The 113,408-nt window shown below is 38.2% G+C and overlaps 5 protein-coding genes across 8 annotated transcripts; 3 read left to right on the top strand and 2 right to left on the bottom strand.

Annotated features, from left to right (window-relative positions):
• Nucleotides 1–885: 885 nt before the first annotated feature.
• Nucleotides 886–12,415, bottom strand: LOC117288381 (atrial natriuretic peptide receptor 1-like). The gene is made up of 22 exons (XM_033769224.1): nt 12,333–12,415; nt 11,368–11,513; nt 10,658–10,813; nt 9,599–9,734; nt 9,028–9,122; nt 8,746–8,887; nt 7,887–7,971; nt 6,933–7,047; nt 6,231–6,293; nt 5,724–5,801; nt 5,300–5,413; nt 5,024–5,095; nt 4,603–4,765; nt 4,311–4,463; nt 4,004–4,172; nt 3,407–3,553; nt 3,153–3,276; nt 2,974–3,042; nt 2,707–2,881; nt 2,217–2,315; nt 1,903–1,994; nt 886–1,481 (listed from the first exon to the last, which is right to left on the bottom strand). Exons 2-22 carry the CDS (start codon nt 11,506–11,508, stop codon nt 1,434–1,436), a joined length of 2,436 nt encoding a protein of 811 aa, XP_033625115.1. The 5' UTR covers nt 11,509–11,513; nt 12,333–12,415; the 3' UTR covers nt 886–1,433.
• A 21,981-nt stretch (nt 12,416–34,396) lies between these two features.
• LOC117288616 (sia-alpha-2,3-Gal-beta-1,4-GlcNAc-R:alpha 2,8-sialyltransferase-like) lies at nt 34,397–56,842 on the top strand. 3 transcript variants are annotated; one of them, XM_033769535.1, is made up of 5 exons: nt 34,397–34,676; nt 35,173–35,410; nt 53,260–53,391; nt 54,978–55,538; nt 55,844–56,842. In XM_033769535.1, exons 1-5 carry the CDS (start codon nt 34,598–34,600, stop codon nt 56,133–56,135), a joined length of 1,302 nt encoding a protein of 433 aa, XP_033625426.1. In that variant the 5' UTR covers nt 34,397–34,597; the 3' UTR covers nt 56,136–56,842. The 3 variants fall into 3 exon arrangements, with proteins under 3 accessions (XP_033625426.1, XP_033625429.1, XP_033625427.1); XM_033769538.1 differs by having other exon boundaries at nt 34,398–34,595; nt 35,176–35,410; XM_033769536.1 differs by having other exon boundaries at nt 34,398–34,676; nt 35,176–35,410.
• Nucleotides 56,843–59,754: 2,912 nt separating this feature from the next.
• Nucleotides 59,755–75,639, bottom strand: LOC117288127 (macrophage mannose receptor 1-like). The gene is made up of 15 exons (XM_033768828.1): nt 75,567–75,639; nt 72,257–72,527; nt 71,643–71,884; nt 70,615–70,674; nt 69,368–69,575; nt 67,893–68,113; nt 67,431–67,487; nt 65,581–65,770; nt 64,579–64,799; nt 64,416–64,466; nt 63,521–63,713; nt 63,091–63,317; nt 61,318–61,683; nt 61,049–61,126; nt 59,755–60,157 (listed from the first exon to the last, which is right to left on the bottom strand). Exons 1-15 carry the CDS (start codon nt 75,637–75,639, stop codon nt 59,895–59,897), a joined length of 2,721 nt encoding a protein of 906 aa, XP_033624719.1. The 3' UTR covers nt 59,755–59,894.
• Nucleotides 75,640–80,442: 4,803 nt separating this feature from the next.
• On the top strand, nt 80,443–89,405 carry LOC117288306 (E3 ubiquitin-protein ligase RNF113A-like). The gene is made up of 9 exons (XM_033769114.1): nt 80,443–80,578; nt 81,278–81,357; nt 82,009–82,116; nt 83,512–83,619; nt 84,654–84,763; nt 85,441–85,640; nt 87,119–87,215; nt 88,347–88,453; nt 88,993–89,405. Exons 1-9 carry the CDS (start codon nt 80,470–80,472, stop codon nt 89,079–89,081), a joined length of 1,008 nt encoding a protein of 335 aa, XP_033625005.1. The 5' UTR covers nt 80,443–80,469; the 3' UTR covers nt 89,082–89,405.
• A 2,646-nt stretch (nt 89,406–92,051) lies between these two features.
• Nucleotides 92,052–109,289, top strand: LOC117288174 (transmembrane protein 245-like). Of its 2 annotated transcripts, none has more exons than XM_033768907.1 (17): nt 92,052–92,302; nt 93,257–93,521; nt 94,120–94,330; nt 94,785–95,041; nt 95,714–95,878; nt 96,954–97,064; nt 98,029–98,133; nt 98,975–99,057; nt 99,629–99,719; nt 100,463–100,561; nt 102,196–102,357; nt 102,907–103,029; nt 103,739–103,875; nt 104,757–104,857; nt 105,528–105,699; nt 106,210–106,398; nt 108,425–109,289. In XM_033768907.1, exons 1-17 carry the CDS (start codon nt 92,052–92,054, stop codon nt 108,441–108,443), a joined length of 2,541 nt encoding a protein of 846 aa, XP_033624798.1. In that variant the 3' UTR covers nt 108,444–109,289. The 2 variants fall into 2 exon arrangements, with proteins under 2 accessions (XP_033624798.1, XP_033624797.1); XM_033768906.1 differs by having other exon boundaries at nt 106,210–106,413.
• Nucleotides 109,290–113,408: the final 4,119 nt, after the last annotated feature.

Here is a 113,408-nt window from a genome sequence, read left to right as displayed (position 1 = left end):
CATAATCCACTTTTACATCATCAGCAGAGTGTGGTTTCGAATCCCCAGCCGTGACACTATAAGCATGGCACTTAACCATTGCTTCGTCCTTCGGATGGGACGTAAAGCAGTTGGTCCCATGTGTTGTGTAATAAAAGAAACCAGTGCACTTATTGAAAAGAGAAGGGGTTCGCCCCGGTGTTCGTGGCTGTGGCTGCTTTATGCGTTGTAACACCTTGTAAACCCTTATAAGGTGCTAAATTTGGGTCTCATAATTCATCATTGCAATCACCATTCATCATTGCAATCATCTTTCTGAAAGTTTGTATATACTCAGCGCCTTGAGTACCTTGTTTGGTAGATACGAGCGCTATATAAGACTTTAATATTATTATATCTTTGACACTTTCAAGCAGTTAGAGGGCCTATAGCGGTCAGTAATTACCAAACAAAAAACCTTTGGAGGTAGCCGTGAAAAAAATGAGCCACAACGCAGGTGTAGCGGGATATGGTTTGGGTCACATGTAATAGTAAAACGAGATGAATCACAAAAGCCCCCCCCCCCCTCCTAAGATGCAATTTAAGACACAAGACACTATTGGTAATTGTCAAAGACCAGTCTTCTCACTTGGTGTATCTCAACATATGCGTAAGATAACAAACCTGTGAAAATTTGAGCTAAATCGGTCGTCGAAGTTGCGAGATAATAATAAAAGAAAAAACATCCTTGTCATACGACAAGATGCTTGATTTAGAGACCTCAAAATCAAATTCTGAGGTATCGAAATCAAATTCGTGGAAAATTACTTCTTTCTCGAAAACTACGTTAATTCAGAGGGAGCCGTTTCTCACAATGATTTATATTATCAACAGCTCCCCATGACACGTTACCAATTAAGGTTTTATGCTAATAAATCTTTAAAATAAATACCAATAGTGTCAACTGCCTTTAACGCCCTAAAACTTTCAAAAAATACCCTTTCCTTAACATTAAATTTTTACAATATGAATTAGGTATATATATTTTTTTTTCTTTAATAGGTTCAAACCCGTTATATTATCTTCAAATAAGTGCGCCACAGTTCAACTTATGAATATTTAATAGTTATTATTGAAACATGGATACTTGATGAACGTACATATATCAAATACTCGTGAAAAATTACAAACTATGAACAAAATGGATAGAAATGTGATTACGCAATAAATACATAGAGATGTATACAGTATAAGGTAAATACGGTCTTCAGTAAGTCCTGCTGCGCTCGTAAAGTTACAGTGTTTCAAACAGTAAACATCAACGTGAATTTTTATTATGTAACATGATTAGTATTTAGTTCATCAGATAGGTTGTCGATTAATCATTACGCAGTAATCACACTCTAATTTTCCACAGTGAAGACCAAAGTCATGTTGAGACAACATTTTCTCTCCATCTTCCAGCATCAGACATTTTAGACCTTCTTCCCTAGCAACCAGTATGTCGTCTGCTTTCCTTTTCCCTGTAAATGATTGAAGAAGTATGTAATGATAAGATATAACTGAAGTATTGTTGATCACTGTTTGAAGTGAACATTCATCATTAAATGCAATGTGAGAAACGGCTCCCTCTGAAGTATTAAACGTAGTTTTCAAGAAACAAGTCCCCGAATTTGATTTCGAGATCTCAGAGTTAGATGTTGAGGTCCCGAAGTAAAGCATCTGAAAGCACACAACTTCGTGTGACAAGGGTGTTTTTTCTTTCATTTTTATCTCGCAACTTCGACGACCAATTGAGTTCACATTTTCACAGGTTTATACATTTGTGCATATGTTGAGATACCCCAAGTAAGGACACTGGTCTTTGATAATTACCAGAGCTATATCCAGTATCTTTAATATACCTGCTGCAAGAGTGAGCTTCAACACAACATCCAAACCTACCTTCATTTCAATTTCTCCTCGACATTGGATTTCAAACTCGTTGAATTCATTCAGTATCTCATCGGTTGAACTGCTGATGTGAATCTTGAGAGCTACACAAACAATTAATAAAAATAATGAAAACTGTTAGTTCTTGTGAACTCAAATTTCTCTATTTAAAAAAAAAATCGGTTGGTAGAGCGCCGACACGTTAATCGAGGTCTTTGGTTCAAGTCCCGCTCCAGTCACTTTGTCTTTGTTTGAACCCAAAACTATTTGTAAAAATATCTTTGCCATTTTTGAGTTAAACATCAACAGACACCTTTAATGCTTACCTTCTCCATTAGACTCCATTCTAGACGCTGTGTTAACGGTATCACCAAACAGACAATATCGAGGCATCTTCAGACCAACCACTCCAGCCACACAAGGTCCTGAAAATAGTTCGCCAACCAGAGAAGACTTAACCCATCACACATTCATTTCATTGTATTGGTTGCGAGTTTAGATGCAACGACCTTAAAACTCTGCAGTTACCCGTGTAATGGTATCCTACGACTGTTGGATGTTATCTTTATATAGAACTACAGTTGTAGTTCCAAAACCTGATTATTATTACGACAGTTGGAGTAGTTCCAAAACCTGAAATCCTACGACAGTTGCATGTTAGTTCCAAAAACCTGATACCCTACGACTGTTGGATGTTATCTAGTACTTGAAAACCTGGTATCTTACTATCCTACGACAGTTGCATGTTATCTTAGTTCCAAAACCTGATATATCCTACGACAGTTGGGTGTTATCTTTATTTCCAAATAAACCTACCTGAATGCACACCAGCCCGCAGGAGTAAGTTGTGATCAGGTCTATGCCTGACCTTGAATGACGCCACAGCTTCCAGTAAAGCTAGGGACATCTTGGCTATTTCTTTAGCATGTTTGTTTCCATTGCGGATGGGTAGTCCTGACACCACCATGTATGCATCACCAATAGTTTCAACCTAGGATGACAAAATACCCAGTGTTATACCCTCTTTATTTCTGTATTCCCGAATCATACTTTTATAATCGTATGGATGTCAGTTATCCTTACCTTGTAAACGTCAAAGTGTCCAATGATTCCATCAAAACAGGTGTACAAGTCATTCAACAGAGCCACCACCTTTTTGAAAATGATGTGTACAATGTAAGTAACATCTGATAGCAAATACATAACAACCTTTCCCAAATGTGCAGACTTCACAAATATTGCAGTAATGGTTAGTTTTGTACCTGCATAGGCGTGCTGCTAGAAGACAGTGCAGTGAAACCGACAATGTCACTGAAAAATATGGTCACGTTGTCGTATGTCTCTGGATGAACTGCGGATCCTACTTTCAGTTGGTCGGCAACAGACCTGGGAAGTAAGTTCAAACACAGATGGATGATGGAAAGAAAATGGCATGGCATATCTGTTAAGACAAAACCCTGAAAATTGCCGTTGTTTTTTTTATTGAAAAGACACTTTTGAATGCAAGAAGACCTACTTTGGCAAGACTTCGTAAAGGAGCGTCTCAGCTCTCTTCTTTTCTTCCAAGAAGGCTGAGGTTCTCTCCTCCACAAGACCTTCCAAGTTACTGGCGTAGAACTCCATACGAGACAAAAGGTTGTCCATAATACCTCCAGATACATTCCTATCATGTAAAATATCAAGTTGAACGTGGTCACATGAAAAATGACAACCATAACTATTGCTACTAATATGTACAAATTCTACTGTCGGAGAGAGGTGTATATAGTAGTTTTGAGAATTTCAAGTTGCAACAAACGTATGTCAATCGCCTCTACATCTGACGTCACATTTTGAGGATCGTGAATAACGCTAGATACCTACCTGACCGGATGCTGCCAGGTTTACTCTTGACCTATGGATATTATGCACACGCTGTATGCAAACGATTGAAAGTGCAAGCTGACAAACTACGTCACTTTGGATGGACCAATCATAACGCAGATATGGAAAGCTTAATTACGTCATTGCACGTTTCACAAATGAGATCATTGTGTCAATTTAAATCACTGGGCCTAAAGACAAGCGCCGTCTTTCTCCTTACCAGACTACAACAAACGTCGACAAAACTTACTTGCAGATTTTCTTCAAGCTGGACAGTAGCTCGTTAACAGAGGGCCGTTCCTCTGGTAGTTCGTGCCAACACTGCCCCATAATGATATGCATCTCTGGACTACAGTCATCAGTTGGGACGTGAGGACGGAAAGGCTGAGGTAACTTTGCAGCAAGCTTTTCCAAAATAACTGCACGGGGGAGGAACATAAAGTACACCGTGAATTAACAAGCGTTGGGCCTTTTTTCAAGATGGTGGCCAACTTGTACATAACTTAACATATCCGACCACAAAATCAAGGCTGAATAATATTATGCATGGCGCTAACCTTTGACATCTACGTCATTCTTGCTTTCAGTCTCAAAGGGCGACCCCCTCATCACAACCTCCTGCATGATGATGCCAACAGCATAAATGTCGCCCTCTTTGGTCAGTGGTTTGTTCGGGTTCCTCAGTTGTTCTGGCGCTTTACACAGCATCTCTGTAGAATGAGTAAAACGTACAACTCATGTGTCAGAATTAACCAAGTCCCAGCTCCGGGAGGCGGGGGTGTTGAGGGTTCTGATCCATTTCTGTGGGATTTCGTTATCAAAAGTTTCTTATAAAAATAGATTCCTTACTTTTCATCTTGGTCTGATTGTCGCTGTCTTCAGATGAAGAGTCTCTGAGAGTATGAAGTCCAAAGTCGGTCAGTTTGACAACAAAACGGGTATCCACTACACAGTTAGATGAGCGCATTCTACCATGAACACCAAGCTCACTGTGATGAAGAAAACTCAATCCCTGCATGAATCGAAACAACCAGAGTGTCGAGTTAGGCATTGACTAATTATCAATTGAGCTACGGTAAACTCGGCCTTATATTACACACACCATGACTACCAACTCGACCAACTCAACTTTACATTAAACACACAACAGACAATTACTACCAACTCGACCAACGCCACTTTACATTACACAAACCCTACTCTGTTACTACCAACTCGACCAACTCGACTAGAGATTACAACACAGGGCAATTCAAACCTCCGTTATTACCTTGATGACGTCAAGCAGGAGGGAGCTTTTGAAATCCCAATCCAACTTCAAGGCGTCATTTTCTAGAATATCCTGAATATTTTAAAAGTCATAGTAAGAATAAGAGACACAGTTTGTACCTATACTGCCTAAGATTGTAAAAAAAAAAAAAAAAAGGGGGAGCAATCCCAAGTTAAAAAAAAAAAATAAATCCTCATTTAAAAAAATTATCCTTTCATCCAACAATCATTTTTGTTTATGTTAAACGCATTGACAAATGATTCTTATTTCTCTAACCTGTAGGCTTCCTTTGGGGCAATACTCTGTGATGATCACTTGTTTGTTTTCATCAATTCCATCAATACATGCACCGACGAATCGGACGAGATTGCTATGCTCCAGACGACGTAACTGTCGATCAAATTCAAGCAGAAATAATGGATCTTAAAATGGCAATCTCAACAAGAATGAGCACAAGATGTCTGAGAGGAAATCTTGAAAGAAAGTTGTCCGATTCTCCTTTCCATTGAATCGATTGATGTTTATCAACATATTTAAAAGATAATACCCAAAGAATAATTTAATGTTTGTAGTAACTGCATACCTAGCCTTTTGTCAAGCTATTTGTGGCTTGGAGAGCTGCGATCAACGACTGGAAAAGGGAGACCATGAACGCCTTGACAAAGGGCTGCTGCATATCGAGCAATACAACATTACTTACATTACGGAACTCCAGAAGTACTTTTCTATTCAGATCTATCTTGGTTGAATTCATCTGTTTAAGAGCAACCATGCGACCCTAATAGGAGTATAAAAAAGGTGTGATATATACAAAGTGAAAACTCCATGAAGGAGAAAAAAAACACTGACAAACCATGAAACCAAAGAGACCAAGTGCGACCAAACTCCGACAAAAATCCTATGTCAGGAAGGGACAAGAACCTCAACAACAAACCATAAAACACAGAACCACGACACCAACAGATGCAACAAACACAACAAAACAATCACCACGACACCAACACACTATACTTCGTAAAGGCACTGGACACATTTGGTAATTGTCAAAGACCAGTATTCTCCCTCGGTGTATCCCAACATAGGTCTATATGCATTATAACAAACCTGTTAACATTCGAACTCAATTGGTCGTCGAAGTTACGAGATAATAATGAAAAAAAAAAACACCCTTGTCGCAAAAGTGTCGAGCAGGTCTAGTTTCGCTTACCTCATACTGGGCGACTTTGGCAAACATCTGTCGTTGGTTGTTAACATCTAAAACTGAGCCGGTCTGGAAACAAAATTAATACAAAATACACCTTTTTAATCCAAGCAAACACATTTTAATGTAAATATTTATATAATTCATTTTCTTTGTTTTGTGTTCTGGTATATTTATTATTTTCGACACATGACATTGAAACAGATAAACCAAAGGCCAAGATCGCTTCAAAGTTAAAATAACAAAAATGCAACAACCATACAAAATAAGTGGGCTTTAGCAATTTACAGCAAAATGAAAATAAATTCAACTTTAGACTAGAAAAACACAACCGAGGAGCAAGCAAGATGGTTTCTGTTTTAAGCCACAACCAGGCCCCACTTTGGCCTTCATGAGTTTCATTAGAGAATGTATTGTGAAATGTTTGTATCGGTCTGTATTGCAATAGGGAACGATTAATGAAGCTTTTGCACTGGACCTGATGAATCTTGTACTGTTCCTAATAATTGAGGGGGGGGGGCAGATAACGAAATTTGTTGGAGTTGAGTATTTTCTTTCCAAAACTGTGCAATAGATTTTGTCTTCTCGGAGAGAAGTTATGAAAACACTTTGTTGTAGAACGTCTCTCATCAAACCATATAGAACTATACTCATCTCAGTCTGATTATTTGTATCTATCGATCACTCCATGATAACCAAAATACATACCATTGACAGTGATCGAATCGACGATGATACCGATTTGGAAATATGATGGAAAATCAAATCTTCATAACGGATTTTCCAAGACATGTTCATCAACTCCGAATTCAATTTCATTTTCCTGCAGAGAAAGCAAAATGCTTGTTTAGTGTCCATCTGGCAAGTCTTTTTGTTCCATGGTAATTGACAGCGGCCATGATATAACTTACATTAAATTTGCCACAGTCCGGAATGTCAATCAAGAAGCACAAGCAACATGACAGCAAAGATAGGTTGATATTGGATATTGGACATGCACATAGGTTTATACAGCGAATAATAATGTTGCTTTTTCGACATTATCCATGAACAATATCAAACTAACTCATTACGTCATCGAGTAACACATTTATAAAATACAAGGTAGCATCATTATGGGTGCGTTCGATTAGCTTCCCTGGGTCTACCCCGCGCGCGGTGACCACTCGGGTGAGCCCCTGACAAGAGCTAAACGAACCGCTCTCGTAGTGACGTCATGCACCTGGGGCCAGCCCCCAAGTGACCCACTCCACAAGCGGGGCACTGGGGGCTGACCCGGGTGAGCCCCTGGAATGACGTCAAAGCTGTTCGAACGCACCGGAGGCAGACCGGGGAGGACCTATAGGGAAGCTAAACGAACGCACCCATTATTGCCGAATAGGTTTGTGCGTAAGTTTAACATTACTTCAATTTGATTATACACCCAGAACATCGAAGAAGGAAAGTTAAAACCTCCTAACAGTTTGAGTATTGACAACAGTTTGTCCATACCTCCCGACTTATTTTGTTGCACTAATCCAAGGCGAGGTAACAAGCTATGCAATTTGGTTCCATAGACTTCTAGGTGATATTGGCCGCTAGTCTATTATTAGAATAGGGATGAGTGAGACTCACGCGTCATGTACACTAATTCTACATGATTCTTTATGCAGTAAGATTTACCTGTAGACAAAAAGCATAGCACATGCCGAGGCGATCACTACACATGCAGCTAGGATAGACGATACCATCACCATTGTGTTATCAGCTGTTTGAAGTTCAACAGAAAAAAAGAGTGTTTGATTTTATAGATGCACAATCATTGCAAGCATCATACATGTCCGCCATTTTAAAAGGTAATTTATTTGATGATGCACATTCAAGTAGTAGTATTCCACAAGTAGGTATGGTGGACATCGTACTACATGTGTTATGTGTCAATTTGTCCATAGAAGCACAAACCTGACTGTGCAGTCATGTGATGTACGCCATTTCCCAAAAAGTTGTAATGGAGGTAGACCTCTGTAAGTATAATACGTTCCAGTAACACCATGTGTGTATCTACTTGCCAGGTATAGAGTTTGTTCTTAGAGAACTGTCTTGCTATATTCTACTGTCGCAGAGTAGATAATCGGAGGTTCGGGAGACTTCTCAGTTCTGAAAAGAACTGTCCTGTCACTTTTTTGGGCGGATGGTATAGAAAATAGACTGGACTACTCATTAGCTTATAGGATCGTAATTAACTGTACTGCCGCGGAGTCAGTTCTGAATTGGTCTCAACGTTTCGACTAGCTTGCTCTAGTCATCGTCATTGTCACCATGCAATGCCTCAAATCCTATATATAATGCGTTCATTAATGTAATTCACGTTCTACTGTACATGCAGTTGTTACAGCGTCAGAACGATGACGCCATGCAGTTGTCGACGTAAATAGTCTGGTCATGTACACTGTAAACATGGAACAGTCGTCGAAAAAAGGGGAGGGCTTTGTGTTAGTGAATAAATATCTAAATATTTGAAAACCAATTAACTTAAATGTACCTTTGTCGTGGCATTTTGGATTCTCGTTGTAGAATCCGCAGGGTGGAGTGTCAGGCGGTGAACTGCCGTCTGGTCTCCCATGCCATACAATATCTTTATGCCATTGGATTGTATTGGAAACTCCATAATAGTCAGCAACCACCTTCATAAAGGCAAAGTCATTCAAACTTTATGAAATTGAAACCAATAAATACATTTTGACATGATTGTAATTTTAGAGTAAACTAGAATCCTTTTCAGTGTAGTTACTGACTCCTCATAAATTGAGCATTATTAACCAACCTCGAACACACCGTTCTCAGTGTCTGTCATATCCCATAGAGAATACACTGCAACTCGGTCGCCCTTTTCTGTAATAGAAACTTCACCGGCAATACCTACAAATGTAATCGCAAAGGTTGAAATAACGTTTTAGTTTAATGTACTATCTAAATCCGTCTAAAATCCATGTTCTGTCATGATGTACGAGTCAACGCTTCTCTCACTTGGTGTATCTCAACATATGCATAAAGTAACAAACCTGTGAAAGTATGAGCTCAATTGGTGGTGGTCGAAGTTGCGAGATAACTATGAAAGAAAAAATAGCATTGTCACACGAAGTTGTATGGTTTTAGATGCTTGATTTAAAGACCTAAAATTCTAAATCTGAGGTCTCGAAATCAAACTCGTGGAAAATTACTTCCCTCTCGAAAAAATACTTCACTTCAGAGGGAGCCGTTTCTCACAATGTTTCTTACTATCAACCTCTCCCCATTACTCGTTACCAAGTAAGGTTTTATGCTAATAACTATTTTGAATAGTACACTCAGATAAAACCGAATCATAATACATCCATACGTAGTCTGTGGTTTACCTTGAAATGTACGATTCCACATCTTGTTGTTTAAAGCTAGACCATCCCGGATGTCTCCTCCTTCATGAAGTGTCTCATTAATGGCCAGAGAATATAAGATCAAAGCATCATGGAAAGATGTAGCAAAGAAATTGGCCTAGATATAAAAATAGAAATAACAATCAGTTACTCAAATTGTCATCCATATAAAATGTAAATATTGAATAATAATAATAACAAGTAGGTTCAGTTATTACACAATGTTTGTTCATTATTTAAGGGTGTCAAAAAATTACAAAATTTACTAGAGTGGGGTTTGAACCAACGACCTTGGGATTAACGTGCGCCGGCACGTCTACCGACTGAGCTATCAAGCCCTAATGGTCGCGGGCTCTCCCTAGTCGTAAATATCTTTCTCCGGGGTGCCAGTCAAAAGCCATACAACCGTTTAACTGCCGTGTAGCCAGGGATCACACCCAAGTTTATGATACAACCTGGGAAGCGGCAGCCAGGGGATCAACTTAAAGACACTGGGCACTATTGGTAATTGTCAAAGACCAGTCTTCTCACTTGGTGTATCTCAACATATGCGTAAATAACAAACCTGTGAAAATTTGAGCTCAATTGGTCGTCGAAGTTGCGAGATAATAATGAAAGAAAAAAACACCTTGTCACACGACGTTGTGTGCTTTCAGATGCTTGATTTCAAGACCTCAAATTCTAAATATGAAGTCTCGAAATCAAATTCGTGGAAAACTCGAAAACTACGTCACTTCAGAGGGAGCCGTTTCTCACTATGTTTTATACTATCAATCTCTCCCCATTACTCGTTACCAAGTGAGGTTTTATTTTGAGTAATTACCAATAGTGTCCACTGCCTTTAAGGGGAAGCGAATTTCGTCAATTACTAGGTTTGTTAAAAATATTAGGTTTTCATAACTTGTCTGTGCAAATACATTAATGAAAACGTTGTTGAAACTTGTAGATTTAGCTGACAAATTAATTAGTACTTTCAAAACAACTTTTGAATCAAATTTCAAGATAACCAAAACTGACTGAGTATCAATAATTTGTTCTAACCTCATCCCCAGCTGCAGGAGTAAAGTTATACGACTCCAGCATTCGACGGTTCATCTCCTTTTGGAAATTGATGTATTCATCAGTTGTTGGCTCAAAGAGTCGGATCGTCATCAGCGCTTTGTAAGCGATTTTAAGCTTGGCGTCATTCTCGTCACCCTGTAATTATGAAAAAACAAAAATCAGCAACTTTTTAGAGTTAATAATTTAAAGAGGTACTTGAGCGAATTGGGTTTATAGCGTGTTTGTTTATGTTTAAATGTAATTTTGATATTTGAACACTTCTGATTTTTTTGTAATAATCGATTAAAAGTTCAGGCCCCAACCTCAAGGTTTTGGAAAACTAGAAACAGGTTTCGGAAAACTAGAAACACTTCTGCCGTTGACGGCGTGCATCAAAATGACAACACTTTGACGTCATGTGTGGGAGTTTGCTTTGTTACACCTTCACGCACACGTGTTTTACTTCACTCCTCTGTGATGTCATCTTACCTGGTTCCATGAGTTATCTACAATGGTTTTGTGTTCCTTTATATAAGAGCGAAAAACAAAAGTATTTCTTCCCTTTAATGACTAGGTTGTATTTGAATGCACTCAACATCGCCACTTTACTTTTTTCTTTGGGAATTGGGAAACTTTTGTGCAAAAACCTAGAGCTTTTAGGACAACACAGTAAAAGGGTTTTACTTGATTCCTCGGTGACGTCATCTTACCTGGTTCCACGAGTCATCTCCGAATGTCTTTGTGTTGTTGAAGGGATGGTAGCTGATAAAGACGTAGTCGCCATCTGTCATACCAAGTTCGTAAGCACTTAACATGATCTGACGGACATCATTACCATCGGCACACATCATTATAACTGAACAAAAATAAACACAGCCAGGAACATAAACATATTGCTGTGCACTATGGTGTACCTGGGGCCAATTTCACAAAAAGCTAATTTTCAGTCGTAGTTGCTCAGTAAAGTGCCATGTCACAATACAAATCACTATGGTAATACTGACAATTCGTTTTGCAATGAATGTTAATGCTTTGTGAAATCGTCCCCTGGATCGATTTCACAAAGATAGTCTTAACTTAGTCCTAACTAGTCCTAGAGGTTCCATGACCTTTGCGTGCAACGCGCCGTATCGCCTGCTAGCTTTGCGTAAGTCTATTCTTGGTTCGATTTCCAGTTACGTCAACCAGACAGTCCTCAACCGAAATGAAACCAAGAAGAAAAGCGCGCCATCTGTCAAGTTATCACGTTACGTTTGTAACGTTACGTTTTTACGTTCGTTACGATACGTTGCACACGTTACGTTACGTTACTTTACGTTACGTTCGTTCGTTATGCTTTAGTCGTTATGTTGCGTATGTTATGTTATGTTACGCTACGTTATGAGTATAGGATACTGATGTATTGGCAAGACTAGGGTGGGGTTCGAACCGGGCCATAGAGGTGAAAGGCAGTGAAAGAAACCACTGAGCCAACCTGATCCCCAGAACTGTTTGGGACATCAACAGCTGTAGGTGAAAACGGCAATTGTTGTTTAAAAGGCCGTGTCAGAAACGGCGACTTCAGCTACAGCTACGGCTAGATCGCGCGCGTCTGCCTATTATTCAACACTGGTACGCGCTGATCTAGACGTAGCTGTAGCCGAAGTCGTCGTTTAGGACACGGCCTAATACTTACTTCTGCTATTTAGAGAAGCTCTTTTCAAATGACTCTCGTAGTCTCTGTCATTCCTTTCTATATACAGAATGTAGACTCGAAAACCAGCTGATGCGTCCAACTCAGATTGTATCGAGTATGCAGTGTGAAGAGTGGCATAACCTTGCCCAATCAAACTAAAGGAATCCCAGTCGTAGATAAAGCACACTTCCCTCAAGAAATGTGCCAGTGGGGTTGCTTTGTAAACTGTTTGAGTTACGGTTGAATACCTGCCTTTATTGTCTAGTTCACGTACACTATCAGCACTGCCCGAAAATATTGGTACATTCAGCGAAGCAGCAAAATCCGCTACACTCAGTATATAATTTTTACAGGACGGTCCGAAATAAGCCAATGCTTTTCCTTCAAAGTACAGTTTAGCAGCTACTTTTAACGCGTCATTTACTCCTCTCCACTCACAGTTATCATGAGTGACAACCCACCGCAGAGTAAAGTTGGCATACTCGCCTGTCTGGACACGGTGTGAGATGGTTTCACGGGCAATCTCAAGGGCTGGTAGTAAACGAGTGTCACTGGAAAGCTGGATATCGTTCGGGTATCTCGACAGAAATACAGCAACATCAACTTCGACTACATCACTGTGTGCGCGTGATGCAAGAGTCAACCAAAGAAACAATGCAGTGAAAGTGAAGTGTAAAACCATTGCCATCGTGTACCGAATCAGCACAATTTGAAGAAAGAAATTATGTATTCATAGACTTCCATTCAAGAGTTTTTCATCTGGTTGCATCAACTGTCTTACGGAAGTCCTCTCTTTTGATACCTCTCGAGGAAACCAAACTCATAAATCTAAGCTCAGTTTACAGAAGCGCACTGAAGAACACTGAAGTCACTGCCTTTATAACAATCGGTGTAGATTTCCCATGGGAAAATCCAATCCACTTCATCTTGTACAGTTTCATAATCGATCGTGCGCAAACGGCGACAGCTAACCTTGATATTTCAAGCGAAGTGGGTCGACAATTATTTTGCTCAGTTTGTTGTTGGGCACTTAAAGGCAGTGGACACTATTGGTAATTATTCAAAATAATTATTAACATAATACCTTTCTTGGTGACGAGTAATGGGGAGAGGTTGATGGTATAAAACATTGTGAGAAACGGCTCCCTCTGAAGTGACGTAGTTTTCGAGAAAGAAGTAATTTTCCACGAATTTGATTTCGAGACCTCATGTTTAGAATTTGAAGTCTCGAAATCAAGCATCTGAAAGCACACAACTTCTTGTGACAAGGCTGTTTTTTTCTTTCATAGTTATCTCCGCAACTCCGACGACCAATCGAGCTCAAATGTTCACAGGTTTGTTATTTTATGCATATGTTGAGATACACCAAGTGAATAACACTGATCTTTGACATTTACCAATAATGTCCACTGTCTTGTAATGGATCACTGTGCATGAGGACTGCATTCGGTTAACAACTCGACACTGAAATCTTTGTCGCGCAAAAACGTGACATCGTTGGAGATTGGTTTTTTATTATATTAAACTCATTCTTGACGAGTATCAATTGAAACTACACAACGACTCGACGCTTAAATTCATGTTGCATAAAACGTTAAATAGAGTTGGGATTGGTTTTTTATTATATTAAACTCATTCTTGACGAGTATCAATTGAAACTACACAACGACTCGACGCTTAAATTTATGTTGCATAAAACGTTAAATAGAGTTGGGATTGGTTTTTTATTATATTAAACTCATTCTTGACGAGTACAGACCTATATCAAAAATCTTGTGCACTATTTATTATTTCACCATTATTACATTGTGTTCAAACCTTCACCTTTTATTTGTGCCCTGAAATTCCCATTTAAATTCATACCTATTTCCTGCTTTGTCATTTTGGTCCAGCCATTTCCTTAACATTAGTTGTCTGTATTGCATTTTTCCTTCTATCCTTCTATTTGGTATTAACTTAGGTTTTTTCCTTTCGTTTCTCTTATTTTGTTTCTCATACTTTCCCAGCAAAATGTGAATGACTAATTTTGTTTTAAAAGACATGCGTTTTTTTTAATAAGAAACGGAAACAAACAAACTAGGCAGTGAAAGAAACCACTGAGCCAACCTGATCCCCAGAACTGTTTGGGACATCAACAGCTGTAGGCGAAAACGACAAAATGTTGTTTAAAAGGCCGTGTCCGAAACGGCGACTTCAACTACAGCTGCGCCCAACTGAGATTGTATCGAGTATGCAGTGTGAAGAGTGGTATGACCTTGCCCAATCAAACTAAAGGAATCCCAGTCGTAGATAAAGCACACTTCCCTCAAGAAATGCGCCAGTGGGCTTTCTTTGATAACTGTTTGGGTTACGGTTGCATACCTGCCTTTAAGGTCTAGTTCCTGTATCTTATCAGCACTGCCCGAAAAGATTGGTACATTCATCGAAGCAGCAAAATCCGCTACACTCAGCATATAATTTTGACAGGACGGTCCGAAATAAGCCAATGCTTTTCCTTCAAAGTACAGTGTAGCGGCTCCTTTTAACGCGTCATTTACTCCTCTCCAATCACAGTTATCATGAGTGACAACCCACCGTAGAGTAAAGTTGGCATACTCGCCTGTCTGGACACGGTGTGAGATGGTTTCACGGGCAATCTCAAGGGCTGGTAGTAAACGAGTGTCACTGGAAAGCTGGATATCGTTCGGGAATCTCGACAGAAATACAGCTACATCAACTTCGACTACATCACTGTGTGCGCGTGATGCAAGAGTCAACCAAAGAAACAATGCAGTGAAAGTGAAGTGTAAAACCATTGCCATCGTGTACCGATTTGGCACGTTTGAAGACAGAAATTATGTATTCATAGACTTCCATTCAAGAGTTTTTCATCTGGTTGCATCAACTGTCTTACGGAAGTCCTCTCTTTTGATACCTCTCGAGGAAACCAAACTCATAAACCTAAGCTCAGTTTACAGAAGAGCACTGAAGAACACTGAAGTCACTGCCTTTATAACAATCGGTGTATACTTCCCTTGGGAAGATCCAGTCCTCTTCATCTTGTACAGTTTCATAATCGATCGTGCGCAAACGGCGACAGCTAACCTGCACTAATGGTTGCCAGCAATGGCTTTGGTAGATATTTCAAGCGAAGTGGGTCGACAAATATTTTGCTCAGTTTGTTGTTGGGCACTTAAAGGCAGTGGACACTATTGGTAATTATTCAAAATAATTATTAACATAATACCTTTCTTGGTGACGAGTAATGGGGAGAGGTTGATGGTACAAAACATTGTGAGAAACGGCTCCCTCTGAAGTGACGTAGTTTTCGAGAAAGAAGTAATTTGCCACGAATTTGATTGCGAGACCTCAAGTTTAGAATTTGAAGTCTCGAAATCAAGCATCTGAAAGCACACAACGTCGTGTGACAAGGCTGTTTTTTTTCTTTCATAGTTATCTCCGCAACTCCGACGACCAAGTGAATAACACTGGTCTTTGACATTTACCAATAATGTCCACTGTCTTGTAATGGATCACTGTGCATGAGGACTGCATTCGGTTAACAACTTGACACTGAAATCTTTGTCGCGCAAAAACGTGACATCGTTGGAGATTGTTTTTTTATTTTATTAAACTCATTCTTGACGAGTATCAATTGAAACTACACAACGACTCGACGCTTAAATTCATGTTGCATAAAACGATACCTAGAGTTGGGATTGGTTTTTTATTATATTAAACTCATTCTTGACGAGTACAGACCTATATTAAAAATCTTGTGCACTATTTATTATTTCACCATTATTACATTGTGTTCAAACCTTCACCTTTTATTTGTGCCCTGAACTTCCCATTTAAATTCATACCTATTTCCTGCTTTGTCGTTTTGGTCCAGCCATTTCCTTAACATTAGTTGGCTGTATTGCATTTTTCCTTCTATCCTTCTATTTGGTATTCACTTAGGTTTTTTCCTTTCGTTTCTCTAATTTTGTTTCTCATACTTTCCCAGCAAAATGTGAAGACTAATTTTGTTTTAAAAGACATGCGTTTTTTTTTAATAAGAAACGGAAACAAATAGGTTTCCCTAAAATTTACTTTCAGAAAAACAGTCAAGAAAAAGAAAAGTTTTGTTTTATGATTAGCATAATCAACTTTTTCATCTTGCGAAGATAAATAGTCGGAACACCGAGGGTCGAATAACGCGCAATGCTTAGTTCAGCGAAGGGTACCGCTCGACTAGATGTCGGATGTGGCCTGGAAACTGCGTACAGTACTACTTCTCTGTTTCTGGGATTATTGTTAAGTGTTGAGGTGAAAACTTCAGGATTTAGAGCTACAAAAAAAACCTACAATCACTGTTCCAGTGGAGTTTATTCGTTATGCCACGAACATCATCTCTGTAGATTATAGAGAGTCTATACTGTGACACCCATATCCAGGATAGCGTAATCTTCTTTAATGGGGTACCATAACAGAAATGCTGTGCATTACCAACTTATTCAGCGGGGTTTACAAAAACTAAATGATTTAACTCGAGGACACTTTATTTTTATTTTATTTTTTAATCCGTCCAACAGCACAATTAGCGCATAATAACAGGGTGCTCAGTTTTAGACCTGGAAAAAAAAAACAGAAAGGGGAAAAACCCACGCAGTCGGGTAGGGCCTGAAAACCCAATCCACATGCAAGGCTCCGCTGGCTTAGTCTAAATTCTCGCTACCATGGGCAGCGCGCCGCTGCATCACCCGCTAGCTTGGCGTAAGTCTGTTCAAAAAACGGAGCGCACAATCTATCGGGTTAACACATTACGATGCGTTACGTTCTGTCACGTTACGTTTTACATTTCGTTTTTTGTAACGTTACGTTACATGTTGTTATGTAACTTTGCGTTTTTTAACGTTTTATGTTATATTTTGTTACCTTCTGTTACATTACGTTATGTTACGTTACGTTACGCTACGTTACGTTACGTTACGTTAAGTAACGTTAAGCTACGTTATACGTTACGTTATACGTTATACGTTACGTTATACGTTACGTTATACGTTACGTTATACGTTACTTTATGTTACGTTACGTTACGTTATGTTACGTTACGTTACGTTACGTTACGTGCATGAGACAGTGACGTCTTGGCAAGACTAGGTGGGGTTAGAACCGGGCCACAGAGGTGAAAGGCAGTGAAAGAAACAACTGAGCCAACATGAATCCCCAGAACTGTTTGGGACATCAACAGTTGTAGGCGAAAACGACAAATGTTGTTTATAGTACTTACTTCTGCTATTTAGAGCAGCTCTTTTCAAATGACTCTCGTAGTCTCTGTCATCGATGTCTATGTAAATAGTGTAGACTTGAAAACCAGCTGATACTTTAAAGTGAGCTTTCATTGAGTCTGCAGTTTGTTGATTGCCATAACCTTGCCCAATCAAAATAAATGAGTCCCAATTGTAAACAAAGCACACTTCCCTCAAGAAATACGCCATGGGGGTTGTTTTGTAAACTGTTTGAGTTACGGTTGAATACCTGCCTTTATTGTCTAGTTCACGTACACTATAAGCACTGCCCGAAAAGATTGGTACTTTCACCGAAGCAGCAAAATCCGCTACACTCAAAATGTAAATTCTACAGGACGGTCCGAAATAAGCCAATGCTTTTCTTTCAAAGTACAGTTCAGCAGCTACTTTTAACGCGTCATTTACTCCTCTCCACACACAGTTATCATGAGTGACAACCCACCGTAGAGTAAAGTTAGCATACTCGCCTCTCTGGACACGGTGTGAGATGGTTTCACGGGCAATCTCAAGGGCTGGTAGTAAACGAGTGTCACTGGAAATACTGATATCGTTCGGGTGTCTCGACAGAAATACAGCAACATCAACTTCGACTACATCACTGTGTGCGCGTGATGCAAGAGTCAACCAAAGAAACAATGCAGTGAAAGTGAAGTGTAAAACCATTGCCATTGATTACCGAATCAAACACACTATGGAGACAGAAATCATGTGTTCGTTGACTCTCGTTGAAGAGTTTGTATCTGGCTGCTTCAGCTGTTTTACGGAAAACTATCAACTGTACTGATACCATTCATGGAACCAAACTTATAAAACTAGGCTTAGTTTACATTATAACCAGAGTCAACAGACAAGTTTCTTTGATGGTCCGTCGCTGAAGAGATATGACTTCACTGTGGCGATCTTGTGTCTTTTAAACAACTGCAGTCGTCTGTTTGTTTCTATACTATTTCTTAGATATCAAAGAGTCTGAAATAATACTCTTGAAATTTTGTCTTGATGTGCCGTTTACGGAAAGAAAAAACATGCATCCAGATTTGTTTCAAGTCCCTTGGCAATTCATTTGTGATTCCCAATGTTGAGCCAGCTCTTATTGTGTGTGTCCATTGTGAAGAGAAGGTCGTTTACATAAAATAAAACATAAATTCAGTTTTGTATTATAACGTCAAGGGGTTTAGACAATTACACTGAGGTTGAGTATTAATGCATCTATCTTGAACTAACTTTATCATGGGAGAATAGTCTAAAGGTGTCGGTGTAACTGAAGTGTCGCATTGTCCCATGTTGATGGCTGCTTTCAGTTAAAAACTCTTTCCTGACCTAAAAAAAGGTGTCTTGAGTGGACGACATCCCCTCTGAAACGAAAAACTTTCATGGCCAACTAATAATAGTTTGAGAGTAAGGTCGAATCTTTCGTAATGTCGGTACAAGGATACCGCTATATCGTCCAAACTACACCGCAAGCTTGAAGTCAACAAGCAAGCCCAATGTCAAAATTGGGCATTGTTTTTACATTAAAACCCTTTTGGGGGCGCCCTTAAAGGCACTGGACACTATTGGTAATTGTCAAAGACTAGCCTTCACAGTTGGTGTATCTCAATATTTTTGCTGAAAATTTGAGCTCAATCGGTCATCAAAGTTGCGAGATAATAATGAAAGAAAAAAACACCCTTGTCACACGAAGTTGTGTGCATTTATAGAGGGAGCCTTGCTGTGGTGTCTGAGCTTTCAAAGTCATTTTAAAAAATGACACCACGCCCACTTGCGATGGACAGAATAATGCTTAGATTTGATACCAAGCAAAGCAAAAGGGGTCGCTGTTCAAATAGACAAAAAAATACTTAACTCGGTCGATATTTATTTAATCCAATTTGGGAACCTGTTAGGTAAATGTAATTTAATGTCTACTTGTTGAGACAGATAACACAGCACTGATTTTATTCCCAATGGTGTTTATGTAGTTTCGAAAAAGAACTCTTGTCTCTATTATTCAAAGTGATCTTTTATGTAGTCTGCGTAATTGTAAAAAAAAAGAATAAAAACAAATAAAGAAATTGACATTATTAAACATTAATTCGCTTCGATTACAAAAAGACTCGTTGTAGGTAGATTTCGGAATGAAATAATATATTTAGATGCTAATAATTTCATTTCAATCTGAATAGATACTGAAAATCATTTTAATGGCTTTACATTCTTATTAAATACAAATATGTTAACACCTTCTGGATTTTCCACAGCTATACCTTTATTGCCAATCATGTGGGAAATTAGTCCTTAAGGGGAAGGTACAGGTTTGGTAATTGTCAAAGACCAGTCTTCTCACTTGGTGTATCCCATCATAACCATAACATAACAACCCTGTGAAAATTTGGGCTCAATTGGTCATCGAAGTTGCAAGAAAATGATGAAAGAAAAAACACCCTTGTTGGACGAATTTGTGTGCTTTCAGAAAAATAAAAGACTTCTAGCGAGAAGTCTTTTCTTATTTTAGTGAGAAATTACCTCTTTCTCAAAAACTACGTTACTTCAGAGGGAGTAATTTCCCACAATGTGTTATACTATCAACAGCTCTCCAATGCTCATTACCAAGTCAGTTTTTAAGGTAATATTTGTTTTGAGTAGTTACTAACCTTCCCTTTAACCGCAAGTGGTAGTTTTCTTTCATTCCACTTTCATGCGGAGGAGAAAGTAGAGGAAGGAGGGGGTTTTCATCACAGGTGCGGCACCAGACTCCGTATACGGCACCAGACTCTGTCAACATCAGCAGTGTCATCGACGCTACGCTAGTCTCCACCTCGAGACCTTTACCTAAAATACCTGCCAACACTCGCGCTACAGGAATTTCCCCTTCCTCAGTCGATGACTTTGAACTTTTCAAGAATTGGAAACACATTTTTGGAAAGATGAGGGGTGGGGTATGGTAATGTAGAACCAGGTTGGCCTTCCTCCTTGTCCAGGTTTGTTGGTGAGGATGCTTGTTTTCAATGAGTCATTTAAAGGCACTTCCCATCTGTGAATGTAGGCTGAACGATGAGCCTGAAGAGGGAAAGAATGGCTGCCGAGTTGTTTTCTTGAACACCTTGCTAGAGCACTTTCCATTGTTGGTAAACAAACCGAGCTAGTTATGCTAGCGAAACATTCAATCGTGATATTTATTTGGCAATTCGCATAAAATACAAAATAATTACTGACAATTATTACAAAAAGGATAAAACTCTTAAAAACATTTAATATATAAATATATACATCTGGAATGGAAACACAGTAAAATGGGGGGATACATCAAGATATAAAAAAGCAGGGCAGGCAGTAAAAGAGAAAACAAAGTAATACACGACTGAGGACAACAGAAAGACATCAACAATCCAGGTTTAAAAAAGGAGGGCAGGCAGTAAAAGAGAAAACAAAGTAACACACGACTGAGGACAACAGAAAGACATCAACAATCCAGGTTTGCCAGGACTGACAAAAGTGCCTGCACTGTCACCAAGAGGTGTGTACAACAGAGTTAACAGATTATCTGACAAAAACAACAAATTTGCAAATTTGCAGCTAAATAAATAATTCCCATGATCGGTTGCTTTGTTTCCAACAAATTCAACATTTGTTTTAATAGTTGTATTAGAATGTTTCAGACCCTGGCCTCCTTGTTTTTGTTTTGCATTTATGGCTTTCCGTTGTTTTCCAACCCCGGTTGGCAATAATCTCGGGCTGTAACGTTGCGGATAGAAAGGTCTATAATCAAACAAACCCCCCCCCCCCCCATCCAATCTAAGCCATGTCTTATTTGAATGGAAATGTGTTTGTGATCATCCCGTAACTATAAACATAGATTGAAGTGCGAACGAAGCTCAGTCCGTAAATTGATGTCCCCAAACTATCACCCTACAGATGGACCACTAATGAATCAGACTTATATACAGAAAGGCGTGGGCTGAATGAGCCATTAACACTAAGTTTGACATTAACAATTGACAAGGATCAATTCCTAGATGATTGAATCATCTGTTAGACTCACTTAGACAAGATGTAATTAAGTTCAACCTTTATAAAGTCGACAATTTCATGTAGAGAATGAAATCGGTTACACACATGTGCCGATACACCTATGTTTCGAGTGTGCTGTCCTAATCTTCACCCTCACCCTAATCCTATATCTAACCCTACCCTTATCCTAACCCTAATCCCAAACCCTTACCATAGTAATCCTAACCCTAAACCCTAATCATATATCTATAACCCTACCCTTAACCCTAACCCTAATCCTAATTCCGTACCCTAGAAATCCTACCTAACCCTAACCCGTAACATTAACCCTACTCTCTAAATGTAAAAGAGTGAAAAACACCACTGTATACATTTCGAGCTGTCCCTCATATGGCTCTTCAAAAAGACTGGTGGTTATTTGACTCTTTTAGAGGGGTTTCACTCCAGGACAGAGTGAAAAATCACTCAAAAAGATGCAATCTTCAATCTAAAAGAGTGGAAGACCACTCGAAAAAGAGTTGTCCTTCATATGGCTCTTGAAAGAGTGCCCTTTCACTATTTTACATTAAGAGAGTATAATCCTAACCCTAACCACACCCTCACCCGTGTAAATCATGAGGGGTTTTTTCGGAACATAGGTGTGTCAGAATAATAGGATGTCAGAATATAGAGCAGTCACCATGTAATCACTTCAGTTGCAAATCACGCACCATCAGCAGATGCTGATAAAGTCTAGTTTCACCGAAATAAAGGCCACTTATTTTAAGGTCTAGGTATTGATCTACATATACACCTTAAAGACACTGGACATTATTGGTAAATTGTCAAAGACCAGTCTTCTCATTTGGTGTATTTCAACATTATGCAGAAAATAACAAACCTGGTGAAAATTTGAGCTCAATCGGTCGTCGAAGTTGCGAGATAGTAATGAAAGAAAAATAATACCCTGATCACACAAAGTTGTGTGCTTTCAGATGCTTGATTTCAAGACCTCAATCCTAAATCTGAGGTCTCGATATCAAAATCGTGGAAAATTACTTCTTTCTCGAAAACTACGTCGTTTCAGAGGGAGCCGTTTCTCACAATGTTTTATTACCATCAACCTATCCCCAATTACTCGTCACCAAGTAAGGTTTTATGCTATAAATATTTTGAGTAATTACCAATAGTGTCCACTGCCTTTAAGGTCTAGGCATCGATCTACATCTACACCTCAATGTACCTCCCTCTCCAACCCCCAACCCCTTCTCTCTCACTCTCTCGCTTTCATGTTATTTCATCTTGTGATGTTTCAAGTTAAGAAAGGATGTTTTATTTCCTGTAGGGTTTTCGTGTGGGTGTGAGGGGAAAGCGTGTAGGTGTGCCAACTGGGTTGGAAAGGGAAGCCAGAAATCAGCAACAGAACAACCTACTATTAAAACTAAGTCTAGAAAAACACCCTTACACATAACAACGCTGGATCATATTGGCAATAATTACCTCGATCTGGGGGTTGTGTCTGAGGGTCCTTTGGGACATTTTAAAATAATGTACGTAAATAGAAAGATCAGTGTATGGTTCTTAGAACATTGTTAACTGTAGGATTTGAAACTTTGCATCATGTGTAAATCTCTTTTGAGGTAGTGTTAGATCGGAAAAGAACCTGTGGTTGACAGCTCAACATTTCGATCAGTATGCTCCGATCGTCTTTTAGACCAGTTTTCATGGAGCTGTTTTAACACAAAAAAATAGCTAAGCACAACAATATGGTATCCCATTTACAATTTGCTACTGGTATCCTTCTCATTTCTGCTAAGCAAACCATTATTAAGCAATATTGTCTGCTTAAAGACACTGTACACTAATGGTAATTTGTCAAAGACTAGCCTTCACATTCATAAAATAACAAACCTGTAAAAATCTGAGCTCAATTTATTTGTCGAAGTTGCAAGATAATAAAAAATAAAAAATAAAAAAATTGTCACACTCATGCTTGATTTCGAGACCTCAAAATTCTAAATCTGAGGTCTTGAAATCAAGTTCGTGGAAAATTACTTCTTTCTCGAAAACTCAGAGGGAGCCGTTTCCTACAATGTTTTTGCCATCATCCTCTCCCCGCTACTCGGGACCAAGTAAGGTTTTATGCTAATAATTATTTAGAGTAATTACCAATAGTGTCCACTGCCTTTAAAGCAACAAGTTGCCTTGGATCGGTCGAGTTGGTCTTTGAAAAGCGTTTGTAACCGTTTTTAATAACATGCATATGGATATAAAGATGTTGTAAATGTAGAATACAACGCCTCGAAATTGCACGGTTTTCCTTTTACCTAGTCGACTAACACGGTCGGCCATTTATGGGAGTCAAAAATTTGACTCCCATAAATGGCCGACGGTGTTAGTTTGCAAAGTAAAAGGAAAACCACGCAATTTCGAGGCAAATGTGTGTGGATCATTTTATTCTACTTTTAAAACATCTTTCCAACCATAGGCATTTTATAACGAACGGCTTTAAACGCTTTTTATAGACCAACTCGTCCGATCCAAGGCAACGTGTCCCTTTAATTGGGCCTTGCTGATGGACTTGGCTCGATGGCGCGCGAAGGCGGGAACTAATTAATTAAGTTATGAGAACTTTGGGCATTTGGAAATTATGTAAGTTTATAGAAAGATGGTAGACATAACATTTTTAACTATAGTAACATCTCAATCAAATCCAATAAATTCACATTATCTGTCATGTTTGTGTCTACTCGGAGGTTTTATACACGTGTTCAACACCCTCAGTTTGGTGATAGTTTCAAATACACAGTAGTTATGACTGTTCCAAATTAAAGGGGTCACCGCCGCCCACTGCTGCACAGTAGGCATCAAATTGTACAAAATTACAAATCAAATGGCATGGTGAGATGAGGTCATGTGCCTGTCAAAGACATCATCGTGGTCTTTGACTTCAACTTATGGACGGCGATTTCCTCCATAGGTTCCGATGGGTTTTTGTTTGTCTAAAGGCACCAGCAGCCGATTTCATGATAGCGAAGGATTAATTCTATCTCGAGTAAGAACGAGTAACTCGTCCTAACTTAGGTCAGGACGGGTTCAATGGGCGTCCGAACGTTTTCGGATACGGAACTTTACTCGTCCTAAGTCCTGAGATTGATCCTAAGTTAAGCCCGGTTCATACTTCCTGCGAATGCGAATGCGAAGCGAATGTTGACGTCACAAGAATCGCAACGAATATTCGCAGCAGTCCGGGCAACTCACTTGCGAATATCGCTGCGAAAGTATAGTTGTGACGTCACATTCACGTCAAATTCGCTTCGCATTCGCATTTGCAGGAAGTACGAACCGGGCTTAAGACAGAGTTTGGTTAAATCGACGGCTGGACAGTGACGCTGGTAATTGTCAAAGATTCTCACTTGGGCTATCCCCCCCAAAAAATGCAAAAATATTTGGACTCAATTGGTAATTGAAGTTGCAAGAGAATAATAAAAGAAAAATTACCCTTGTTGCACAGATTTGTGTGCTTTCAGTGCCTACACAAAAAGTTTTTCATCAGATTTAAACATTTTAGTGAGAAATTAACTTTTTCAAAAATAAAACTATGTAACCTCAGGGGGAGACGTGTGTTTTATACTAATGTATTATAATACGAGGCAATGTCTGATACTATGAACAGCTCTCCATTACTGGTTACAAATGAAGTTTTTATGCTAATAATTACTTTGAGTGATTTCCAATAGTGCGAAGTGTCTTTAAAATGTCCACAAGCTAAAATTAGAAACAGTTAATGTTTGATCGTTTAGAAAGGTGTAACAGCCGGATTGGTTTGAATTCTAACAACATTGTCCTTTCCACTTTTCTAATCCCCTTTAATCCTTTTAATATTGACATAATGGGCATGACCGTGTCTGTCAATCGTACATGGTGTACACAACATCTGCCTGCCTAAAACGTTCTGACTGGACTTCACAGTTTCCGAAAAGAATTAACATTGGTGGAACTAAATCCGCAACCAACACGAAGGTTGCTGAGTTTTCGAAAGGGCAGTCATATTGAAGTTTAGAGCGGGGAGCTAGTTTCAACCTCGCTCTCTGAGTAATGTTCTAACTACCCGGCCTTGACTAATCAGGATAGAAGGGCAGATCCAGATGTCTTGTTTGTTGATCTGAAACTAACTCATTTAGAACAGAGAGATAATCATTTCTGACAAGATTTGTTTTCAGTTACAGGCCTATACTCACCGTTTGTATCATTTACAATTATTATCTCGGCATAGTCGGGTCACCTAGGGTCGACTTCACAGAGATAGTCATGAACAAGGACTAGTTCTAGGTCTCTTTAAAAGTTCTTTAAAAAATAAATAAGGCTAGTCCTAAACTCGGCCTAAGACCTGTCTGAACTCTTTGTGAAATCCATACACTCAATAACTGTGGTAGTCCTCAACTGATAAAGGGACGATGTCAACAAGATAGTCCTAACTTATTAGGACTAGTCCTATAGGAGCTATTAAAAACGTAAGGCTTGTCCTAAGTTAGGACGAGTAACTCGGCCTAAATCGAGATAAGACTAGTCTTAAATCTTCTTAAAAACCCGACACAAACTCTATCATTTCAGCCCGCTATAGCTGCGATGGGAAATATTTATCTTAACAATGTCTTAATGTATATGATGGAAATAAAATGAATTGATTTGAATTGAATTGAAATGATCAGTTGAAATAATTTTAACAATGACATAAATAGCAGGTGATGGCATGGAGTTATTGCAGCCATTGCTTGGAAAGTCTCTAATATAATTCTTGGGTTGAGGATTCTTGCTGGGTACTATGCTGGATGGAATAGAACTAAACTACATTCAAATTGGCCTCATATGACGGGACAGTGCATCCATGATAACCGCAAGTTCAGATCCGCGGTCACGCTCCAGCAAAACTTTTACTGCATAAAGAACTTTTCCGTCCATCTCATTTTTGTGCACAGCCACAATCATAGTTAGACCTTTTGTTACAAAGACACCAAATGAACAACATATACAAATTGCGCAACTCCTAGCAGAGCTTGTTTTCTACTAGCCTGCTGTACATCTGACGTCACACTTCGAGCTCGTGAATTACGCCAGAGAGTGAAGCCTAGGTCAATCCCCGTCCATAATGACCTTTCACCTACATCCATATGCAGAAGACCGAAAGTGCAGCTGCCAAACGTCAATTCGGACCAATCAAAGCACAGATAGAAAGCTTACGTCACTGCACGTTTATCCAATGTACTGTTTTCACGAAGTATGGACATAAATGTAAGTTTGAACGAAAGAATGAATGAATGAATTGTATCCAATGAACTTGCTGGTTCTGAAAAGCGGATAAAGACAGGGTACCAGTCTACCAAATCGCCTGCTTTCTTTCACAATTTACACTGCGACCGTTGATTGGTATACCAATAACATCGAGATAACTGCTACATCAGTGGTTTTCAAACTGAAAACATTAACACAGCCCACGCGGTTTCTTAAATAAAAGTCAATTGTCCGAACACACTTCCCTTCATAGCTGACGCGTATATCTTTGGTCCCCACCTAACACATCACAACAGGAGGGTTAGAGGCAAATAAAGTAACATCTGTCAGAAAAAAAACTCATCTCTGTTGTCTCTCCCACACCTGTTTAAATAAATTAATATTGGTGGTTCATTTAAATTGATTCTTGGTAAAACAGACCTCCTGCTTCCCGCCCTAGAATATACACCATACAGACTTAACATGAAATGATTAAAATTTAATATCAAAATAGCGCGATGATGAAATCATGTCTGCGGTTTGAGATTAGGTTTTAATAAAAGTAGAGTCAAGGCCAAGTCTAACCCTTTAAAGTGAATCTTACAAGAAATACCCCTTTTCTTTGTAGACTTTGTCTACTTATTAAAGGCACTGGACACTATTGGTAATTACTCAAAATAATTGTTAGCATAAAAACCTACTTGGTAACGAGCAATGGAGAGCTAATAATAGTATAAAACATTGTGAGAAACGGCTCCCTCTGAAGTAATGTAGTTTTTGAGAAAGAGGTAATTTCTCACTCAAATAATAAACAAATTCGGCTGAACCCTTTAATTATGCATTTGAAAGCACACATAGTAATGCAACAATGGTGTTTTTTCTTTCATTTTTCTCTTGCAAATTTGATGACTAATTGAGCCCAAATTTTCACAGTTTTGTTATTTTATGCATATGTTGGGATCCAACATATGGGAAGTACACCAAGTGCGAAGACTGGTCTTTTACAGTTACCAAACGTGTCAAGTGCCTTTAAAACGCGATCGTGCGCAAAGAAACCCTGGGCCTACACCAGCTGGGAGACTGTCAAACTGCGGTTTGGCTTATAAATAGTCTATGAAGAAATGGGTATCGCTGAAAGATTAACTCGAGTATTTATTTGATCAAAGAACTATTCGACTTCGACATAAAACTGTCTTTTGGTTTACTACATAATTAAGTGCGTCTATATATGGATGTAACAAAACAAAGTGTGACCTGTAGTTCTGTTTTGGTTTCTTGAAATGTAATCATTTCTCTTTTTAGGTCTAGGGCCAAAATTTGTAGCAGGCCCAGAAATTGACATTCGTCTTCGCTTTCTAGTGGCAACTTGCATTTTAGTCTTTCGTCCTAACTTTCTAGTGGCAACTTGTATTTTAGTCAACCGTCTTAACTTTTAAGTGGCAACTTGCATTTGTGTCAACTTTACTAGTTCGATGGTGCTGATTCAAAGTCTAATCACGTTAGTCAACAAGAGTATTAAATACATGTTTGATGTCTTGTTTTATTGTGTGTTTTTTGTATACTTTCAATTCAATTCAATATACATTTATTACTAAGTTAAGACAAGAAAAGTTAAATCTCATTAAGCTTGTAGAACATTTCCCGAACGTTATAATAGTTATTACCGATTATTTCAAGTAAGACGTAACCGTATCTCATTAGAACCGGTTACATCTTATATTGTAATTGAAGGCAGTGGACACTATTGGTAATTACTCAAAATAATTATTAGCATAAAACCTTTCTTGGTGATGAGTAATGGGGAGCTGTTGATAGTATAAAACATTGTGAGAAACGGCTCCCTCTGAAGTGGGGTAGTTCTTGAGAAAGAAGTAATTTTCCACGAATTTGATTTCGAGACCTCAGATTTAGAATTTTTTTCTTTCATTATTATCTCGCAACTTCGATGACCGATTGAGCTGAAATTTTCACAGGTTTGTAATTTTATGTATATGTTGAGATACACCAAGTGAGAAGACTTGTCTTTTAAAATTATCAATAGTGTCCAGTGTCTTTAAAACTGACGTTTGTTTCTTCAATCTTTACAGCTGTCTTGTACCACTACTATAAGGTCGTAGCTGACCCGTGGAGCTTTCCTTTTTATAGTTCCATGTCTGACCAAAGGTCGGAATGGTTCAAGGTTGAAGAAAGTCACGACATTGACCCTTCATCTCTATTGACAATCAGACCGTCAAGACTCGGTGTTTTACGACTTGTAAAATGAGACAGGTATTAGATGTCCGATCATTATCATCTTGACAATCGTTTCCGTTATGAGTTCATCTTGCGGAAGGTATGAGACCTTGTGTAACCTTTTGGGTTGTGACACTTATCAAACCTTAATTGTCATTACTCCGTCAATGACTTACCTGTAAATCAATGTCTTAGACATTTTAATAATTTGATAAGCGAATACACGCCTTCAATAAATATGATACTTTACAGTAACTGGAAGTTTCCGGTCTTTATTCATATCTTCGAAACATGACTAAGAGTTGAGGGTTGCGTGACGTCATCAAGACGGTCACACACTCCATGGCAAAATTTCATTGAGCTAAAAGTTGCTAAGCCTTTAAAAATCATGCTTACCAAAATATTGTTACCAGCCAAAACGCCATCCCTCAAAATGTGTGACTGATATTGCTCTAATTTTAGCTATAAGCAGAAACGTGTTCAGCACAAAATCGAGGACTTCTCTTTAATGGTCCCCAGGTGAGTCTGAGTTGTTTTTCTTGTAAATGCAATCGCAGTGGGATGTTCACTTGTGCTTGTTTGTTGGTTTGAAAATAGTGCAGACTCGTGTCCTTTCAAGTTTTGACCATTGAACTTCATAGATTCACCATAATGTGTTGATCATAATTTAGTGTAAACAGAAAAAGATCCCATTTTTGTACTTGTGCACAAATGCAATTGTAGTGAAATGTTCACTTGTTTTTATAGCAAATTGGAATTGATTAGTGGTTTGAATAGTGATAACGTAACACCACAATGGGGGAGCCGATTTGCGGGTGCAAGTTTTGACCAGTGAACTTCAGAAGTTCACCACATAATGTAAAAGTCTCGAATAATCTGTTAGGAATTACTAGCCGGATCTTGTCTAGTTTAAACCATCCCAATTCAGGATACTTGCCCTTCCGGGCTTCAAGTAAAAAAAATATTGTTCATCAGCAAGTAAGGAGCTCAGGAGTAATTTAGAAAAACACGACTCCTGGCCGGAAGAACCTGTCCGAATTGATTTCTAGTCAGGTAAAGCGTTGACTGAGTGTCCAGGGGGTATATAGAGTAGCCTTGGTCTTGCTTGCGGACGTAAACTGCCTCATGGACATACACAATGGCTTGAAATTGAGTTTTACATTACGCTAATATGATTCGTGAATTAAGAGGCATCATCAGTTAAAGACACTGGACACCTTTGGTAATTGTCAAAGACCAGTCTTTTCACTTATCTCAACATATGCAAAAAATAACAAACCTGTGAAAATTTGAGCTCAGTTGGTCATCGAAGTTGCGAGATAATAGTGAAAGAAAAAAACACCCTTGTCACACGAAGTTGTATGCTGTCAGATGCTTGATTTCGAGACCTCAAAATTCTAAATCTGAGGTCTCGAAATCAAATTCGTGGAAAATTACTTCTTACACGAAAACTACGTCACTTCCGAGGGAGCCGCTTCCCACAATGTTTTACTATCAACCTCTCCCCATTACTCGTTACCAAGTGAGGTTTTATGCTAATAATTATTTTGAGTAATTACCAATAGTGTCCACTGCCTTTGAATGCACTGGACTCTGTTGGTAATTACTCAAAATAATTGTAAGCATAAAAACTTACTTGGTATACGAGCAATGGAGAGCTGCTGATGGTATAAAACATTGTGAGAAACGGCTTCCTCGGAAGTAACGTAGATTATTTTTTAGGGGAAAGAGTTAAATTCTTACTCAAAAAGTTGAATCTATAATAAAAGACTTCAGACCTGAAGCCATTATTTTCTTGCAACTTCGACGACCAATTGAGTCCAAATTTTCACAGATTTGTTATTGTATGCATCATGTTGGACTACACCAAGTGAGAACACCAATCTTTGACAGTTACCACCAAAGTGCCTTTAAACCGGCACTGTCTCCTCGACAAGGCGTTGTCTTACCTCTCTCCAGGGTCAGACAACCACACTTAAGGCGGGTTCCTGTTTTTAGCAAGATGTACAGGAAATCTGACCTTCGCATTATTAGATTCGTCGAATCCCCAAGTTCTTACCGCGTATAGAATTAAAGATGAAACTGTATGAATATATTTTATTCTGGAGAAAAAATATTAGCTGCTGCACACTGCTTACCGACCAATGGATGGTATAAAAGAAAACAAAGGTTAATGGCCTGACGTTTCGACCCTGGCAGAGTCTTGCTTCTAGCGTTAATGGTGACCGTATATGGAGGTTTGCAGGACTGCTTATGTTCATTTCAAACTGGTCATTTTAACATAAAACGAACTAGACATTCAGCTTTTGTTAAACTACAATACCAAGTGTTCGCGAGTGATGTCATTAAAGGCAGTGGACACTCTTGGTAATTACTCAAAATAATTATTAGCACGAAACCTTACTTGGTAACGAGTAATGGGGAGAGGTTGATGGTATAACACATTGTGAGAAACGGCTCCCTCTGAAGTGCCATAGTTTTTGAGAAAGAAGTAATTTTCCACGAATTTGATTTCGAGACCTCAGATTTAGAACTTGAGGTCTCGAAATCAACCATCTAAACGCACACAACTTCGTGTGACAAGGGTGTTTTTTCTTTCATTATTATCTCGCAAGTTCGATGACCGATTGAGCTCAAATTTTCACAGGTTAGTTATTTTATGCATATGTTGAGGTACACCAACTGCGAAGGCTAGTCTTTGACAATTACCAATAGTGTCCACTGCCTTTAAATTGTGATTAATGATATAACTTACATTATATCCCATCAAACAAAAGAACAACAGTTCTCATAGCTACCGGACAACAAAAAAGGTAGACAAAACATTAGGCGTAACCAGGAAGTAGTTCCACAATGGAATAACAAGTCAAGTGTGGAACATGAAAAACATGTGATCATCGGAAGTAATTGGATGAACTAGGCGGGAAGCACTGGCGTCTAGTAGATACAACAGTGACGTCACACTCTCTCTCTCTCTCTCTCTCTCTCTCTCTCTCTCTCTCTCTCTCTCTCTCTTAAAGGCACCAGCACTATTGGTAATTACTCAAAATAATTGTTAGCATACAAAATTATCTTGGCAACGAGTAATGGAGAGCTGTTGATAGTATTAAACATTGCGAGGAACGGCTCCCTCTGAAGTAACGTAGTTTTTAGAGAGAGGTAATTTCTCACTCAAATAATGTATCTGAAAGCACATAAAATAATACAACAATGGTGTTTTTCTTTTCAGGTTTCAGGTTTCAGGTTTTATAATTCTCTTGCAACTTCAATGACCAATTGAGTCCAGATTGTCACAGACGTGTTATAAATGTTGTGAGAAGTGAGAAGACTGGTCTTTGACAATTTACCAAAGGTGTCCAGGGGTGGATTTCACAAAGGTAGTCCTAACTTAGGACTAGTCCTAGGCAATGCTAAGAGATAGGACCAGTCCTAAGTTAGGATGAATCACTGGTCCTAACTTAGGACCAGTTCTATCTCTTAGCATTGCCTAGGACTAGTCCTAAGTTAGGACTACCTTTTATGAAATCCACCCCTGTGCCTTTTAATCTATGAAACGTGTCTGATGTGGGATATTTAAATAAATCCGCTTGTCACTTCGATATCAACAGACATATTTTCCAATCATCAGAGCGGATATTTTGTTAGTGAAGTCAAGTTCAACACAGTTTAATCAACCTTGTTCTTTATGCTCTCTTCAGGTGATGCATTTAGCTTTGAAGTAGGAAATAACAAGCAAATACATGTACATGTCAACATTTTTGATCCAGTTTTCCGGGTCACTTTGACCCGGAGTTTGGTCATGTCAAATCGGACCCGGAGTCCGGGTCAAATTTGACCCATTCCGGGTCAAATTTGACCCAGAAATTGTTAGAGTGTATAAGTCAGATTGTTCATTGTATAGCTGTACAGTAATTCCTCAACCATGTCTCCCCGCATTGCATCGGTGGATAAGTAGGCCACCTCTTTATTAATAAAAAAATATATATGTATAAAAAAACGCCTAGACCAATGTCATAATAGATGGTTAACCTTAATCAACTCATGCAACATTTAATACTCCCGATTCTCCTTGCTTTACATCCCCGCAGGGAGCCATTTATCTGTTGTGTATTTACATCCATCATGTCGAATTATCCCTACTCTAAAGTGAAAGATCTGGAACGCGACTTTGGAGTTTTACTTTAATGTTCTGAATGTAGGCTATGTGCTTCATGCATTGCATACTTTACACGTGACGTACTTGCATGACGTTTATGGCAGAAACCGTATTCCGTGTCTCGTGCCTGTATAGGTTAAAGACACTAGACTAGTTTAGTAATTGTCAAATACCAGTCTTCTCACTTGGTGTATCTCAACATTTGCATAAAATAACAAACGTGTAAACATTTGAACTCGATTGGTCGTTGAAGTTGCGAGATAATAATGAAACAGCACTTGTCGCACAAGTTGTGTGCTTTCGGATGCTTGAGTTCGAGACCTAAAGCTCAGGTCTCGAATTCAAATCAAATATTTTAGTAAGAAATTACTTCTTTCTTAAAAACTAAGTTACTTCAAAAGGAGTCGTTTCTCACTAATATTTTATACTATCAACAGCTATCCATTGATCGTTACCAAGTTTACAGACTATTTGAGTGAGAACTTTTTTGAGTAATCACCAATAGTGCCAATACAGTGCCTTTAATGCAGTGACTGGCATCCTGTCATTGGTGAGCAGATCCAATGCTAATTCTGAGCAAGCGGACTTCTGCCCTGATTCATCGCAATACCTTTAGCAATTTCCACTTGGTGTATCCCAACATGTGCAAAAATTAACAAACCTGTGAGAATTTTAACTCAATTGGTCATCGAAATTGCAAGAGAATAGTGAAAGAAGTACACGTGTTGCACAATTGAATAATGTGCTTTCAGATGCCTTATACATGGCTTCAAGCCGAGAGTATTTGTATTATTTGAGTGAGAATGACTTCTTTCTTTAATATTGTTTCAGAGGGAGCCGTTTCTTGCAATGTTTTATACTATCAACAGCTCTCCAGTGCTCTCTCTATATATGGTCTCCAAGTTTTTAAGGTGACAATTAGTTTGAACAGTGCCTTTCAGAGGTTCTCTCCTTTCCCAACACAAAAAATACCTCAACCATTGTGAGTCTCTGTGGACATTGTAATCGGTAACCGCAGAGCGAAATAGCGATGTATAGTACAGTCATCAAGTTAAATACGTTCATATGTATGGGTGATTATATTGTTCAGGAATCTCTATAAATTCTATCTCACTGGAGTTGTTTCAATAAAATAGTTTGCGTTGCTGTCTTTGATTTAATCATTATTGTGCGTGTCACGGTCGTTTGGCGGACCAGTCACGTTCCTGCAACCCCCGACTCTGCGTACAAGAGCCTGGCGTGGCTCCTCCCACTATACACCGCGCTCTCAGGTGTAGGTCAAGATCCTACACTGTGTATAAGATGTGGATATCGAGGAGTATATCAAGCAAGGAGTTAATGGAATTACTTTATAACACAACTACGGTATGGATATACAACTACACTCCTCGCCTAAACTTACTGTGCAATCAGATGTGGTTGACGATGCTAGCTTTCCAATGATTGGTATGTTTGATACGATTACACTCAGTCATCGATGTAATCTAGATTCCTGAAGGATTAGAAAACCTAAGTGATATGTTTACTCTTTGCTCAATATTTGTTGTTACTTAAAGAGACGCTCAAACCAAACCAGCCAAGGTCACGTAGTTTCAGTCTCCTTGCTCGTTATTAGTAATTAGTGAATGTGGCAGCCAGACGTTGTGGTTGGCTTGTCATGGTTGAAACTTACTGAGGTGGCAATTGCTTCGCCCACTAACACCTCCTAAAAATAGTAGACATTTCCAGACTATGCATTCAGCCATGCTACGATGGGAGGTAAGCTAGACACTGATAAGAGTCCTCTTAAAAAGTCTCAAGATGTTTCAAGATTTAGTCAGCTTTAAACATTCAAGATTTAGTCAGCTTTAAACATCTCAAGTCTTAAACATCTCAAGTCTTAAAGACATACTCATGATCCAAGAAGACCCTTCTCTCTCATTGAATCCAACTGGTTCCTCAACAGAGAAACACTTAGCAGCTGATGACACACACAACATCTTCGGTTCCAAGATGCTCGTTCGACGGCTGAGAAGGTCTTGTAAGAAACTGCTGCTGTTGTTTATGATAGGAGTTACTGTGTGTCTTGGAATTGTCTTACATACATCACCACAGAGTGTTCATCTTGATCAATTACAACAAGCTTATGAGGAGTTTCAGTCTCACGTGACCACGGGATTAAGGCATCAAGAAAATGAAAGGTATTGATACTTCTGGGTTTTTTATAACTATTTTAAAGTTTGGATTAGTTGCCATTCAATCATTAAGCAAGTACCTTGCTCTATGGCACTGTCAACCAACAAATGGGGTCTGTGTTTTTTTGTTTTTTTGTTTTTTCTTTTTCTTTTTTTCTTTTTCTACTGTTTTCGCAAAAGTGTATGAACAAAAAATGTCAGAAAATAATAGAATTCGAACTTCCTCTAGCTATCGGGCAATCTCAGTGGTCTAGTTGGTTAAACACTTTTGTAGATTTGCAAAGGTCGTGGGCTCGAATCCCACCCGAGTAATAATAATATGCCTGTATTGTTTTGCACAGGACTCGGGAAAGTACCGAGTCGGTATACAGTGCTAACACACATCGGTGTATAGGTAAAACCAAACTAAAGAAAAGTCACCTCGTTTCTAGCTCCGTTGTCTTACGTCCGTGATAATGTCGTGATCTTTTAATAACCATTCATCAGACGTTGTTTTGGGTAGCATATGTGGGCGTGGCATTGTCTGTCTTTGTTATGAGTTTAGTTTTGTAACAATAGGTGAAACTCTGTAGACTCGACCAAAACCAAGCGTCTGGTATTCATTGGAAGGGGATGTGTCGTTTTGAGGTATTGTTCTTCCTCTCAATCGAGTAGAGACAATTGCCGGATCTGCCGTTTGGATATCGTTATGGTGGAGGTTGTGTGTCGCACAATGAGAATATGTTTACAAAATACGTATACGTTTATAAAGATCAATCCTATGGTCAATCCAGCCTGTGCTGGTTTGAGTTAGTCAGCTAACATTGTTCGTCTCACTGGAAATCACAACTAAATTGTTGACATTTTTAATAATTACATCAATTTGTATACACGTCTAATCGGATATGAGATTACGTTAATCTACCTGTTTGCATGTAAACAGGTGTAGTTCAGTGGCGTCCATTGACATGCATGGGTTACGAACAGGTCAATGTAGAGTTAGCTCGGCTCTTCCATGCCAAAACATCCTAACTCAAAAAAATACATATAGATGTAAACAAAATAGTAATAAGTTTTGAGAAAGGCAAGTAAAGAGATAAGGTGTGTTGCCGTAAAAACAGGACGAAAGTATAAACAGATATACATATTGCCTTTGAAGTTTTTAAATGGGAATAGTGGCCTCATTTTACAAAATGTCTCAGCTCCTTGACATCGTCTTTTACCAATTGATGTTCTCTGAAGAACAAAATGATCACCCCTCGCAAAAAAAACAGTCTAAGTGGTTCTGTAACTGATTTTGTGTATGTTTTTGTTTTCTTGAACGTCTACGTCCGATCTTGTCTTAATAAACCAGCCGTCAATTTCACAAAGAGTTATGACTCGTCTTATCTCGAGTTAGGACGAGTAACTCGTCCTAACTTAGGATTATTCTTAAGGTCTGCATGCTACAGTGCAGTGTTGGGACTCGTCCTTAGTCCTAGAGTTTTGTGAAATCGACTTGAACGAAAATGTCAAGTCGTGAACTTTGCTGAATTCCACTTAAAATGTTTTCGATGAATAAGGAAATCGAGTCATATGATTATAAATAGGTTTCAATTGTGTAAAAAAACAATCATTTTCTATACCCTTGTCCAGAGCTTTTCTGCGAGATTTGCGAAAAGCCCCGTTACGTAATCACTCTCAAACGTTTTAAGTAGATAAAGCCGCTTTGTTGCAGCGTGGATGTATAACAAAGCAAACTCCCACAAATGACGTCAGCGGCATTGTCCTTTGACGCCCGTTCTCAACAGCAGAAGTGTTTTTAGTTTTTCAAAAAACCTTTAGGTAGGGGCCTGATTTTTTACTCGATAATTACGAAAAGTTCAGAAGTGTACACATATCAAAATTACATTAAAATGGTGAACAAGTGCACTATAAACAAGTAAAAATACCATTTCTGTTGAAAACATTCCGCTCAGGTAGCTGTTTAAACACATTTCCAGCAGAGAAGTTCTATAGGCCTACCTTTGTCCCAGTTTTCTATTTTGTTGTTCTTCACTTTCGACTCCACGTCTTAAAGTTCAAGGTTATTGCTTGTTTTTATATAGGTCACCGCGTATTCACCTTTTCCATAAAATAACTCGTTTGTTGTAAAGTTAGGCTTTGTAGGTTGTTTCAATTACCGAGTGACCTAGAAACTGGCAGCTTTCTGTATTGTGCATCAGTACATGGTTAAAGCCATCATACACTTTCGGTAAACAGTATTGTCCAAACGGTCCCACACTTCGTGTATCACAACTTATATATAAAATAACAAACCTGTGAAAATTTAGACTCAATCGGCCATCGGAGTCGGGAGAAAAAACGGGAAAACCCACTCTTGTTTCCGCACGTTTCGCCATTTCATGACATGTGTTTAAAATAAATCCGTAATTCCCGTAATTCTCGCTATCGAGAATTGATAATGTGTTAATTTTTTTCTCAAAAAGTAAAGCATTTCATGGAATAATATTTCAATAGAAGTCTTTCACCATTACCTTCTGTAAACCCTGTAATATATTTGTAAATCTGTGAACTTTTTTTTTCTGTACCGAAAGTGTATAATGGCTTTAAAGGCATGGACATTTTTACTAATTACTCATAATTCAGCATAAAAACGTTCATGTATTAGTAGCAAAGTTAGTATACAACATTGTGAGAAACGCGACTCCCTCTGGAGCAACCTAGTTTTTGAGAAAAAGGTAGTTTCTCATTAAAACATTTGAGTTTGACAAAAGACTTCAAGTCTTTGTTAGGTATCAGAAAGCACACAAATTTATGCCACCTTGCAACTTCGATGACCAATTGAGTCCAAATGTTCACAGGCTTGTTATTTAAGGCATATGTTTTGTTGGGACACACCAAGTGAGAACACGTTTCTTTGATAATTATCAAAGGTGTCCAGTGCCTTTAAGTTCTTGGAACAATATCAGCGGTCAGCGGTTACCATTTATAACATGCTTGATGAATTACTTATGTCCGCTTGTATGTGTAACGTGTGGTTTATAATGGATTTAACGTTGACTATGCAGGTATACATTTAAAAAATAAAAAAAAATTCTAGTGGTAGGAAGTTCCCAAGGTTGGACGCTTTGTTTTCCTCATTCCCGAAAGCTAGTCAGGCTCCTTTTGCTTTATATATTTGTTACATCTTATAATGAGATGGGCGATATACCTTTTCGAAACGTCGACTTAGTGCCTTTATTTCAGGATGCTTTTATTAAGTAAAATGGTCTATTATTTGCTGGATGTTACAAGATTTGTCATTCTAAAAACGTCTGATTTTTTAATTGAGAATTTGTGTTGCACTTGTAAATGCAATCTTTGTTTTAAAGGGCGATAATAATTAAATTTAATAAAGGATGAATCGTTTAAACATCTAGGTTGGATTTGGAGTTTCAACCAGAAAGCATTCAGTGGAACTAAATATACCTCGAAATTGAATCCACTAAAAACGTCTTCGATTAACCTTCATGGAATGATCGCATGGCTATATCGGACCGAGGAGCAAGGACCGAAATCAGAACAGCCTCTTATCCCAAACATCTTTTCAGGAAATAGTTTCACGCGTAAATCGTATGACACATTTCCCGAGACCTATGTTTTGGAATGCAGGCATGCGTTTGCAGAAACTAGTGCTGTCATCTAGCTTCAACCCCTCAAGCACTGATGATGTATCAACATAACACCTTCATTTTAGTCCTTGGCAACATCCTTGATTTTGTTGCTTCAAGTTCATGCTTCAACAGAAATTCAGGAATCCCCTGTAACCCAATGTCTTCAGACCCCATCTTTCAATTTGGAAACGGAAACAAGTGTCGAGAGCACCTGAATACTTTTCAATGCAATAACTACGATTGGATTTAATTACCTGGAGTGGAAATGTTTTTCCATAAACCCCAATGAGGTCATCAAAAGTTGTTCAAACAGAACGAAGTAGGTTGCGATGACTGACACTGGTGACAGTCATGGTCCAGTATATGCAGAGGGTTGCAAGACCTTTTTTAATGACTCCTTTCTACACACGGGCATTTGTTCAGTTTTGCAACAAGGATGTTTTTTCTTTCGCAATTCTGTTGCAACTCCGATGACCAATTGATTCAAAACTGTCATATTTTTTGTTTTACGCACCAAAGGTGTACAATCCATTTAACCATCGACTTGCTTTGAGCGCACACCCCGAACCCTGCAGCAAAAAAAAAAACGATACTTAAAATACTGCTCTTGAAAGCATCGAGATAAAGACAAAACCCATACTCGAGATTCTGCATTCATAACAAGACTCGTTGCCTAAAGCTTTTCTCATCTGCTGACTTTGCTCGTTAAATCCTGCAAAATCATCTGAGATCCCGAGTGGATCACTGAAGGAACAAGCCCTTAGGGCTCAGGTCAGGTTGGGTTGAGGTCTCACAGATCAAACTACACAGCTGTATTAACAGAAAATATCTTCAGCTGTTTTTCAAGTAAAATGACACATATTTTGGGAAGGAGAGCGAACGCGTACCCTGAAATTTGATTTTGTCATGTTTTTGTAGATGTTGTTTTGAACAAAAGGCACACCAGCCTTCAATCGGGAACTGTTTATAACGATTTCTTAATCCTTGCTAGGATTTTTGAAAGTAACAATTATAAGAGACTGTGTATTTTCAATTACTGTGTTTAACTACACTACAATATTTACTAAGAGATCAAGTTTACTGTATTAGTACAAAAACATTCTCTGAGCTTTGCCCAATTTCATTTAACTGCACAAAAAGAAGCTAAGCACACACAAATTATGCTTACCAGAATAATTAGATTACCAAGCAAGCTGCTATGTCACGTGTACAATTTGTGACCAGTATCCTCCTCATTTCTGCTAAGCAGAATATTCGTAAACAATATTTTATGCCAAAGTAGCTCAATGAACTTTGGCCCAGATTAATAAAGAGTAAAAATATCGACGAAGTATAATATAACGAAAGACGTTGATAACAAGTTGACACATGCCTTCAGAGGTGTTATCAATTCACAAATCATGTCAAAATTATTATCAACACCAAAGATGATACAGACAATGTTATATTATAAGTGATTTAGACATGTCTGTAAATTTGCCGGACGTCTCAAATTACCACAGAACCTTGTTTGACCGAAATCAAAAACAGAAAACGCCTTTATGGCTAGAAATAGGATGGGAAAGGCTCTAGGGCCAGTAAACTAGCCCAACTGTTTGACCCTTTTTAAATCGAGTTCGTCTCATCGTATGGGTCTCATATACAGTCTATTAAAGACACTGTACACTACTGGTAATTGTCAAAGACCAGTCTTCTCACTTGGTGTATCTCAACATATGCATAAAATAACAAACCTGTGCAAATTTGAGCTCGATTGGTCGTCGGAGTTGCGAGATAACTGTGAAAGACAATACACCCTTGTCACACGAAGTTGTGTGCTTTAAGATGCTTGATTTCGAGACTTCAAATTCTAAATCTGAGGTATCGAAATCAATTTCGTGGAAAATAACTACTTTCTCAAAAACTACGTTACTTCATAGGGAACCGTTTCTAAGAATGTTTTATACTGTCAACCTCTCCCCATTACTCGTTACCAAGTAAGGTTTTATGATAACAATTATTTTGAGAATAGTGTCCACTGCCTTTAACTATCAGTCTTAGTCTATTTACTATCTTCATTTTTAGGGACAATGTTCAAAAGTTGTCCTCATGATCAAATACCCTTTATAGTTGTTGGAGTAAGTTTGTATTCAGTCGCTGCATGCTTTTATATGTTTCGTTGTACTGGACACCTTTGGTGTGTTGACAAAGACCACTTTTCCCAATTGGTTTATCCCAACATATGCATGACAAACTAAATCTGTGAACATTTTGACTCAATTGGTCATTGAAGTTGCAAGAGATCAATAAAAGAAAAAACACCCATGTTGCTCTAAACGCGTGTGCTTTCAGACGCATACACAGGCTTCAAGCCTGAAGTCTTTGCTGGGTATTATAAGAAAATACTTCTTTTTCAAAAAACTACGTTACTTCAGAGGAAACCGTTTCTCACAATGTTAAAACCCTTAACATCTCCCCATTGCTCGTTACCAAGTAAAATTTGTATGCTAACAATTATTTTGAGTTATGACCAACAATGTCCGGTGCCTTTGTATGCCTTTATATGCCTATTATAATAGGCAGTGTTAAATTTGGTTCTTTTTGCCAGGCTTTACAGTCTTGTATCGCACAAAACGACAAGCAGGACCACACCCAAGGGGGGAGAGAAATCTCAAGTAACATTACTGATATATAACGGTAGCACACTGGGAGTGACAAGGTTGCCCAATTATGATCAGCAGATATAACTAATGGGTAAAACCATGAACGATCTTTTAAGGAAACTTCATTTCAGCTTTGGTGAATGAAGTAAAGGCCATATTCCCAAATACATTTTTTTTATTAAATAAAAACGACGGAAATGTAACTAAAATAGTAATCGTTTGAGGGGGGGGGGGGGGGGGGGGGCTACGATTTGGGTGAGGCTGTACCAAATCACCCCCCCCCCCCAAACTTCCCAAAATACAAGCACATCCAACCAAAACAAAATGAGTTTCTCCGCAACTGTAAAAAAAAAAAAAAAAAAAAAAAAAATGACTAACTGTATAAAAAATAAACAAGATGACTGTTTCGACTTGAAGTTCTAAATGAAACGTTGTTCAAGGTTTTGCTCAAGGTTCGATGTCTATTAAGTTGGCGGGGGTGGGGGGGGGGCAGCAGGCGGGGTAGACGTTTAGTTCTTGGAGCCTAGCCTAGACGGTTAATTCTTGGAGACGTGGAATGATAATAATGTTTGTGTAGCATTAAACAACCCAAGGTCAAGTTTGTATGTCTTATTTTTTAAGTTGTACGAGGAAGTTTGTTTCGTTTACTTCTTTAATGGTGGTTTTGATAAAGTCTGCTACACCGTAGTTTAGTGTGTACCCATGTGTTCTGTACTGATTCGAACCGTCCGTGATGTGTGTGATTTTGGGGGGAGGGGGAGGGGGAGTTGTGTTTTTTGAGAGAGAGATTAGTCTATTGAAACAAGCACTTCCTTGTAAGACAAGAATAAGTTTTAAAATTGGAGCGAAGGCAATTTACCTTTAGTAAATGACTCCCAATTTCGACAGGAAGTTTGTCTTTAGTAAGTTCCAAGTATAACATTTGATTAAAATGTTTTGGGGGTTTTCGGAAATCGGGATACTGTGTATATAAACAATAGTTACTATTCTGACGTTTCGACCCTTCTTGCAGAAACTTTCTTGAAGGCTAGAAAATATTGATACCTGTGTGCCACAGCCACAGTTGTGCTCCATTTACTATGTAAGAACCTTGGCCGAATTCCTACGCGTGAACAAGCACTCATTGGTAAACTATGTTGTCCTTGATCGATCTAACTGACGTGACGTCACAAGGAAACTTCCTATTATGTACTGACGTCATTGACATACCAGATATTCTTTTAAAGGTGTTGATGTCCACATTAATGTTGCTCATCAAAACCTCAAACTATTTCTTGAGGATATCAATGGTTTCACTGTCGGTAACGAACGTCAAATTGAGACATTGTGCCAAAGAATGTAGTATTGTTTGTTCTCACTTGGTGTATCCCAACATAATATATGCATAAAATTTAAATAAACTTTGAAAATTGGACTGAATTGGTCATCGATATTGAGAATAATGAAAGGAAAAACAAAGAATGCATAATAGGGCTCCCATAAATGGCCGACCGTGTTAGTCCGTGCAATTTCGAGGCAAATTTATGTGGATCATTATATTCTACTTTTAAAACATCTTTCTAACCATGCATTTCCTAACAAACGGTTACAAACGCTTTTTATAGACCAACTCGTCCGATCTAAGGCAACGTGTTCCTTTAAAGACAATTGACACTTTTGGTAATTGTCGACGACCAGTCTTCTTACTTGGTGTATCTCAACATATGCATAAAATAACAAACCTGTGAAAATTTGAGCTCGTTGGGTCGTCGGCGTTGCGAGATAACTATGCTAGAAAAAAACACCCTTGTCACGCGAAGTTGTGTGCTTTCAGATGCTTGATTTCGAGACCTCACATTCTAAACTTTAGGTCTCGAAATCAAATTCGTGGGAAAATTACTTCTTTCTCGAAAACTACGTCACTTCAGAGGGAGCCGTTTCTCACAATGTTTTACACTACCAACCTCTCCACATTACTCGTCACCAAGTAAGGTTTATGCTAATAATTATTTTGAGTAATTACCAATAGTGTCCACTGCCTTTGTAGAGAACTTAGCACGCTTGTACAAAATATCAAAGTATCTAGTAGCATTTCGAGACCATTTCTTACGTCATATTGGCATCAAAGCTAGGGAATTCTAGACATTTCCTTCTGACCCTGTGTCTTTCTTGTCTTGTAATCGTATGAATTGCCATTCTGTGTATAACATTGAGCTTGAGATTATACCGTGCGAAAGACACATAACTAGGGGTTTCAAATCATTTTAATGTTCCAAGTTTCTTTGAAATCGTTTGTCAAAGGTGAAGGTTTCTAAGAATACTCACATTAATGTTTCGGTTCTTTTTACCCCAAGTCAATGGAAACACCGCCTACTATAGGGTAATTATGTCTTGCACAGTTTGAAGTGGGTGGGTTTAAGGCGACAGGTCACTACCCGCTGGCAATTCACCGCACTTGACTCCATGAATCACTGTCCAGAACAATTCTTGGTGTGTTGTGTTTAAAAAAATATATATACAATTTTTGTTTACGTACATTTTACATCTTGTATATATTTCTCGTCAAATATGACAAATTTGGGACATGAGATATGGGGAACAAACATGCCGTATAGAATCATGGTATTGTGAATAAGAATGGCTCGTCCAGGGTGTTGTGGTTTTGGGTTTATAGATGAGTTGGTTTGGATGTAACTAAGAATTCAGAGAGAAATATTTTAAGGGATGTTTTCTACATACATCATCATAATCGTGGTCTTAGACAATTTTTTTTCACCAATTCTGTAATGTTCCTTGAAACAAAATGTTTCATTTGTGGGGTTCCTTTCATAACTTGTTTAACCTTCGTGGTGTTGTTTTCATTATTGGCTGGTCCATGCTTCGGCTCTTTGAGGATTTCCTCCTCTTGTTTTGTACTGTTTTAATCTGTACAGCTTCTTGGGGTCTAAACATGGATGCAAGGCGTTTTATAAGCATATTTTATATACCATTATTAATGTTAAACACCACACTTTATCCCTGAATCACTGTACAGAAAAATGAATGCTAAGATTACATTTGATATCAATCTATTTTATAATTTTTCGTCCTTTTAAGTCGTTTCCATAAAATTCAGATCAGTGTGCGCTTGCTGAACATAAATGTCATTGGAAATCATAAACTCTACAGTTTACGTTGATAGTGATGACGAATTGTGTTTCTTTATTTTACAAATGAAAAGGTATATTATTAAAGTTTTGCTCAAATCCACCTAAGCATAGCATCCATGGATCATTAACTAAAGAGTAATGAATGTTGTAAGCCTATAATTATAGCCAATCAATCATCAATAACATCATGGGTGATAATAGTGTAATGGAAGTAGCGACTATTTTAACACATCATGGTTGTAAAAGGGGGTATATCATTATAGGCCAATGGAGGTATCAGCTATTAATAACAACATATGGACGCATTAGCTTCTCCAACACATCATAGTTAAGGTGATAATATATCAGCTATTCCAAAACATCCTATATTATCATAGTAATATAATGGAAGTATCAGCTATTCCAACACATTACATGCTAAAAGTATACTATTACTAGTGTGGAAGTATAATCAGCTTTTCAAACAATGTGGAAAATGATTCGGGGTTTTCATTGATGTTCTTCAATAATATAATGTCCTGTTGTGGTTATTGGGTTTTTTTTGTCATGTTTTTTTTCTAGTGAGCTATCTTGTGAAATACAGAAATTTCTTTCACATTTTGATTGTTGTTGGCACGAACAAAGGTTGCTGACTGACAACAGACAGCTACCGTGTTCTGAACGAATTGCCCAGAGGTTATTGTCGTCCAAACATCTGGCGTTTCATTACTCTAGAACACAATAGACAGATTCTTGGTTGACGTTGGTGCCCCCTGGTTGCCCACAAAATACACTTTGTCATAATTATATAAAACATTGTCTAGACATGTACAAGGAAATGTAATTTGAATCCTTTAATATTGATGATGAAACCAGATTTTTTAAAGGACCCATTGTGTAGTTGTCAAAAACCAGTAGTCTCACTTAGTGTATCCCAACATAATGTGCATAAAATAACAAATCTGTGAAAAATATTGGACTCAATAATTGGCCATCGAAGTTGCAAGAGAATAGTAAAGGAAAAAACATCCTTGTTGCACACATATGGTGTACTTTCAGATGCCAAATAAAAAGGCTTAAGGCCTGACGTCTATATTTTGGGCGATAAATTACCTCAACTCCAAAACTACGTTACTCAGAGGGAGCCGTTTCTCACAATGTTTTATGCTATTAACAGATCTCCGTTGTTCGTTACCAAGTAAGTTTTTATGCTTACAACTATTTTAAATAATACCAATAGTGTCCAGTGCGTTTAATACGATTGGAATGAGTACCATCAAATCAATTCAATATCAATTCAATTAAATTCAATGGTTTATCACAAATCTAATCAATTCGCTACCAGCAACAGAATTACATGAATAGTTTTATAATTAGAAAACTGGAGTAAAACAATAATTAAAATGGCATTCAATCTATAACACACAAAAGCGGAGATGTTTATAAAACTGTTCACTTTAAATGGGGGGGGGGGGGGGGTTAAAGTCAAACTAATGATTTAAAATCAAACTAATGCAAGAGTGAATTATTATCAGGATAAAATGTAGTCTCTTTGTTTTCATTTTATCAAGTTGTACTTTGATGTCAGGTCATTGTTAGTCTCAAGTGAATCTAACAATTGATTAATAGATTTTCCCCACATTACCCGATGGAATAGAGACAACCATGTCATGACATTTAAATACCAGGCTACATTTCACATACTGAAGTAGGGTACGAAAACCATACATCAAAACGGTATGTAAACAAAATCTTTCAAAAGTGCCCGTTGGGAAACTTCTGTTCATGTTTTTATTAAGTTAATCCAATCACCCCATGGTGTGAACTCGTTTATTTTCTCTTCACGCGTTTTTTCCTCTTGCTAATTATTAACTATCAAATCAAATTACAGGTTCCAACGAGTCATAATGTTTAGGGAAATCAGATGAAAAACATTGTTGCTGAATTAAAGAGCAGCAGCGCCGTCTTTACGCGGAATTCCTGTACATATTAAACTTAAAGATATGATGCAGTTTGAGAAACTACTTCAAAAATAGATATCAACTTTGTTTTAAAAACGTGCCTTGGTATTACAGTTCGTCAAACAGAAACATTTCTATGAAGGACTTGGACCATAAGCCAATATACTGGGCATTGGGGGAAACGAATGCCTTGATGTCTTCTCTTATTATAAGACGAATCCTGTACGATCTACTACCAGTAATTTAAAGGCACTGGACACGTTTGGTTATTGTCTCAACATACGCATAAAATAACAAACCTGTGAAAATTTGACTCGGTATTGGTCGTCGAAGTTGTAGGAAAATAATGAAAGAAAGAAAAAACATCCTTGTTGCCCAATGTGTGTGCTTCTGATACCTGAAAAGGACCCATGGCCTGAACTCTTTTTTTCAGATTCAAATATTCTAGTGAGAAATTACCTCATTCTCAAAAACTACGTTAAGGGAGTCGTTTCTTACCAAGTAAGTTGTTATGCTAACAATAAAGTTGAGTATTTACGAAACGTGTCCAGTGCCTTTAGTGATATTGCTATAGGCTAGATGAATTACAGATAAGGTGAAGAGGTACTGACTGTCTGGTATCACTGACTTAAATACCGGACTGGTGACGCCGTGGCCGCAAGGAATGGCGTCTCCCTTTCTTTTCTTTTTTTCCTTTTTTACTTTGAGTGATTCTTTAAATTATGGAATTTGAGTTCAGTTGGCACCCCTAAGATTTGCAACTGAACTCAAATTCAATGAGAATAGTCCGTGTACTATCCTTCGAATGTGCTATATAGTTATTGCACTGAAAACTTAACATACAAGTATATTATACATGTACATCAAGGACATAAAATACACGTCATTATTGTGACGAGTTGTTTGTACCTCGAAATCGGGAAGGTCGCGATTGAAGGCTTGAATCCCCGAGAGATATGCTTTTCAGATTGTCTGAAAGTAGGTCATACGAACCTTAAACTGTTGAATGCACTTGAGAATGCTTGACTTGTATTACCTTTGACCTTAAAGGTGCTACAGCTAAGGTAGCCTCAGGCCAAACATCGTTGTGTCCAAGTCTCGCGGTTTGCCAAACGGGATCAAATTTTGTTAGCGACGTGTACAATACTTGAATCTTGATTTGAATGTAGATCTCAGCTGATGCTTCTTCCAATGTAGCCTTTTCTCAAGGCCTCGTACCTTGGACAGCATTGATGAGAGCCGTTATCCCAAGTGGCAATTGGAAGGGGAGACCACGCACGGGAGTCGAGTGGCTGCGCCACTCGGTGCGTGGTCTCCCCTTCCCGTCGCGTGGATATAGCGGCTCTATAAAGTTGTCAAAGTCACGAAGGCCTTGAGAAAAGACTACTACACCCAATGTTGAATTTCCTGACCTGCCCTAGTTTTTCAGAAATTGCTACCATGTTTAGGAAGATTACAATTTGAAGTGGAGGAAGTTATTCGATAGACTCTGCCCGTTGGCAGTGTGGTCAACCCTAAGCCTAGTGTCTGATAGACTTGTGGACAAGTCGTTAAATCGGCCCCACGCGCTGAGATAGTGCTCTCGCGAGATCACTGGCTCAGGCGTCGAAATCGGGGAGCCATCAGTTCACTATCTCAGCGCGTGGGCCGATTTAACGACTTGTCCACAAGTCTAAGTGTCTGACCGCTACAACCGAAACACTGTGGGGTGTCTGCGGTCATGGTCACGTCGTAACTAATTTGCTAAGGTTTGATTTGTGAATATTATTCCGAATGGCTGACGGTTTTCATTCCTTCAAATTATAAAACGATTTTTGAGTCCGATTATACAGACTCAAAATGCCTTAAAAGCAAAATGTCTTACATAATACAAGCAGGGAATATTTCCTTTGATAATTATTCCAAAAATTAGTGTCCTTAAAACGCAACTTACTTGATAAGTTACTTTGGTTGAGCCAATCCCATCTGTACTAGGGAACAGTTTTTTGTAGTAATTATAAAATATATAATAACATAAATTAAGAATATCGGGTGACTTTAGGACTTAAGAGAGAGTGGATGTGATCGACCATATTAGCATAATGTCAAATTACTATTGCATACTGCATACCAATATTGAAATTTGTTCAACACATTTGGTAGTTACTCAAAATAATCAATAGCATAAAAACTTACTTGGTATCGAGCAAGTTGATAGTATAACACATTGTGAGAACGGCTCTCTCTGAAGTTAAGTAGTTTTTGAGAAACATGTAATTTCTTACTCAAATATTAAAAGAGTTCATGCCTGAAGTCTTTGTTGTGCATCTGAAAAGCACACACATTTATTGTGCAACAGTGGTATTTTTTTCTTCCATTATTCTCTTGCAACTTCGGTGACCAACTGGGTTCAAGTTTTCACAGGTTTGTTATTTATGCATGTTGGGATACACAAAGTGAGAATACTGGACCTGACAACTATCCAAGGTGTCCTGTGCCTTTAACTTTACAATCGTTTGTGTGGGCCCTACGGTATAGACTGTTTATAAGTGTCGTTTTTCGGTTTTATGGACTGTTGCCTACGGCACGACCGATCGGAATTAACAAATATTGAAGGGAATCAAATCTCGTGTTTTTCTTAAATATTCATCGTTTGTGAAAAAGGAAACTCACCGCGGTATCCAGCAGAGTGTCCGATGGAAACCACCAAGTAATAAATAAATTCAATTCGCCTCAGGAATTATTGTCATAATTTAATAAGGGGTTGAAGTCTCCGGGGTAGAGACTTGCCGCCATACGAACTGAATTATATATAAATAATGAATTATTGTGTTTTTAGTTTCTATGTTTCTCTATCAGAACCATTACTTTTGTTCGTGCATCTTCAGCCGAAAGCTTTCATTTGAACCTATAAAGAGTGGGTACTTTTTATACGACAAAAAACCTTGTCCATAATAATGATAGTAGAAAGCTTCCCTTAAAATATTACTTGCTAGCGTGCTGCAGTTTTTGAGATATAGAAAATTACTTTAGCATGTGCAACGTATTAACGCGACTCTCCTGAAAACATTGCTCTGTAATCTTGACAGCTAATGACGCTGGAACTTCAGGTAAAATTTATTACATACATATTCATTCACAGTGAGTAGGGATTCATGTCATGACCAACAACTTGATCAACAAAATTTATCAAAAACTTTATATACAAAAGTTATAAAAATTACTTCTGTGACCTTCTTGATATAGCTCTTTCACCGAATTGATTGCATAATTTTGCACACTCTTAACTTTAAGTTCGTACTGCGACGGTACTCACCCGTCCCTACAGCAGTAAAGTGTCAATATAAGTGTATACTTAAAGTGTGGTCTAGACTTGGATTATGCTGTAATTGTGATACTCATGACTTAAGTGTTGTCTAGACTGATTGAATGAACAGAAATACACTATTCGTTAGGGGTGGGCAACAGATTCTTAATGCGTCAAAATGACACCAAACACACACTGTTTGGTGCCCCTTTATGTAAACCAATGCTACAGATGGACTGCGCATAGCGCCATTGACCGCCATATTTGATGATAGACCATGGAAAAGTGCACGTCACAACTCTCAGCCAATGAAAGCCTTTCACGTGTGCACGTTTCATCAAAGATGGCGGTCAATGACGTCATGTGAATCCATCTACATCAGACATTTGAAAGAAGAACTAAAGGATTATCAGACCCAAACTTTCAGATGCTTTGACAATAGACAACAGAATCGAGCTTGCACAGTACTGCTGTAAAGACAAATTTTCTTTTTTTAACGTTGATTTTAACGAAATTACTAATATTATAATGTGGTCTTAGAGGAACAACAAATAAAGGCCCACCACTTAGCCTTAAGTCCGGTTCATGCTCTCCTTGAGAATACTTCCTGCGATACGAATTTTGGTGCCACAAATTCGCAACGAATAATTCGGACGAATGTTCAACTCCTGCGAAATATTCGCAGCGAAAAATGAGCGTTGATGTCATTTTTCGCAGAAGTATGAACCGCAGGCTTAATGGTCCAAGAAGGCTAGACAATCTTTCATCGTCTTGCCAAATTGAAAGAACGTGCTAAATCTAATGGTCATCAATCCATCACCCAAAAATACACACACCAGTGTCATGGGCACACGTTTTCTTATAATTGTTCAAAATGTCGCCAATATCATCTTTCAATTGCGTACCCACAGGGGGACTGAAGGACTCTCTGCGTGTGTATGAAACTCACGCACTGTGGAATCTTAACCCAAATAGTAATGGTGACCTAATTACAGCATCGATCTCACACGCTCAACCCCATATGGTGTCTCATATAACCATGGCCGCCATTTAACCCAAATACCCCTTTGAGAAACGAGTGAAGCTGAAAGTCACGAACTAATACTTGATGGAAAACTGAGGTATAAACAAGGTCAGCAATGTGCTGAAAAGAAATGGATAGAAGGGGTATATACCTAGCTAGGCCTAAACCATGCGATAGTTGACGAAGTTTGCTATGCTGGCCTTGCGCATTGGTATAAATCAAGTGCAAGGTTTTCAAGAAGTAACTATTTGTTAAATCGGACACCAACTATTTTGAAGATCTAGTGTTCAGCTAAAGGGTCTCATATTCAAGGCCCCCTACACGCAGAGAAAATATTAGACAGCTTGTGTAAATTATTACCCAATAGTAGATGTATTGTTACGCTGGCCTCGTTATAAATCAAGTGCAAGGTTTCCAAAACGTAACTTTTTGTTAGATCATATGAAACAGATTCGGGGGATTTAGTGTTCAGCTAAGGCCTCATGGTGCCTTATACACACATAGTAAATATTACACAGCTTGTGTAAATTATTGCCCTGTTTTTAGATGTTTTGTTACGCTGGCCTCTGTATAAATCAAGTATAGGGTCGAAAGGAAGTATCTACTTGATAAATTGGATGAAACAGATTTTGAGGATTAGCATTTAGCTATAGGGCCTCATGTTCAAGACCTCCTACACACAGAGAAAAATAGTACACAGCTTGTGTTATTATTATTGACCTGTTTTTAAGTGTTTTGTTATGCATACCTTGGTATAAATCAAGACCAGATTTTTAGGACGTAACTTTGTTAAAGGCAGTGGACACATATAAGTAGTTACTCAAAATAGTTATTAGCCTAAAACCTTACTTGGTAACGAGTAATGGGGAGAGGTCGATGGTATACAACATTGTGAGAAACGGCTCCCTCTGAAGTGATAGTTTTCGAGAAAACAAGTAATTTTCCACGAATTTGATTTCGTTACCTCAGATTTAGAATGTGAGGTATCGAAACAACCATCTAAACGCACACAACTTCGTGTGACAAGGGTGTTTTTTCTTTCATTATTATCTCGCAAATTCGACGATCAACTGAGCTCAAATTTTCACAGGTTTGTCATTTTATGCATATGGTTAGAAACACCAAGTGACAAGATTTGTCTCTGGCAATTACCATTAGTGTCCAGGGTCTTTAAATCAGATGAAACATCTTGCATATTGGGCGTCCAGTAGGGCCTCATTTAAACGGGTGGCACGGTTGGCTTGTGCGTAAAGCGCTCGCCACTCACCAAGGTGACCCCGGTTCGATTCCCGGTCGGGGCCATATGTGAGTTGAGTTGTGCGTTGGTTCTCTGCTGTGCCACGAGGGGTTTTCCAGACTATCCGGTTTTCCTCCCTCAGGAAAAAAATCAAACACTTTCGATCTTGGCTGTGCTCCGTGGTCATAATGGGTTGATGTGGCTGGCAGCTGAATGCGCCCTTGCTGTAACTTTAATGACAACTATATTGGTTTTTCTAAGTGAGCGATTTTTGGTTTTCTAATCTTATCAAATTGTTTTTGTGCTCTTTTTAAGTTTATACATTAATATTTTTTTTCTTCTATATAATAGTAATGTTTTTCAATGACTTTTTTGTAAACTGTGCATTTCGGCTTTTTAGCCGCTGTATTGCAGTGTTTTAATAAATAAACCATGAATAATAATGCCTGCTTCTCGAACACGTTGTAGCCGCGTCCTTCGCAATTCAGCTCTTAGCTGCGAGCGAGTAAGGATGATTAGCCCCCCAAATTATTATCAGCCCCCCCCCCCTACACACAGAGACACAGTTTGTGTAAATTACTGTCCTATATTTTTGTTGGTATAAATTAAGTACACGGTTGTCAAGACGTACTATTTTTGTTAAGTCGGATGAGGCATATTTTGAAGATTTAGTATCCAGATATAATACATATTGGGCTCGTAATCAGGGCTCCCGATAGCCAGTTAAAAGAAGGTTATTTACAAATGTGTTATTAATCACCCAAGATTCAAATTCGTAACATCTCGTTTTGTCGGGACGCTTTCTTTAAGGACGCTTCACTTTTAACTCATATACACGAACAGTTGTAGATTGAACAAATAAACAACATGTTTACACCTTCACCGAATTAAACACGGTTTCATAAACTCATCTTTTCTTTATGGAAACGCACGCTCTTATTAACTTTTACATAATTAATTTGTTTATTTGCCTTAATTTTTCAGACTTGAAGCTGGAGATAACGATGAAGATGATGATGATGATGATGATCCTCGCGATGATTCGGCCAAAGCGAAGCTAGACGCCATCTTGAATCTTCCGTGGTTATTTAATAAACAAGCGGCAGATCAAGCAAGGTAAGGTACCATTTAAAGGGGCAGTATATATAAAAAGAATTCTTGAGTGTGGAGTTTATTCCATTTACTCTCAACAAACTTATCAACAAACTTACAGTGTTTAGTTCACTTTTATTGTTAAAAGAAAATTGGAATAGAGGATTTATGCAGACACTGTGAACTTGTTCACCAATTTGAAATAAGAGTCGTGTTTGCAATTTTACTCTTGACGTCATCTTAACGGGAAGGTACACGTTTGGTAATTGTCAAAGACCAGTCTTCTCACTTGGTGTATCCCATCATAACCATAAAATAACAAGCCTGTGAAAATTTGGGCCCAATCGGTCATCAAAGTTGCGAGAAAATTATGAACGAAAAAACACCCTTGTTGGACGAATTTGTGGGCTTTCAGATAAGAATAAAATACTTTTTAGTGAGAAATGACCTCTTTCTCAAAAACTACGTTACTTTAGTTACTTTAGTTAACATTTGTTCTGAGTAATTACCAAACGTGTACCTTCCCTTTAAGTTTAAAGTTATAGGTTTCGATTTCATGAAACCGGTGCCAGTTGACTCAAAATATATAAAATTTCATTCTTGTTCATAATATTGACAATGTTTACTTGCAACCACGTTTTATAACGAATAACCTTGATTTACAACTAGGGGAGGGAGGTTTTTTTTTTTTTTTTTTTTAAGTTTTGTTGACATGCCAAATATTAAATCAAGAATAAAGAAATCATTACAATCACTGCAAAATAGAGGGTTTGTGTGTTTTTGATGTTTTCAGTAGTTTTGTCAAACAAATTTAACTCCTAGATGACCATTTCTATAAACTTTTTCAAACAACTAAGCACAGTGTAGCCCAAGTAAAATATTTGAAGAATTGTTCTTGCTTTGCCAACATGAATAGAAACCTTCTTTAAACATCTTTTCAAACCTGTACATTTTAGAAAAAATATCAGCTGAAAAGGTTGTTTTTATGATTAAAAAGAAAAAATGGGGTAGGGGGTTTTGAACGGTCGGGCGGAGCGGCAACAATGTTTTTTTATGTGGCCTAGTCCTCTGCGTACCTTACTGTTGGCACTTATTATGGGTACAACCGACAGCAATTACTCTTCTCAATCCAGGGTGTAGCGTTCCTGAGACCCAACACTTACAAACAGTAAATCAAGTTTATCAGTTTTGTTGCAACAACTTTGAGGGAATTAGTTACACGATGAGAGAGTAAGCAAAGGGGACGTGTGAAGGGAGCGAAACCTGGCTTAGTCGTGTTGGGAACAAACTGAAGGAGAATCAAAAACACTTGACAAAAACAACTCTGTAGATATTATGACCTTAAGTAAACTAAAACTTTATGTATTCTGTTTGCTGTCTTGGTTTTGATAAGTTTCTCTCATTTTTGTATTTCAATGGTCAACAATTTTAAAAGACTAGAACTTCCTTTTATGAATTGTGACGAGCAAAACAAGGCTTCCATAACTTGCAATTTTTTTTATAACAATTTATCGTAGGCTTAATGTGTGTTCAGATCATTTGGAATATCAATAATTTTGTGATAATCCATAAAGTTAATCCTTTTTATACTTATGTCCTCTCTGATTCAGAAAAGACATGAAACAGTACTTCAATCCTTATGACGTCATCACCATGACATCTGATGACGTCTCCACTGGGCAGCTGCGACGTTTTTATTTGTCAAAGAAACTTAACGTCAACCTCGTACCCCCGGGTTTGCATCGACTCCTGCCGAAGCGGTTACTATTCCACAATCAGCATTTCAAGAAATGTTCTCTGGTCGGGAACAGTGGCGTTCTACAAAACAGCACCTGTGGGAACGAGATTGACTCTTCGGATTTTGTAATCAGGTGCAATTTTGCTAGCGTTGAAGGCTACGAGAAGGACGTGGGTACGAGGACGGATGTTGTGACCTTTAACCCCAGCATTATAGAAAAATATAAAAGACTTTCCAACAAGCAGGAATCGGCACGATTCGAGAGTGACTTGAGGAAGTATGATGGGAAATACGTGCTTTGGGTACCAGTCTTTAATCGGCAGTACGTAACCTTTACCATTAGAACTTTACTTGACTTCTTTGAGAGGCATCTTGGGAACCTTAAGAATGTTCAACTTGCATTTCCTGGTAATGTATTACCAGACATATCAGAGTAAGTACAAGTAGAGATAGCAGTTAATGATATATTGAATGTTAGGGACAATTCAGAATATTAGGGACAATTCAGAATATTAAAAAAAAATTTTTTATTATATCCTGGGTCAAGTTGCACAAGTTAGTGGCATGAGCCTCTGCATTATTAGACCCTAAGACAGCAATTCAAACATTAATTTGCCAAATTGCAGATGAAGTGATACCCTTGTGAGGCAGAGATTTATGGGTTATTTTGTACTATTTTTCCAAATAGCTGTTTGTAATGACTAACACTCTCTATTCTTTTGTTTTTTATATATACAGTTATTGGGCTTCACAGGGCGTAGATGAAGAACGAATAAGCACTGGTCTGTTAATGTACAACATGGCGAGCGCCCTCTGTGACGAGATACACATGTACGGTTTCTATCCTTTCCCAGAATTTAACGGGAAACCCATTCCTTACCACTACGACCACCCGTCGGATCGTGTGGGGAAAAAGTTCGACTATGGATACAAGCGATATCATGAACTACCCGATGAATTTGTTTATCTGAAGAAGTTGCATAAGGCTGGAGTTGTAAAACTACATGTTGGTGAATGCCCGAATGTATGACGGTTTCAACATTCAAATAATGAATGCTAAATTGCTGAAGAGATGTTGTATTCATTTACGAGTCAGAGTAGACTTGATTTCAAGTCTGAGATCGTGGTTATTCAGCAACAACCACGCAAAACTCTCACGCAGATTTGATATCAAACGCCCAAACTCGCAATCTAAAGGCTAATGATAGAGGTTTTTACACAAGAGGGCGCTGTTTCAGGCAAGAATGTATTGGCTTTCGGGTGGACTGAGCCCTTTTCGAAACCACGGCTTCGGTTTGGATTCGGCTCAGGCTATGCTTGGCCCCGCGGTTGTTACGACGAAAAAATGCGCGGGCTCTGCGTATGCTCAGGGCTTCAGACGAGTTATACGGAGCCTGAAGCCGAAGCCGTAGATTCGTAAAGGGCCTTAAAGCCACGATGGAAACAAGTCTAGAATCAGGGTGGTTCTCCAAACGATCTATTGGACCGCACATTATCATACTGAAGTACACGCGGTACCAGTCTGTAGAGGCGTGGTGGTATCTCCCTTTACCACAACGGGATGTGTGATTGGTCTATTATAGACCTTTCTATTGACACGTATTGGGTTTGGAAAACTTGCAGAACATTTTAAAAAAAATTCACAATATCTGTTAAAGGGACAATGTACTTTTCGTATGACAAAAACACAATGTCCACAGATTTACATTAAACTTACACAGTTTGAAGATAATGATAGTAGAAAGCTTCCCTTAAAATATTACTTGCTGAGAGGCGCTGTAGTTTTTGAGAAATGAGTAAAACAATGTCATGAAAATAATTTTCGTCTCGGTGATCATGAGACGAACATTATTTTAGCATGTACAAACGTATTTTCATGACATTGTTTTACTCATTTCTCAAAAAATATAGCACCTCAGCAACTAATATTTTAAGGTATGCTGTCTACTATCATTACCTTCAAACGGTGTAAGTTTAGTGTATTAAAAATCTGTGGACATTGTGTTTTGTGTTACAAAAAGTACCCAAATCATTTAACACAACTGAATGTGTTGGTATCATTCGGCCGTCACAACCAGCGCGGTTTGTTTATCAACATTGGAAAGGTCTATAAGATGACTGACGGAGCTAATATTTCATAAGGATACGTGGCACTAGAAACGGAGTCATGCTAAACTTCTTGAATTGGCGTTAATTTATTTTTGAAAACAGAAATGCCAAAGGTATTTAAAATAAAGCTAAAAAAGAATGGCTGAAATCGCTCATTCAATTAAGGGTATAAATTAAAGGTGAATGATTAAATTTTGAATGAAGCTTTGCAGTAGCATTACGTCAAAATAATGATAAGCCTTAGGGAAAGTATACATGCAGTTTTTGGAAACGTTATTGTCATTAAATTTAAATGTTGTTACCAAACGAAGCCAAAACTTTTCCTTGAACAAGAACCATTTGAAGTAGTGTCTTACGCCTACATTATCACACCACAATGCTCTGAGTTAAAGTATCAGTTATATTCTTGATTTATTTTATTCAAACTGATCTCAAACAACTTCGACAGATTGTTATCTGAAAACAAATGAAATATCTTACTCTAATTTAAGTTCTTGATCAACCAGCAATTAAATCATGTGGTGTTAAATTTACTGGATTCGGTTATTAAGGCGTTCTGGATCATCCGGCAAGACTATAGCTACGTTTTTTAATTTCTAATTTATTTACATTGGATTTACATTCACACTACAGTGATATATAACAACTGAATTGATTAATTTGTCGGTGTTTAAACGCATGTTTAAAATATTTCTCTAAAAAAAGGATATTACAGACGATCGATTCGGTCGTGTTTCTTTTCTACTGATTGTTCGTTTCAACTTAACCTGATTATGTTTTGTGATGTTTTCATTCTAATCTGAAATGGTTTATACTTAGTTACAGTATGTATTACACTCTAAAACATCCCTGTCAGATTTGACCTGAATCCGCCCATTGTGGTCTGACCCATTTCAGGGTCAGTTCGACCCAGACCTGTGTCAAAGTGACAAAGTTGGTCAAAGTGACGCATAATCCGGGCAGAGTCCGCAGAATCCTGACCCAGAAATGGGACAGACGAACGCATAATCCGAGTTATAATCCAATTGTAATCAGTTTTCGGGTCAATCTGACCCAGATATGGATCAAACTGACTCAGAATCCGAGTTAGAATCCCAACTTTACTAGTCTCAGGTCAACCTGACACAGAAATGGGTCAGACGAAGGCAGAATCTGAGTTAAAATCCCAATTGTCGCCAGTTTCCGGGTCAACCTGAACCAGAAATGGGTCAAGGTGACACATAATCTGAGTTAGAATCTCATTTTAAACCACTTTCAGGGTCAAACTGACCTAGAAATAGGTCAGGCCCCCCTGAAACTCAGAATCAGGGTCAAGTCTGACCTGGATGTTTGTAGAGTTACAACAAATATTGACATCAACTGAACTGACTTGTGCAATATTCGCACAATTAATACTACAACATAATTATTTTATATTCTTTCTCGGCTGATATTTCTGCAATTGTGCAACTTTAAATTGTCTACATTATAGTTTAAAAACTTATGAAACAGTTGTAATTGCTTCCATGATAATTAATTTAAAATTTGTGAAAATGTATGCATTGCTGCATGTTAATGACACAAATTATGCCAAATTGTTAACACTATTTAATATTGCTAAGCATTGGTTTAAAATTTATGAATGATACATGTAATCAGTACTTGCTGTTAAAATACGACTTTACGCACAACTGAGACGTGATCGAGTCTTCATTGTAAGGTACTCCTCGAACCAACCCCACCACAATCCGACCCCCCCCCCCCCCCAACAACAACACCAACCACAACAACACCACACTATTTATACAATTTGTTCTGTAGTAGTACAAGCTAAGAAAATCCACTCATTTTATTTTCCACTTGAAATAGTCACACGGCACTACATTATTTGTAAAATATATTATTCAAGACCGCTTCTTAGGGTGCGTTCGTTTAGCTTCCCTTGGTCGACCCCGGTCTGCCCGGGTGCGTTCGAATAGCTTTGACGTCATTCCAGGGGCTCACCCGGGTCAGCCCCCAGTGCCCTGCTTGTGGAGTGGGTCACTTGGGGGCTGGCCCCAGGTAAACGACGCCACTACGAGAGCGGTGAGTGGTCGTTCGTTTAGCTCTTGTCAGGGCTCACCCGAGTAGTGAGCACCGGGGAAGCTAAACGAAAGCACCCTTAATTTCGAAGTTCTTCGGAACCCTGTTCCATTGATGAAAGGCGTATTTAGTTTAATCCTCCTTTTGCAAGCAATTGACTATAGTGGGAGACTTTTGGGCGGTCCTTTTTCACAGTTCTCGCCAGTGAGAAATTCTGAGCATATTTTTTGCTCACGCCATGGCCCTTTTCGAAACTTCGGCTTTGGATTCGGCTTGAGGCTCCTATCTCTCGTCTGAAACCCTGGGCGCGTATTATACGCAAAGCACGTGCAATTGTTATAACAACCGCGGGGCCAAGCTAGCCTGAGCCGAATCCAATGCCAAATCCAGTCGTTTCGAAAAGAGCCTCAGACTAAGGCCGAATCCGAATTGACGGCTACAACTACGGCTACGGCTGTTGCTAAGGGTGTTGCTAAGGACGTCCTATACCTCAACGCAAGGTGACGCAGAAAACTAGCCGTAGCCGTAGCTGTAGCCGCTAATTGGGACAGGGCCTATAAGAGCCGCAGAAAAGGACCGTTGTATCTGCTGCCGCCAGCGTCTCAAAATTCTCACATAATCAACGACCGACTTGATAAAACAAACCACCCGCTTTGAACGTTAAGTCCTTTAATTCCGACACACTGCCACAGAGCTCGCAAGTACCTCCACTCCCAGATGCACTGAAGGAGAACGCAAAACACGCTCCATTCCTGAGGCATATCTGTGCGCAGTCCATCCTGTCCCTGGCGTTTGCGATGTTTATTGGGGTAGAGTTGCAAGTCGCGTCGGAGGAGAAGAAGGTGAATGTTCCGGATCGGGTGTTAGGACCTAGATTGCAAACTAGTCGAGAGAAAGACAGATTGTAATTTTAGAATTCTGTATCCCAACATTGAATTGAATTGAATTGAATTGAATTGAATTGAATTGAATGGTTTATTCGTATATAAAAAAAATACATGAAATTTACAATCCTATTGTACAGCAACATATAAAATATTAAAATGAAAAATTGCACAAGCTTTGAACGTTAAGTCCAACATAATGCATGCACTAACAAATCTGTGAATTTGTTGACTTAATTGATCACCGAAGTTGCAACAAAATAATGAAAGAGAAAAATACCCTTGTTGCATAAATTTGTATTTCAGATGTCTATACAAAGGCTTCAGGCCTAGCTGAAGCATTTTATTTTACTCAAATATTTAAGTGAGAAATTACCTGTTTCTCAAAAACTACGCTACTTCAGAGTGAGCCGTTTCTCAACGTTTTGTAATATCAACAGCTCTCCGTTGCTCGTAACCAAGTTTGTTTTTGTGCTAATTACTATTTTGAGTACTTGCAATAGTGTCCAGTGTCTTTGAGAACTTGTAATTACAGTAAAAACTTGATCGACTATTATGACGGGAGCTGGGTCGGATTGGAACTTTTGCATGTTGGTCTTTTTGGACTTGTGGCATTGAAATCGGAACCACGGGGATGCGTTTTGGCGGCTGTAACCAATAATTGTTTCTGACGTCATAACCGAAACGGTAACCGAGCTCTCAACTCGGTTATCGTTCAGAATGAACAGCAGAACCAACGACCAACAACCGAAACAGTTTTTGGTTGGGGTCGCCAAAACGCACTCCAGATTGACGAGAAGTGTTGGTTGCTCATAACGTAGATTTTCTTTTTGAAAACCAACATTTTAGATAACGATTATTTTGAAAATCTATTTGTTGTTATTATTACCTGTGGTTTCTGTTGTTGTAACGCCCTGTGTTGTTTGCTTCAATGTAGTTGCAGCTACAGTAGCCGATTCCGTTGTTGCTGTGTGTATATATTGGGAAAAGTCAAAGAGATTTATTTAGCACAAAACAGCCTTCAAGATATAATAGTTTAAACAATTGTTTCAAGGGGTGTCAAAGAGTGTCCAAGGCCAGCAAAGATATTTATCTCTGATAATACAAGTCAAACTTTGAACAGTTCCACCTTGTAGAAATCTAGACTCAACAACTTACATCTTGTTGTTGCGCCCTCTGTTGTTGCCTCCAGAGTGGTCGCTGCTGCAGTCGGTCCCTGTAGGGTAGTGGCTGCTGCTGCAGATGTTGCCTGCAGGGTAGTTGCTGCTGCAGTTGTTGCCTGCAGGGTTGTGGCTGCTGCAGTTGTTGCCGCTGCAGTCGTTTCCTGAAGGGTTGTTGCTGATGCAGTTGTTTCCAGCAGGTTTGTTGTGGCTGCTGTAGTTGTTACCTGCAGGGTTGTGGCTGCTGCAGTCGTTTCCTGGAGGGTTGTTGCCGCTGCAGTTGTTGCCTGCAGGGTTGTGGATGCTGCAGTTGTTGCCGCTGCAGTTGTTTTTTGAATTGTTGTAGTGGCCTTGGTTGTAGTTGCTAAAGACAATAATATATAAAAACATTTGTAAAATGGCAAAAGACTTTGAGATGAATTTTACAATATAATAAGTAAAACACTTACGCTCTTTCGTGGTGTCTCTAACCGTTGTCATCTCCGTGGTTGTGTTTAATTCTGTACACAAGTGTGACAAAGACAGGAACGGTGGTGATATCTAATTCAGTAACATTTATTTCAATGCCGTCATTCAATACAATAATGCACTTTTATTTTGAAATTGCAAACATACGACAAAATGAAGCAGACAATACAAGGTGTAAGACAAAGAACTGGCAAGTGTCCTGCTTTTGTTTTTAACTTCACTACCGCTGAGGGAGTTCTTAAAATTGGCCTCAACATTTCGACAAAAGTTCTTCAAATTGGCCTCAACATCATGACGGTGTTTTTTTTTTACTAGTCATTCTCAGGAGACAATATCCATATCGTATCACACGATCCAAGATAACTAGTTCAACTTGATGAGTTCAATGAATAATTGAAATTAATAATTACACAGTGGGTCAAAGTACGCCCCGTCATTGGTAATCAATATTCGTGTTGGGAATTCTTTAATTAATACCAACTGATCAACAACATCGTGTCTTAAAGGCACTGAACACTATTTGGGAATATCTCAAAATATTTAATATTATTAAAAACACACTTGGTAATGAGCAACTTAAAAGTAGCCTCAACATTTCGACAAAAGTTCTTCAAATTGGCCTCAACATCATGACGGTGTTTTTTTTACTCTAGTCATTCTCAGGAGACAATATCCATATCGTATCACACGATCCACCATAACTAGTTCAACTTGATGAGTTCAATGAATAATTGAAATCAATAATTACACAGTGGGTCAAAGTACGCCCCGTCATTGGTAATCAATATTCGTGTCGGGAATTCTTTAATTAATACCAACTGATCAACAACATCGTGTCTTAAAGGCACTGAACACGTTTTGGGAATATCTCAAAATATTGAATAACTTAAAAACCCACTTGCTAATGAGCAACTGAGAGCTGTTGATAATAATTATAAAAACAGTGTGAGAAACGGTTCCCTCTGACGTAACGTAGTTTTTGAGAAAGAAGTAATTTATCACAAAAATATTTTAATCTGAAAAGACTTCAGTCCTGTAGCCTTATTCATGCATCTGAAAGCAAACCTAGTTGTGCAACAATGGTGTTTTTTCCTTACATTTTTTTTCTTGCAACGCCGTTGACCAATTGGGTCTTTTTTCCCTTCAGGTTTGTTATTTTATGCATATTGAGATACACCAAATGAGAATACTGGTCTTTCACAAATACCAAACGTGTACAGTGCCTTTTAGGATTGTGTAGAATACTACGGTAGTCTGAGAAGTTGTAGCCGGTTTTTTTTATTGTTTTTTTTTATTATTATACCTGGTGTTTTCTTGCACGTGATGTAGTGGCTTTCCGTGCACGCCTTGTCTTCCCACATGCCATCTTGGGTGATATCCATCATGATGCAGTTTTGTGTCCCATCACCGTTAGGTTGTCCCAATGCCCAGTTGACATACACTCCTGAATCGCCAGGTGTGGCATCAAAGTACTGCCAAGTCCCAGGCGACTCTATTTCATTCTGTCCTATCCAATACTGTGTATAGGACCTGTTTTGGGAAATAGAATTAACTGTTGGTTCAACTGTTGTCTGTTAATGGTCTGGACCCAATTTCATAGAGGTACCTTTGATACCTCCATCGCAAGCTGAAACAAATTGACACTAAACTCTCAAAATGCAAATTGCTTCTACAAAGATCGGGCAGTGCACCAAGTGTATCTTCGAATTGACGGATAAATTAGAAGTTCTTACGGTCTCAGCTTTTTGTATTTTTCGGTCAGTTCAGCATTCTCCCTTTCGTCCTCAACATCCAGCAGATTCCAGCCTCTGTCCTGGCAGAAAGCCGCGCCGTCCGCCCATGTCTCGGTACTCAATGCCATCCGGTAACAAGTGCCAGGCTTGGACGATATTCCGAAAGCATTTTCTCCCCAAAGAATTGTACATTCTGTGCAGGATATTTTAAAATCATACAGGTTTAATTTTAAGGCACTGTTGGCACCATTGATAATTACTCAACAGAAATTACTATCATAAAAACTTACTTAGTAACGAGCAACGAAGATCTGCATTGTGAGAAACTGTATTTGAAGTAACGTGATTTCTTTTAGAACGAAAAGCCTTTTTATTGTGCTTCTGAAAGCACACAATTTATGGACAACGAGGGTGTTTTTTCTTTCAGTATTTTACTGCAACTTCGATGATAATTGAGTCCAAATGTCCACAGACTTGTTATTTTGTGCATTCGGTTACACCTAGTTGGAATACTTGGCCAAACTTCATGGTTCTGCTTACCGTAAGCACAGAATTGGCGCTTACGCAATTCTATTCTTACGGCAAGCGTATTTCACGGGTAAGCGGAAAATTGTGGCTTCTGTCAGTGCGTGCGTACTCCACGGTACTAGCCATTCTATACGCTTACAAGGCTAGCGCAGAAAAGCGGGGAATCGTAATCGTTAGCGCAGAATTCAGCGGTAAGCAGAGCCAATAAATTGGGCCCCGGTCTTTGACAGTACCAAACGTGTCCAGTACCTTTAAATTGTCATTATTTCGGAGAAGTATTGTTTTATTATTGAATGCAGTTGCGAGACAATATTGACTTATTGTCCTGAGTTGTTGCGTCTTTTAATTAGGTTTTTTTTATACTTACCATCTGGCGTAGGAGTAGTGCACGGTGCTGTAGTTGCAAGTTCTTCAACAACTGAAAATGAAATGAAGAAAAAAGGAAAGTACACACATTACTAACGATTACAAAAGAATATGTACATTTAAAAAATAAATAAAAATGAGCAGAAAAAGTAAAACTTCTGTACCTGTTCTTATTTTGCATGTAACATAGTAGTTGTCGGTGCAATCTTTATCTTGCCATACTCCATTCTTATCCATCATAATACAGTTCTGTGTGGCTTCACCATTCGGTTGACCATCGTCCCAATTAAGGAAAACGCCCGAGCAGGTAGGTGTCGCATTCAGATACTGCCATGTCCATTCCACGGCTCGGTCGTTCTGTCCTAACCAGTGGTTCAGTTGTGAACTGAAAATAGTCAAGTGATATGAATTATGGTAAAATCAACAATAACTGTTCCAAGTTGAAAAATCACTTCAGTATCACATTGTTAGCTTCGCAAACTGACGTTGTTTACGTTGCAATCACTAATAATAAGAATGCCTAAAATATATTTTGTAAAATAATTATAAAATGTGACAGACCGTCGTTTGACAACGTATACCAAAATTGGATAGACTAAGGCCGTGTCCGAAACGACGACTTCGGCTACAGCTACGTCTTGATCAGCGCGTCTACCAGTGTTGAAGGATAGCAGACGCGCGCGATCTAGCCGTAGCTGTTGCCGAAGTCGCCGTTTCGGACACGGCCTAATTGTAACAATTGAGAAATCCAATTCATTGAAACTGTTACAAAACCAATGGGGGAAGTCAGAGAATAGAGTGTAGATTCGTGGCTACAATGTAGGCCTATACTCGCCTTCGGCTCGTACATTCTATTCACGAATCTACACTTTCTCGTCTATTCTCCTGAACATAAACTATTTTTGTGACATCACTCTATTGTTGAAAGTGTATAGAAAATCTTTACGAATCTACACTAGATTCGTTACGAGTCTACACTTAATTAAGTGTAGACTCGTAACGAATCTACACTATATTCGTTACGAATCTACACGTGTAGACTCGTAACTTAGTGTAGATTCGTAACATAATCTACAGTTGAGTATAGAATCACTACAAACTGCTCGGCCACGACACTTCCACGATGTAAATAAACTATTTTGAAACAAAAATTGTAAACACATTACGGTCTGAAATCTCGATGTCTAGCCGCAATCAGGTCGTTTTCTGCCTGATCCTCCACATCAATGAGATTCCATCCTTTACTCTTACAATCAGCTACTGCCATCTCCCATGTGAACTTGTTACCCGTCATTAAATAACAGATACCCGGCTTGACAGAACTACCGAATGCGTCATTATGCAGCTTTGTGCATTCTGTTCAAATAATCAAAATCAAACATGAAAAACGCTTAATTAATAAATGTAGGTTTTCTCGGTCAAATTCAATAAATGAGCAGCCAATTTCATTTTCATGCGTTCGAATTAAAACTGTTTTGCCTCTCCGGTTGTTACTGCGTTTCAAATTCAGAATTCGGCCATTCAATTTCGTTTTGAATCAAGTCAAATTCCTTTAGCACTCCGTTCAATCTAGCGTATCGTCATTCGTTTTCGTGACACACACGCCTCAAGAAGCGTCTGCGAATTTGAATGCTGCTTTGATGAATTGTTAAATTGAATGATTACTTTGATATATGGAATGACGCAACATTACATTTGACTAATCATAAAACGAAATCGAATGACCCCTTTCAGTAGCATTCGATTTCGCGCGAAATAGAATAGCTTGGTGGTTTAATTGACTGCTCATTTGCCGAAATTGAACGAGAAAACAAAAACCTATATTAGGTTTTCTCGGTCAATTTCGGCAAATGAGCCACCAAGCTATTATATTTCGCGCGAAATCGAATGCTACTGAAAAGACCTCATTCGATTTCGTTTTATGATTAGTCAAATGTAATGTTGCGTCATTCGATTTAACAAAATAATAGGAATTTGACTCGACTAAAAACGAAATTGAATGGCCGAATTCGGAACTTGAAACGCAGTAACAACTTTAACTCGAACGCATGAAAATGAAATTGACTGCTCATTTGCCGAATTTGACCGAGAAAACCTTTAATATGAAAGCATTATGTGTTCATCCATATTTAGTTTGGCCGTGTTTCTGTCAGTGATCTTCGTAAGTTGAACTATGTTGTACGATCAGCAGAGAGGGTTTTAGACCTTTATCATGTTGCCGCCATCTTGGTCATGTTCCTTGTATCGAATAACAATAATGAATGCTAATAATCAGTATGCAAATAGGAACCAGACTATTTTTTACTTCCAGCCTCGGTTTGGTTACACTGTTATCAATGGGAGGAAATGAAGATGGCTGCACCATGATAAAGTTCTATTGGCATACTAGCCTGCTATCACTGGAATCAATCTATTATAACAGAATGTGTAAACGCATAGATCCATAATGCAGGGCGAATTTCACCCGAAAATAGTGTGATTGGTAGCAGTATCAAAACAAGGGTGATTTCAAACGATCCCAGCGGACTGTTTTATCTTCACAATTTGATTGAATTTGTTTTAACTGTCTCCCGGGCCCAATGTCATAAAGCCTGTAAGTACAACAAGATGATAAGCACTAGAAAGCATTGCTTAGGCCTATAACAGAACTATATAGGATACCAGCCAAAATTCCAGTGTGTTTACATTGTCATGGCTGGTGCCCCACTCAATTTTTGCTTATGGCGTGAAATTGAGCCCTGGTACTTTTTCGAAAGATGATAAACGAGTTATAATATGTTTATATGTCCCTATGACGGCTTCGGCTTTGGATTCGACCCGGGCTAGCTTTTGACAATTGCGCGTGTTTTGCATACACGCACTCAGGGCTTCAGACGAGAGAAGCCGTGGTTTGGAAAAGGACCTAGATGTCATAAAACTGACATTCCCAATTAGGCCTATATAAATTAATTAACATAGACTTATAATAGATTACGTCACAGAAGAGGTCAACAAGTGAATAACTTAGCATACTTACCTTCCATTTGGGGGTCGACGGAGCTACAGTTGGATGTAGGATCTGCCGTGCCTGGATCTGCAAAGAAAGAAAGGAACAGCATTTTTACAATGAATATTGGACATCTTTCAGTCAAAGACCATGTCTTCATATTTTGTGTATCCAAACATATGCATAAAATAACAAGTCTATGTTAAACTGCAAGAGAATAGTTTATAGCTAAAAAAAACACTCTTGTTGCACAAATAAGTGTGCTTTCAGATGCCTGAAAGTCTTTTATTTTGAGTGAGAAATTACCTCTTTCTCAGAAATGTTGCCTCAGAGGGGGCCGTTTCTCATTCACGGAACTTAGATGGCCATTGTCGCCGTTGTTATCGTTGTTGTCGTCAGTGTTATTGTCGTTAGTGTTATTGTTATTTTTGTCATTTTTTAGGCCATTGCTATTCAATATATATAACGTTATGACAACAATGACGGACTTACCTCTTTTAAATTTGCACAGCGCGTTGAAGTTCCCATTGCATGCCTTGTCCTGAAACTTTCCTGATGACTTTTTTAGCATGACCATACAGTTCTGCTCTCTTCCACCGTTAGGTTGCTGGCTGTCCCAGTTATGGTACACCGGACACTCAGTGCTTGCTGTGTACCTCCAAACATCTTCCTGTTGCCGGTCATTCTGCCCAATCCAATACCCATTGTTATCTCTGTAAAGTAAATAAAAGACTTCCTTTTGGCTCCATTTGGTTTCTACCTTTTTCTCTGTTTTCATTTAGTTTCATTTATTCTGGCTGTTACACCAGAGAAGCGAACTTAAAGTTATTGAACACTTTGAACAGTATTTTCCAAAGGCCCACACTTCGTGTATCACAACTTAAAGGTATATAAAATAACAAACCTGTGAAAATTTAGGCTCAATCGGTCATCGGAGTAGGGAGAAAATAACGGGAAAACCCACCCTTGTTTCCGCACGTTTCGCCGTGTCATGACATGGGTTTAAAATAAATCCGTAATTCTCGATATCGAGAATTGATATTGTTTTAATGTTTTCTCAAAAAGTAAAGCATTTCATGGAATAATATTTCAAGAGAAGTCTTTCACCATTACCTTCTGTAAACCCTGTAATTGTAAATCTGTGAACTTTTTTTTTTCGGTTCCAAAAGTGTCCAATGGCTTTAATCACTGTACTAGCCAAGAACCCAATGAAGAGAAGACAAGGAGGGAAGTTGAAGTTTTAGATGGGGGATGAAAACACCCGGGGAAACCCCACACATCTGAAACCCAATCCACATAGAGCCCCCGGCGTGATTCGACCCGGGTTCCTATGGGTCTTTAGGAAAGGTACCACTACGCCAATCTGACCGCCTTGACAATGTTATGCTTGTTGCCAGGCCCTTGAACGTTGCATATATACCTTTTCGCAAATACCAATGCGCAAGCGCAGACTGTTGAATGAGGTGCATTGTGGGATATATATGGATCAAATTTGGATACCAGCAAGACCACAATGCACCTAATTCCAAGCTTTACGCGCGCGCCCCGGTATTTGCGAAAAGGTCTATTACCAGAAGAGAAAATGGGAGATATTGTATTAGGGATCCCTTACAAACGTCCCTTGGATTGGGATAAAACAATTAAAGGCATTGTACACTATAGGTTTACTCAAAATAATCATAAAACAAATACTTAGTAACGAGCAATGGGGAACTGTTGATAGAATATCTGGGAAACGGCTCCCTCTGAAGTAGCATAGTTGTTGAGAAAGAGGTTATTTCTTACGGTACTGAATTCTTGAAATACTCCCGGCCTGAAGTCCAATTGAGTCCAAATTTTCACAGATTTGTAATTTTATGCATAATTGAATACACCAAGTGAGAACACTGATCTCTGACAATTACCAAAGGTGTCAAGTGTCTTTATTACTCTACTGTTATATCCATTTGGTTGTGACTTCAACTTACGGAAATTTATCTCTGTTCCAAACCTCCAAGAAAGTATTCTCCGCCTCGTTTTCAATGTCGGCTATCGACCAAGAACCGTACGTAGGCCCATAATTCGAACAGAAACTGACAGCGCTGTCGAACGTAAAGGTCATATAGCTCTCAGAGACGTAACACACTCCTGGTACCTCCGGGTTGCCGAATGCAAAGTAGTTGATGTCCTGACATTCTGTTGGGAAGGAGAAGCCAGGAATATGATTCAATATTAATTTGTATATAATAATTGTGAACTCGGCAGTGGCGTGACCCAGCGGCGTAGGCTTTTAGCTCCTGCTCAAAAACCTCTGCTTTTGTGGTGGTTAAAAAAAAAAAATCTTTTTCAAATAAGCAAAAAAATAATGACAAAAATTAATAACAATAAACAAGATAAAAAGGGCAAAAATGTATGGTTGTATACATGAATGAATAGACATCCACCCTAAATACATTTAGGGTACTGTAGCGGTTATTAGGATGAAGCACTTGTTACTAAGTTTAACCACCGTGTAATTCAAGAGCAAATTGGTTGGAAACACAAACTTATAAATCAGTTAAATAAAACATGAATGTGTTGTAACAATAATAATAACAATAATTAGACATTCATAAAGCGCACATAATAAATATGCCTTAAATGGCACCCAAGGCGCATAAGAAAATACTACAAACAGTATAATTGGCGAAATAATGACAAGATGGAAATGACATGCAGTTAATCGATGGATTCCTTCATGAGGTATGTTTTCAGATTCTTGTGAACAATTCTGTATGAATGTATTAATTAATAAACCAGAATCATGAAAATTCCTCACATCTGGAAGTGTCGTGGCCGAGCGGTTAAGAGCTCCGAATTCAAACTCTGGTGTTTCTGATCAGCAGAGTGTGGGTTCGAATCCCCAGCCGTGACACTTGTGTCCTTAAGCAAGACACTTAACCAGTGCTTCGTCCCTTCGGATGGGACGTAAAGCCGTTGGTCCCATGTGTTGTGTAAACGCATGTAAAAGAACCCAGTGCACTTATCGAAAAGAGAAGGGGTTCGCCCCGGTGTTCCTGGCTGGATTGGCAGCATATTGCGCCATAGCACCTTGTAAACCATTACATGGTGCTTAAGGATTAGGTCTTATATCTCATAATGCGCCCCACTCCTTGCAGTAATAATACCTGGCGCTTTGTATCCTTTGGCAAAAGGCGCGTTATAAATATGGTTATTATTATCTGATCATTCTTACCGTCTGGTGCTGCTGTAGATGTGTCTGGCCTAAACTCAGGGCTGCATGTTGGAATGGTGTCTATTAAACGACATGGAAGTAGTAAATATCAAACATTAAAGGGCCTGGGTACTGTTATGGGACTACTTTTCGTATGATGGCGTAGTAATATTATGAATACTAATTAAGTACGGGGTATAGTACTTATACCAGGGCGCGGCCTATGATCGCCAGTAGCCGTTAGCCTGGTCTGGGAGGTTGGAGTCTCCGTCTTTAATTTACCTAAGTTTCGTAAGTTAAGTTATTAAATAAAGCTATTGTGTTCTCTAATAAGAAGTCTCACTAGCCTGTTTTATTTGAAGTTGTGTACTAGTATTCACGGTAGGCTGACAAAGCCATAATAGTACTTATTGTAAGGACACAAAACACAATGTCGACAGTTTTAAATAAACTATTATAAATAGTTATTTAAAAGGTTTACTATTTATAATAGTTTGAAGATCATGAATGGTCTTGTTCCGGCAGTATGTGCTTTTATAACAGAAATGTAAGTGTACCTGACTTTTTTTCCTGAAGACGAGCACAGCATACTGATTGAAACGTCCAGACCACACCGGCTCTTTTCAGAGCCAACACTCCCTCCAAATGGATTTGATAAATGGTCGTACCGAAAGTTTACTATTTATAATAGTTAAAGTCACTGGACACCTACAGTAATTGTCAAATACAAGTATTATCACTTGCTGTATCCAGACATTTGCATAAAATAACAAATCTGTAAAACAGTTGGACTCAATTGGTCATTGAATTTGCAAGCGAACAATGAAAGGAAAAACACCCTTATTGCACAAATTAATTGTGGGCTTTCAGATGCCTAAATAAAACAATTTTAGGGCTGCAGTCTTTCATCAGATTCAAATTATTTGGGTGAGAAATTACTTCTTTCTCAAAAACTACATCTCTCCGTATTTCCAAGTAATTTTGTTCTGCTTCAAATTATTTTGAGTAATTACCAATAGTGTCCAGTGCCTTGAGTTCTTATTTCGTACCTGATGTAAGTTTAACCTTGCAAATGGTGTCATATTTGTCGTCACATTCCCTGTCTTGAAACTTCCCTCCATCGTCATAAAAGTACACCACACAATTTTGTCGCCTATCGCCGTTGGGTTGACCCTCGCGCCAGTTCAGGTACACGGGGGAATCGCACGGATTGGCGGCGCTAGCGTTCAGGTAGCGCCACACATCTTCCGTTGCCATGTCATTTTGACCAATCCAAAACTCATTCGCAGTACTGTGTGTGAATAAAAGTTAATTTTAAACTTTCATTATGCATGATGTCGCTGAAGATTGGACTGAAAGTCGAAATGAGTTTTGTTCTTACTTTTACTTCTTTAAAAGAAGCAACAGTTGGCAGTTTAGGAAAAACGCCATCTAATTTTCATTCTCATATAATAACCACAACCCCTCACATGTACACATTTACCTCTGGGTGGAGAGAAGCTTGCGGTTAAGTGTCTTGCTCAAGGACACAAGTGTCATGACCGGGATTCGAACCCATATCCCGATTTGCTTAACCACCAGAATTTGAGCTCTCATCCGCTCGGCTACGAGTGTTATAATATAGTAAGCAATTCATAAGAATAAAAACAGAATAAAAACTTACGAAGTATTGACGTTGATTGCGTTTTGGATGATTTTATTCTCCGTGTCGTCCTCGATATCAGCAACATCCCACCCAAGACTGTCGTTCAATCTCTGACATGCGGTCCTTGCATCCAAGAAATACCTCTTTGTGTCCGTCAGGAAGAGATAACATACTCCGGGTTTGTCAGGATGTCCAAAAGAATCACCGTGAATGTCGGAACAAGAGACTGGGGTCGAAGCCGCTTCACGCTCAGTGACGAACAAGTATGAAGTAGGGACGGCATCGGCATCTACAGACAATAACAATTGTGCAATAATGATGACTGCTTTTGACAAGATGGTTAAAAGAGTCACCAGGAAAGTCGGAACAAGAAACTCAGGCTAAGTGATGAACATTTATGCAGAAAGGCACCACATCGGCGTCTGGGGCTGGCTCTAAAGACAATGGTAAATTGTGCAATAATGAAACTGGTTTGATAGGATGGTCAAAAGAATCACCAGGAAAGTCTGAACAACAAACTGGGGTCGAAGATTCACGCTTAATTGTGAATATTATGTTTGCAGATGATTTTGCTCTTATATATGTGGTTTTGCTCTTATATGTGCGTGGTTATGCTCTGGTTTTGCTCTTATGTGGTTTTGCACATTTTAGTCATAAACGGTCCCTCATACATAACCGCTTGATGGCTCTAAATACAATTTACTGGTTTGTTAGGATGGTTAAAAGAATCATTAAGGAAAGTCGGAACAAGTAACTGGGGTCGAAGCTTCAGGCTCAATTGTGAATGTTTGCAGTTGGCACCACATCGGCGTCTGGGGCTGGCTCAAGAGACAATAATTGTGCAATTATGTAACTATTGTCGCCGTTCTTTTCATCTTTCTTTGATCATTAGGTTTCCATTGTGCAATTGTTGCACAATGCAATGCTTCTTTTATAAATGATAATTAATTCACAATAGTTTAAATATCTCCAAGTAAGCGATTTTTGACAGTTTTTATGTCTACAACCAAGTTGAAAACATCAGTAGATATATATAGCAATCATAGTTTGAGCAGATTGGGAGAACCTCTGCGAATATATATATGCGTGTTTAATGAAGTAGTGAAATTGCCCGTGGAAAACTTATTCTCAAATGTTAATAATAATATGAATATGATAATAATGTTAATAGATGGTAAACAAATTTTATGAAAACCATCGATGCGTATAGGACCTACGATTGTGCATCAATATATTGATTGAATTTTATTGAAACCACTCGAGCACAATGAAATGACCTAGAAAAAAAATGACCATTGCAAACCGACATCAAAGCACGTCAAACATCAGGTTATTACTGGGGTTTTTTCCTTCTTCTTTCTTCTTTTCTTTTGTTCTCCAAATTTACAGCTTAGAATTGTCCTTATATTCCGAAAATTGCAAGGAACAGGGTTTTAAAGCCACACGTTTTTCTAATACCATTTTCTTCTGCAAATGTGAAAAAAGACTCTTGATTTTACGAATGAATGCAATTTTTCGTAGCCTTCAATTTAAAGATGGATAAATTCTACTCATTTGTTAGCAATATATCGCACATGGTCATGTTTAAAATTCAAGGGATACGGCAAAATCTACCCCCCCCCCCCCACTGCAAAAACTGGGGTGTTAAATTAATTCTTCCTGGTATCTATATGTCACAACAACAACATGGTGTTATTTATTCCCATTACTATATCGTTGGTGAAATTAACACCGTGTCGGTGTTGCCACATATTATAGATACCAAGAGAATCAATTTAACACCCCAGTTTTTGCAGAGCCTCCTCTTTTTCGCTTGGTCTGAGCAGCAAAGGATAAACAAATCTAACCCCACCCCACCCCCTCTACCATTTCATAGCTGGAGGGGTGTTGTGTTGAAAGAAATCATTTAACAATTATAATTTTTGCATTTATTTTACTTTTTGACCAAAAAGTTATCATGTTTTTGACCGAAAAGCTATTTATGAATGGGAATCAAAGTGTGTTGAATCGGTTTTCAACTAGTGGTTTAAACCCGCCGAGGCCTGGTTCTTTATAATTTACCTCGACTTCGTCTCGGTAAAATTATCAAGAACCAGGCCTCGTTGGGATTAAAACACTAGTTGAAAACCTCTTCACCACACATTGATTCCCTGTTTGATTATTTTCTTCAGTTCTATATGTGAAGGTTTCACAGGGGGTATCTTGTTCATTAAAAAAAACATTAAAGGGAAGGTACACGTTTGTTAATTACTCAAAACAAATATTAACTTAAAAACTGGTAACGAGCATTGGAGACCATTTGATAGTATAAAACAATGTGAGAAACGGCTCCCCCTGAAGTAGTATAGATTTTGAGAAAGAGGTAACTTCTCACTAAAATAATAAAAGACTTCTCGCCAGAAGTCTTTTATTCATATCTGAAAGCACACAAATTCGTCCAACAAGGGTGTTTTTTTTTCTTTTCGATGACCAATTGAGCCCAAATTTATGTTATTTTATGCTTATGTTGGGATACACCCAGTGAGAAGACTGGTCTTTGACAATTGCCAAACATGTACCTTCCCTTTAAAAAAAACCCCATCAAATATCATTTTGACACGCATTCAATTTCACGCCATTTCTCACGGGATAGGCCTGATTCAATTTCATTTTCGTGAACATTATGATTTCGCTCCGCTCGTCATCATTCAAATTCGTTTCAGTCATTTGTTATGTAGAATTTCAAGAGTCAAAAGGCATATGTCATAGCATTTCAAACAAAAATTAATGAGCCGGATAATGAAATGCTTTTCCAGGACAATTAAACACAAATAACAATTAATAATAATTCAAAATAAATAATAAAGAATATTTAGAAGGCGCCAAAATCCACCAAATTGCGGTGCTCAAGGCGCACAAGAGGGAATCCACACGCACTAAAGGAAACTTTAGACATAAAACAACTCTATAAGAGCAAATAATTGACAATTTTAAAACACTTGAAGACACCGGACACTATTGGTAATTGTCAAAGACCAGTCTTCCCACTTGGTGCATCTCAACATATGCATAAAATAACAAACCTGTGAAAATTTGAATTCAATTGGTCGTCGAAGTTGTGAGATAATAATGAAAGAAAAAACACCCTTGTCACACAAAGTTGTGTGCTTTCAGATACTAAATTTCGAGACCTCAAAACCTAATTCTGAGGTCTCGAAATCAAATTCGTGGAAAATTACTTCTTTCTCGAACTCGTTACCAAGTAATGTTTTATGCTAATGACCAATACTGTCCACTGCCTTTAAAACTAAATTGACTATGGGTTTATCATTTGTAAAAGTACACTTACCAATTTGAGCTTCTCCGTTAGACGCCAATAATAGAATATTGAGAGAAACGCACATCATCCAGATAAACGCCATTTTCGTCGACAACAATTTCTCTCTACTCCTCAGTTATCAACTCCTATCCAAATGATATCTTCCTGTAAATTACCCGCGCCCGCTTTCACTTCATAACGATCTCACTCACTAAACGAATGAAGCTCTACTCATTATACAGCGGTTTTGATTTGAATTGTTTACTGTGTCAATTCAACTTGTTATTTTCATTGGCAACGCAACTAACACGACGTCATAAAACCAACCACCCGTCGCTAAGGAAGGCTCGTACAATCTTCGGTCCTAGACTACACGCGGCACTTCTAAAAACAAAAACACTCAACACTACTTCGGTTGAGTCTTTGGGTTTTTCATTGAGAACACCAGACGTGGAAACAAGGTTAAAATTGCTAATCTTCAACCTCGTCCTTCTCGGCGCTTCTTGGAATTTTTGCTTTGTTGAGAACGTAGACGTGGAAATAAGGTAAAAAAAACATTTCTAACCTTCCAAACCCATTCCTTCTCGGTAATTCGAAAAACCAAACCCCAATCTTACTTCGGCTTGGTCTTGTTTTTTATACATTATTATTAAAGTCACCTGGAAATAGAATTTTTTTTCTTTCAAACATAAGAGTATTTATGCTTACGAACAATAAACAATTTTTTTAGTAATTGTTTGTCACGATTTATATGTTTAAAAAATATATAAAGTTGTTTGGGGGCTGACTCCGCCTACCCCTTTTGTGACGTCAATCGAGGCAGACTTTGCCTGCAATGCGTATAGTAAACACACGTGCAAAGTACATGTACGTCCAAGTCGTGAGTTGGTACATTTCAAAAAGTGTTTTTCTGCATTCAGCAGCAATACACCTGGTCTGCATTGCCGGAAAAAAACAAAAACATTTTTTTTTTAAACGTTCAAACTCACGACTTGGTCCGTACATGTACTTTGCAATTGTGTTTACTCTACGCATTACAGGCAAAGTCTGCCTCGATTGACGTCACGAACAGCGCCCTCTCGGGTCGGGGTCTACTCTTAAATTTGTAATTTAACATAAGAACTGATTTTTTAAAACCTTAGTTAACTGTTTATTCACATTCCACTCATCAAAACACATATATTAGTGACAAAAGCTTTATTTTGAAAAAATACCACTTCCAGGTGACTTTAAGAACGCAGACGTGGAAACAAGGTTGAAAATTGCTAACGTTAAACCTCGTCCTTCTCCCTTTTCACCGCTTCCCGACGAAGCAATTCTTCCCTCCTTTGTCTTTTTTCTTTTGTTCCAAGCAAGTTTTTGATCGATTGTCGGCTACCAGTTTTTATGGAATGAGGGTAAAGCATAAAGACCCGATAATTAATAATTATGTCATCTTGACATTATCATTAGAAAATTAACATTAGAAAATTTTATAAACAGCTCTGGTTGATTTTTTTTGTTTTCATTTAAACTTACAATTTACGCGAATAATATTATAATTTGCATGTCCTTGACTTTTTCTTTTAATTAGCTCGTGGCGCCTTTAAGAAGATCTAACGGCTCATAGATTCCCAAATGAAAAGTCTCAATTGAAAATTAAATTATCGATTTGATGGTATTTTTATATCTTGTTGCGTCCTTGGTGGTCGTTCCCAAAAAAAATGCTTTCTTTGTTTTGTTAGTATATTTTTTCTTAAAGGCTCCGTATACGTTTAGTAATGACTGAAAATTTGCAATAAAAATTTAATTGGTAAGAAGTGCAGGGGCTTTAGGTAGTATGATGCATTTTGAGAATCTGTTCCCACTGCGGTTATGGAAACAAGTACATTGTACTACTTTGTATCCCGAAAAAATGAATAATTTTATAGGAAGCTGTGATATCGTATAATATTATGGATATTATCTGCTCCAGCTTTTCTGTATTATTATTATCTCAAAATCGCTGCCCCTTTTGAAATTTATACGTAACATTGCCTCTATTGTTTTGTTTTTTAGGTCAATTCCAATTCATGTAAATAGAACAAAAATTATCAAATGATCACTTGGGGATATTATCCAATCAACATCATTCCCAATATAAAAAAAAATTATATCATAAAAATAAAGACATGTTTAACTGAATCTGTTTCTTTATTTCTCAAGGGTTGTTTTTGATCTCCAATGAAAAATCAACAAACTATTTTAATAGGTACAGCTTCAACGGTAAAGTTAACCTCTGGTTTAGGAAACGTTTGATTGTTTTAATCATAATATAAATGTAGATGTATACAACATAACTAACATGTGAAAAGTTCATTTCAAAAGGTGCGGTTCGCGTTTTTGTGACATCGCCGAGAATCCGAAGCGGTTATGTCGAAGAAGAAACGATATTCCCTGCCAGGAAACGTCACCGACAGTAAAGCTTATCAGATCCAATGTTAGTGCATGAAAATTGATATCTTTTTACATTTCAGATGCTTGATTTTGAGACCTCAGAATCTAATTTTGAGGTCTCGAATTTAAATTCGTGGAAAATTACTTCTTTCTCGAAAAATACGTTACATCAGAGGGAGCCGTTTCTAACAATGTTACTATCAACAGCTCTCCATTGATTGTTATCAATTTCATTTTTATGGTAACATTTATTTTTGAGCTTTAATTTGAATGTTTTTACAAACTATATTATACTTTCCCTTTAAAGTATTATCTATTGTAGGCAGTGGACACTATCGGTAATTTTCAAAATAATTGTTAGCACAAATCCTATACTTATTTTTGTTAATACACTATCTATGGATAAACATGTCAGCAGAATCTGTCAATCGACATACTATTACTTAAGAACTGTTAATACCATTCGAAAAACCTTATCACATAAAACTGCTGCTACTATCATTCATTCTTTGGTCACTTCTCGCCTTGACAATGGTAATTCCCTATTATACGGAGTTACCGAACACCAGCTCCACAAACTACAACTTTTACAAAATGCTGCTGCTCGTGTTTTAACAAAATTTAAAAAACATGATCATATTTAACCTATATTGCAGGAACTTCACTGGCTACCCATTCGACAACGAATTCAATTCAAAATTCTACTTATTGCATTTAAATTTCAGTTTGGCTTGACTCCGTCTTATATTGCAAATCTCCTTGTACCTTATGCCCCCTCTCGCACTCTTCGTTCTTCTGCTTAGTCCCTTTTAACTATTTCTAGAACTTCCTCATCATAATATGGCGATCGTGCCTTTTCCGCTTGTGCTCCTAAACTTTGGAACGCTTTACCTAATAACATCAGGCGCTGTAGTTCTCTTCCATTGTTTAAAAACTGGCTTAAAACTCATTTATTTAAATCCTCTTACACTTAGCTCGTTACATGTCTTGACAGTAGATTATTCATTGTATAATTTTGTATTATGTTCTACATTTCTTTTTTGTTGTATATGTATTGTTTTTTGTTCTGTGCCTCAGAATAGGGTCTTGTACACTAGATAGATGGCGCATTATAAATGCATTATTATTATTAATGAGTAGGCCTAGTGGGAAGCTGTTGATAGTATAAAACATAATGAGAAACGGCTCCCTCTGAAGTGACGTAGTTTTCTAGAAAAAAAATCATTTTCCATTATTATCTCGCACGTTCGACTACCAATATTGAGCTAAATTTGAGTCAAATTTTCACAGGTTTGTTATTTTATGCATTATGTTCAGTAACACCAAGTGAGACTCGACTGGTCTTTGACAATTACCAATAGTGTTCAGTGTCATTAACGACTTACAGCTTGCATTCATACACTATTAATAATGGTCAGGGCGAGCAACAATGACCAGCTGACTGATCATACAACATTGCTATTATCGTACGACCTCGAGCTTCTCGAGTGTTGCGCCGCATTTAACTAATGGGTTTCAAATAGATTTCAACCCCAAGTCAACAATACTTATGATTTGAATATTGATTGATAATTTTGTGTGTAGTTATTAATACATTTTCCATAAAGAATATTACCGTGCTTCTGGTGGGTTGTGATATGTACTGACCATGAAGGTATTCCTACCTTTATGTATCTGACTAATAATTATGTGTCATGTCAAAATAATGGTTTAAAAAAAAAAAAAAAAAAAAGTCATACACCAAGGTGTTTCTGGTTTTCAATGATGTGTGCATGCGCATCCTATTTTCTGACCCTTCGATCGAATTACTCACAACCAATGCAACACATGTTTTATCAAATCTTATAGCACAAAGATTGGCAATAATTTATATTCATTGCTCCTAATGTCACTCCGCTTAACGGAGATGTGGCTTCAACATTTCGCGCCTCATCATAGCAGCCAGAAAGGCTTGCACCAAAATTGCAATAGCGGCTGCAATTAATTATGGCTGCAAGATCTGACCTTTCTTTTGTTGATAAACAAACCGCCTTGATTGGCATGGACGGCCGAAACACTCAATCGTATGAATTGAAATTAGTACTGTCAATTTACTATCATAGTTTCATACCCTTTTTTCTATATTTTTGAATCTGATGTTGTCCAGATTCTTTAGATGGATTTGCCAGTTTGTGCCATGGAAAATGTGCACAATATTTAATTAATCCCTTTCAATTCTAACTGTAGTTTACCCTTTCATTAAATAAGTTTAGCTACTTTATGTTAAAGTTTGTAACTTTGTGTTTCTTTCCCACAAAATATTATTTTGATTATTTGATATGCATTATTAATACCATTTGTTTAACATTGTCTCGCCTTTTGTATTAGTTTTTGTAAGCGGTTGGAACAATAAGTTTGTTGTGTTTAAGCAACGTAGCTATAGAGGGCGGTATAAGAAAACTAGTGTTAAGTCTGGTCCCACAGAGACGTACATGTGATACGTCAACGAGGTGTCTTTGGGATACCAGACTTGAACAAAATGGCGGAGTCCGTGAATCCAGAATCAACGCAGAAAACAACATTTGGGTTTAAAAAAAGAGGCCGTCTAGCTCAGTCTAGGAAAAGGAAGACGAGTGACAGTGATGAAGGTAAAGTAAGCTCGAGAATCTGATATTTTGGAGGCAACATTTTTTTAAGTTGTAGTGGTGGTAGAGGACAGCAATTTATCATAACTTTTTAATGCGCAACTAACTCACCCTTTTTTGTAAATTGTATGTGTACAAAAAAGTAATGTGTATTCCTTCACTGAAGAAGAGCGTGTTAGGAGTGGATGGAAAAAAGTCACCGGCTTTTAAATTAATGAAGAATCTCGCAGAACTTTCGATGTGATTATTATTTCGTGTTGGAAGCTCCGTTGGAAAAGTTTCCGTATGGCGCCACCACTTTTTCATTCGATATGAAATAATATAGTATCTAATTTACCTCAATTAGATATCCCTTTTTCTAAAAATGAGTGAAAAAGTGGTGGCGCCATACGGAAAGTTATCCGCTCCGTTTATTTTGTAGGGGATGAAATTATCTTCACGTGATTTAATCTACTAGGGGGAGCCTACTATATTTTTTTACTTTTATTTTAAAATGTTTATTAAAAACAAAAAGCAAATGTTGAGTTTACGACAGAACCTGCACATACCTAGTCTTAGCCCACCCCTTTTTTTGAACATCATGGCTCTCTTTTCTAAATAGGCCCGTTGTAATGGAGACTGTATGATGATAAAGAATGATGACAAATGATACTGAACATATTTAATGATTTGTTATTGTTACTAACATTTGAATTCTTGAAGGTAGTGGTGAAGATAATGCCAGTGCGGTGGTGAGAAAGGAGAGACGATCTGAACTGCTGAGTAACCCACTCAAACAAAAGGTAAATGAGACTGAGACTAGAGGAATTCTTGCCTTGTCCAATGCGGGAACTCACTACCAGTGAAACTCACTGATGTGGAACTCAGATGATGTGGAATTCAGTGAAACTCACTGATGAAGGAACTCGGTGAAACTCACTGATGTGGAACTCAGATGATGTGGAATTCAGTGAAACTCACTTATGTGGAACTCAGATGATGTGGAATTCAGTGAAACTCACTGATGTGGAACTTGGTGAAACTCACTGATGTGGAACTCGGTGAAACTCAGTGAAACTCACTGATGTGGACCTCACAACCTGATAGCTGCAGAAATGCAAACTCACTTGAAATATTCAATAAATTGGTGAAAACTCGCTTGTATTGTCGACTGTGATTTTATTTGTTTTGAACCATCTTTGATTTTGATTTGATCTGTGTTGGGGACATCCAAGCGCTTTGCATGCTATGAAAAGGGCACTCTATTAATGCCATTTTTTTTTATATATATTATAAGTGACCAACAACTGAGTAACCCACTCCAATGAAAGGTATTCCTTAAATGAATTCATAAATCAACTGTTGTTGAATTTGACCCATTTTTTTGCAAGTTGTTTATTAATGAATTTTTCATTTACCCCGTCTGTCTGCCTTTCTTCTTCTTTTTCTTTTAGACCAAAAAACTTCAAGAGCGACAGAAAGTTGACTACGATAGCGGAAGTGACAACGAGAAATCAACGGAGAAGGACTTCAGGGTTTCATATCAATCAACCAGATCAGCAGTATGAGTATAACATTTTGTCATAGCCGATTCAATTGCAACAGGCCTGGGCCCAATTTCTTAGAGCTGCTAAGCACACAAATTTGCTAAGCGTGATATTTCTTCCTTGATAAAAACAGGACTACCAACCAAATTTCCATGTGGTACTCAGGATAAGCAAACAGCAGCTGACTACCAGTAACAAGCAATATGCAACGAATAGAAATTTGGTTGGTATTCCTGTTTTTTATTAAAGAAATGTTTTTTGTGCTAAGCAAATTTTTGTGCTTAGCAGCTCTATGAAATTGGGCCCTGGTGTGACAAGGAGGCCACAGAGGCCATGATATCCATTGCCAGAGTCTTGGCCTTGGTGCCCCTTCTTGTGGCTCTGAGCATGCGTGCACGCTCTGAGCTCTGGCAAGGACTGTAAAAAGGACCATCCAAAAGTTTCCGTCCAGCTTTCTCCAGGAGACGATCAGAGCATTCTGATCGAAACGTCGAGTTGAAACCAATGGTTCTTTTCAGAACCACCCCAACTCATTAGAGATAGTCATTACATGGTGTTACCGCAAACCTTTCTATATCGTATTTCCACCATGCAAAGTTTCAAATCCTACAAAAGTTTCCTGTTGAAGTGCCCTTTTCAAAATGAGAATGGCCTTGCCCCCTCAAAGATGAACTCCAGGCCTGTTGAAACATCCCATATTCCATCCTTACCGTTGTCCTGAATGATAAATTAGTAACGGTATGTTATCATTGAAAGAAATGTGTTTTTTCTTGCCATGCATTATGCTTCATATCTTAGGCCGAGTAAAAAAGGAAACATGTTTAGCGTCTGGGTTTCTCAAAAAAGGGAAGGAGGAGGGGCTTTTTATTTTTTATTTCAAGATGGTCGCCATTCTTTTTAAAATGTCAAATATCCGTTGTTTTTTCTACTGCTTAAACACACAATACATAAATGAAACATTTTGGTCAAGACATTCAGACAAGACATTTAGATTGTTTTAGCTGAGATCGTTTAAAATAACCCTTTTTTTCATAAAATAAAATTAAAAAAATAATAAAAAATAAAAATTAAAAATGTGCATGAAAAAATAAAAATAAAAATAAAAAAAGGAAGCGGGTGGGGCGCTAAACATGTTTTCTTTTTTACTCGCCCTAAAGATGAAAAGAGATTGGAAACAGGCTTGGAATTTATGAAGGCCATGTCATCTGCTGTTTCCCTGGTCTTGGCCATGGTGCCTTTTCAAAAACTATAAGTGCCCTTTGCAAACTGAAATTGGCCTTGCCCTCTCAAAGATGAAATTCCAAGCCTGGCTGGAAATATCCAGCTTATTGTGGAGTTGTTTGATCAAAAGACAGTTCTGTTTAAAGATTGTTTGTGAATGATATCGTGTTTACTTTGTATTATTTGTAGAAACCAGAAGGTCCAGATGACAGGGGAGCTACAGCGACTGTTAACATCGATACCGATAACGCTCTAGATGCTCAGGCAATCTTTGAAAAGAGAAAAGAAATAAACAAGGTGAGACCCTTTGATTTGAGAGTCAAGTCTTAAAATCATAGGGGTGTGTCGAGGCGGGATAAGAGCACAGAGGCCGCTGATTTCACAAAGAGCTAAGATTGACCTTAAAGACACTGGACACTATTGGTTATTGTCAAAGACCAGTCTTCTCACTTGGTGTATTTCAACATATGCACAAAATAAAAAACCTGTGAAAATTTGAGCTCAATCGGTCATTAAAGTTGGGAGATAATAATGAAAGAAAAAACACCCTTGTCACACAGAGTTGTACGCTTTCAGATGATTGATTTCGAGACCTCAAATTCTAAATCTGAGGTCTCGATGACAATTACTTCTTTCTCGAAAACTACATTACTTCAGAGGGAGCCGCTTCTCACAATGTTTTATACTTTTAACCTCTCCCTATTACTCGTTACCAAGTAAGGTTTTGTGCTAATAATTATTTTGAGTAATTACCAATAGTGTCCACTGCCTTTAACTGCAAATAAATCGTTGTTGCTAAAGTAAAGTGTGATGTCACAATACAAATCACAATGGTAATACTGAAAATTTGTCTTGCGATGAATTTTATTGCTTTGTGAAATCGCCCCCTGGATTCGAGCTCTTTTGTTTCTGATCAGCAGAGTGGTGGTTTCAGTCCTGGCCAGGACACTTTTGTCCTTAGGCAAGACACTTCACCATGATTGCTTTTTCCTTCGGATGGGACTGAAAGCAAGTGGCCCCGTGTGTTGTGTAATGCGCGTAAAAGAACACGGTGCACTTACCGAAAAAAGAGAAGGGGTTCGTCCTGGTGTTCCTGGTTTGATTTGCTGCATATTGCGCCACATCATCTGGTAAATCGTTACATATGGTGCTATGCAAAAGGAGTACGTCTCATACTTCAAACAAAGCCCCACAATGCCTTGCAGGTTAATCCCGAATGTTGAAGCGCCTTGAGCGTCACTGGGTGACGGATAGGGCTATAAAAGAAGCCACTTTTTTAGTCAAGGGACAGAAAGTGAGATGAGCTTCATTGTCTTCACATTTTATTTCAGGATCTTAAAGATAAAGAGGATGACAAGATCTACAGAGGCATCAACAATTATCATACTTACATTGAGAAGAGAGACACAGCTCAAGGAAATGCATCTAGCGGTCATGTCAGGTAATCTTAATTTAAAGACACTGGACACTAATGGTAATTGTCAAAGACCAGTCTTCTCTCTTTGTGCATCCCAACGTATGCATAAAATAATACCTGTGAAAATTTGAGCTCATTTGGTCATCGAAGTTGCGAGATAATAATGAAAGAAAAAAGCACCCTTGTCACACGAAGTTGTGTGCTTTTAGATGGTTGATTTCGTGACCTCAAACTCTAAATCTGAGGTCTCGAAATCAAATTCGTGGAAAATTACTGCTTTCTCGACAACTATGTCACTTCAGAGGGAGCTGTTTCTCACAATGTTTTATGCTGTCAACCTCTCCCCATTACTCGTCCCCAAGTAAGGTTTTAGGCTAATAATTATTTTGAGTAATGACCAGTAGTGTCCACTGCCTTTAAGGGTTTCTATACGTTTTGTAGATCACGTTTTTTGCCATGACATGAATCTCTACCCACTGTGAATTAAGATGCTCAGTTGGTTGAGCCCCATAAAATCGGAGGGCGTTGGTTCAAATCCGGCTCTATTCAATTGTCTTTGTTCAACCCAGATCATTTAATAGATAATTCTTTACAACACGTCGTCACTAATGTAAAAACCTCAAGTCATTAATTTTGCTGTTAGATCTATCCATTAGTAAACAGTGTAATCCTCATTTAAATTTCTTATTCCCTTTCAACAGGAAGGGTCCCATGAGAGCTCCAGCTAATCTAAGGGCCACAACGAGATGGGACTACGCCCCAGATATCTGTAAAGACTACAAAGAAACGGGGTTCTGTGGGTTTGGAGACAGCTGCAAGTTTATGCACGACCGATCAGACTACAAGTTTGGATGGCAGCTGGAAAGAGAATGGGAAGGTGGCAAATTCAACCAAGATGAAGGTTTGTTGTTTCTGGCTAGTCCTTTTATACTGTTTTAAGTCTGTTAAAAAAACTCATTTGTTTGAAGCTGCTTATTTGTAATCTGCTTACTTGTAATCTTTCACTCATTTAAATTTGATTGTTCTTTTTATGAGCTTGGAGGCTTTTGCATTAGGCGCTTTACAAATGTCTGTATTATTATTATTGTTATTTTAAGAAGCGTGGGGAGAAGAAGCTGTCAATCTTGAATACAACGCCCCAATAAAATAAAGAGGATTGGTGTCACAAGATATTTTCATTTGGGGTGAGGGAGGGAGGATGGGGAGGGGCTTGTTCGCTCTGGTTAATCCACTGGTGAGGGTTGTACCTAGACAAATTTTAGTGGTGGGCTTCAAATCAAATGTTTTTGAAGTCCACGAAGGGCGAGCAGATCAACAAAATATTCTTGTTTAATAATGGGGCCATTATTGCTGAAGTGCAAGCTTCAGACATGATGCTAGGTTTCCGAACTGTTCGAGTTATAGGGCCATGCAATCAGTTGAATGGCCTTTTGACTGTGTTCTTTCTCTAGACATTTGACACTCCTTATCAGTAGCTGTGTCACAGATCAATATACAATTGTTTGCACGCTGTGACGGGGTCCATGGCGTTTTGTACACTCGAGGGGGAAAAAGGCACCCGAGGCGAAGCCAAGTAGGCCATTTCCCCTCGAGGGTGTACAAAACCCATGGAACCCAGTCACAGCGTGCAACGATAGTTTTGTTATACCTTTGTATAATTGTTATTCCTCTTCTCGAGGTTCTTTCGTCATCTTGGAACATTATTACGACGGACTATTCATTGTTTAATAAGCAGACGAACAAGAAACAATTCCCTCGAACCCCCGGTTGTTTCGTACACAGGGCTGGAAATCGACCAATGGTGGGATCGATCAAGGTGATGTACGCCGGTGTACATCACTTTGCATGTTACCCGGCCCGTCGAGCCATGTAACATGCGTTTTTGATGCGCGTCACATGATTGGTTCTCGACCAATCAAACTTCACAGTTTGTACAGAGGTATAACAATGCACAGCGGACAATATTTTGAAAAAATCTGGGGGAAATCTGTGCTGGGGTACACATTGTATTTTGCTCCGAGTGCTGAGCAAAAATTGTGAGTTCTGGGCAGGCCCGCCCAGCACCACCCACCGGGGCCCAGATTCATAGAGCTGCTAAGCACAAAAATTTGCTAAGCATGACATTTTTAGCCTTGATAAAAACAGGATTACCAACCCAATTTCCACGTGATTTTCAGGATAAGCAAACAACATCTGAATACCAGTAACAAGCAATATGCAACAATACACAAATTGGTTGTTAATCCTGTTTTTATCAAGGCTAAAAAGAAATTTCATGCTAAGCAAATTTTCGTGCTTAGCAGCTCTATGAAATTGGGCCCGGGCTACGACACTGACACTTATGACCAGAAATTTTCTTGTTTTATTTGATTGTTGCAGATATGAGCAAGTATGAAATCCACAGTGATGATGACGATGCGCTCCCTTTTAAATGTTTCATCTGCAGGAAGTCATTTGAGAATCCAGTAGTTACAAAGTAAACATCTTGTTACTTTTCTTTTCTAATTTTATTTTGAACAAAGTAATATTTTCTGTATGATATCGTTTCTTGGGATTTAGAAACATTGTTAAGTTTTTAAATTTGTTAAGTCTGTGAGAAATAAAACAATTCAAGTGGGCATAAGTTATTTTATTTTTTGTTAACACCTTTTAGATAAATATGAAGTTATGCTAAAAGTAAGCTTGGGCGATATTGATTTATTTTATTCACGATACATCGCCGACAATATATCGCGATATTCGATATAATCGCGATTAATTAAATTTGACATCATCAGTCTTCAAACTCCAAGTGAAAGTTGTAGAAGAGACAGTCATAGCATAAGAGAGGTGTTCTAATGACCTATTTGTCTGGTTTTACTCCAAACCTATGGGGTGCCAGATGTCTCAGCTAGCAAATACATCGCGATATTTAATCGATATCGCGATTTATCGCGATTATCACGATATATCGCGATATATCGATATTTCGATTAAAACCAAATCCATCCGATATCAAAATCGTTTCCAAATTAATATCGCGATATTCGATAATATCGTTACAGAATTGGTAAGAAAACAAATCGTGGAGATCATAGCTTTACATCAAACTTACACGGTCTAATGATGATGATAATTGAAAAAAATCTGACTGAAATTTCATATTAGATGAGAAATAAATAATCTAATTTCGCATTTTGAGTTTATCAACTTAATATTATGATAATGTTGATGTGTGAGGTATACAGTACTTTTATGTCATGTTTGCTACGGAAGTAATTTTCCACAAATTTGATTTCAAGACCTCAGAATTTGATTTTGAGGTCCTGAAATCAAGCATCTGAAAGCACACAACTTTGTGTGACAAGGAAGTTTTTTCTTTCATTATTATCTCGCAACAACAACGACCAATTGAGTTCAAATTTTCACAGGTTTTTTGTTCATGCATATTGTGAGATACACCAAGTGAGAAGACTGGTCTTTGACAATTACCACTAGTGTCCAGTGTCCTTAAAGCCTAGGCTAAACCTTTTGTATGTTTCCACAAGGGCCTAATACCATGCCTGTGAATACCCTCCTCTAACTTTGCTGTAACTTATTGAATGATTTACTCTCCCAACCTTGACAGATGCAAACATTACTTCTGTGAGAAGTGCGCCCTAAAGCACTACAAGAAGAGCAAGAGATGTTTTGTGTGTAGTCAACAAACAAACGGACTCTTCAATGTTGCAAGAGGTAATGTCCTATTGATTTTATTTTATTTTATTTTATTTTATTTTATTTTATTTTATTTTATTTTATTTTATTTTATTTTATTTTATTTTATTTTATTTTATTTTATTTTATTTTATTTTATTTTATTTTATTTATTTTATTTAGTTTTAGATTTAGATTTAGATTCAGACGTTGAGACCAATTCAGAACTGACTCCGCGGCAGTACAGTTAATTACGATCCTGTAAGCTAAAGTAGTAGTCCAGTCTATTTTCTATACCATCCGCCCTGGTAATAGTCAAACAGCAGGACAGTTCTTTTCAGAACTGAGAAGTCTCCCGAACCTTTGATTATCTACTCCGCGGCAATATAGCAAGACAGTTCTCTAAGAACAAACTCACCTTGCAAGTTGATACACACATGGTGTAACCGCAAACCAAATATATATTGATACCTCACCATGCAATGCCTCAAATTCTATATGCATAAGAATAGTTGTAATATTTTAGTTGTTTATTCAGTGACAAGTTTTGAAATATTTGTTTTGTGTTTTGACCTCAGATCTGATTGCAAAGATGGAGAAGATTAAGAATAAAGGAAATGCCAGCCCGGACGAAGAAGCTCCTTCAGACTCCGATGACGAGGGATGAACTTAATGACTTAAAGATTTCTCATCGATCAAGGATTCAGGGACGAGAAATTTCAGACTTTTATCTGAATTTAAACTTTTCAAGTCGGCCTGGTCAAGAGAAGCAGCCATTACTTTTTTTCCACATATTTATAAAGAAATCTTGCTTTTTTATCTGCTTCTTTTATGCTGAGGATGCCATTTCTAAAAGATCCTGGATCCTGGTGTCTACGAGACTAGGGATTAAAAGATAGTAGAACAAAAACCATCAATTCAAAATTTGTTTTAAAGGCAGTGGACACTATTGGTAATAACTCAAAATAATTATTAGCATAAAACCTTTCTTGGTGACGAGTTATGGGGAGAGGTTGGTGGTATAAAACATTGTGAGAAACGGCTCCCTCTGAAGTGCCATAGTTTTGGAGAAAGGAGTAATTTTCCAAGAATTTGATTTAAAAACCTCAAGTTTAGAACTTGAGGTCTCGAAATCAACCATCTAACAAACACAACTTCGTGTGACATGGGTGTTTTCTTCTTTCATTATTATCTCACAACTTTGATGACCAATTGAGCTCAAATTTTCACAGGTTTGTTATTTTATGCATATGTTGAGATACACCAACTGTGACGGCTAGTCTTTGACAGTTACCAATAGTGTCCACTGCCTTTAACATTTTGATCCTAGTTTCCGACTGTTACGTCTGCAATTATTAACGACTTCTCAAGGTGGCCTGGTGAAGAAAAGCAGCCGTTACTTTTTCCACATTTGAAGAAGTCATGCTTTTTTTTTATTTGCTTATCTTATGCTGAGAATACCATTCCTAAAAAGCTACTTGGAGTCTATAATTCTAGGGGTTTACCAACGATGTAGAAATGCCATCAATTCAAAATTGCAATTACTCTCACATTGATACTTGATACTTGATGATGTAACCCCTTTACAGCTGGTAAAAGCTAAACTGGGATGATCTGCTGTGCATGACGCCGTGACCAGTGGTGCAATAAAAGTGTAGGACAAGACAAAATGAACATGAACTGCTTCAAGTTTACACTCCATCACGGAATCTTCGATCAAGTTCCATGCTTCTCCTCATTGAACCCAAATCTCGACACTCATGGGGTGACGGGTCTTTTTCTTCAGCCGCGCCACGCATCTGGAACTCTCTACCACTTAATCTTCGATCTTGTGTTTGTACCGCAAAATTCAAGTCTCTTCTCAAAACTTATCTTATGTCACAGGTTTTCAATGACTAATTTTGTTGTTTCTGTTTTTCTTTGTGTTGTTTTTTTTTTTTCTTTTTTTTTTTTTTGGTTTTACTGCGCCTTGAACACCCAGCAGGGTGGATATGTGCGCATTACAAGTCTTATTATTATTATTATTATTATTATTATTATTATTATTATATACACTTTACATTGGAGGGAGAAACTAGAGGAATCTGAGGATTACAAAAAAATACAGGGAGGTCATTTCTCCGTTTTTAACCAGAAATTCATTGTTTTACCCCCGACTATAAACAGCTGATGTGAACTATGAACCTACATTTATGCCATTGTTTCCCACATAATAACTGTTAGCACTATTGAGCCTTCATTCATGCTTGCACATTTTAGCTATATTGCTTCATACATTGTATGTGAAGCGGTAGAGTTTGTTGCATTGGTTTCGTCGATCAGGCCTTACTTGTTCATAAACCAACAATGTTTGATATCAAAGGAACATTACAGAATTGGTTTTTGCTAACAAAACAGTTGCTGGCAGTGTAAGCACTTTATGTAATCCACCATATACATAAACTGACAAACCTGTAGAAGTGTGGGATCGATCGGCCATCTGGGTCACGAGAGAATAGTGAAAAACGTATTACAAATTTTGCATTGCATCAATGCCAAAATAAAAATGAATAAAATGCTCACTGAGCGATAAACTCCAAACGCGAAGCTAGATTATTTATTTCTCATCAAATTATGACATTTCAGGCAGAAATATTTCAAGGGATGTTTTCAACTAACATCATCATTAGACCGTGTAAGTTTTATGTAAATCTGCGATCTTCACGATTTTTGTTTCTGACCAATTCTGTAACATTCTTTTTGCCATCTACATGTATAAGCCTAGATTAATCTTGTTATGGCAAACTTTTTCTTATTTACAAAAAACTTTGAACAACAAGTAATTTGTATTTATATTTATTTCTGAAGAAATATTAAACTGATAGTGAAAATAAGTTTGATTGTGGTTGTTCTTTATCACTTTAACTGGGCCCAATTTCATGGCTCTGCTTACCGCCAAATTCTCAGCTTCCGATCACGATTCCCCGCTTACGTGCAAGCACCGAATTTCTGCGCTAGCCTTGTAAGCGTAGAATGCCTAGTAACGTGGAGTACGCACGCGCAGAAGTCAAAATTCGCCGCTAACCTGTAAAATACGCTTGCCGTAAGCACAGAATCCCCTGCTTCCATAAGCGCCGATTCTGTGCTTACGGTAAGCAGAGCCATGACATTGGGCCCTGTTCTTGTAAACCATTAAGCTCCAGTGCAAGCGTTAAGTGGTTACTCTTCGAGACAAGGTGAGGATTTGCAATTTCTCATTTGAGATATTTAGATACAGAAACACCCAAATTCTATCAAGAAATGGAAATGCAGCTGGATGTCATTTGAGAGAAAAACAAAATTTGTGGCAACAAAAATATTATTTTGAGAAGAGCACAAACTGAACGTTAATTCAGACCTGTATCATCACCAATGAGGCATTTTGAACTAAATTATTCATGATTTTTTTACATTTTAAAAGTCCTACTTCATGATGTTCAAGAAACTACAAAAAACATATACGGCTGTTTGGTTTTTGAACACGAAAGAGCCGTTGAATACAATGAGAAAAACAATCTGAAGTAGTCTGGTACTGCAACAAAAATACGGTGTTATGCTAATCATGAATACCCAGGTACCAGATTTACTAAATGAAAAAATTCTCCAGGTACTTCCAAACATGGCGAGTACGTCGGGCGAAGGGAGCGATTTGCGCTCACCTTTTGACAGCGTCTTGACGACTTTCTTACCACAGGGCCACGAAAAGGCACTCAAACAAGCCTTCTACAATGCCGCCACTGTCTTGTTTATTGTGTTGTTCTGTGGTGCTGCGGTGGCAGTGTATTTTGTGTTGGAGATTTTCTTGAAGCCGCTGTTGTGGGCAGTGTTGTGTGGCACGGCACTTTACCCATTCAAGTACACACTAACAAGGTATGTCAAATCAGATACCCTCACATTTTGTCAGTATTTTTATGTGTTTTATATCCCTATTTTATATCAGTTAACTAAATCTAGTTCTAGACCATTTATGACAATATTTATTGATGATAAACCCAAATCAGGTATGTCAGAGTCTCGGAGTCGAGTCGGAGTGGAACAAAATATTAATATAAATGCCAAATATTATAATTTATATTTTTGTCAGTAAAAATAAAATAAATTAAACTTAAATAATTGATTAAAAAAATAGTTGTTCAAATATACAGTCATTATAATACACATCGGTGTAAGGGTTAAACCAAATAATATTCCTTGGAAAAGTTTCCGTATGGCGCCACCACTTTTTCATTCGATATGAACTAATATATATAGTTAGTATCTAATTTACCTCAATATAAATATCCCTTTTGGTAAAAATGAGTGAAAAAGTGGTGGCGCCATACGGAAAGTTATCCTATTCCTTATCCCTGATGCAAATTTAATAATAATATGTATTAATATTCTGTTATTATTCATTCAAGATATTTTTTTGACTTTATTTTACTTTTGTTCATATTACTTTTGTGTAAAAATGTATTCCATTTGTCGTTGATATACATTGCTTGCCTTTGTTAAATTAATCGGAGTGAATTTACTGTATTGCTATCATCTGGTAAATTCAAATGTTTCAAACAATTACTATTTTGTATTTATAGGTCCCCTGGTTGCGATAATCATAACCCTCTATCCTCCTGATGACAGTCGCAGAGCAGGGGTTATGAAAAGCTCACATTTGTAACCCTCAGATCTGCGAGACTGTTAGGGGGGGGGGGGGGATGGAGGGTAACAATTATCACAGCAAAAATGTTTAAGAGATATTAATAATAATAATAATATGGATATTATTTTCTCTTCTTAGGTATTTTATAATAAGTATCAAAATATCCCCTCTTCCCAATGCAACAGCTATGTCAGTGGTTGGCTGCAAGGATTAGAGAGTTCCAGCACGCCTCTCGTCGTTGGTACCATCGCTATTCCTCTCAGCCTCCTGAATTTTGCCTCTGAGCAGCTTGGCCGATTGATATCGCATCGCTTCACTCTTCTGATGGCTGTGTCATTTGGTCTACCTTTCTCGTATTTGGCCTACCAGTGTTTGGACTATGTGGTGACGTTCATGCTGGGCGTCTTCTACGTGTTGTACGAAGGACTGGGATATTTCAGTACTTTATGGGTAAGATTTGGTAGGATGAAGATTAAGGGAACCATGACCATTTAAGAGTGTCTCAAAAGTTAGAACAGTTGGATTAGTGGCTTCACACATTATACAGCGCTCAAATCCCCCACTCAGTGAAGCTCACGGTGCCGGTACTCTATTACTCCTGGTCACTGGGCCATTTATTTCAGTGTACACTGCTACAGCCTGTGCTGCTAAGTATGTAGCGCACTGAGATAAATTAATTACAAGAACCATCTCATGAAGATTTACAGTTAAGTGTCATGATGGGGGTTCAAACCTACACTCTGATGATTTAGCCACCAGAACTTGAATTCGATGCTCTTAACCAATCGGCCATGACACCCCCAAACATTATCATTAGATTCAATAAGCATTCCAGCACATAGTATTCACTCATGTCGGATTGCTTCCGTACTTCGGAACCGTAATGCGGTCTTGCAGAATGTCCTGGTGGTCCAATGGATTGCTGGCGTGTGCCAACAGGAACGATCTTTGCACCTACAACGTACCCGACTTTTGAGTCGCTCCCTTACAAATACACTTTTACCTTTTGTGTAGAATTTCAATATAAGATTTGATTCCTCTGTTTTAGGTATGGACTATCATCATAGCGTACCTACTCCTAGTAATCTTCTGGTGGAATGACTCCTCTAAAGCTCTCTTGAGTACCTTAGCCGTACCCGTCTGGATTATCCTCCTCCTGCATCTTGCTAATCTCACAGGGCCGTTCCGTGTCTTGCTGTTCATCATTGTGATCACCTTGGTAGCACTTGGATACAGTACTATGCGCAAGAGGGAAACAGGTAACAAGTTTTTCAAAGTTTCTACTTTTTTCTTAACAAAAAAATGGTGTTTGTTTTTAGATTTTTAACTACAAGGCTCTGGGAAGTGCCATCCGAAATGTTGAAATCCTGATTTACTGCAGGATGAGGACATCGTTAACGTTAGATGTCGACATCCTGAGTTGATTTATCTTAGTTCCTAATAAAGATACTTCTTAGCTACATGTAAGTTACCCTCAACATATCTTTAAAGAGTTTTGATACCTTAAAGTTTTGTAGATAAAGTTTTTTGGCCATGACATGAATCCCTACTCTCTTAGAAGTTTAAGTTTTATTAGACGAAAATTGTTTTTGTGAAATTGTTTTACTCAGATCTCAAAAATCTACAGCACCTTTAAATTAATGGTAATCTGTGTACGTTTGTGTTCTGTTTCATATAAAAAGTACCAAAATCCTTTTTACCCCCAAATTACAGTAAACTTAATTTCGACAGACTCTACAGATGGTGCAGAGGAAGTAGACGTCAGCCCATCTGAAGTAGAATTGAGTCCCAAGTCATCTGAACCCAAGTTGAGTACCGAGGAACAAGAGGGCCAAGCTGGCACTGATGAGACTACAAAGGAAGGAGTTGAGGAAGGGAATGGTGCTGATGAGACTGACCGTGACCGCCCGTCAAAGTTGAATATTCCACCACCAGCGTCTGAACCTAAGACCGACAGTTCCAATGACGCGGTAAATAATCCCATCAAATATATCTATGTCCAATTTTAAATAAACACTGCATTAGGCTACTGATTTGTATTTGGCAGTTGATTCAGAATTCAACTGCCTCTAGCTGCCAGGCAAGTATTGGAATGGCAACGGGCGTAGGTTCAAATCCAATCCAAGTACTACACCTGCGTTTTTTTGTGTAAGACTCGGGGGGGGGGGAAAAATTCTTAGTAGACAGTGATTAACAACAGCTCCTAGACTGTAGGGCTTTAAGCCCAAAATGTTTACTGGACCACGATTGAAGTGAAAAGTAACAAGTCCCAGTACCAAACTAACAAAAACTACACGAAAGATGGAAATTTGCATCGAGTAAATAATATTCATTTTGGTTTTACCCATATATGCCGATGTGTTTTATCACTGTATACTCGGTACTTTCCCGAGCTCTGTGAAAACAGAATCATGTAGGCATATAAACTTGGGTGGGATTCAAACCTACATAGTTGAACATTTGAACTGTTTTTAATTGAACAATTTTTTTTTTTTTTTTTTTTCTCTGCTTTTTTTGTATACCTTGTAATATGCAGTAGAGTATGTTTGTATAGGTAACTGCGCAATATAAATGTCGGTTTTATTATAACTAAAAATAAGTCCTTACTAAGCATGTCATGTATCTACATTGCTCTACAGCAGGTTCCGTTGAGTACACGCTATCTGCTTGGCCTGTTCTGGACGTGTGTTCTGGTCCGTCTGTGGATGAACATGTGGCTCATTCAACTACTGCCGATTCCAATCGCCATCTGGCTGCTGAAGAAAGCCGCTACACATTCTGGCTTGTGGGATTTCATGAAAGCAAAGGTATATACAAGTGATTTTAGTAGTTAAAAAGCATGACAGTTCTCTTCAGAATTGAGAAGTCTCCCGGACATCCGATAAATCTACTCGTCGGTAGTAGAGTATAGCAAGACAGTTCTCTGAGAACCATCTCTACCTGGCAAGTAGATACACACATGGTGTTACCGCAAACCAAATATATATTGATACCTCACCATGCAATGCCTCAAATCATACATGTATAAAAGTGATCTTGTTCCGTTAAATGTATATATGCCCCAGGGCGTCGTGGCTTACAGTCTTCGCAACACAAGCTCCATCAGGGAAAAAACTGCAAATCATTCAACGGAGGGAGAGAAGTTTTCAGAGTGCAGTATTAATAATAATAATAATAACCCGTTTTTATATAGCGCTTTTTACACCCGGAGGGCGTCCCAAAGCGCTTCACATTATTACCCCTGGTCACTGGGCCTTAAATCACTCCTTAAACCATCTCAGCTCCCTGGTGGGGAGTATGCAGCCTGTGCAACATTAATATGCGCTACTTGGCTAAATCAATCACAAGAACCATCTCTGCCCTAACGGGTAACCATTTACCCCTGGGTGGAGAGAAGCAATTATAGTTAAGTGTCTTGCTCAGGGACACACAAGTGTCACGACCGGGATTCGAACCCAGTAGCCAGTAACCAGGCTTTGGAACTCTGCACGGACACGCCCTGCAGTATCTTTTTGAAATCCTCTTTACCAAGCAAAGCAGTTGCGCTGTAAAGTCTGCAGGATCTGACTTGTTGATGAAACCTAGATCAAGAACAATTCGATAAGGAGACCGTGCTTTTGCCAAAGCTGCTCCTGCCCTCTGGAATAAGCTCCCTGTCTCAATTCGTGAAATCACTCGCAACTTCCAGAGGGAACTTAAGTCAAACTTGTCCACAAAGAGTCGCATTGGGTTTAACTTAATTACAAGTATTTTATATCCTTTGTTTTCTTTTTGTATAATCTTTATTTGTTTGTGTAGGTGCCTTGATTTGTCGCGGTTTTCTGGATAAGTGCGCAAAATAAATCCATATTATTATTATTATTTATATTAATATCTTGACAGGTTGAGTCTCTGAAGGTTGATGGAATGAACTGGGTAGCGGGTCGAGAAGATGCTTTTATTCCTCCGTACATCAGAGGGTTGACTGGCCTATTTCTTAAAGGAGACAGGATGGTATGTGAATCTTCAATTGTTTTTTCCCAATGAGAAAAAGGCATTTTCTTTATGGTTATTTTTGTACACCTCTTAAGAAGACCAATTGAGAAGATTTTATTGGTAGTTACATCAGACGTCCATTAAAGAACAAGCATGATTGTCATATTCAAGGTGTTTTCCTAGCTGCTGCTTCCCATGTTTTATCGTAAACTTGGGTGTGATTCCTGGCTACATGGCAGCTAATGGTTATACGGCTTCTGACTGACAACCCATACAATGATTTTGACTAATAGGGTAGACGGGCAACATAGGGCTGAGAGCGCCGGTACGTTAATCTGGAGGCTGTTGGTTCAAGTCCCACGCCAGTAAATTTGTCTTTGTTGAAACCCAAACGATTTATATATTAATAACAAGAAGATTTTATTACAAGTATCATCAGATGTCTGCTTGTTAAAGACAATGGACACTGTTGGTAATTGTCAAAGACCAGTCTTCTCACTTGGTGTATCTCAACATATGCATAAGATAACAAACCTGTGAAAATTTGAGCTCAATCAGTCGTTGAAGTTGCAAGAAAATAATAATGAAAGAAAAAACACCCTTGTCACACGAAGTTGTGTGCTTTTAGATGGTTGATTTCGAGACCTCAAATTCTAAATCTGAGGTATCGAAATCAAATTCGTGGAAAATTACTTCTTTCTCGAAAACTATGTCACTTCAGAGGGAGCCGTTTCTCACAATGTTTTATACTATCAACCTCTCCCCATTACTCGTCACCAAGGAAGGCTTTATGCTAATAATTAATTTGAGTAATTACCAATAGTGTCCACTGCCTTAAATAATGGCTACTCCCATGATGCTACTTTAAAATAGTTGCATGTAGTTATTTCTCGCTGTCCGTCTTTGTGTAAAAGGTTAACGCTTGCGTCTGGTCTAAAGCTCTTATACCAGCAAAAAGGATGTTACTTTGTTTTTCTTGTAGGTGATTGGCATGCTTCAGGGCTCTGTTGATAAAGTGATCAGTATCATCGTCATATTGGGAGTAATGATCGGAACGATCATCGTTGCATTCTTTCTTGCAATACAGGTAGGAACAAGAAATCACACAAGAAAGTATGTCATATTTCAGATGTAAAAAAAAAGAAATGTATTTGAAACTTCAGCTTTCTCCAGAAGACTTTTAAAGCATACTGATCGAAACGTCAAGTTGAAACCAAAGGTTCTTTGTAGAACCACCCCAACACATTTAGAAATAATCATTACGTGGTGTTATGCCAATCTTTCTATAAACTTCTTTTCCATAAGCTAGTCGAAACGTTGAGATCAATTTAAGAACTGACTCTGCGGAAGTACAGTTAATCACGATCCTATAAGCTAAAGTAGTAGTCCCAGCCTATTTTCTATACCATCCGCACAGGTAATAGTTAAAAAAGCAGGACAGTTCTTTTCAGAACTGAGAAGTCTCCCGAACCCCCGAACATCTACTCCGCGGTAGTAGAATAAAGCAAGACAGTTCTCCAAGAACAAACTCTACCTGGCAAGTAGATACACACATGGTGTTACCGCAAACCAAATATATATTGATACCTCACCATGCAATGCCTCAAATCCTATAAACTTCAGATTGTTTTGAATATCTCATTTTTTCTTATAGAAGAGATCCATAGTTACTCAGCACTTTCAAACTGCCTCTAGCTACCGGGCAATCTCAGTGGTCTAGTTGGTAAGACACTGCCCTAGAATTGCAAAGGTCGTGGGTTCAAATCCCACCCAAGTAACATGCCTGTGATTTTTTTTTTCACAGAGCTCGGGAAAGTACTGAGTATACAGTGCTAACACACATCAGTGTATATGGGTAAAAACGTTGAAACCCATAGTTGTAAGAAAGTGGCTGTATAAGTGTTTTGCTTGATTTTTTTCTATGACAGATTCAAAGAGAGAGCATGCATTTGATTCAACTCTCTGGAAACCTCGTCAATGAAACTATTGCATCCAATCCTGCTCTGAAACAGTAAGTAGAAACCTTGGTTGTCTTTAAACTGAAAAGACAATTAATAATTTGATCGTTTGGTTGTATACCTGACTCAATCTGGTGTATAAATAACACAATTAAACAAAGATGTATTTAAACGTTATTCATTAACGTCATTCAGTCACCATCTTAGTGGGAAACCAATGCTGGATAATGGAGATGCACAGATTTGTACGAACAACCTTCATTTAACCTCTAATTGAGGGCGTTCTACTTGAATGATGCGACTGGCACAAAGTATATGTTTACTCAACAGTAATGTTTGAATGATCTTCCCGCAAAGGGAACTCGGTAAACTTCCACTAGGGGAAATAAACACCAAGCTGGCAACAGCCAATCTCGCTCATACAAACATTGGTTTAACGTCTTTGATTATGAATCGCACAGAATCAAGAAATTGTGATCCCTTAACTAGACAACATTAATTATTCTAGTCAATGTGAAATCAGCGGTTAGCTGGGGGATTCGAACCCGCAACCTTGTGATTGCAAGTCCTGCAGTCTAACCACTGGACCACAGTGACCACAGTAACTGTTTGATTGGTTTTCAGATGGTTCCCTGGTGCAGCTGATATGCAGCAAGCTGTAGACTCTGTTATCAACGATGCTTACTTGTACGGTAGAGATTGGATCTCCGATAAGGTTAGCTTAAAGGGAAGGTACACGTTTGGTAATTGTCAAAGACCAGTCTTCTCACTTGGTGTATCCCATCATAAGCATAAAATAACAAGCCTGTGGAAATTTTGGGCTCAATCGGTCATCGAAGTTGCGAGAAAATTATGAAAGAAAAAACACCCTTGTTGGACGAATTTGTGTGCTTTCAGACAGGAATAAAAGACTTCTAGCTAGAAGTCTTTTATTATTTTACTGAGAAACTTACCTCTTTCTCAAAAACTATGTTGCTTCAGAGGGAGTTGTTCCCTACAATGTTTTATACTTTTATCAGCTCTCCAATGCTCGTTACCAAGTCAGTTTTCAAGTTAGTATTTGTTTTGAGTAACTACAAAATGTGTACCTTCCCTTTAATATTCTTCGAATCTGAAATATGCTTCTTAATAACTTTTTGACATATTTTTGATACATTTTGACTGATTATTGCCACAATATTGTTTTATAGATTAACTTTTACATAGTAGATGGTTTAGATAACATGGTTTTCTTTCTATTTGTTGTACTTTGTACTTGCCCTCACTCTTTTGTATTTTTTTATATTTCTGTAAATTGTTATTTCTGCATCTGGATCTGCATCTGTTAGCTACTGTACAAACGCCTGGTGTGGCTATCCCATGTTTTTGTTGTCTTGTTGTTCTGCCTTAACTTTGTATGTAGTCTCCTTATACACATGATAATAAATGTTTTTGAATCTTTTATTTGGATAATAACAGGTGAAGAGTTCCATGGATGGTGATGATGATAATAAGGAGGATGTTGAGCAACAGGTGTTGCAGCTTTGGGATCAGCTTTATGTTCACATTGCAGCAAAGGTCAGTCCTCAAAGAAAACATTGTCTTCAACATTGTCTAATAGATGTTAAAGGCAGTGGACGCTATTGGTAATTACTCAAAATAATTATTGGCATTATGCTTGGGCGATATCACGATATTATCGAATATCACGATATTAATTTGGAAACAATTTTGATATCGGTTCGATTTGGTTTCAATCGAAATATCGTTTAAGTATCACAATATCGCGATGTATTTCCTAGCTGAGACATCTTGCACCCCATAGGTTGGGAGTAAAACCAGACAAATAGGTCATTAGAACACCTCTCTTATGCTATGACTGTCTCTTCTACACTTTTCACTGGGAGTTTGAAGACTGATGATGTCAAATTTAATTAATCGCGATTATATCGAATATCGTGATATATTATCGGCGATATATCGTGAATAAAATAATTTGATATCGCCCAAGCTTAATTGGCATAAAACCTTACTTGGTAACGAGTAATGGGGGGCTGTTGGTAGTATAAAAAATTGTGAGAAATGGCTCCCTCTGAAGAGGAGTACTTTTCGAGAAAGAAGTAATTTTCCACAAATTTGATTTTGAGACCTCAGATTTAGAATTTGAGGTCTCGAAATCAAGCATCTGAAAGCACACAACTTCGTGTGACATAATTATCTAGCAACTTCGATGACAGATTGAGCTCAAATTTTCACAGGTTTGTTATTTTATGCATACGTTGAGATACACCAACTGTGAAGACTGGTCTTTGACAATAACCAATAGTGTCCAGTGGCTTTAAATTTACATTGGGGATAAAGAATGTTATTTGATTTTACTCTAACTCTGATGTTTGTAAGCACTGTATACTTTGTACATTCCCAAGTTATGTGAAGAAAAAAAATATGCACCGTTTTTTTCTGTTCACAGAACTTTGGGAGAGTACTGAGTATACAGTGCTTAAGGGTGAAACCAAATAATACGTATTTGTCTAGTCTTTTGTTGAGCCATTTGAGTTAAAGTTTTTCAATTTGAATTTCAGTAAATTATATGTCCATGTATGATTCAACAGGTTGCTAAATAAGTGATGTTTAAAGCTTTACATGATGTGAATAATAAGAACTATTATCTTCAAGTCTGCGCTAATCCTCCAATCAGATTCGCAGAATGGAGTGGTGATAAAAACCTATATTGCACGGCTAATATCACTACCATGCGTATTGTGTGTTCTATGTCACGCGCCAAGTTTGCTTGAAGATAAAGACGTTATCACACGCGCGCTCGTGGAAATACGGAAAATATAGCGCGTCTGCGTCCCATATCCAACTCGGCTTTCGGCCTTGTTGGTTATGGGACGCAGAAGCGCTATATTTTTCCGTATTCCACTTGCACTTGTGTGATAACTTATATTAGTAAACTACAATAACAACCATGTACAACTTTATTTTCCTGAAGACAAGCCGAGTATACTGTTTGAAAATGTCTAGACCACACCGGCTCATTCAGAGCCACGTACAGTCCCACAAAAGAGAACTGATAAATGGTTGTACCTGCAAGTTAACTATTCTTCAGGTTGCAAAATAGTTCTTCAAAATGACAATCTGATGAGCGATATCACAAAATGTAGAACGAGACCACTGTTTATATTAACATTTTTATATTTGAATTTCAGAATGAGACCCTTGAGGAGCTCGACGATGACAAACATCGCTTTCTGTCCGGCTCCGTTGACATATCTTGGGACGGAGTCAAGAAGACGTTCAGTAAACTAGACGACATTGAAGTTGGAGGATTTGTGGACACGATCAAAGACAACTTGGAAACTGTCAAATCGGTTAGTTTAAATGGAAGTCTCTATTTATAATGAACCAGTTTTTATATAGCGCTTTTCACGGCTGAAGGGCGACTGAAAGCGCTTCCAACTATATTACCCCTGTTCACTGGGCCATTTAATTTATTCCTTAAACCAAATTTCGAAATTGTGTAGACCCACACCCATCACCTCAAATTTTTAAGTATTGTTATGGCTTCAGAATATAACATATGCACTAAAGAACAAAATAATGCCACAAATGAACCACATACTCTAGATCAAGGGTCTTCAACATCGGTAGTTTTCAATGACTTTTCCTGGCTTAAAACATTTTTTGCTTTACTTTTCTATTTTAATTAGGAATGAAATCCACGATCCTGGCGACCTGGATATTCTTCTTCTTCTTCTTTTTTAATTTTTTTTTTTCAGTTATTTCTTTTGACCAACCCACCCACAGTTAAAAAAAATGAATTTGTTCAACATTGACCCCTAAGTGAAATATTAATACTTTGTTATTTTCCCATTTGTTTGTATTTTTCTCAATTATTATTGATGGATGATCTTTCACAGGTTGTTGAATCCATTTGGCTAGTGTTGATCGGTAACATCAGTCTGTTGTTTACAATCCTGACTGCTCTACTCAGCTTTGTGTTTGAAGGCAGCACAGCACTTCTCAACTTCATCATTTCATTTGTGAGTATGTCTAGTGTTCATAGCTGATATTTCCTGTTGAGTCTTTGCTCTCCGATGGCCTACCGATCTGCAGCCAGTAGAACCAAAACAAAAACAGGTGAAAACCTTTAAGTTCTATTCCAGACAGGCAACATTGACATGGTCTATATCCAAAGTTGGTAAGCTAATAATATTGTCAAGTCTAAACAATACACTTGATTGTAAAGCTACTGAGTATTTGAATAATTTGAATTAAAATGCCCCTGTGCATCGAGATTTGACTGATTTTAATCAAGAAATATACTAATATATATATATATTAATAAACTGTAAACTTGCGGGTACAACCATGTGTAAATCTTTCAGGCTGAGTGTTGGCTCTGAAAAGAGCCGGTTGGGTCTCGACATTTCGAACAGTACAAGAGCCGGTTGGGTCTCGACGTTTCGAACAGTATTCTCTGCTCGTCACCTGAAGACGAGCAGAATTATACTGTTTGAAACGTTGAAACCCAACCGTCTCTTTAAGACGAAGAGAGTATACTGTTCGAAACATCAAAACCAAACCAGCTTTTTTCAGAGCCAACACTCGACGTAAGAGATTTACATATGGTTGTACCCGCAAGTTTACTATTTATTTATAGTTTCTTCTTATTTCTCCACACCATGCAAAGCTTCAAACAATAGTTAAGAAGTATACTAATAATGATAACATTATTTTGTGTCTTTGAAGTTGGTGTTTGTGACGACATTGTTCTACTTGCTGAGTTCTAGCCGTGATCAGTACTTACCCATGCAGTGGCTATCTGGATTGGCTCCTGCTGGGTTATCTAGCAGTAAATACAGCAATGCACTGGAGACTGCCATTAGGTAAGGTCTACACACTGTATACTACGCAAGCAGAGCTATAGACCGATCCGGGCGCGCACCGGGCGCGCAAGTGTTTGCTGCAGTGTCTTCAGTGCATTGATTGAAGTTTGTATATACTCAGCGCCTTGAGTACCTTGTTTGGTAGATACGTGCGCTATATAAGACTTTGTTATTATTTATTATTGTTATTATTATTGTGCACAAAAAGACACCGCAATTGTTAATTTTTTCAAAAGAGGGCGCTACCAATTTTGTTTCGTTGGATTGGTCTATTGCCTAGGCCAGGGTTTTTGGTATTTCGTGACATTTATCTTGAGAACCTACTGTAATTAAAATGTAATTTGAAAAGTTCAAATTAGCAGTTCCAAACTCCTTTTTTAAATGCAAAAAATAGTTAATGGCCTGACGATTCGACCCTAGCAGTCTTTCTCGAAGGCTAAATGACAACACAACAAACATGAACAGGTAACTAAGTGTAACATAAGCGGTGAAGTGGAAATACATGAATAGAGAGATCGAGAAAGGAATTTAAAACTTGTTGGTACATACTAGGGATGTTAGAACCTATATTCATAAATACCCCAGACAGTTTCGCTATTTCTATTGGTGGAGAGCCACGACCCTGCTGGTTTTAAACGGCCGATTAAGAACTCGTCGCCCTTTTATTCCATTGGCTATGATTAAATCGTGATTTGAAACTTGTTGGTACTTACTAGGGATGTAAGAACCTATATTCATAAGTACCCCAGACAGTTTCGCTATTCCTATTGGTGGAGAGCCACGACCCTTCTGGTTTTAAACGGCCGATTAAGAACTCGTCGCCCTTTTTTTTCCATAAGCTATGATTAAATCGTGATTTGAAACTTGTTGGTAATTACTAGGGATGTTCTTGGGGCTTCTATCAAGATGTCAGCATTCTATGGTCTCTACACGTGGCTGACGCACACACTGTTTGGCATCAAGATTGTCTTCATCCCAACAGGTGAGTGGAAGAATCGGGGCATACTGATCGAAACGTTGAGTCGGTAACCACTGGTTATTTTAAAGTTTAAAAAAAAACGTTAGGTAATTTTTGAGTTTGGAACAAACTGGTTGTGATTACTAACATCGGAAAGATGTTATGACACTACAGTTGTTAGACATACATGATCATGATCAACATTGTTTAGGCTGTGTTCATCCAGTGTAAGATGTAGCCCTCCTCGTGTAAATGCCATTCATTTCCATTTCTTGGAAGTTCTGCCGTCGATTTCACAAAACTCTTCCTAACTTAAGACTAATCTTAGGACTTAGGACGAGTCCCAACCCTGCACAGTAGCATGCAGACCTTAAGATTAATCCTAAGTTAGGACAAGTTACTCGTCCTAACTCGAGATAAGACGAGTCCTAACTCTTTGTGAAATCGACGGCTGGTCCATGCTGTTCCTGCATATACCCTCATGTCAGTCCTTTATTCTTGTTGTCCATCTGTTGTCATTTCTTCGGGCGGTGTGTCCAGTCCATCTCCATTTAGCTTGTTTTATTGTCCTTATGATGTCTTTTACTCCATTTTTCTGTCGTATTTCTGTGCATCATACATGATTATTGTTGTGTTCCTCTTGGTTATGAATGCAACATTACTTGCCCTTAATATTTCCTCTAATCCTTCACAGTTCTGGCAGCCATTTTGGGTTTTATTCCTTTCCTGGCCACCTACTGGGCGGCCCTACCTGGGATCATTGACCTGTTAGTACAAGGAGAGAAGGGCTTGGCGCTGTTCCTATTTGTCTGTCATTTCATCCCGACTGCTATGGTAGATACGGCCATCTACAGTGACATCAAAGGGTAAGTATGGAATTCTTTTACTCCAGATTTAATCTTTTTTATTTTTTTTATTCTGATTGTTCTGCATGGTAATGTAGGATGTCCTTGTCGAGGGGTTTCAAGAGCATTGAATTCAAGTTCTGGTGATTTAGTCATCGGATTGTGGGTTCGAACCCCGGTCATGACACTTGTGTCCTTTAGCAAGATACTTGGTTATAATTGCTTCTCTACACCCAGGGGTATAAAAGGGTACCTGTGAGGGTAGAGGTTGATATTGTGTATTAAAAAGCCACTGGAACGGCACAGCAGCTCAGAGCTGTATACTCCCCAGGGAGCTGAGAAAGATTTAAGGGATGGATGTCATTGGCCCAATGACCAGGGCAATAATTTTAAGCGCATTGAGACGTTATTGTGAAAAGACGCTACAATATACCGAGTTATTATTATTTTATATATTTGCATGTATCATGATTTATTCCCATACCTTCATGTATTGGAGTCATAAATCATTTCTCTATTTCATTTTCCCAGTGGAGGTCATCCCTACTTGACGGCCCTCTCGGTTGCGGGTGGAATATTCTACTTTGGCCTAGAGGGCGCCCTCGTTGGACCTATCTTGCTGTGCGGACTTCTTGTCGTGGTTAACATATACAGCAAGATGATGCGCGGATCTGGAAGTTCCCCCTCGCTTGCCAGTATGAGGGGACCCTCAAGAAGCAGGTGGGAATTTCGCAGGTAGGCAGGGTCAGAGGTTAAGTTGCCTGTCATCCTGCATCCTGTAACTTCATGTCATTTCATTTTGTGTGTTTAACATGTTTAAAGACACAGGACACCTTTAGTAATTGTCAAAGACCAGTATTCTCACTTCGTGTATCCCAACATATGCATAAAATAACTGTGAAAATTTGGACTCAATTGGTTATCGAGGTTGCAAGAGAATAATGAAAGAAGTCTTTTAATATTTGAGTGAGAAATTACCCTTTTTATCAAAAACTGGTTACTTCAGAGGGTGCTGTTTTACACAATGTTTTATACTATTAACAGCTCTTCATTCCTCTTTGCCAAGTAAGATTTTTTTTCTAACAATCATTTTGAGCAATTACCAAAAGTGTCCAGTGCCTTTAAGGAATGAATATTTTGCATGAGTTGCTTGAGACCAGTGTGGAGACGGAGAGAGCTAGTTTTGCCTGAATAAGACTTTTAAAAAATCAAATGGATAGTTAGTACTATACCAAAAACAGAAGGTAAAAACCTGTTCTGATATCTCTAGAACAATCTGAACACTCTAAACAATCGTGGCCCAATTTCATGGCTCTGCTTACCGCCAAACTCTGCTCTTACGATCACGATTCTCCGCTTACATGCAAGCGCCGAATTTCTACGCTAGCCTTGTAAGCGCAAAATGCCTAGTTACGTGGAGAAGCCAAAATTCACTGCTAACCCGTGAAATACGCTTGCCATAAGCACAGAATACCCTGCTTCCGTAAGCGCAGCTTGTGTGCTTACAGTAAGCAGAGCCATGAAATTGGGCCCTGATTGAAATATAAAAATTCTTCGTAGCAGAAAATTTGTTCACATAGCTTCCCCGTGTCGACCCTGCGGTGCCCACTCAAGTGAGCCCCTGCCATAAGCTAATCGAACGATCATTCACCCTCTCATGGTGATATGCACCTCAGGTCAGCCCCAAGTGACCCTCCCACAAGCAGGACACTTGGGGCTGACCAGGGTGAGCCCCTGGAATGACATCAAAGCTATTTGAACGTAACAGGGGCTGACCGGGGTCGACCCAGGAAAGCTAATTTAACGCACACATTGTTCTTTGATGTTTCTGATGATGAATTTGAATGGGCATTCCAATTATCTGGAGTTTGGGGTTTTTTCCCCTTTTTTTCTTTTTCTTTTGCAGAGCAAGTTGTTTATATACACCCTTTATGCAAAATATTCGTTTGATGATTTTGTTTTTATAATTATTTTTCTGTCACTGTTCATTTCACAATCATCACCATGAAATCATTTTTTAGTTTTTACTTTTTATTTGATACACATGTAGACCCTTAAAATCCTGCACAGACTTGAAGCATTTCTTGTATCAACAAAATGGAATGAAAACAACATTTTATTGAGAATGAGTATTTAGAATGAGTACAAAACCTATAAGATTCTTAAATGCAACTAACAGTATAACCTATTGCCGGTTTTACTCTGTATGTCAAATGATAATCATGATGTATAAATCACTCACTTGTATCAAAGTACATGGGTTTACAAAGTTCTTTGTTTTTCACAAATCGTGATAAGAGTTGATAAACAATTATGTTAAAACAAAATATGAAAAAGAGGTTTACTTGAAGAAACTTGAAAAGGCAAAAAAAAAAACTTGCTGAATTTGAGGGATGATTGTTTTTTAAATTTGCATCAGGGATAAAGAATATTAAATTTGGTTTTATCCTTGCACCGATGTGTGTAAGCGCTGTATACTCGTTTCTTTCCTGAGTTCTGTGGGAAAATCACAGGCATATTACTCTGGTGAGATTCGAACCCACGACCTTTGCCAATTCTGGAGCAGTGTCTTACAAACTAGACTACCGAGGTTGCCCAGTAGCTAGAGGCAGTTCGAATCTTATATATGGTAATAGGAATGGTTAATGACGATACAAACTATAGATATGTTGTTTACCATGTTTACTGCAAACAATTAAGTAATTCTCTGTTTACTAACGATTTGTTTTCATGTTCTTTATTTCAGATCAGAAACAATATCTTGAATGGTATTATTCACCAGTAAATGTGGATTTGAGAATATCCCATTGTCTCAAAAAAATTCTCCCAAGATTTGCAGCCGAAACTAAACTGCTGTGCTGTGTGAAATAAATATTGCTGACTGTGTTATTAACAGGGTAACGTATGGATTAAATGTAAAATATTGCGCATCTTCAAATAATTTCAGAATTTAAAAAAAAAGAGGTCATTCGACTAATCCTGAATCCAACATGTGATGCTCTTTCTCAGAGGGCAAAATGTATTCCAGCGTTTTACAAAAACGTTGCTGCAAAAACTAAAGAAGTGTGTTGTAGTATGGCAGTTTGAAAAGAACGAATTGTGGTACAACGCACTGTTTTACTTGACATACAAAATGGATCATCAGTATGTGAATATTTTTGTTCCTTGCAGATCTTTGGACACAATTTCAAGCTTTTTAATCTGGTGCGAAAATGTTGCTGCAAAAACTTAAGAAGTGTGTTGTAACTTGTACCATGCAAATAGTATGCCAGTTTGATATAAACAATTTGTGCAACAACTCACTGTTTTACTAATTATACAAAATGGATCATCAATATGTGAACAATTTTTTCTTGCAGATCTTTGAAAAGATTTCAAACTTTTCAATCTAAAGCAAAAATGTAGCTGCAAACACTCAAGAAGTGTGTTATAGTATAATTCAAATAGTATGCAAGTTTGGAGAGAAACAAAATTTGGGAACATCTCAATGTTTTTCTGAAGGAATGTATTGTAACATTTGTTGCAAATGCAGTAATTTCAATTTGAATTATGGTGCAATGATTTTAAGTATTTTTTCGTTCACTTTCTTGACAACTCTTCTACCTACTCCCTTATTGGATCATATTGTTATGTAGACGTTTAAACATGTGATTTCAATGATGCAGTGTTGGAGTAACTTATAGAAATACATAATATGGTAATGTATGCTGTGTGATTATAAATAATCATCTGTTTTAATGCGTTGGTAATAATACATTGCAGTGGTTAGGTGATTTCAGGCATTACAAAAGGTATATGGTGGAGTAGCCGTGTGGTTTTGATTTGCGGTAACTCATTATCTACTTGTGTTGAGTAGAATTAAAGGAACACGTTGCCTTGAATTGGACGAGTTGGTCTATGAAAAGCGTTTGTAACTGTTTGTTATAAAATAGTATCACTCAAAATTGCACGGTTTTCCTTTTACGTCGCGATTTTTTGTTATTTAATTATATTTAACAACTTTTGACAAGCACTATGTAGTCAAACTATAAGCTTTACAATTGGATTTGAACATTTTTAATTTTTACTTTTCTTTTCAGTTTTGTTTGTTTGTTTAAATAGGTTTGACTTTAATAGGTCAGTCATTGTGCAATAAGTATGCATTTAGCATAATAAAATAGTTAATGGCCTGACGCTTCGACCCTTGCAAAGTCATTCTTGAAGAGGCTTTTAGGGTGTCACTGAGAATATCTTGCTTTGTATTTAAATCTACTTTATTTGATATGACCTAAGTCACACTAGCCTTGCTCAAGGCAGGCGAATTATTCACTCCGAAAAAAGACTGCTGCTGTATAAAAACCCACCCGTATTCACTGTGCGTAAAATGTGTGTAACCACATGGCACGACACGATGCCCCCGTACACTATCCGCATGCATCGGCCTGACGGCCTCCGCATGCGGTTAGTGGTACGAGGGCGGATGACTTGTGTGCACAGTAGTCGTACGATGTGACAGTGTGTATACGGGTGGGTCGTGCGATGTGATTACACGCACCACGCACAGTGTATACAGTGGGTTGACAGCGGCGTCTTTTCGGAGCGAATAATGCGACTGCCTTGAGCAAGGCTAAGGTCACACAAATGTGTGGGTGTTTGTGTGAAACAGAACCACCTCTCATCAAAAATAAAGTTTCTACAATGTCCATTGCTAAAAAGATAGGATTTGTTTTGGTGTGAAAAATGTGCAAACATTTCAATATGATTTATTGATAAGTGTCATTTAAACAGATCACATTGGAGTATACTTAGTTGTAGTGAAACATATAGGAATGGAAGAAATTAGCTGTAGATAGATGTGTTTTACAAGGGAATATGTTCTTACTTTTTATTTGCAACAGAAACTAATATTATTGTGATTTAAGGAGATGTGATAGAGTAGGCCTACTGCCGGAAGCAACAAGGGGGCATGGTTGGCGTGTGCGTAAAGCCCTCGCCTCTCACCAAGGTGACCCCCAGTTCGATTCCCGGTCAGGGCCATATGTGAGTTGAGTTGTGCGTTGGTTCTCTGCTGTGCCACGAGGGTTTTCCAGACCATCCGGTTTTCCTCCCTCGGGAAAAATCAAACACTTTTGATCTTGGCTGTGCTCCGTGGTCATAATGGGTTGATGTGGCTGGCAGCCAGAGGCGCCCTTGCATGCCTGCTTCTCGAACACGTTGCAGCCGCGTCCTTCGCAATTCAGCTCTTAGCTGCGAGTAAGGATGATTAACCCCCCCCAAATTATTATTATTAGTATTATTACTGTATTATTAACAACTCACAATGTATTTCCGCAAATATTATTTGTTTTGATTAACTTTGCAACTCTTTTTGACTTTCTTTATATTGAAACTGTTTTACTGCTTCTGAAATCATTGGAGTGTTGATATGAAGGTATATTGCAAGTTCTCGTAGAAATACCTTTAGGTACCTGTATACTAGATTTGTATTTTTGTGTTCTGGACTTTGCAGACTAGTATGCAAAACAGAGCCATTGTAAGTGTCTAACCATGTGCTTTTAATTTTAAATTAGTTCGGCCTGTTTGTGTAACTGTTTCATGCTGTATCAATATTGGCAAGTAATGTGTATTATTATGCACTGGCCTATAGAAGCCTAAATATACAAGCTTGGGTTATTATCCCGTAGGCTTGTAGACGAGTCGTTAATGGTCTGCCGCGATGAGATAGTTGAGTTGTGCCAGTGTCGTAATGATTCCGGTTTCCGCGATTGAATACTGCTCTCGCGAGATCACTGCTCGCACGCAAACTGCTGGTTGCCGATCTCTACTCCGCATTGTGAGAGCAGTCGACTCGCGGGGCCAGCAGTCTCACACAAATACCTCGGAAATCTTGGAGGGAGATTCGGAATAGAGTCAGAACGCTATCATCGCGACAGATATTTTAATGACTTGTTCACAAGTCTAGGTATCCCTCAGTGTTGTAGGTCTCCCCACCGGTCTCAAGACCAGTTTTGCAGGTCTCTATCTCCCCTCAACCGATGCTCTTGGAGCTTTGGGTCTCTGTCTTGTTCTTGTACCGGTCTCTGTCTTGGTCTTGGACCATCAGGTCTCGACTACAACACTGGTACCCCTGGGTTGTAACCAATGCACAATAGACCCTTCCCATGAAATATGTAAATTGCACAAAGCGCGTGCGCACTAACGCTTTGGTTGGCAAATTGAGGGAACATCGCGCTGTTTTGTACACGGGTAATGGGTGCGTCACGCAGACGCAATTGCGCGTCTGCTTAGTGCACAACTCTATGGTGTTTGCCAACCAACAGGGTCTGTACGCATGCGTGAATGTAATCAGCATATTTCATGGGAAGGGTCCATTTGCTAATCCTCAGAACACTCAGTCCCAAGACCCAATTTCATAAAGCCAGTAAGCACAGAAACTTGCTAAGCACAGACAAATAATGCTTAGTCTTAACAGATTAACGGCCAAAATTTCATAAAGTTTACATTGCTGCCACTGATTCTAAACTCATTAGGGGTTTGCTAAGCATTATTTTCAGCTTTATGAAATTGGGCCCTAGTCTAGTTTGCAACATTGAATGGTTAGTGTGCTATCTCATTACTTCATTTGTAGATCAAAAAGGCCTTTTTTTTTAAAACACTTTTATGATCAAATCATAACGTAGTTCCTATAAGGCATACAGCTCGTAAATCTCTGTGTGGTAAGAAATAAAAGACACTTCAAAACTACTTTGTTCGTTTATCGTTTTGATTTTACTGCAGTACTAATTTCTTTTAATGATTACAGTTTAAATACAAAAATTATTCAATATGCTACAAAAATATTTCAACTACATTGACTGGCGTTTGTGATTGGGCAGTCGCATTGTGACAGTATTTACAACAGTGTTTAATTGCATGATTGTACAAATTAAAAACAATTTGTTCCCACTCCCAAAAAGCCATCATCAGATTAAATTGAGGAATTAATTTTAGGAAGAATTTTGCATTTTATAAATTAGAGCAATTTTACCGGACATTACCAAGCATGGAAGTGGGAATAAAAAAAAAATTCACAATCATTTTTTGTTTAACCAGATACAAACTGTTGTTACTGTTTATTTGTTTACAATAATATTAAAGTAATGAACTGAGCCAGTCTGGTAGAAGTTTTATGTCATGATAAAAAAAAACATCAGTAAATTTCAAAGTGTAAGAGGAAGATCAAGACAATAGAAATGGTTAAGAAGTTTGACATCGTTCAACGACTTCACCAGCTTTACAGCATTGTGTAAATGTATGTAAACTAAAAATTGTTCCTAAGTCTCACACAGACTTTAAAGGTACAGGGAGTCGATTTAACAAAGAGTTAGGACGAGTCCTAGGAGATGTTGAAAACTTAAAGCCATTGGACACTTTCAGTAAACAGTATTGTCCAAAGGCCCACACTTCGTGTATCACAACTTGTATATAAAATAACAAACCTGTGAAAATTTAGGCTCAATCGGTCATCGGAGTCGGGAGAAAATAACGGGAAAACCCACCCTTGTTTCCGCACGTTTCACCGTGTCATGACATGGGTTTACTATAATCCGTAATTCTCGATGTCGAGAATTGATAATTGTTTTAATGTTTTCTCAAAAAGTAAAGCATTTCATGGAAAAATATTTCAAGAGAAGTCTTTTACCATTACCTTCTGTAAACCCTGTAGGTTATTTGTAAATCTGTGAACTTTTATTTTTTTTTCTGTTCTGAAA

This window comes from Asterias rubens, chromosome 3 (genome assembly GCF_902459465.1).
Source record: "Asterias rubens chromosome 3, eAstRub1.3, whole genome shotgun sequence".
NCBI classification, from domain to species: Eukaryota; Metazoa; Echinodermata; class Asteroidea; order Forcipulatida; family Asteriidae; genus Asterias; species Asterias rubens.
This window is presented reverse-complemented; position numbering and strand designations above follow the sequence as displayed.

What these genes read in the sequence shown, in the direction of transcription:
- LOC117288127 (XM_033768828.1), bottom strand. Translation starts at nt 75,639, where the DNA reads ATGGCGTTTATCTGGATGATGTGCGTTTCTCTCAATATTCTATTATTG. An exon ending in GCAATCAACGTCAATACTTC is followed by an intron (nt 71,885 to 72,256) that starts GTAAGTTTTTAT and finishes ATTCACACACAG; the next exon opens with TACTGCGAATGAGTTTTGGA. An exon ending in AGACATCGAGATTTCAGACC is followed by an intron (nt 64,800 to 65,580) that starts GTAATGTGTTTA and finishes GACTATTTTCAG; the next exon opens with TTCACAACTGAACCACTGGT.
- LOC117288381 (XM_033769224.1), bottom strand. Translation starts at nt 11,508, where the DNA reads ATGATGTGTGCCGATGGTAATGATGTCCGTCAGATCATGTTAAGTGCT. An exon ending in CGATTCGATCACTGTCAATG is followed by an intron (nt 6,294 to 6,932) that starts GTATGTATTTTG and finishes TTTTGTTTCCAG; the next exon opens with ACCGGCTCAGTTTTAGATGT. An exon ending in CCAAAGTCGCCCAGTATGAG is followed by an intron (nt 5,802 to 6,230) that starts GTAAGCGAAACT and finishes TACTCCTATTAG; the next exon opens with GGTCGCATGGTTGCTCTTAA.
- LOC117288616 (XM_033769535.1), top strand. Translation starts at nt 34,598, where the DNA reads ATGGATATACAACTACACTCCTCGCCTAAACTTACTGTGCAATCAGAT. An exon ending in AGGCATCAAGAAAATGAAAG is followed by an intron (nt 35,411 to 53,259) that starts GTATTGATACTT and finishes TTAATTTTTCAG; the next exon opens with ACTTGAAGCTGGAGATAACG. An exon ending in CAAGCGGCAGATCAAGCAAG is followed by an intron (nt 53,392 to 54,977) that starts GTAAGGTACCAT and finishes TCTCTGATTCAG; the next exon opens with AAAAGACATGAAACAGTACT.
- LOC117288174 (XM_033768906.1), top strand. Translation starts at nt 92,052, where the DNA reads ATGGCGAGTACGTCGGGCGAAGGGAGCGATTTGCGCTCACCTTTTGAC. An exon ending in TTCAAGTACACACTAACAAG is followed by an intron (nt 92,303 to 93,256) that starts GTATGTCAAATC and finishes CCAATGCAACAG; the next exon opens with CTATGTCAGTGGTTGGCTGC. An exon ending in ACTTGGAAACTGTCAAATCG is followed by an intron (nt 102,358 to 102,906) that starts GTTAGTTTAAAT and finishes GATCTTTCACAG; the next exon opens with GTTGTTGAATCCATTTGGCT.
- LOC117288306 (XM_033769114.1), top strand. Translation starts at nt 80,470, where the DNA reads ATGGCGGAGTCCGTGAATCCAGAATCAACGCAGAAAACAACATTTGGG. An exon ending in GTAACCCACTCAAACAAAAG is followed by an intron (nt 81,358 to 82,008) that starts GTAAATGAGACT and finishes TTTTTCTTTTAG; the next exon opens with ACCAAAAAACTTCAAGAGCG. An exon ending in GAGAATCCAGTAGTTACAAA is followed by an intron (nt 87,216 to 88,346) that starts GTAAACATCTTG and finishes CAACCTTGACAG; the next exon opens with ATGCAAACATTACTTCTGTG.